This window comes from Ambystoma mexicanum, chromosome 6q, assembly GCF_040938575.1.
Source record: "Ambystoma mexicanum isolate Mex_15411 chromosome 6q, UKY_AmexF1_1, whole genome shotgun sequence".
NCBI classification, from domain to species: domain Eukaryota; kingdom Metazoa; phylum Chordata; class Amphibia; order Caudata; family Ambystomatidae; genus Ambystoma; species Ambystoma mexicanum.
Genome location: NC_090937.1, coordinates 173,016,144 through 173,160,322, shown reverse-complemented (window position 1 = coordinate 173,160,322; position 144,179 = coordinate 173,016,144).

The window sequence follows — 144,179 nt, the reverse complement described above, 5'->3', positions numbered from 1 at the left end:
TTTAGAAATTGAAAATGCCAAAATTGGTCTGATAAGAACAGAGCGTTTATGTCGCTTTTGTGGTGAAGTTGAGATTGAAACACTAGAACATATTATGATACATTGTGTGAGTTTAAATGCGATTAGAAACATCAAATCATATAATAATCTGATAAATTGTGATGATACGTGTTTCTTGTGGATGATGTTGTATAAATACTTATATATTTTATGGTAAAGTTTTATTTGCAATGTAATGAAATTTTAGGTGAATTATCACAGGGGATTTTATAATGATAATTGAATTTGCCCCATTGTGAAATATAATGCAATGTATATGTATGTTCTTATTGTACTTCCTCCTGGTTACTGTGTCCTTCACAGGTATTGCATTTTGCTTCTTGAGGTCTGTTGGGGTGGACCCGTAATGACCTCATTCAAAACTGGATTCAACACCTGATGAACAAGTGCACATTTTGTATGTGAAGCAAGTTTGTTGTGAAATCATCCGGGCAGCAGTTCGATGACCACACAGAGTCAAACTACCCCAAGTCTCAACGAACCACATCAGTTAATACATTTTTTCATGTTTGCAACAGTTAAAAAATGCCCAGATAATTTATTGCAACCCTCCCCTCAAACATGATTAGACAAAACATATATACCCTTTCCTTCCTTCTCATTGGTCATTGACAATCTTTACTGCCATCTTCAGATCATATTTGAAGTCCACCTTTCCAGAGGATTGGTTCGTGGTAGGTCGTGACATCATGACATAATAAAACATTCACAAACAAACATAATTCATTGCTAGCAACAACTGGCCTGAAGCCTTTTAACCTTAAGTGTGATTGCACATGGTCCACACAGATATCTTTGCAATATAAGGAAAAGCTGAGCAAACACTATCTATTTGAACTACCAATTGCTAATCTCATCCATACAAGTTTACTGGCTCCACTTAAGCCATTCTACTTCATGCGACTACCACTCCAGCATGTATAGCCTCTAGTTACACCCTGGGAAAACAACTGAACACTGGACACTATGGCCTTGGGTGCCATCTTATCCCATCTTTATTGCCAGTACGAGCAAATGGCCAAACCCCTCTGCGTGACGTCAATGCAATGGGCAAGATTACATCTGTCCCTTGTGGAACTGTTAAGCCATAAACCATTGTGTCCTGTTTGCCGGCTGACCTTTGTGAGACAGGCATGGTATCAAGAGAGGTACAGACTCAAAGATAAGTTTTCAAAACCTTTATTTCTTAAAGTTCTTGGGTTGGTGTAGTGCGTACCTGCCCCTAACACTAATGGGATGATTCCCTGAACTGAGTTTTCTAAGGGCCGTTGAAGTATAAAAGTCAAAAATCAAAATCTGTCTTTGTCTAAACCTATGCTTTCCCTCACTCTCTGACAAAAATGTGTTAGGAAGTCTTTCACAAGCGCAAAGTGGTGGTTCAACAGAAATAGGAAAACCAGGATTGGTTTCAGGTCATCTTCCCACCAGATGTAGGTTGGTCAGCTTCAAAAGGATGAGTTCAATCAAAGGGGACTGTTCATAGGACCTTTTCCATAGTTCAAATAATGACAATGGGCCTCATTACACGGTAGGCGGTAGGGATTTACCGGTACCGGTAAAATACCGGTACCGGTAAATCCCTGCCGCCTTACTACGAGGTCCCTTAGCGGGTTGGAGCTTTAACGCCTGCTTTTTGCAGGCATTAAAAACCAACCTGCTAAGGGACCTCGGAGCTAATTACGGCACCGCAAAATTGCGGTGCCGTAATTAGCGCCTTCCCCATTCCCATAGAGCCCTATGGGGCAGAAATGGGAATGGGGAAGGGCAATGGCGGAAGGGGGATTTACCGCCCCTCCAACCTTGGGATGGGGCGGTAAATCCCCTTTCCGCCAAGGCGGTGCCGGTATTTTACCGGCATGAGCCATGGCGCTAATAGCGCCATGGCTCACCGCCTACTGTGTAATGAGGCCCAATGTCTTTAATGCCTTGGGGTTCCCTTCAAAAAGCTCCACTTCCTTCAGTAACACAAAATAATCAAGATTCCACTTTGATGGGCTTCTTAGAGTTCCCTTCTTCAAGCTTAGGGCTCTACCAAGTTCAAACACAAATACACTTCTTGGGTCTCTTACGGTCTCCTTCCCTAAGCTTAGCCCTCTTGCAAGTTCAAGCACAAATTCAGCTCTAAGGCTTCTCAGGAATACCTTCCCCAAGGTTAGGCCTCTTTCAAATTCAAAAACAATTTCAGCTCTTAGGTCTGTGAGGGTTCGCTTCCCAGATCTTTGGCCTCTTTCAAATTCAAACACAAGTTCAACTCTTGGAGCTCTTAGGGTTCCCTTCCCTGGGTTCAGGACCCTTTCTAGTTCAAACACAAATTCAGTTTTCAGGCCCATCAGGGTTCCCTTTTGCCAAACTTGGGCCCCTCTTGAGCTAAAAAGAAAACACAGGTTCAGTTTGTCAGGCTGTACCTTTTTCTTCATATACAGTTCTTTCAAAGGGTTAGCATCATAGACTTTCGAAAATGCTAGGTTATTTGCTCATCCTAAGCATGACCACTCTGTGCTTTAACCCCTCTCTTTTTATTTCGTGTTCTTAACTTTCTCCTTCAGGAGCTCTCTGTACCCCTTCTGGTTCCCGTCAGATTTCTTGACTTTCTTTTTTTGTGCCCACTGGCACCTTTCTTTCCTTTTCCTGTTCACTTGCACTTTCATCTTCGTGCCCACTGGCACCTTTCTTTCCGTCTCCTGCACACTTGCACTTTCATTACCTTTCTGTGCCCACTGGCACCTTCCTCCTTGCTTTCCTGTGCACACTTGCACTTTCTTTACCATTCAGGGCCCACTGGCACCTTCCTCCTTCCGCCTTGCTTTCCCATGCACATTTGCACTTCCATTACCTTTCCCTGCCCACTGGTACCTTTTCCACTCTGCCGGGTTGCTTGCACCCTTCTCTCTCGTTTCAGGTCGCTCGTGCCCTCTTTAATATAGTAATTTTCCTTTGCTTTGCTTGCACGCTCTGCTTTCTTATTTTCTCTTTACTTTCTCTCAATCTTGTCACTCTTCTTTCAATCTGCTTAAGTAGTTTCCTTTTCTTTTCTCTTTCCCCTCCATGATGCTTTATGTATTTCCTTTCACCCGCCCGCTTCAGTCAGTCACATGCTCCCAGGTCTCTCTCTCTCTCTTTCCCACAAGACTCACCCACGCAGCAGCACAGTGGCAAGCGATCCCTCCTGGTTGTGCGGGCCTTAGGTCACGCTCTCACCACCTGCCATTCAGACCCCCTTGGGGCCAGCACAGGTCCCAAGGGAAAGAGCAATGTTTCAACCATCAACAGCAGCCTGCAAGGTGCTTCACTGCGGCTATCTGGAGAAACGGATGCCTTGGCTGTGCTGCATCCCCTCAGAAATACAGAGCCAGCGTCTCGGCACGCCATTCTCTTCTGAGCCTTCGATCCTGCTGCTCTCTGCTCCTTGGCTTCTTTGGCCCAAACAATGTCCCCAGCTTGCTCATTCAGCTATGCAGAAACACACTTTTTATAGTTGAAAAAGCAATCAAGTGTAGTCAGGTGTGTGTGATAATTAGTGAATGCCTGACTCTGGCTGACTCTATCAATGGGACAACTTAAGTTCTTTCTACAGCCGGTTTCCCTTGCACTCCCCATGTTATTCCTATGGTAAATGTTCACTACTCCCGGTTGACTCTTCCTCATCCCAGTATTTGTGGGAAATGGGAAGGGGTGATGGTATGGGTTTGGAAATACCCCATGAAAGCTGAGGGAAAGGGTTTAGAGGTGGAATGGGAAAAGGGGGAATGCTATGTCTTGTCCTTGGATGTTCTCCTCCCAATCCCCCATGACCCTCCACTCAGGTGATCCTCGCTCGCTTGTCCAACCCCAGGGTCAGGATCCAAAGGTGATGGTCCTTCCCTGGCCACCTGACTCATTATTCCCCTGTCAACCCACAGTCCCACAAATCCTGAACTTCCCAGTTACTTGACATTATTGTGCAACTGATAGCTGCAAAGTCTGAATACATTCACAAACCCCCCCTACATGCAGATTTGAATAAACTCCTTATAAACTCCTTTTATATGTTTCTCTGTGTGCATGTTTCATAAATATTATTCCTACTTCGCTGCAGGATTTCAGGCCAGGCCCCGCTTTGTATGTGCATTAAAACCCTCTCCTTTCCTGTGTGTGAATTGTGTTTATGTTACATTTGGTGGTTTTAACATTTTATCTTTCTATGCACGTGCACATCTAATATGTATCAGTACTAAATAAAAGTAACACTAAAAGTAATATTTCACAACCTTTGAGCATAGCAACTAGAGGTATGCACCATTGCTCTGAACTGACCGATTTGTAAAATTGTGTACATGATTCAATCAAAAGAAATAGAAAAGTACAGACAGAGCATAATATTCTAACTGAATAAATATGTTTTTATTGTAGACACCCTTGAATACAAGATAGAAGTAGTGGTACATTTTTCAATCGATTCCCGTCCTGATGAAGGCAGGAGTACCATAGAGCCTTCTCAAATAGCTTGCGAATACCAGCTGAAACAGCTGAAACAGTGTCAACTATAGATATGTGAATAAACAGACAAACTTAAAAATAAGCTACAGGTAGAAATATTTAGCAAATATATGTGTTATTCTTTAGCCTCGGTCCTGAGAAGGGCCCTCTATATTAGCTGTGATTAGTTTAGTTTAGTTAAGTTAAGTTTAGTTTAGTTTAGTTTAGTTTAGTTTAGTTTAGTTTAGTTTATTTATTTATAACACGCACCGAGCCCAGAGGCATCTGGGTGCTTTGCTTACAAGTTCCAACAAATTATAACAAACAGATACAGTGAAATATAGAAGGGTACAATAGAATGAAACAAGAGGATTACATATGTACAGAAGAATCGATGTAAGAAACATTGTTCCAATCGTTACAGCTCAGATTGTGTTCTGTTTTGTCTTAATGAGTGAATGCATGTGAATAGTATGGCGTGCATGTATTCATTTCAGTGAAGAGGGGTGTCATTAAATTTTGTTATTAATTTGTGTGTTTTCTATGTTGTGAATCAATTGAAAAAATAAAAAAATACATTTTGATAATTGGAAGTGTATGACTGGACATAGATTATGGTCAGCTCTGTCTGTTACTATAAGTCTTAATTTCTTTTTTCATATGGAAATCTCAGTGTAGCCTGGGCGATCAAGACCATACCAGGTTCCCTAGTGTATTTTGAAGCACTCTAAGCTTATGCAAGGCAGTGATAATCTGTGTCAGGGTGCATTGAGTGGCAATTATGTGCCGCAGGTACTCCTAATTTTCTGACGCATGCCTCCCTCCACTGCTGTTAGGAGGGCAAGTAGGTACCGGTCCTGCAAAGTCATTAGCCTTGGTGCCTGTAAATCTTCCTTGATGGCACTGGACAGTGTCTCAGACATGTTGACAGATAGTAACAGTTTGTATCTGGTCCCTGGAGTTCTTTGGCATTTCCTACTGCTTGGACGCCAAGGACAAGAATGGAAGCAAAGAAACTCTCAGTATGACTAATTAGCTGATATTGATCAGGAATGTCCATTACAGCCTTTGACGATGCTGCTGAAAGATAATTGCACCGTCTGCAACATTGAAGTTGTTCCCAATTCTCGTCAAACAAAGTCATCGGTTTGTCCATATACGTTGATGTAGGGGACGCGAGGGACACAGGTTAGAAAGGGGGCAAATGTGTAATGTTGGGTATTGGATGGGGCAAAACCAGGTGCTCCTCAGGTATGATGAGGACTGGCACATGAAGAATTAGAGAAGCTGCACACACCTCACCAGGCTGAAGGCAAATGCCTGTATGCATTTGCTCCACAGGTCCAAAAATGATCTTGAATGGCAGCCATACCTCCAGCCAGATCTGGGATGTTAAGTGTGCATCTGTAGTTCCTGTTTGTGCCAATGGGCACTGTGCCATTGCCCTTAAAACATAGAGAAAAATGAGTATGTGTCTGTATCTTAACAGGTTTTTTTGGCTCTTTGAGTCACGTCAGATGCTGCAAGTAATTTCTCCATACAGGCCCATATTCTTGATTTATTCGTGCCAGGTATTCATCTGAGAATCCCCTCATTCTTCCAGCTCTGCAACTCTTCACCCCTTGCTCCCATCGATTTGTAGAAAAAATAGCGCCTTCTACACTCAATTGTGCTCTCTGGAAACACTGTATATTTTTCTGCTCCCTACGATCGGTCACTTAACAGTGTTCATTGATAAGAAGGATTGATGCGTGACTGATTCCCCTTTAAACTGCCCTTGGACCCTGCAAAAAGCTAGGTGCACTAGGCATAGTGCATATACTACCTCTACCACATTCAAGATAAACACCCTAGGGATGCCAGAAGAATGGGGGTTGAGAGAGCAGATGTACCAATATAATACTGATCTCGCTCTCCCAACCTTTCTCATGTGGCCATACCTAATATCAGCCACTGTGAAAAAATGTGCATTTGTTGTGGAATCTACTTCATCATCCTCATCAATTAGAAAATCAATATGAACATTTATTTTTTATCTCAACATTATTTCATTGAGTTCTATGATACTAGATACATTTAAACCTTCTTTATTTGTACTAGTTCCCATCTTCAGACAATGATGACAAGAGGACCAGAAAACCATGGAAACTTTCATTTTCTGCCAATTTACAAATTAAGCAATTCTGTTCCTAAACAAAAATATTCAAATTCTGAATCTTTGTTTGCACCCCCCTTCACACTGGACTGAACGGTGGGTGCTTAGGGCATACTTAACTTTGTGCCTGTTCTTGCTCCCCTGCTGGTGGAGGGACCTACTTCATTAGATGCCCAGAATGCTTTTAACCGCATGGAATGGTCAATTATTTTGCCACTGAGACGTATGGGTTTTGGAGGCAAGATTTTGAGAATGCTCCCATCAGCACATTTAGTGGTGAACGACAACTTCTGAGACAAGGCCTGCATACAGAGAGGCACAAAATAAGGTTGCCCTTTGTCCTCTCTTTGTTTTGTATTTTTTCTAGAGCCGCTCCTGGTTCCTCTGAGGGAACTGAATGACATTAAAGGGATTTTATTTGGTGGGGAGGACTGAAAAGTGATGGCCTTCGCTGACAACATGCTACTTCCATTTTCTGACTCCGGCAAACTCTTAAAAATGTACAGAGGGAAATTACCCTGTTTAAAGAGGCAGCAGGTTTGAAGGTTAATGTTTTAAATTGGAAATTCTTAATCTAACTTTACATGGGTCTGAACTCCAGGTAGCCAAGTTCTCCTTTCAGGTGGGCACCCACAGGCATACAATACTTGGGCATAACCCTTACCGAACCCATTGAGAAATTATATGGACCCAACTTTTCCAGTACTACCATATACAATGAATATTGATCTCCTCAGATAGAGACCCCTGTCCATTTCTTGGTTGGGGAGGTTGCTGAAGTCAAAATGGTGATCCTTCCAAGGGTACTCTACTACTTTCAGGCCTTGCCTCTTCAAATACCCAAGTCCTTTTTCAGAGCTCAAATAACCTTTGAGTTTGTAAGGAGGGGTTAAGGCCCTAGATCTCTCGCAGAGTTCTGATGGCGCAAAGACACAGCAGAAGATTGTCCTTCCCAAACTTTATGGCATTCTATTAAGTGGATAAATGCTGAATAATTGTTTTATTTATTTATTTACTGGGTATTTATAATGCGCCTATACAGCAAATGGTGTTTCAAGTTGCAAAAAGACAGGAGAGGGCGTGGGAACAAAAACATTCCTACTAGGCCTTGTGACATTTGAATCATGCAAGTGCAGTAACAAGAAGTGCGTGGCAGTGGGCATGTGGGGGAAGTGCAAGTCAGAGCGGGATGCGCAATGCAAGGAGGCAAAGGAAGTGCAAGTGCTTGAGGGGGAGAGGGTACCAGGGCTAGGAGAGTGCAAAGGGCAGGCCAGGTGGACAGTTCCAGTGGAATGCAGAGAGTAAAGGGGAATGAAGGCTCACATGCTAAGTGCGAGGACAGGGCTGGATGGGCTCAATAGGGGTGGAGGCCCAGCCAGGCCAGTGCAGGGGAGGGAGCCCAGTAGGGCAAGTGCAGGTTAGGAGGGGGGTCAGGGGAGACCGAAGTGCTGGGGTAGACTGTGCAAAGAGGACCTGGTGCCATGTAAGAATCAGAAGAAACCAGGCAGCCAGTCAATGCGGCAGAGGGCAACATTAGCCGGTGGAGGGGGAGAGAGAAGGAATAAGAGAAATGGAGGGTCTTGAGAAGCTTCCAGAACTTAAGATGATCTGGCTCAAGTCTGAGAGGGTCAGGGAGGCCATTCCATAGGGAGGCTCCTGCGTTCTACCCCCCGCTCTCTGCTTGGAAAAACATCTGATCTGCATAGAATTGGAGCTAGACGACTGATGGACGATAGCAGGGAGGTATTTAGAGAGAGAGAGTTGGACGTACCAGGGTCCCAGGCACCAGAAAGGCTTGTGGATGATGCAGAGGGTCTTGAACCTGATCCTCGGAGCAACCGGGAGCCAATGGAAATAATTTAGGGCTGGAGAGATGTGGTCCCTGGGCTTGAGGCCAAGGATTAGTCTTAAAGTCCTATTCTGGATTAGTTGAAGGGGATGAAGGGAGGAATTAGGCAGATTGAGGAAGAGGCTGTTGCAATAGTCCAGCGTAGAGAGGACCAGAGCTCTGGAGACCTTGAATTTTTGAGAGAAGGTAACAAAAGGGAGAATGCCTCTAAGGAGGTGCAGTTGAAAGTGGGCATTCTTGGCAAGGTCTGTGATATGAGGGGAGAAGGAGAGAGAGGAGTTGAAGATGACCCCAAGGTTTTTGCCTCACAAGAGAATGAGGGGAGGGGCCCATGGAGGGCAGCAAGAGAGTAGAAGGAAAGGTGGGAGCTGGGGTCCCAATGAGAAGGATCCCAGTCTTACTGGCATTAAGGCAGAGATTGTTAGCAGTGCACCATGCCTGAATAGCAGTCAGACAGTCAGGAATTAGAGAGGAAGAAGAGGAGGCAGAAGAGAGAAGCTTGAAGGAGAGTTGTGTGTTGTCTGCATAACACTGAAAGTGAGGAGAGAAGGCACAGATTAAATTGGCTAGAGGGGCAAGGTAGAAATTGAAGGGCCACGGCGAGGGGATAGAGCCCTGAGGGACACCGCAGGTGGAATGTGTGGTGAAGGAGAGAAAAGGGCCCAGTTCAACCTCGGATGGTTTGTCCGAGAGGAAGGAGGTACACCAGTCCACTGCAAGGCCGAGGCATAGCTAGGATTGTCCAACAATTGGGGCCTGAAGCTAATCCAGCTGGGCCAACCGCAGTGACATTGACATCTGTAAATGCCCAAACAATGCTGCAGAGTGTGGAATTACAGATTTTGGGTGGGCGTTGTCCACTCAGGTCCTACCCTGTCTACCACTCTCCTGCCAGGTTCATGATGGCAACGGTATGACAGAGGCGATTTATGAGGGTGGCATAATTGAACGTATCAAAGGCAGAGGACGGTCAAGAAGGATGAGAACAGAAGGAAAGTTGGAATCAAGATTTGAAAGCAAGCCTTCACAGGTGCTCAGGAGAGCAGTTTCCATGTATGTGACTGCTCTGAAGCCATACTGGCAGTTGTGGAGACAGCCAACAGATTCTGTGTGTTAAATAAGCTAAGGGATAGCCAGCTACTCCAAAAGCATGCCCAGGAAGCGGGTAATGGAGATAGGGCAGTGGTTAGCCGGGCAGTAGGTTTTGAGAGAAGGCTTTATGAACAGAGGGTACACAAGGAGTGCTTGAGGAGTAGCGGGAAGGAGCCAGTGGCAAAGGATTGATTGTAGAAATCAGCCAAGGTTGGAGCAAGGGTGGCAATGTTTTCCTTGATAGTTGTGGAGGAAAAGGTGAGCACCTGTTTGGAAGAGACTTTCATAGAGAGAACTTGTCTAATGGCCTCATACAATGCTATGGGTGAGAAAGAGGTGAGGAGGAGGGAAGATGAGAGGGGACCAAGGGAGGTCTGAGAGTGGGTGAGGGAGAAGAGAGGGAAGTAGAGGAGAGTAAGGACAGGATGTCCTGAGTCCTGGTTATGAAGTGAGAGGCCAGTGCAGTGCAGAGTGTCAGAGATGGCAGAGAAAAAATGGAGGAATGGCAAGTTCCTTGCCGATTTTTAACAGTTCAGCCGTTTTGATAGTGGCCCCAGAGGTTTGTGCTTGATATATGCCTTCATGTCCGAAGCCTGCCACTTCCGCTCAGCAGCTCTGCGTTTCAGAGAGGCTAGGTCGGAATCATACCAGGTGTTGCGTTTGGAGGCAGGCTTCATGCGGATTCTCATGACAGGGGCAAGGATGTCCAGAGTGTTGGAGATGGAAAGTTGAAGGTAAGCAAGGGCGGTGTCAGTGTATCCTTGTGAGAGTCAGTGGCCGGAGGGGGAATGAAGCTGGTGGCAAAAAGCAGCAATTAACACTCGCTTCATTGGTTGAATGATGGAGAAGGAGACTGGCAGTGCGTTCAGAGGCTTACCCGGGGGACCCAAAATATCCAGATGAGAGGACAGGAGAGCATGATCAGACCAAGAGAGATGTGTAGTGAGAGGGTTGAAGATGGGGATGCCGCTGAGATGAGAGCATCCACGGTGTACCTGGCTCCGTGCTTTGGACCAGTGGGAAGAATGGTGAGGGAAAGAGAGTCACAGAGGCTGTCCAAGAGTGCAGAGGTGCATCAGGGGAGTCAAAGTGAATACTGAAGTCTCTGAGGAGGGAGAGCTTGGAGGTAGAGGGCAGATGAGAAGACTAGTTTGAGAAGAAGAGGGAGATAGGATCAGGGATCCTATAGATGGTGACAAGATTCAACAAGAGAGTTGGAGAGACACCCAGCCTGTAGGCAATGTATTCGAAGTAAGGACTGAGTGGGTATGGCAATAGCGGGAACCAATTAAGAGAAGATCAGGCCCCTCGGCCCCCAGACCGATTAGGCCTGGTCTCAGAGAGCATCTTGTAGCCATCCAGGAGGAGTGTGTAAAAAATAGTGACACAGCTGGCTGTGAACCGTGTCTCAGTGCGAGCGAGGACATCATGATTGAGGTCTTCAAGGAGATGGCAGATGTCAAAGGAGTGGTAAAGGTCAGAGCAACAGTTGAGGGTAGTTAAGTGGAGCTGTTTGCCACCTTTGAACGTGTTCTGAGGGGGGTACAGGAATGTTGTACACCCGTCGGTGGTGGCAGAGGGGCCAGAGGGGTAGCAGAAGGAAGAGTGGCAGGAGAAGGGATGAAGTTAATAAGAGATGGAAGATGCCTATCAAGTAGGAGGAGGTTGGGTTGAGAACCTTAGACGAAGACAGTACCATTCTGGTAGACATTAATGATGCCCCAAGAGGACAAGAGGACAGGAAATATGTCAAGAGTTCTTCCCACCATTAATGGGTGAGGAGGAGAAAGGGGAGAACACTCAAGCCATATGGGGAATCCAGAGGTCTGGAGAGGGAACAGGATATCAGTAACAGTCTGCTTCGAACAAGCATTGACATAGGTGTCAGCAATGGGCATTCTTGGATTAGAGACCAGAAGATCTTTCTTGATCTTTTTCCTTCCAGCCTTTGAAAGAGAGATGGGATAGGTGACAGAATAGCAGTAAGAGGAGATAGGCGAGATGGAAATCACCATGGAGGGAGAGAGCAGAGAGATGGAAGGGGGAGAAAGAGAAGGAGAGAGAACTGCACACTGCACTACATCCAAATTTCAATAGAACATCAATGCAAAACACCTAGATTTGAGTACCCAGGGTAGAGAGGAAAAAGCCTAAATTTCAAACACATCAGAAAAAGCAAAATACCTAGATTCTAGTGTCCTGGATAGAAGGGGAAAAAGCAAAATTGTCAAAACACAGCAGACAAGCAAAACACCTAGATTCAAGTGTCTTGTATAGAGGGAACAAAATAAATATTTCAAAACACAGCAGACAAGCAAAACACCTATATTCAAGTGTTCTGGATAGAGGGAAAAAAGCCTACATTTCAAAACACAGCAGAAACAGCAGAACACCCAGTTTCGATATTCCTGGAAAAATGCATACATGCCCGATATGGAAAACATTCAACTGTGGGTGTCGTACAGCAAGCTTTTTGATAGGAAGGAATAATAAGAGAGGGTTAATAAGAGAGGTGGGACAGTTTAATAGGGAGCAGTAATGGCTGTTCCCCCTACCCACACCTTGCTTACCTTGTCAGTCGTTGCTGGTTGACAGCTGTGCTGCAGGCTCCACCGGCAAACACTGGCAAACACAATCTGGAGATGCTACTCCAGGAGTTGCCCTTTGCCTCAGGGCCCTTCACCGCAGGGACTCCAATGGGCAGTGTGCTGCTCTGGTGGGTTCACTCAAGAAGGGCAGATGGACCAATCAAACACTGGGGGCAGGGAGGCGGGCGGCGGGAAGGAGGCATCCGGAAGAGGGAACAGCAGGCTTCACAGACCACAATGCTGCATTCCCAAGTGCAATCAATGCTATTTTCTATGTGGTCCCCAATACAACGGTATACCGTTCTTTTGCCGTGGGATTTTTCGTCGCGGGACTTTTCATCGCCGCTTTTTTATCGAAAAAAAAGTCATCTTTTTTTTTTTGAGGGGGGGTTTAAAAATTAAATAAATATTTGTGGGTGAAAAGGAATAATTTAAAAAAAAAGAAAAGGGAGTTTGGGGGGGTTAAACCAAAAAAACGGCGATGAAAAGTCCCGCAACGAAAAATCCCGCAGCAAAATAACGTAGAACCAATACAACTACCTAAGGCATGGATGGATTAGCCACAAGTTCACTCACCATGGATGAGGCAAACAAAGACATGGAGTGGTTCTTGAGAGATATAGGGAAAATATAGAGCTATTGTAGGCCGTCTACTAGGGGGTGTCCTGTGGCTCCCCAGGAAGGATGGACCTAGAATTAAGTATTTAAGCCAGGTCGCTTGTCTAGTTGGAGATGTTTGGGACAGATTGGTCCAAAAATATAGGATATCCTCTTTCCTTTCCCTGTTGACGCCACTGGATATTGTGACAAATCTGGACAATTCTTCCCTTCTCCCGAGAGGGGAGCCACCCACTTTGAGGCTAGGGAGGAGAGCCCACTATGCAAGGCCCTCCCTAGGGGTCTGGGCAAGTGGGACTTCACTGGGATTGGCTCCCCTTTTGGGGACAGGGACTCCCATTCCAGAGCAGAACTCCCAGTACAAACCACCTTATCCACATATATGGAGGTGGAAAAGACTAATATCTCCTGAAACTACTATATTCCACAAAGATCCAAAGATCCCGCTTTACATGTATTGGCTGCATGCATTGCTGAACACAGCCTGAACGCCATGGTCAACAAAGAAGGACATTGTTCTGTGTATTCTTGTGACATCTATAAGAGAGGAAATTCCTAAGTAAGAAAGATAACCGCTACACCGAGGCAAGCCTCTGCATCATTGACATCCTGAAGGGCCAGACCTATGCTGGACCACACAGCCAGTGGCAGGGAGGAGGGTGAGCAAGCTGCAAGCCCACAGCCTGAGAGTTGGAGTTCTACCCAACTGAGGAACCAAGGTCGCAGAAGGAACTGAGATGGTAATCCCTGCATCTCATCTGGTGGCTTCACCGAGCACAATCTGTGCTGGGCACACGGGATTCCGAGATCAGATTATTTGAGGGAGCCTGAGTCACAGAGTTCTGCACTCATCGGACTGTGAGTATTGAGACAAGTAGCCACTAGGAAAGCTGAGAAAGTTATAGGATCCTGAGAAACCAAACAGGGAGCCTACCGTTACAAGGTACGAACAATGTGATTAATGGCTGTGAAAGCTATCCAGGTAACAGGAGACGCAGAAACCTGTATGCATAAATGCCTTATGATAGGGGTATCAGTAAAGATAAACTATTTACGTACACATTGTGCACTCTTCCTCAGGTGGTGAACTCGGTTTGGGCTGAGGTAGTTAAGGTTCTGCGCCGACAAATTAAAGGCTGTATGCCAGTTGTTGCTAGTAATTAATTATGTTTGTATGTGAATGTTTTATTATCTCATGATGTCACGACCTATCAAGGACCAATCCGCAGCAAAGGTCGACTTCAAATATGATCTGAAAATGGTACTAAAGATTGTCGATGACCAATGAGAAAGAAATAAATGGAAAAAGATGTAACTTCTTTATATATGTTTTGTCCAATCTTGTGTGAGGGGTCAGTTGTAATAAAGTATCTGGGAGTGTTTTAACTGTTGCAAAAATGTATAAAATGTACCAACTGATATGGTTAGTTGAGACTTGGGTTAGTTTAGCTCTGCTGGGTCATCTAACTGCTCCCTGGATGATTGTACAATGAACTTGCTTTATGTACAAAATGTACACTTGTTGCTCATGTGGTAGACCCGGTTTGGGATGAGGTTATTAAGAGTCCACCACAACAAATTTGGCAACCACAAAGGGACCCTATGGTTTCCAAGACATTGTGGGTCTTCTGTCTGCACCACTCAGCTGCAGCATCTCACTGCTGGGACCAGTCTTCCGTGCACGGTGAAAGAGAGCTTTGCAGATGCCATATTGGTTAACGGTCTGTCTGCTCCCAGGAGGCGTGGTGCCGTGGTCCAGCTGTGCAGAGCGACTTAACGGAACACAGCATCAGAGCGCTTCCTCATATGTGAGTGTACTTTTGGAGGTAAGGCAAGGAAGGAAAGAGTTTTTTTCTTGGTTTAAGGGGTTTGGAAAGGGTAGAATTGAAATACGGTGGGGGTGGATTTAGTCAAGGTTGCAGGGATTGAAGAAGTGATTGTTTTGCCAGAGTGATTGAACTGTTCTGTGTTCTAAGTCCTTTGTATATATTCTTTACCTAGTTTGTTATTTTAGAGGTATGAGGTGGTATCCTACCCAGCACACCCATTGTGAGGTTTGTCTTGATACCCTTTAGTTTGCTTGTCGGGGTTTGCATCTTATGGTGAGTCCAACCATAGATACCTTTCTAAAGTAGACTCTTTGCACTCTTCATCGTGTATTGGCTGTGTGGGCCAAGCCCTCGCTTTGTTTTTTATGGTTAGTTGAATCAGTGAAGGAGAAACTCCCTGTAGTAAGGAAAAGGCAGTTTTGTAGTAGAAAAGGCTGTACTAGTAAAGGAAGGAAACAAGAGCAGCGCTGCTGTAGTGAAAAACATTACGCTACTTTTATGCTCCAGTGGAGGACATAACTCAGAGGACGTTGTCCAGTGGAGTGTTTTTGGATAAGATGCTGTGTTTTGTGTAAGAGTGAGAAGTAGAATTCAAGCAAGTAGCAGAGCAAGGTAATTGCGGTATAAACAAGTGCATTGAATGAGTATGGGGAAAGACTAAGAAACTAGATAGAGGTAAAAATGGGGATTCTTTGAGAGGACAATATTTGTGCTGTGGGTGTGGCTTGGTATTGTTTTCGTGAAATCATTTTGGATAAATTAAGGTGGAGTATGGAGACTCCGTTAAATTACTTGTGCTAGGTGTTGCCCGACTATAAGGTGAAAATTATAAAGTACCATAGGGAATGGTTGAGGGAAAGTAAGGGGAAAATGATTAATTCCTGGCCTATTGAAGGAACCTATGACACAGGGATATTGGAGAAATTGCATGTCTTTTTGACTACCTTGCAGCAGGTCTCGATTTTGGAGAAACAGTTAAACATCTTGGAATTATGGAGGATGTACGATGAAGGCAGGAAGGGGCATAGTGTTAAAATCGTGGAAGAGGGGCCAAAAAAGGAGGGTGCGGGAATTCCTTCTGCACAGCCCCTATATGAGTGCTATCCTTTATCGGCCACAGAGGGGTATACAGATGCTGAGTTTGAACCTCCACTTTCTCCAGTGGCTACTCTAGTAGTTGCAAGCCAGACAAGGATAGCGCCTTCACCAGTTATGACTTCTAATAATTGGGATCTTGAAGAGAGTGAAAGGGTCATTCCTTCAATTATTATGGCTGCAGAGAGGTTGCGAACTGAGAGCGAGAAGGGAGTAACTCCCTGACTGCTAGAATAGCAGACAAATTAAGGGAGAAGGAACAGGAGAGAGAGAGGCCGGCATCTAAAAGCATGCATGAAGGGTCAAGAACAAGGGATATCAGGCCTTTTCCTGTTAGAATAGAGGATAGGTTAAGAAGAGTGGTAGAGACGCAAGAGTAGGAAAAAATTAAAGTAGCACGTAGGCTCGCGGAGGAAGAAGTAGTGCTACTATGGCGGCAGAGAGATGAAGAGTGGGAAGAAGGGAGAAGACAGTAAGGGATGTAGAAGAAGGAAGGTGGAGGCATGTGCAGGTTCTTCTGAGACTGGATATATTAGTTATCAAAATGGTTAATGTGGATATGGGGAAGAGGGATGCTGCCATAGGCACAGGGGTTGAGCAGGGAGGACAAGAGGTGGCACCCTATGGTAATGCTGAGTATGCTTCCGTGCTTGTAGAAGGGTCAGGGGATGTGTCAATCGGAACGGGAAATGAAGAGGGATGCCAGCTGAGAGAGTTGGTCCTAATCACCCTAGCTCTCACTCCAGTAACAGCAATAGAGAGCACACCACAGAGTCATAGGACACGCCGAGGTACTTGCATAGATGTAGCAAGAAGAAGGGGAGAGATGGGGGAAGCCCCAGTAAAAACAGGTGTAAATCTTTTTCTGTTTCTTCAGAACGGCCAAGGAAGGGCGTTTTATGTCCCGTGGTCATACACATACTAGAAAAACTTGATGAAGACACTCCCTTCGCTCACCGCAGGGGCAGTAAAGTGGATTTATGCATTGGAGAAACATACTTTTGGTGTCATGTTGGCCAAAGGGGACATGAAAAGCCTATTTGCAGCTCTGATGCGGGAGCAGTCAGATGAGCTTTGGAAAACAGTGGGGTATCCAGTAGTTCAATTAGATATGAATACCCACGATGGAGCAGCTTTTAATAATTATAGGGCATCGGTTTGGGGGCCCTGCGGTTTATATACGCCGGATATAAATACAATCTTAACAAAATCATTGAAATTTTACGATGATCCTGCTGCACACATCAGGGTAATTCAGGAGATGTGGAGGGCAGAGACGGGAGAAGGGTGGGACCAAAGTGTGGCAATTTCTTACCACATGGTAAAAAAGGGACTCCCTAAGGAAGTCAAGCATGATTTAGATAAGGTGGTTGGAATGGAGGCCAAGAGTTGGCTGGAGATTCAAGCACACATTGTGAATTTTTGTAAAAGAAGACAAGAAAAAGAAAGGGAGAGTGAAGAACAATCACAAAGAGAGGCTAAGTGTTTTCAAAAGAAATTGGTAAAAATGTGTTTAGAATGGGTGGTAATTATGAACTCTATAGAGGGACAGCAGGGGAAATTGGGACAACAGGGACAGGGTGAATCCTGCATGACACAGGGGTTGATGGACAGGTATGCACCCAGTCCTAGCCAAATGAGAGGGTTTTCGAGGGGTAGGGGAGGATTTCTGCGAGGAGGTGGGGCTTTTGGCGGGTTTTAGAGGAACGGGTCCTTGGTTTAATGGGCCAATGGGAAATAATTATGGAGGGTTCTACGGGATCCAGTGTTGGTTGTGTGGAAGGTTGGAACCCACAGTATTTCAACATGGGAGCTCAGCAGATGCAATCCCTGGTCCTGCCATATGCCCCAGGCTCTGTGCAATTGCAGCAGGCATGGGTTGAACAGAACCCAGCACCTGGGACTGTACAGACCTATGCAAAGACCTATGGGATCCCACTGACCATGCCAGCACCAGCATTGGTGCAGACATGGGACAAGAATCCTTTACCCCAAGGAACACTTACTCACTATAATGGAGCAATTGATTTTGGAGGGAGTCTGCTAATATGTACCAGAAGTAGGACAGCCCACATGGGTCTCTGATGTGTCCAGTCCTGTCCGTTACCACTGATCCGGAGGAATAACCCTGGAAAGGAGTGCCGGTAGGTGATCGAACGTTAACATTCAAGGTTGATACAGGGGCGAGGAAATCTTGCATTAAGGAAGATGAGTTCCCCTTGTCAGGCAAAACAATGGACACACAGGTATTCTCTGGGGCTATCCTGTCAGTTACTTATACTAAATATCTTCATATTAAGGAAGGTACTGAAAATGTATCTGCCCCTTGGTTGCATTGTACAGATACGCCAGCAAATCCTTTGGTAGAGGCCTCCTGAGCAAGCTACAGATGTCAATTTCTTTCATGGAGGAAGGTATAGTATGCTCGACCTCAGGTTTGTATCCGGTGAGAGAAGCAGTGTGTTTGCATGCCTATTGTAGTGACAGCATGACTAGTGGGGTCACTGCACATTCAGCATTGTTTCTTTATGGGGTAATGGTTTTGTTGAGTTGGATTCCAGGGATCAAAAATAAGATATGGTGGCTACAGATGGAGTTTTTATTTCAGCCTGATGTGGCACAGGAAGGAACACCAGGCACCATTGTTACGATTCTTTTAGAGGCGGTAGTGATCGGAAGAACAGGGGGGGTTCTCTTAGGCACAGACGAGGAAGGCAGACATTGGCACACAGTTCTGTGCATCGATTTTACCTTATAACACAGGGACATATCCACAAGCAATTGTTTGAAGACACTGAAGAAACAGGAGAGATAGTCTTTGAAATTGGGGTGTCTTGCCAGATAGCGATAGAGCAAACGGGAGTACCACAGACCATGCTCAACATTAGAAATACATTGCAACACATTGGAAGGAGGATTTGGAAAAGGCGCCAGACCACTTGTGGACCAGCAATTCAAATGGTTTGGGGCTGCTTAAGAGTGAGAAGCGGTGAGGATAAAATTAAAACCCGGTGTGATATTACCACAGGTTAAGCAGTACCCCATTTCTAGGGAGGCGGACAAAGAGATTTACGGGACCATCCAGAAAGCGGTGTGGTCCAGTTGGAGGAAGGTTCAGGATTTGCACCCTCTCAATCATATTGTTGAGGTGGAAATTCCAGTGATACTGAATCCTGCCACCATTCTCTGTAACAACCCTAATGGGTTGACACACTTCACGGTGTTGATTTAAAAAATGCATTTGGCTCTGTTCCCTTGAAACCCAATTCTTAGTACCTCACAGCGTTTATGTATCGTGGTCAAAGATTTGAGCACACAAGTTTGCCCCAGGATACAGCAAATCTCTGTGTGTCTTTCACAGGGTAGTTCAAACAGATTTGGGGAATTTATATCTGCCCTTTACTGTAATTCAGTATGTGGACAATCTGTTAGTCTGTAGAATTTCAGAGGAGAGGTGTCGAGGAGAATCCAATACGCTCCTCACCCTGTTTGACGAGAAGGGGTACAAAGTGAACAAAGAAAAAATGCAATAAAGAGAGACAGAGGTAGCATATGTGGGGCAAGTAATATATCCTGCAGCAAGGAAGGTAATGCCATAGAGAGCCACCACAGTTCAGAATACGCCTCAGCCAGTCACAGTAAAACAGATGCAGCAGTTTTTGGGGCTCTGTAACTATTGTAGATCATGGATCTTTGATTACTCTAGTTATTTGAGGCACTTACTGCAGGGGCTTAAAGAAGCACAGAAGGTGAACAGTCTGATACAGTGGTCGGAGGAAATGGAGACTTGCTTTCGGGAACTTTAGGCTGCGATCAGCAATGCTCAACCTTGGTGACCCCAAATTACAAGAAGTCATTATACTTGTTTTTGCATTCGAACGGGCAGGCGATGACAGTGGTGTTGACCCAACAGACTTCGTTAGGCCACAATCCTTTAGCGTACTACAGCGGACTCTTAGACACAGTATTTCAGGGGGAGTTCCCTTGTGCGCAAGCTTTAGCAGCAGCCGCTTTTGTGATTCAAAGGTCTTTCAACCATTACTATGGGTTGCCCGATGACATTGTACATGGAGCATGCAGTCTTTGCGATCTTAGACAACATTAATGACTACAAGAGTTAGAGGGTATGAGGTCATTTTATCTAATGCAGCGATACATCCCATGCAGTATCACCTAGTCAATCCTGCAACATTTGTAGTTGAACCAGTGAAACCTGAGGACATTGTTTATGATTGTGCCACTCATGAGGGAGAAGAGGAATAGAGAGTGAATGTGAAAGAGGGTGCCCTGGAAGGGGGTGAGGTACTTTTTATTGATAGGTCTTCAATCATCAACCAGGACACGGTTGAGAGGTATACAGGTGCAGCTCTCATGGGCTTTGTGGACTGTAAATACCAGGTCAGATTGAAGAGATGGTTGCCTTTGCATTATTCCATGCAAGCAGCGGAACTAGTGGCACTTATGGAGATGCCAGAAAAGAGTAAGGGGAAGGCTGTCACTATTCATTCTGACTCATCGTACGTCACTGCCACTGTACATTCTGGGTTATCAAGATGGCAGAGAAGGGGGTTTAGAAGGTCTGACGGGTCCCCTGTCCAGCATGCTGCACTGCTAACCTGACTAATTGAAGCAATAAATGTATCCGCATAGAAAGGATTTGTTAAATGCACTCCATATATTAACTGCAATAATCAAATAGCTATTGAGAATGATGTTGCAGACAAGGCAGCGAAGGATGCAGCATATTTACCGTTTACAGATTCCCAGAAAATTGAATAGAGATGTAAGAGAGACCCCTTAGAGAAGAAGAACGGGAGCCCTGGAAGAAGAGGGGATGTGTCCTCTAACCCACCTATTTGCTGTGGAGTATGCCTATAGACCTGGTCCTTTTGGCTCTAGAGCAACTACATCACCCGCTGTACACTTCTCGGTGACAAATCTCAGAAAACCTCTAGGAAAAATGGTTAATTCCAAACCTACAGGAACAGGTAAGTAGATTTGTAGGGAATTGTGTAGTGTGCACAAAGTTCAATCTGAAAGCACTATGATGTCAGTAAGGGGAGTCTTGCCTAGGCCTTCTGGCCATTCAGGGAGCTCCATATAGATTCTGCTGGCCTGATCAAGAGGAGAAATAACTGTGGATACTTGATTGTGGTTGCTTTTCTATTCTCCTGGTGGCTTGAGGTTGCTCTCTGCATACATCCTGATGCTAAATCAGCAGCGAGAATTCTGGTGAGAGAGGGATTTCCAAGGTGGGGAATTTGTGAAATGGAACCCACTTTTTTAATTAGTTATTCACAGAAATCACTTCACTTTTGAGAATCTAGCACAGGTTGTGCTCAGTTTACCACCTGCAGTCCAACGGGATTGGGGAGAGGCTCAATAGGGTCCTTAAGACCGGATAGCGAAAAGGTGCACTGAGTTGAAAAAGTCTTGGCATTACTGCCTTCCTCTTGCCCTATTTTATTTGAGAAATCAGCCCGGAAAAGACCACCATATGAGCCCCCACAAAATCATGACGGGTGTAGGTTAGATACATCTCTCTCGCCTGCATGCACAGCATCAGACACACACAAGACCACAGAGTTCCTGGGGGAGGAGTTTAGGGAGTAGCGTAGGACTTTAACAAAAAGTGTTAAATTTACATCTTCACAGGTTGTGTCTTATCACCAACAGACTGCAGGAGAAAACGGCAAAGAGAATTTCAATCAACACAAGACATAGCTGCTCCAGGGAGACCGTCTCTATATTAAGACCTTTGTTTGTCGCTGGAACGAACAGAGTTTCCATGGTCCTTGTCCCATGATCTACGCAACTCTGACTGCTGTGAAGGTGGAGGGCAACACAAATTTGATTTATCTCAGTGATGCCCATTTACCCCTGCTTTTTGTATAAAATGAGACAGCCTTCAGGTATTGTCAAAGGTTTGGTGGCTCCTCATGGACCCCACTTTGTAATCACCAATCAGATGCAGGGGAAAGTAGGATCAAATCATCGGTGTATACAATCCATTGCAGATTATAACCATAAAAACATAGAGGGAAGAAACAAGCCTTAGCTTATTTTAGACTCAGATCTCGGATATATAAATTACATAAAGCAGGTGCCAAAATACTGCGCTGCTTCAAACCTCACCAGGTTAATATCCTGGTAGATAAATCCCCCTGCATATTAAGCCTCACTCTAAGGGCCTAATCACGACTTTGGCGGTAACCCTTAAATCCGGCAGTAGCGCTATTACCGCCGGATTTAAGGTTCCGCCAAATCAGGACTTCGGCGGATTTTGCCCCAGCTCTGAGCTGAGGGGAAATCCGTGGAAAATTCACGCTCATACCACCGCCGGGAAATCCTGAATGGTCTCAATTGGGAATGGGGATTAACATTACCGCAGAACTCGTGATCCACTCGTGATCCAGCGCAATTAGCGCCGGGGAGTTCGGCGGTTGGGCAGATAGCGCCGGCGCTAATAGCGCCGGCGTTACCGCCCAAGTCATGATAAGGCTCTAAGAGATGTATCAGAATACAATTCCTTGATGATTTCAATTAGATGTAGAGGACACTTCCAGCGGCTTAATTTATGCCATAATCGCTGACGGTCAACACTATCAAATGCCTGCTCGAAATCAATGAAGGCCATATATAACATTTTAACACTTTTGAAAACATTAGTCTTACAAAAATGTAGCAACAAATGTGATGAATCAGAGATGATTCACCCAGGAAACATGGCCTAGGACCCTTCTCATGTGGCCAGGGAAAGACAGATGCTTTCTGATCCTGACATTGGGAGTGGTGTTCTACAGGAGTATCTCATGGGGGAGGAGGGCAGGTCAGATGGAGTGGGAAACCCCCTTGTATAATTTTGCACAAGACCCCAATCTCTTGATAACCTATTATAAAGTAGAAACTGTAACCACATTGATTGTTGGGGACTTAAAGTCAGAGTACTGGGAGGAGGAAGAGAACTGCAGATGCACATGACTGCAGGATGCAGTCAATTAGGAGGAATGACCCCCACCTGAGGAGGGCTGAGGGGCATAAAAAGCCTCCTCAGGTGCAGGCCATTATAGAAGGAGAAGGAGACAACAGTAGTAGCAGGTGGAGCAGTTGTGTATGCGCCATGTAGAAGCAGAAGCAGAAGGCATATGCGAGCAGAGACATCGGGACCTCAGCAGTGTGTAATTGTCATGTCGGTCCAGAGCGGGTCTCAGAGGCTCAGGTTTGTAGCTGTAGAGGTCACAGTGGAAGGCGCTCCATTTTTCAGCTTTTCACACTGTCATTGAGCACAGGGGGCAGAGGAGTTCCATGTTGCTGTGGGAGCCAGGAGAGCTCTGAAACTGACAGATGTGGACTGCAGGAAGCCGTGCAGAGGAGATTGCCGGGCCGCACAGAGAAACCAAAGCAGAAGACGTGGAGGTAGCGAGGCGAACGGACATGCACACCAGACCCAGTGAGTTCACTGTTACATTGTGACTCCGGAGCGCTCTGTAACTGCCCGCTTGCCAATTCTAGGCAATTGAATCTCACAATTGAGATGAAAAAATTAGCATTAATGTGGAAGAAGTTACTTTTTGAAAGTCGAATGAACCCAATGCAGATTAATACTTATAATGTGAATAAAGCTGGTTTAAGAGGGTGCACAGGGAAAATTAATAACTGGGTAGGCATATCAGAGAAGTGTGATTGTGACATTGTAGGTCAGAGTGAGAGCCAACAACAAAAGAGGGCAATAGATCTAGAAGGAAAGAGAAACCAGAATTTCAAAGCCAAAAGAGAAGTAAACCTAGGAAATTACAAGAATTGCTCAAGCCAAAGGAAGGTGGTTAAGATATTGAGCACTGCTCAAGACTGTTGCCCCTCTAGAAAAGTGGTCCCAAAGGAAAATGATTGAAACCCACATTGCCAAAGCAAAAAAAGTGTGCAAGTGGATCAGAATCCTCATCAGCAGTTGGTTGACAGAAAAGGGGAGAAACAAGAATTTCAATCCGGCTACCATTCAGAAAGATACTTTTCAGAGGGAGAGGAGGAGGATCTGTAGAGAGTATGGCAAATACACAGGTGTAATAAACAGCACCAGTGTTGTTCTTGTTTCCCATAAAACAATAAATTTACTTGAAATTGTCAAGCACAAGATATTACTAACCTGTTTAACCTTTACCACTGAAGTACCTACAAGTAGTAGTTTGCTCTGGCCTGGAAGGAGAGTACACAAGGTCAGAGAGTGTTACAGTACTTGGATCTGTGCTAGCAGGAGAGTACACCAGTACCTAGAACTTTGTCAAGATAAGCCTGGTAGATTAATTGACCAGGTGAAATCCATTGAAGTACTGTGTTGTGGTTAACAATATTGAAGCAGTTGAAAAATCACTAAACGGTTTTGGTGAATGAAAGCAGAAGCATCCTGACAAGTAACAAGAGTTGTGTAAACTGCTGCTGAAGTGTTTAACATTGTCATCTAAGTGGTGTCGTGTACTGTGGCTGAAATATTATAACAAGGATTCCCTGAACTTTTGTTTGGAATTTTTTAACAGAATTCTGCTTGAAATCTGGGGAAGTGGATTTCATAGACAAATATTGATTGTGATCTGAAGTTAACTATTGCGCTTGATTATTGCTGAACTGCCATATACCATGTTAAGTTGATGTATGTTTAAGCGCGAGGGACAGAAACCTTTTGTTCGAGTGTTTTCTTTAGTTTATTTGAGGCAGGGAAATACTTGTCAGGCTAGGCATAGTGAGCCTTTTATCCAACCGTTTGAGTTAATAAAATGGCATCTTTTCAAAAACCTTTACAAAGTTGTCCGGCTCACATTTCTGACCCCTCCCATAACCCATTAAGTGAAGTTCCAACCCCTTTGATGAATCCGGCTTGATGTGTGCTCAAAATCGAACAGTCTCTAGTAAAATGTTTCTATTGCTTTAAAACAATTGAGGTAAATATTTCAACCGGGGCATCTAAAAGGGCGATAGGTTGATGATTCATAGGCACAGAACTATCACCCTTTAAAAAATAGAATTAAAACTGCTTCTTTCCAAGATGGCGGAACATGCTGTAGCTTTAGAACCTGTGAGAAGACTGTAAAAATGACCTCTGCCCAGGCATCAATGTGCTCTTTTAAAATCATGTTGGAGAGTCCGTCAGGGGCTGCGGCTCTTGGATTACTGCTTTTATTAATCAGGCACCTGATTTTTTCTTTATCGAAGTCCAGAGACCAAGAGCCCACTTCCATATTCATATTAGTGGTAGAACACAGTTGCCTACTGGAGTAAATAGCTGGAAAATGTACAACCCATTTCTCTTTGGCACAGGATTCTCCAATAAGGCATCATCCGCAGAGACACAATTTTTAATTAATTTTCTAACTTCAGCAGGCTTACGGGAGGAGAGGGCACTTAACATTGCTTCTACATGGATCTGAATCAACTGGCTCCCACAGCCAGTTTTTGTACGACATGTTTAGCTTCTTACATTTAACATAGGCATTTTCCAAGCCTTCAATGCCCCAATATCTGAGCCTGTCTTTTCCTTGTACGTATTTCCAAGTCAAAAATATGCTTATGTTTTTACACTAGCTTAAGGGCCCCCTTCCTCAGTACTGAAAAGTTTTTCAGAAGCGGGACATACGAGTTGTGGGCTATTTGCACGGTATCCCCAATGCTTCTATATATCAAAGAGAGGCAGTTATTCAGCCTCACCATTGCCGCTTTTTTCCCAGATTAACCATTTTTTTCCATTACTAACAATCAACCTCAGGGCATATATTGCTCTTTTCATCGAGGAAAGAGCAGCTAGATCAACAGACCACACAGGCATAACATGCGACTTTACTGCATGCATGTAATCACTCCTGCATACTTCTTTCACATAAAAACCCATTGCCCGCAAATAGGACACAGCATTCAAGACAATTGGCCTCATTACAAGTATAGCGGTAAGGCAACAACGGTGCTGGTATCGCTACCAACACTGTTGCTACCGTACCGCCATACTAGGAGTTCTGCTCGCGGGTGCCCTTGCAGCCACCAGGTCTGACATGGTGGCCGTACCGGCACCCATGAGCAGAACGTGATGGTAGCACCGGTACCATTATTAACGGTACCGGTGCTATCACCCTCCCCATTCCCATTGACCAATATGGGGCTCAAATGGGAATGGGGATGTTCCAGGCCCGGCACCCGAGAAAGGGCAATTACTGGGTCCGGCTGGGCCGGAATAGCCCGGTAATTCCCCATTCGCGGGTGCCGGACCCGGATGCGAGTTTAGAGGTAGCCTTGCCAGTAAAACCGGCAAGGCTACCTCCAACCTCGTAATGGGGCCCAACGGGCCTCATTACGAGGCTGGCAGTAGCTGTGCCTGTGATACAGACATGGCTGCCGCCGGTATACATTTTTTTCCGGCACCCAGAAATGAGCATTTACTGGGTGATTATGGCATTGCTGGACCGGTTATTTGCCCATTCCTGGGCGCTGGAAAAAATTCTTCCCCATTCCCATTTGAGCCCCATGGGGAAGCCGGATGCACAGGCACTATTTATAACGGTGCCTGTGCATCGACATGCTGTGCTCGCGGGTGCCTTTCATTCTGCTTGTCAGACCTGGGGGAATGAAAGGCACCCGCAAGCGCAACTCGGAGTTTGCCAGTCCAGATACAAGCTTACCGGTACCGTTGTATCCGGACCAGCAAGCTCGTAATGAGGCCCAAAATATCTCTTCATTAGTTTTGAATGATTATGCAAGAGTACTCTGCTCAAATGTAGGTCATAATAGAATTCCACTTGGTCAATTGCTCTTAATTGAGGTACAGTAGTAAACAAGTTGAGCACATTGCCCCTCTTTAAAATTAACAGGTCATTGGATACAAGGAGTTATTCTAACAGAAGACATGGAAAACCATCCAAACGTGATATAGGACCAACAGTTTCCTGCAAAGGAGGCAAGCTCATTACAGGTAATGAGCCCTGATTAACTTTAGTTCTTCTTTGTTCTAATGTAAGAAACTCTGGACGAGTGTGATTTGAACATTTATCAGTGGGCTCTAAATCAGCCATAGAAACAAGACCTGCATCAAAATAAGTTTATTCTGATAAATCCATCAAACGTACCAATATAATACAAGATAACAGCAACAGAACAATAATAAAATACATTTCTTTCATTAAATAACGTGTGAATTAAAAACAACGAAACATTCCCATGTTAATAGCTAGACAATCAGACAGGCAGATTCAAGAGAGAGTATCCAAACAGCGTTTCCTTGCACTCGAGGCCTTCCTCAAATAAGATGACAGTGCACATGTGACACAATGCAAGAGAAAGACTAATGCAGGGTGACAATGTACACATTTTTCCTGTTTCAGTAAAGGGATAGTCGTTTGCTTTCTCATGGACAAATATTAAGGACACAACAGGACAAAATGAAGAAGATTTTCAAATGCTGATTTGAAGCAATGACATTCAGGGTCCTGCACATAACCTTCCCAGCCCGCTGTATTGGCTCTTAACAATAGGAGATCAAATTGGGCTCTCATTATAATCCAATGATCTACTAGCTTGTTGCTATACGTCAAGGAAGGTTGTAAGGACTACACATTAGTCAGAATAGATTGTTTCCGATTAGAGTCCAGTGAGAGCGCAATCGATTCACACCGCTCCTTAAACAGAAACGGAATATTGTTTTTATGAGCATTCCTTCCACCCTTGCTCAACAAATCCACTGGTGGAAAGAGGCTAGGAATGTTTAGCTGGGTCAAAGAACCATGAATAAAATTTAGCCATAGGATGTTACGCCAAACGTCTCTAGGAACGAGGACCTGGAAAATGTCTTGAGTTACCATTGTATTGGGATTTGACCAAATGCCAAGCTAATGTAATAATGGGGCCCTGATACCATTTGTCTGCCAAATATTTGGCTCCAAGCTCAGCATGCACAGCAAAAGTGGGTGCACAGCACGGCAAGCTAAGCCGTTTCTTATAAAATTTATTTTCCAAAGTCTGGAGTACATGGGTTTCTTCATACCCCCAAATTGAGGCCCCATAGTTAGTTGCAGCCCGTGTTTGAACATTATGAACATTTATTTTCAGACGACATGGTTGCCCCTGACACATATGCATAACACAGGCCATCTACCCCAGTGACTGGCTCAATTTAATTTGTTGTTTATGTATGTCTGCATTAACCTTCCATGTTGCTGAGAAACAGATTCCCAAATAGTCCAACTCATACAACCTCGGGATTAAAGACCCATTACTAAGAAGCATTACTAAACTATAGGTATCAGGTCAGCAGCCGGCCCAATAGCCCCACCCATGCCCTGGCTAGCTGTAATCAGGGTTTAGTATAAAGGTGAAAGTGAAGAATATTCTGAAAGCTCCAATAAACCCTCATCCTCCTTCTTCTACAACAGGAATAGGCTGCACTTTTTATTTTTCGTTTATTTTAGCTGACAACCTAATAAGAGGAGGCTCCTCCGATTTCAAAAAGACAGGATTACATATAGCTCTCAGAAGTTTTATGGAACTCACATTTCTAGACTTCGGTGGAGCTTTTAGATTTTTTGACTTCTTGGATTGTTTAGATGTTTTGCTCCTCAGTCTGTTTCTTTTTGGTGGATTAAAAATTGGATAGGTAGACTCGGACTGAACGCCCAGGATCTCCTGGTCATCACCATTTGCCATGACAACAGGACTCAAAGCCTGGTCCTCAACCATACCATTTGCTGAGTCATTGTAGGCCCTGGATTCTCAGAGTTAACAGGAGAAGTGACTGCAACTGGGCAAGAAAAAATTACCACTAATGGTTGTAAAATTCTTGAGGCAGCAGACGGGCCTCAGCAGCCAGCTCCTCATGTTGCAACTGGACTATATTCTCATTTGCTCGTACTTGATTAGCGACAACTCTCGAGGACATCAAAAAACCCTCAATCCACGAGACCTTAACAGAGAGTGAGGACAATAAAGTCACATGATGCTGTATTTTGCAATTTAAGGATTCATAAAGTTTGACCAAGGAAAACAAAGCAAAATTAACCATTGAAATTGAAGTAGAGGTAGATGCATCATTAACACAAGCCGTGTGGTTATCTACCCCATGAGTAGACTTAGGAACTTCATATGAAGACAAAAAGCTGAATCACTCGAAGACGAACTACGATACAAAACCGGAGAGGCATCCAGCATGAGCGATTGATCCTTCCTCTCAGAGTGCATGAAGCACAGCTTATCCGCTCCCCAACACCCCAACTTTCGAACAACCCATGGCAGGACTGGCTACATTCAAAGTCTCAGCAGATTTAACCTGCCAAACTCAACTACCTCCTATGGAGGTCTATGTTCTGAGGGCAATGAACAATCCTTTGTCATTAAGGAAATGCTGTGCGGTATGGCCAACTCTTTTAATGCAGCCTCCCCGCCCATCACAGTGGATGGAATTTTTAAATTGCCCCCAGCAAAAATATCTAGATATTGAATACCAGCCAGCATCGCCATATCCGGAATGTCTTCACCAGTTACCAAGCAGGGCTCCCGCCCTACTGGGAAGGATGACATGATCTGAAAGTATGCAGTGATTTTTGCAGTAGAGGACTTGCATGCACACAGGGTGGAACATACCGGCGATGAGAATTTAGTTTGTAAGTCAGAAATAAAAAGACAAACTGTTTTTGGGTCACGTCCCCCATTTGCACAATAGGGCTGACAGCCTACCACTGCATCAGCCACTTCACCAGCAAGCACCGAAGGGCCCTTTAGGGGGTTATCCGTAGGTAAAGTAGGCTGCCCTTTACTTCTAAGCGCATGGTCATAGGACATGACGGGGGCCATTAGCAAAGATTTCCGAGTAATTCAAGCAGCAGAAGACAAAGCTAAAAGTAGAAGCCAGAGCAGGGCCAGCAGTAATGGTCAAACACCCCCCTGCTCCGGTTAAACGACAGAACTGACCTCAGTTTCCAAGCCTCTAGATACACTGCAGATCCAGTAGTTTGCTGTTGGCTGTCGGTGACTGCCAACACTTGCCGGCTGACACCTTTGCGCTGGCGCATCGCACTGTGCCTTTCTTTAAATAGATCTGCCTTCTCAGCAAATTAAAGGAGAAGGGTTTCAACTGCAAACGCACTGCCACACAGTCTCCAGCCACGTCAGACAAACGTGTGCCCTTGCACCTCCTCACACTCCCAACATCAACAAGTTAGTGATGGCTGAACTCCCCTAATGCCGCCTTCACTAACAAACCCTGAACCAGAATTTCTCCTTACTCTGACTTTCTGCCTGGCCTAATCTTCCTCATCTGCATTGCATTTTGGTGACCTGTTTGAATTTCGAACCTTGGTGTGTGTGTTTGTTTCATCTTGCACCTCACATTCTGCATTGTATTTGTGTGCCCTGTTTGAATTTCAAAACTAGGTGCGTGTGTTGTTTCATCTTGCACCCCACATTCTGCACTGCATTTTTGTGCCCTGTTTGAATTTCAAAACTAGGTGTGTGTGTGTGTTTGTATTATCTTGCACCACGAATTCTGCATTGCATGTTTGTCCCAGGTTTGAATTTTGAACCTAGGTGTGTGGGTTTGTATCATCTTGGACCCCACATTCTGCATTGCATTTGTGTGCCCCTCCTGTAACTACTACCCCGTATGGTGAGTTGGGGCTATGACAGTGCAGCCACCCTTCTCTCCTACAACTATCCTCTGCCACTCTGATGGCACTCACCATCTCTCCTATCTTCTCTAACTGCTACATTATCACCTACCCTCCCTTTCTCACAAAGTCTGGAAGAAAACATCACAAAAAAGACATCTTGAGTGCCAACCCTGGCCTACCCTTCGCAGACACCTATGTCAGCGGATCATCCAGACAGGTCTTCACTGATATCCTCTTCTCTGTCCCCTGCCCAGATCTATGGACTCCTCATCGCAGCTCTACTCTCTCCCCTTTCACATCCTCTGTCATTAATGGTGGCACCAAGTGCGAAGTCCTCGTGGCGGGCTTCTCATCATCACGCTGTATCATTATTGTTTACCACACTGTAACTATCTTTGTTCTGGATCCTCAACCCAACCTCCTTCTCTTTGAACGGTGCCTGCAATCACTCATTAACTTCCTTCCCTCAACTGCCTCTCCCCCAACTACTCTCTCTGTCCCTCCCCCTCTGACTGGTGTACCATGACCCTGGACACCTCCTCAAAAAACCTTCAACGCCACAGACTTCCTCTACTCGGCCACACTTAACGCCTGTTCAGGCAGCAAACACTCTGCCGACATCTGCCTTCTTCTTGAAGACATTGACCTCAACATTCTCGCTCTTACTGAGACATGGTTCAATGCCAGCTCAGTCACTGCTTTTGAGTCCTTTCTCCCTGATGGCTACAAGATATTTTCCAAGCCATGACCTAACCAGGTGGGGTTGCCTTAATGTTCCCTGAGTGGGTCCCTGCCTCCCTCATATGCACTCCGCCTGGCTCTTCCTACGAGAGCCTGGTCTGCAAGTTGGTCACTTGAGCCTTCTCCTCTCTGGCCATTGCCACTATCTACAGGCCCCCTGACACTACCACCCCATTCTTCTCTGAATGGGCTGAATTCTGCTCCTATCTCCTCACTAGCACCTCCAAACTTCTTCTATTGGGTGACTTCAACATCCACTTGGACTCCTCTATCACAGCATCCTCCCTCTTCCTTGACCTTTGCACCTCGCTCTCCTTTGCCCCATCTGGTCCAACCCACTCGGGAGGAGAAACTCTTGATGCACTCATCCACTCTATCTATCTAAAACCTCAGGTTCAACCTCACTAGCATGCCGCCTGCTCCAAAAGCAATACAGACACTCCATCTGTGCCAATAAAAGGGCCCACATCCAGGCACAGGTATCTGGTGCATCCAACAACACGACTGAACTCTGCAGGGAACTAGCCAACCCTTCCACAGTCTGTTCCTCTCCTCATCCTTTCCAGGCCCACTGCAACGCACTGGCCACACACTTCACCACAACAACTCTGACCATCCTGAACACCATTGCTACCCTCTCCCCCAACCCCTCCTCCTCCCCTTACTCCTTTGGCCTCCCACCCTCCTTTTTCTTCTCTCCCCTCCTTCTTCGAGGTCGCCAGAGTTGTCCGCTCTAGGAAGGTCTCCTTTAAACAGGTTGACTCCTGCTCCTCCAGAACCATCAAGGACAACATTGACTCTCTTGCTTCTGCTCTTGCTGATTTCTGAAACCACTCTTTTGCTACTGGATCTTTCCCCTCCTCCCACAAGCACTCCATTTTGTGGCACCTACTGAAAAAACCTTCAGCAGACCCTACTTGTCCAGCTATCTACTACCTTATTTCTATCACGCTCTTCCTTGGGAAACTCCTGGAGAAGTTGGCCTTGCCCCAATTTACCTAGCACACTGAATTTGTTGGCAGTCTCCATGATCATCAATCTGGATTTGAGCATCCAGAGGCATGGAAACTGCTCTTCTGAACACCCATGAAGAACTGCTCGCATCTCTGGATTCAAACTCTCCAGCTGTCCTTATTCTACTTGATCTATCCTCTGCCTTTTGACATGGTGAACCACTCCATCCTTATAAAATGGCTCCATGATACCCTCGGTATTTCGGAGTGAGCACTGGAATGGCTGACCTCCTTCCTAACTGATCATACATCTCAGGTTATTCTGGCACCTTCTCCTCGTTTAGCTCCTTTTCCACCTGTGGTGTCCCCCAGGGCTCCAACCTCTCCCCTGGCTCTTTAACAATTACCTTGCTCTGCTGGCACACATCATTCCCTCCTTCTCCCCCAACTTCCAGTGTTACGCTGATGACACTCAACTCTTCTTCAAACCTCCTGCTGACCCTCTTTCTTCTTCCACCATCCTGGACTGCCTATCTCCTATCCAGTCCTGGTGCAACTCCATTGATCTCAGCCTCAATGCCAGCAAGACTGAGATCCTTCCTATTGGGACCCCTGCTCCCTCTTTCTTCCCCTCACTCTGTTCATCCTCTATGGGCTCTCCCCCTTCTCCTTCTTCCAAAGTCAAAAACCTTGGAGTCATCTTCGACTCCACTATCTCCTTCCTCCCTCATATCCTGAACATTGCCAAGAAGTCCAGCATTGGACTCTTCCTTCGCAAAGGAATTCTTCATTTTCTCACTTTCTCCCATAAGTTCAATGTTACCAGAGCTCTGGTTCTCTCTAGGCTCAACTACTGCAACAGCCTACTCTTGAATATACCCTCTTCCTCTCTACGACCCCTTCAGCTAATCCAGAATAGGGCAGCAAGCCTTATCCTTGGCCTCAGGCCCAGTGACCACATCTCTCCTGCCCTACAAACTCTTCACTGGCTGCCGGTTCCTGCACAGATTAAATGAAAATCCCCCTGCATCATCCACAAGGCTGTCTGGGGCCGGAGGCCACACTATCTGCAACTTGCTATCACTAAATGCTCTCCCTCTAAACCTCTATGTTCCTCTGGCACCATCTCTCTGTGTGTGAAGCGTTTCACCAAACAGAGAGCCGGAGGCCGATCTCACGCCTCAGCAGGCTCTCTCTTGTTGAACATCCTCCCCCTTCCTCTTCGTCTTGAGCTGGGCCTCCTCAAATACAGGAAGCTCCTCAAGACTTTCCTTTTCACTTCCTCCTTCCCTTCTCCCCTCATCTGCTAACCTCACAGTTGTTCCGATTGGTTACCAGGGCCCTTATATGTCCTCAGGGCCCTGGACTTCCACACCCAATCACTTCATCTTCTGCCCACATGCAGCACTTGCCTCGGCACCTACTGGCCTATCCCACTGTAGGCCTGAACTTACCCACCTTATTGCAGCTCCGTGCTCCCTAGCATTTATTATACACTTGGCACTTACATCTGATGCTCGCCCATGAGCATGGACATTCCAGCACTTACCCCCCACTCCCTCCTCCTCTCTTCTTTCTCTGCACTTGCATGTTCTGAATAATCACAAGGCCTAGTAGGTTCGTCTTTTTACTCCAGTGTATATATTATTTCAATACCATGTTCCCTTCCTGTTGCCATGTGGGTGCTTTGAAACACAATGTACTTGTTGTATAAGCGCCTAACAAATCCTTAATACATAAATAAATAAATAACAGACTGCGACTGGCAACACTTGCCTGCTGTCACTTTGCACTGGCGCTTTGCGCTGTGGCTTTCTTTAAATAGATCCGCCTGCTCAGCAAATCAAAGGAGCAGTGTTCAGCTGCAAACGCAGTGCCACATAGTCTCCAGCCACTGCCAACACTTGCCTTCCATCACTTTCACACCGGCGCTTTACACCGCTCCTTTCTTGAAAAGATTCTATCTTCTCAGCAATTTAAAGGAGCTGGGTCTCAGCTGAAAATGCACTGCCACACAGTCTCCAGCCACGTAACAGGCTGCCAGTTACTGCCAACACTTGCCTGCTGTCACTTTCGTGCTGGCGCTTCACGCAACACATTTCTTTGAAAAGATATGCCTTCTCGGAAACTTAAAGGAGCAGGGTCTCAGCTGCAAACACACTGCCATACAATCTCCAGGCACGTAACAGACTGCAGGTGACTGCCAACACTTGCCTACCGTCACTTTCACGCTTTTAGATAAAATAAAGCATCATTTCTTCAGAGAAATTGTTACTGTTGCTCAAGTGATTTTGACAAATCTTAATGCAGACCTAAGTAGTCATGGACAGTTACAGACTTTTCTGTGTTTGAAAAAGCCAAAGATTGGAGATCATAGCAGTTCTTGGGGCGGTAGTACGTAGGTCTTGTTCAGAGTAGATGGACCTATTTGTCATTACCACTAGTTCATTGGTTCTGTCTCCTTTGACAATTACCAAATGAACAAAATCGATATGTAACACTCTAGAAGTATGGCATTTATTTTAATATGAAGACGCCCCCACTTAACGCAGTGTGCCAATTAATCCTTGAAGACAACAGTGTCCTGGGGTTCAACATCTAATGTATAACTCTCTGGCGAACTGCAAATCAGGTACACAGACAGGCATCTAAGCTCTGATCTCTAGCCAGCCTGAGGACATGTACAGGATTACGAAACCTTGCAATGAAATATATATAGTCCTGGAAATGGATAAAAGTTACTCTGGGAAAACCCCACCCCTTTGTGCTTGCAGGAGAGGGAAGGGAGTGGTCAGTAATGTGGGCGGTGGTAAGGGGGAGATCCCAAAACCAAGTCAAGCTAACCTCTCCAAGGAAGAAATCCAGTGCAGCTGACGGTGCCTACAGGAGGACCGAGTCCTGGCAATTTGTATAGAAGCAACAAGAATTTTGGGAATAAAAGAATGGCTTTGCTATTTTCTCATTTAGATACGCCCATGAAAGCGATTTAATCATGAAAGCCTTCTGAGCAAGCAATGCAGATTGGGCTCTCTGCTCATTTCATTAGTCAAAGTACTCACTGTAACAAAAAATGTCTGTAAACCACAACACATATATACCCATTTGACGATTGTGAGGTTATGAAGGTGAGGAGGGTGGGGTTGTTTTATACAGAGATTGTAAAACTGTGCTACTTGTAGCAAGCCTCCTGAAGTACTGCTTATCTGTAGCTGAGACATAAGATTCACCTGGAAGGAGAACTTGGACACTGCTAGCTAGACTGGGGATTTTGGGCCCTTTGGAGTAGTTCTCTGGCAAGACAAACTTCGATCGAGCAAGGCTCTGTCTTGTTTGGCGAGGTGGAAGGATAGCTCAGGGGCATCGTGTTTGTCTTATATGCAAGACAATGCAGCGCAACAAAGGTTCTAATCACGATCCTGCACTTCAAAACCACTGTTGGTATTAAGCGCATTATAAAAGAACAATTATAATTCCTAAATTCTATTGCTAAGAACCTTTGACTTGGAGGATGGATTTGGCTGATATTTTTCAACTGAACATTTTGTCACACCCCAGCAGTCTGGGATTTTCAGAAACATTTATTTAAAAATGAAAAGGTTATTAAGACAGAAATAAAGGCTGTTTTCAGCCTACTCCCATTCATTTTCCCATAGCCCAATTTTGGGTCAGCCAAAACGCAAAAACCGCTGGGTGGATTTGGACCAAATAAGAAACAACTTGGGGCACAAATCGTTGACTCGATTTCTGGGACAGGCTTGTAGTAAATTTGTCCAGCAGTTTAAAAATATTCAGCAGCGATGAAGGTACCCCCTGCTTGCCAAAAAATAGCTATATCTCCCATGGTGCTTTGCAACAGAAAGACTTTTCAGAAATGAAATCTGCCATTTTGTTTGTGCGCGATGCAAGCGATTTCTGGGGGAAGACGAAAACAAAAAGTGATTAAAAAGCTATTTGGAGGAGAACAAATGATGCAGCCGTGTTAGGCTAGAGGGGCAGAGGGGGAAAGGGGGCACCACGTGAAGTTAGAGTTGAGGATGGAATTTAGAACTCTTAATAATCAAAACACTTTTTCATTATTGTGATAATTCTGTGGCTTATCCGTGGTTTTATTTGCGCTGTAATATAGTTGAACATACGAAATTAAAGTACATCATTGCTAAGATCGAGTGAATGCTAAACGTGGAAGTGTGGTGTGATGAGGGAGGGAACTGAAGTATGTTGGGGTGTGGGGAGGGTACATTTTCATGATAGGGACTATTTTGGGTGTTTGGGTGTAAGAGAGGAGCACATATGCATTTCCTTTCATTACCACTGTAATGAGATGATGCATTTTTGAAATACCAGCGGCAATGAAACTTTGGGAGCATATGTAGGAATTGTATCACAAATACTGCTTAAAAGGATGACATATGGCATATCATTCCATTTAAAAGTGTGCTAATTATTGTGTTCTATTTTTATAAATATTTTGGTGGTTCTTAAAAGAACCTTTTGGTGGGATTCGGTGAGACGGGGCAGTTAGGAACTTGGAGTGTTACAACATCAGGGTGGGTACAATTAACATGGAGGAAAAAAGCACCTATAGAAACATATTTTTGTTTTTTTATGTTTTGCAGTGGCAGTCCAGTTGGTGGTTATAGATCTGAACTGCTATCTCATCTAGTGTGACACCTCCCAGGGTTATCCTGTTCTGGCAAATGAGGCAGAGGACCATGCATACATTAGGTTAACTGGTGGTGATGGGACAGCAGGTTAGATCCCCGAAATTGAAGACGCTGGTCCCACAGGGACTCCTGATGCTGGTGTCCCTGATCTTGATCGCAGAGCTATTTGTATTTATTTTGTTTTTTATAACGCGCCTAGTACCATACCTGAGTCAGTTTCTAAGCACAGATCTGGTATTCAAATCTCTGTTGCTCTGTGTTGTCTTGCTTCCAAGACAAGCGTGTTGCCCTGTGCTATTCTCAGTTGATGGTGGTGATATGGAGGAACCACTGGGTAGATGTCGTGCTGCCTGTGGTTAATGCGCCTTTACCTTTTGGGTGTGGTGTGTCTGCCGGTAGGACTCATCCACTTCATCCCAGTGCACACGTATGAAGTGTTGGATCAAAGTGGATGTTCCCAAGCTCTTGGATGGTACCGTGGATGGCCCCATCATAGCACCTTCTGACTAAAGGTACATCAGACCTTCTCCACCTCCTTCAAACTCTGATGCTGTGGCACCAGAAAATATTGCCAGCTGTCAGATGTCTTCCTACTTGTTTTTGCCTTCTTTCGCGGGAGCAAGGTGGTGAGGACCCAGGTGATGGCTGCCTCATCCTCAACAGTGACCTGTTGGATGTCCTCATCACTGCTGTCATCAGTGGTTTGCTTCTACAAGTTGTTAATAGCAGGACGTGTGAGGAAAATAGATAAACACAAGAAAAATGGCAAACAAAAGAATAAAGCCACTGAAAGTGTTTTCAAAAAAAGAAAAAACAAACTAAAATAAAGATGAGACAACACCAAGAGAAGACAAGATAAGTGATAAAGTTTGAGGAGTCAACAAAGGCAAAAAGAGATAGGAAATATGCTTTTTTGATGATTAGATGGTTTTTAAGACTAACTGTTAACTCAATAACAAAAGCAATGAAGACAAATGTAAATTTCCTGTGGATGTGGTGTCATTACTGTGGGCATATGCGAGAGCCAATAAGATGTCATGTTGTGAAGCCATGGAGAGCGTCATCGTGTTCAGCTGGTGAGCGTGATTATATAGTCATGGTAACGGGTGCAGAAAAGTGAGAACAAAAAAGGTGAAAACATGGGATTTTCTCAGTTTTCTTGATGCCATTGCCAATAGTCTATGAATGTGTGTTTATGGCATAGCCTATAGCAGTTTGATCAACAAATATCATCCTTACATTTGTTTCAGATCAACCTTGTAACCGCGGTAATCCTGCATTATGTAAGGCACTCTTGGTGGCAACAGTAAAGATAGACACAAGTGATCACAGTTCAAGGGTGTTTATTAAAAAGTATAGGTAAATTGTAAAAATGCCTAATCTAAACCTACATCTAAAATGGGGGCAAGCTACGTCCATCAAATAATAAGGCAGTCCTAGTGGCATCTTGTCAAATCAAAGGGCCTATACTAAAAAACAAAACAATTGCCAATCCTTACAACTAAATACCAAAAAGAGTGTGGGATAGTGTTGACAAGAAGGAAAGAAGTGTTCACAAATGATAAGTCAGGATGTGGTAGCTGGGTTTCTCCCTTTCCCACGTTTTGAACACGGGACAAGGGGCGACTCCTGAGCACAGCACATGCTCGAGCTTTCCCAGCACGAGACTACAGTTCCGTTCTCAGGTATCAGGACCTTCAGTGGTTAAGTCTCTTTTCTACAAAAAGTCTCTTGCCTCTGAGAACCTGATGTGTTCAAAATTTTAAAAAAGTTCCTTTCCATATGAATGTTGTGTGATGACTTTTCACCCCTGATCTCTCTGTTCCAGGATCAGACCCTTCTCAAATGTTAGCCTAGCTCCCTCCGTCGGGTTCACTACGACTTTTCCCAAAACAACTTCACATGTTGCATTCACAATTCTTAGGCCCTCATTACAACACCAGTGGTAACCAATGGCGCTATTAGCACCATGGTTGCTGTCGGTATTGTAACGAGTCCGCCATGGTGCAATGGGGAATTACCACCCCATTCCAAGGTTGGCGGGGCCGAAATTTCCCATGCACCATTGGCCCTTCCCCATTCCCATTTTTGCCCCATAGGGCTCAATGGGAATGGGGAAGGCGGTAATTACGGTACCGCAAATTGCGGTACCGTAATTACCTTCAAGGTCCCTTTGCGGGTCCCTACTTTAACGGCTGGTTCAGACCAGCCGTTAAGGTCGGGAACCGCAAAGGGACCTCGTAATTAGGCGCTAAGGGGTTAATGGCGCCACAGCCTTTTACGGCGCCGTTAACCCCTTAGCGCCAGGGTCGTAATGAGGCCCTTAATGTCCTTTTAGACAATCCACTGTGGACATCCCTCTGTCAGGTTCACTCTTGTCCACACAATGTTCATTGGGGCATCATAGTTCACCCCTTTCCGTCGGCATGTCGGCATCCCTCTGTCGGGATCACTCTTGCCAATCACACAGTTCCTTCTCCTTTCTCTCTAGGTGGGATTCGTCTCCCTTAGCTTCCAATTATGTGCCGGTCAAATACCTTTTACTTTACAGGGGGTTTTGCTAGACCACTGCATGGTTACTTTGACCTTTTTCTTGCTGCTCTCCGACGGCATTCTGGTTTAGGTAGTAACAAAAGTAGTAGAATTAATCAGAGTCTCTGGAGTAAGCACCCACATGGAGCCGGACCCCTCTGCCGCTGGTTTTCCCCTGAAGAGTTAACAGTTCTTTGATTTTGCCACTTTCAGCTTTCGTTCAACACAGTGCGGTTTCTTATTGGCTCTCCTCTCGACTCACTGGCTGTGATTAACCGCTTGGCTTTTCGCTTGGCTTTTCTTATCTCTGGAATCAAGGCCGATATCATGATGGCAAACGTCTCTCCCCGGCTTGGTTATCAGCGGAGGAGGGCCCTGTGTACGGTCTGCCTTGTTTGTATTGTGCTCCTATGCACCATCTTTTATCCCTGTGGTAAAGGGAAAGGGCCGTCAGCTGTGTGTGATTCTGGTCAATTGCCTGACTCTGCCTAACCCTTGTATTGGGACATGTCAGGTAAATGGCTCTGGTGTTTGTCTGTTGTCTTTCAAGGCGTGAAAAAGTGTTTGTGTCAGAAAAGGGGGAACGGGTAGAGTGTTTGAGTATCCTATGTGGTAGGATCAGGAAAACACACCCATCGGTGTCCCACTTCCACTCCCTGATGACCCCAGTCCAGGTGAACCTCCTGCACTGGTCCACCCCCAGGAACTGGATCCAATAGCTATGGCTGTGTCCTGGCCACCTGGACGACAGATCCCCGGGGATAAGGCCAAGGAGATACATTTAGGTTCTCAGACTGTCCTGCCAGGCAGCAGAGAAAAGGGAATTATTTTATTTTTGCAGTTGTTCTTACCATGGTGTACTGAAAGTGATCTTCTTGGACGTTTTCCAAATTTCGAGGGGGCATTTTTTGCAAAGAAAATAAATATGACATACACACAGTTTGAACAGTACATACAATGACTGCCAACACCACGAAGAACTATTGGCAGCTGAATTGGCAAAGGATACAATAGAGGGCAGACAAGACTCTCCTGAACCGAGTAAAAATGTGTTTTGAGATCCAATTATTTAAACAGACGTTGTGCTTGGCATGGAGGAAGTTGGTAGATGAAAAACTACAAGACATACATTCTGCAATGGCAATTCACCATGCAGTGGCTATTGAAACAGAACAAGTGGATTTTTCTGAAAATAGTCAACAAGATCCCAAGAATTTCTCATGGGTATGCTGGAGGTGTTACAAAAAGAGAAAGTAAGCGTGTACAATGTCATTGGAATGTCTTATGAGCGGAATCATGGCCGTCCACAATGTCATAAACATATAATTTCTCTCGATCCTTTGGGAATATTTTTATGTATCCCTGTACCAAATCCAAAAAGTGTACACTTTGCTGACCTAATAACGAAAGCTCACCATACTATGAAACATACTCAGTGGAGTTGTTATTTGCAATCATCAATTCAAAATCTGAACAATAATGAATATCTTTTAATTGTGTTCCATAGATAAACAGTGGTTGTCACAAAGATTAATACTTGTGCATGCTGAGGTGTCAATTTGTAAGAAAACATTTAAAACATGTGCTGCCATTTTTCATTAGGGTATATCAATTCATAGTGGACATTACACTCCATGGGTGCGTACAGAAGTAGATTGGCGTGTGTACAATGGCTCTAAACTATCACACAAACCAAGATTGCCTAAGAGTTTATAGAATGCCAAAATAATATCACTAGAACCAAAGTTGTAACATTGTTGTGCATGTTAGCAAAGGCAATGTAAGTACAAAGAAACAGATAATTAATCAGGAAAGGTAGTATTTTTGGGAATTGTACTTCCTAATTCATACACATTTGAGTATTTACTAATATTAAACAGATATAAAACCTTGGAAGAATGTCTAGTTTTACTTTATTTCCATAGCTTTATTCTTCTTATTGTATAAGAATGTTCAGGTAAGTTTATAATTTACGTGTATGTTGCCAAAAGAGAACACACACTATTAAAGATGTCATAATACTTTACAATAGCACCTGCTTAAAGCAGAAAACCTAGAACACATATAACCCATAATTTCGGAGGTGTACAGAATAATGGTAAAAATATGGTAGAACAAGTTATAAAGAACATTCTGCAATTGTTTACTTCTGTTTTATGTTGTAAAACATTATGCATATGTTTACATATAAAAGTGTTTCCCATAAGCACTAGGTTGTGTAAGTGGTTTGCATGTACGTTATTTTGAGTGCTAAGAAGTGTTGTTTGAGATGATTGTTTACATATGAAATTTAAAAACAAATGTTGTAAATAGAGCTGAAATGAAAAATAACAGAAACATAAATTACCAAAAGAAGAGAGTTATGAACATATTTCTATTTGGAAGTGTACATTGTACAATATTGTCATTATCTTCTTATGTGTGTAGGTGGTCAAAATAAAGAAGCACATTGATGCTAGAGAAAGTATTGTAGTGATAATAAAAATAGTTGTACAATGTTCTGAATTAAGTATCTGTACATATAGGGGCCGATTCATGGAACAAACGTGCGCCGAAAATCTTGGCGCAAGCAGGCGCAAGCAGGCGCAAGCGCAAAAAAATGTGCGATTCATGGAAGTCCCTGCGCGTGTTTACCTCGGGATGTGCGCCAAACCCGTGCATGGCGCACAAGTCACTGCAACTCCCGAAAGGCGTGCGCGACGCGCACAGTTAAAGCGCACAACCTCGGCGCATACACCAGAAAGTGGGCGGGACACGGGGCGTAACGCGTGGAATGGGGAACAACGCGCGAAAATAAGGGCGTAACTGGGGATGTACTGCAGGGAAGCAGACAGAACGCCCACACGCACTCGAACGACACGTATTCATGGAATCGAATAGGGCAAAGCCACGCACAGCCAAAGACAGGCACAAGCTGAAACACGTCCGCCACACGAAGGCAGGCGGTAGAGTCCCTGCGCATTACAAAAGTGGCAACATACAGCAATTGGGCCTGTGCGAGTGGGGCACGTGTATTGCGGGGGTGCGCGCGAAGTTACACACGCGATTGAGCGGGGTACGTGTATTTCGGGGGTGCGCGGGAAGTTACACACGTGCTTGAGCGGGGTACGTGTATTTCAGGGGTGCGCGGGAAGTTACACATGCGATTGAGCGGTGTACGTGTATTTCGGGGGTGCGCGGGAAGTTACACACGCGATCTCATCAGGGTATGTGTATTTCGGGGGTGCGCGGGAAGTTACACATGCAATCTCATCAGGGTACGTGTATTTCAGGGTGCGGGGGAAGTATCACACGCAACATCAGCAGGGTACGTGTATTCCAGGGGTGCGCGGGAAGTTCCACACGCAATTCCATCAGGGTAAGTGTATTACAGGGGTGCGCGGGAAGTTCCACACGCAATCTCATCAGGGTACATGTATTACAGGGGTGCGCGGGGAGCACCACACGTGAATTGCACGTGTGGGTCCTCCCAGGTGTTCCCTTTACACCCTTCACGGCCCCTGCAGGTGGCTCACACCACAGGGGCCTACCCTGCACAAGTCCTGCAGGCACCCCATCCACCATGGCCATGCCCCCCAGCCAACCCACATGTCAACTTGCACTACTGCCCACCAACGCATATCCCCCTGCACCCCCAGCCACCAGGGGCACCCTCCACCAGGCCCCCACCCATGTCTCCCACCACCCCCACCTCCCAGCAGTGCAGGGGCACCCACCACCAGGCCCCCACCCATGTCTCCCAGCACCCCCACCCCCCAGCCACCAGGGGCAGCCTCCACCAGGCCCCCACCCATGTCTCCGACCACCCCCACCCCCCAGCACTGTGGGGCACCTGCCAGCAGGCCCCCACCCATGTCCAACTCATGTCTCCCAGCACCCCCACCCCCCAGCCACCAGGGGCAGCCTCCACCAGGCCCCCACCCATGTCTCCCACCACCCCCACCCCCCAGCACTGTGGGGCACTTGCCAGGAAGCCCCAACCCATGTCCAACTCATGTTCCCCACCACTCCCACCCCCCAGCAGTGCAGGGGCACCCTCCACCAGGCCCACACCCATGTCTCCCACCACCCCCACCCTCCAGCAGTGCAGGGGCAGCCTCCACCAGGCCCCCACCCATGTCCAACTCATGTCTCTACCACCCCCACCCCCCAGCACTGTGGGGCACCTGCCAGCAGGCCCCCACCCATGTCTCCCTCCACCCCCACCCCCCAGCTGTGCAGGGGCACCCGCCACCAGGCCCCCAGGCATGTCTACCACCACCCCCACCCCCAGCCACCAGGGGCAGCCTCCACCAGGCCCCCACCCATGTCTCCCACCACCCCCACCCCCCAGCAGTGAAGGGTCACCCTCCACCAGGCCCACACCCATGTCTCCCACCCCCCACCCCCCAGCGCTGTGGGGCACCTGCCAGCAGGCCCCCACCCATGTCTCCCACCACCCCCACCCCCCAGCACTGTGGGGCACCTGCCAGCAGGCCCCCACCCATGCCCAACTCATGTCTCCCAGCACCCCGACCCCCCAGCCACCAGGGGCAGCCTCCACCAGGCCCCCACCCATGTCTCCCACCACCCCCACCCCCCAGCAGTGCAGGGGCACCCACCACCAGGCCCCCACCCATGTCTCCCACCACCCCCACCCCCCAGCAGTGCAGGGGCACCCACCACCAGCCCCCCACCCATGTCTCCCAGCACCCCCACCCCCCAGCCACCAGGGGCAGCATCCACCAGGCCCCCACCCATGTCTCCCACCACCCCCACCCCCCAGCACTGTGGGGCACCTGCCAGCAGGCCCCCACCCATGTCCAACTCATGTCTCCCAGCACCCCCACCCCCCAGCCACCAGGGGCAGCCTCCACCAGGCCCCCACCCATGTCTCCCATCCCCCCACCACAGCACTGTGGGGCACCTGCCAGCAGGCCCCCACCCATGTCTCCCACCACCCCCACCCCCAGCAGTGCAGAGGCACCCACCACCAGGCCCCCACCCATGTCTCCCAGCACCCCCACCCCCCAGGGGCAGCCTCCACCAGGCCCCCACCCATGTCTCCCACCCCCCCATCCCCCAGCACTGTGGGGCACCTGCCAGCAGGCCCCCACCCATGTCTCCCACCACCCCCCAGCAGTGCAGGGGCACCCACCACCAGGCCCCCCACCCATGTCTCCCAGCACTCCCACCCCCCAGCACTGTGGGGCACCTGCCAGCAGGCCCCCACCCATGTCTCCCACCACCCCCACCCCCCAGCAGTGCAGGGGCACCCACCACCAGGCCCCCACCCATGTCTCCCAGCACCACCACCCCCCAGCCACCAGGGGCAGCCTCCACCAGGCCCACACCCATGTCTCCCAGCACCCCCACCCCCCAGCAGTGTGGGGCACCTGCCAGCAGGCCCCCACCCATGTCCAACACATGTCTCCCAGCACCCCCACCCCCCAGCCACCAGGGGCAGCCTCCACCAGGCCCCCACCCATGTCTCCTACCCCCCCCCCCACCTCCCAGCACTGTGGGGCACCTGCCAGCAGGCCCCCACCCATGTCTCCCACCACCCACACCCCCCAGCAGTGCAGGGGCACCCACCACCAGGCCCCCACCCATTTCTCCCAGCACCCCCACCCCCCAGCCACCAGGGGCAGCCTCCACCAGGCCCCCACCCATGTCTCCCACCACCCCCACCGCCCAGCACTGTGGGGCACCTGCCAGCAGGCCCCCACCCATGTCTCCCACCACCCCCACCCCCAGCAGTGCAGGGGCACCCACCACCAGGCCCCCAACCATGTCTCCCAGCACCCCCACCCCCCAGCACTGTGGGGCACCTGCCAGCAGGCCCCCACCCATGTCTCCCACCACCCCCACCCCCCAGCAGTGCAGGGGCAACCACCACCAGGCCCCCACCCATGTCTCCCACCACCCCCACCCCCCAGCAGTGCAGGGGCAGCCACCACCAGGCCCCCACTCATGTCTCCCAGCACCCCCACCCCCCAGCCACCAGGGGCAGCCTCCACCAGTCCCCCACCCATGTCTGCCACCACCCCCACCCCCCAGCACTGTGGGGCATCTGCCAGCAGGCCCCCACCCATGTCCAACTCATGTCTCCCAGCACCCCCACCCCCCAGCCACCAGGGGCAGCCTCCACCAGGCCCCCACCCATGTCTCCCGCCCCCCCACCCCCCAGCACTGTGGGGCACCTGCCAGCAGGCCCCCACTCATGTCTCCCACCACCCCCACCCCCAGCACTGTGGGGCATCTGCCAGCAGGCCCCCACCCATGTCCAACTCATGTCTCCCAGCATCCCCACCCCCCAGCCACCAGGGGCAGCCTCCACCAGGCCCCCACCCATGTCTCCCACCCCCCCACCCCCCAGCACTGTGGGGCACCTGCCAGCAGGCCCCCACCCATGTCTCCCACCACCCCCACCCCCCAGCAGTGCAGGGGCACCCACCACCAGGCCCCCACCCATGTCTCCCAGCACCCCCACCCCCCAGCCACCAGGGGCAGCCTCCACCAGGCCCCCACCCATGTCTCCCACCACCCCCACCAGCCAGCAGTTCAGGGTCACCCTCCACCAGGCCCCCACCCATGTCTCCCAGCACCCCCACCCCCCCAGCCACCAGGGGCAGCCTCCACCAGGCCCCCACCCATGTCTCCCACCCCCCACCCCCAGCACTGTGAGGCACCTGCCAGCAGGCCCCCACCCATGTCTCCCACCCCCCACCCCCCAGCACTGTGGGGCACCTGCCAGCAGGCCCCCACCCATGTCCAACTCATGTCTCCCACCACCCCCACCCCCCAGCAGTGCAGGGGCACCCACCACCAGGCCCCCACCCATGTCTCCCACCCCCCACCTCCCAGCACTGTGGGGCACCTGCCAGCAGGCCCCCACCCATGTCTCCCACCACCCCCACCCCCCTGCAGTGCAGGAGCCAGGGACGTCATTTGGGGGTCGCCAGAGGTCGCAACTGCGACCTCTGTGGTCTTCCTTGCGACCTCTACTAAAAAAAAAAAAATTTTTTGGGCTGTGGCTCTTTACTTCTGGGGTGGCTGCCTTTCTTGTTCAGACCCCTTAAAAAAAGACTTGTGGGACTCCTGTTCTTATTTTTCTTCTAACACTTTCAGCACTGACCCTAAATAAGAAAGAATAGGAATACCAAATAATGGGCCTCATTACGAGTCCGGCGGTAACCGAGGCGGTAAAACCGCCTCGGTTACCGCCGGACTCGAATTACCATTCCGCCTCCGTGATTCCCGGAATTACCGGGGCATTACAACTCCGGTTTCCCAGGAATCACGGACGCGGAATGGTGTTAATCCCCATTCCCATAGGACTCAATGGGAATGCGGATCATGGAAACACCGGCAGCATCTCGTAATGCTGTCGGTGTTTCCTCGTCTGCCTGCAGGCGGGCGGTGTTAAACCCGCCAGGTCAGACCTGGCGGGAACATTACCTCCCGCCTGCAGGAGTTGTGATCGCTCGGCATGGAAACAACGGTGTCGGCGGGTTTACCGCCACCATTGTTTCCATACCGGGCGATTTGTAATGAGGCCCAATGTGTCTTTCTGGAATTCTATACAATAATTGGTGGCCTCATTAAATGTTTATTTTAGGCGCACTTCAGGGGGTGACTCACTGATTTAGTCTGTTCTTAAATGCCTCACTCAGCCGTTCATCCTTCTGAGGTCGATAAATGAGTACCAACACAGGTTGGGTGATATTGGGTGTATATTTTTTTTATATCAAGGAATTACCGGGGCATTACAACTCCGGTTTCCCAGGAATCACGGACGCGGAATGGTGTTAATCCCCATTCCCATAGGACTCAATGGGAATGCGGATCATGGAAACACCGGCAGCATCTCGTAATGCTGTCGGTGTTTCCTCGTCTGCCTGCAGGCGGGCGGTGTTAAACCCGCCAGGTCAGACCTGGCGGGAACATTACCTCCCGCCTGCAGGAGTTGTGATCGCTCGGCATGGAAACAACGGTGTCGGCGGGTTTACCGCCACCATTGTTTCCATACCGGGCGATTTGTAATGAGGCCCAATGTGTCTTTCTGGAATTCTATACAATAATTGGTGGCCTCATTAAATGTTTATTTTAGGCGCACTTCAGGGGGTGACTCACTGATTTAGTCTGTTCTTAAATGCCTCACTCAGCCGTTCATCCTTCTGAGGTCGATAAATGAGTACCAACACAGGTTGGGTGATATTGGGTGTATATTTTTTTTATATCAAGTGCTTAATAATGTGTTATTATATAGCACTTACGCTTATCATTTGGTCATGGACGTCTGCTTGCATACACAGTAATTTGGTAATATGGGCCTATACACACTGAACTTAATGATACATATGGCGATCCATTCTTGTATGAATATACATCACATAGTGATATCATAACAATATTTTTCGTAGTGTACAATGCATTGTGATGCCACTTCCTGTTTTGTCAACGGATGAAATGTCGTGTTCCATCGCTACCCGCGATATCTCTTTGGGGTGGGGTCAAATGACACCACTTCCTGTGATGTCATCAGGGGGTCAAGGGTCGTGTGATGTCACTTCCGCTACCCCTGGCATTTTGGTGAAATGACGTCCCTGGCAGGGGCACCCACCACCAGGCCCCCACCCATGTCTCCCAGCACCCCCACCCCCCAGCCACCAGACCTGGTGGAGGCAGCCTCCACCAGGCCCCTACCCTTGTCTCCCACCCCCCCACCCCCCAGCACTGTGGGGCACCTGCCAGCAGGCCCCCACCCATGTCTCCCACCACCCCCACCCCCCAGCACTGTGGGGCACCTGCCAGCAGGCCCCCACCCATGTCCAACTCATGTCTCCCAGCACCCCCACCCCCCAGCCACCAGGGCAGCCTCCACCAGGCCCCCACCCATGTCTCCCACCCCCCCACCCCCCACCCCCCAGCACTGTGGGGCACCTGCCAGCCCCAGCACTGTGGGGCACCTGCCAGCAGGCCCCCACCCATGTCTCCCACCACCCCCACCCCCCAGCAGTGCAGGGGCACCCACCACCAGGCCCCCACCCATGTCTCCCAGCACCCCCACCCCCCAGCCACCAGGGGCAGCCTCCACCAGGCCCCCACCCATGTCTCCCACCACCCCACAGCACTGTGGGGCTCCTGCCAGCAGGCCCCCACCCATGTCCAACTCATGTCTCCCAGCACCCCCACCCCCCAGCCCCCAGGGGCAGCCTCCACCAGGCCCCACCCATGTCTCCCACCCCACCCACCCCCCAGCACTGTGGGGCACCTGCCAGCAGGCCCCCACCCATGTCTCCCACCACCCCCACCCCCAGCAGTGCAGGGGCACCCACCACTGGGCCCCCACCCATGTCTCCCAGCACCCCCACCCCCCAGCCACCAGGGGCAGCCTCCACCAGGCCCCCACCCATGTCTCCCACCGCCCCCACCCCCCAGCAGTGCAGGGTCACCCTCCACCAGGCCCCCACCCATGTCTCCCACCACCCCCACCCCCCAGCACTGTGGGGCACCTGCCAGCAGGCCCCCACCCATGTCCAACTCATGTCTCCCACCACCCCCACCCCCCAGCAGTGCAGGGGCACCCACCACCAGGCTCCCACCCATGTCTCCCAGCACCCCCACCCCCAGCCACCAGGGGCAGCCTCCACCAGGCCCCCACCCATGTCTCCCACCCCCCCCCACCCCCCAGCACTGTGGGGCACCTGCCAACAGGCCCCCACCCATGTCTCCCACCACCCCCACCCCCAGCAGTGCAGGGGCACCCACCACCAGGCCCCCACCCATGTCTCCCAGCACCCCCACCCCCCAGCCACCAGGGGCAGCCTCCACCAGGCCCCCACCCATGTCTCCCACCCCCCACCCCCCAGCACTGTGGGGCACCTGCCAGCAGGCCCCCACCCATGTCGCCCACCACCCCCACCCCCCAGCAGTGCAGGGGCACCCACCACCAGGCCCCCACCCATGTCTCCCAGCACCCCCACCCCCCAGCCACCAGGGGCAGCCTCCACCAGGCCCCCACCCATGTCTCCCACCACCCCCAGCCCCCAGCACCGTGGGGCACCTGCCAGCAGGCCCCCACCCATGTCCAACTAATGTCTCCCAGCACCCCCACCCCCCAGCCACCAGGGGCAGCCTCCACCAGGCTCCCACCCATGTGTCCCACCCCCCCACCCTCCAGCACTGTGGGGCATCTGCCAGCAGGCCCCCACCCATGTCTCCCACCACCCCCACCCCCCAGCAGTGCAGGGGCACCCACCACCAGGCCCCCACCCATGTCTCCCAGCACCCCCACCCCCCAGCCACCAGGGGCAGCCTCCACCAGGCCCCCACCCATGTCTCCCACCACCCCCACCCCCCAGCAGTGCAGGGTCACCCTCCACCAGGCCCCCACCCATGTCTCCCACCACCCCCACCCCCCAGCACTGTGGGGCACCCACCACCAGGCTCCCACCCATGTCTCCCAGCACCCCCACCCCCAGCCACCAGGGGCAGCCTCCACCAGGCCCCGACCCATGTCTTCCACCCCCCCACTCCCCAGCACTGTGGGGCACCTGCCAACAGGCCCCCACCCATGTCTCCCACCACCCCCACCCCCAGCAGTGCAGGGGCACCCACCACCAGGCCCCCACCCATGTCTCCCAGCACCCCCACCCCCCAGCCACCAGGGGCAGCCTCCACCAGGCCCCCACCCATGTCTCCCACCCCCCCACCCCCCAGCACTGTGGGGCACCTGCCAGCAGGCCCCCACCCATGTCTCCCACCACCCCCACCCCCCAGCAGTGCAGGGGCACCCACCACCAGGCCCCCACCCATGTCTCCCAGCACCCCCACCCCCCAGCCACCAGGGGCAGCCTCCACCAGGCCCCCACCCATGTCTCCCACCACCCCCAGCCCCCAGCACTGTGGGGCACCTGCCAGCAGGCCCCCACCCATGTCCAACTCATGTCTCCCAGCACCCCCACCCCCCAGCCACCAGGGGCAGCCTCCACCAGGCCCCCACCCATGTCTCCCATCCCCCCACCACAGCACTGTGGGGCACCTGCCAGCAGGCCCCCACCCATGTCTCCCACCACCCCCACCCCCAGCAGTGCAGGGGCACCCACCACCAGGCCCCCACCCATGTCTCCCAGCACCCCCACCCCCCAGGGGCAGCCTCCACCAGGCCCCCACCCATGTCCCCCACCCCCCCATCCCCCAGCACTGTGGGGCACCTGCCAGCAGGCCCCCACCCATGTCTCCCACCACCCCCCAGCAGTGCAGGGGCACCCACCACCAGGCCCCCCACCCATGTCTCCCAGCACTCCCACCCCCCAGCACTGTGGGGCACCTGCCAGCAGGCCCCCACCCATGTCTCCCACCACCCCCACCCCCCAGCAGTGCAGGGGCACCCACCACCAGGCCCCCACCCATGTCTCCCAGCACCACCACCCCCCAGCCACCAGGGGCAGCCTCCACCAGGCCCACACCCATGTCTCCCAGCACCCCCACCCCCCAGCAGTGTGGGGCACCTGCCAGCAGGCCCCCACCCATGTCCAACACATGTCTCCCAGCACCCCCACCCCCCAGCCACCAGGGGCAGCCTCCACCAGGCCCCCACCCATGTCTCCCACCCCCCCCCACCTCCCAGCACTGTGGGGCACCTGCCAGCAGGCCCCCACCCATGTCTCCCACCACCCCCACCCCCCAGCAGTGCAGGGGCACCCACCACCAGGCCCCCACCCATTTCTCCCAGCACCCCCACCCCCCAGCCACCAGGGGCAGCCTCTACCAGGCCCCCACCCATGTCTCCCACCACCCCCACCCCCCAGCACTGTGGGGCACCTGCCAGCAGGCCCCCACCCATGTCCAACTCATGTCTCCCAGCACCCCCACCCCCCAGCCACCAGGGGCAGCCTCCACCAGGCCCCCACCCATGTCTCCCAGCACCCCCACCCCCCAGCAGTGCAGGGGCACCCACCCCCACCCCCCAGCCACCAGGGGCAGCCTCCACCAGGCCCCCACCCATGTCTCCCACCACCCCCACCCCCCAGCACTGTGGGGCACCTGCCAGCAGGCCCCCACCCATGTCTCCCACCACCCCCACCCCCAGCAGTGCAGGGGCACCCACCACCAGGCCCCCACCCATGTCTCCCACCACCCCCACCCCCCAGCAGTGCAGGGTCACCCTCCACCAGGCCCCCACCCATGTCTCCCACCACCCCCACCCCCCAGCACTGTGGGGCACATGCCAGCAGGCCCCCACCCATGTCCAACTCATGTCTCCCAGCACCCCCACCCCCCAGCAGTGCAGGGTCACCCTCCACCAGGCCCCCACCCATGTCTCCCACCACCCCCACCCCCCAGCACTGTGGGGCACCCACCTCCAGGCTCCCACCCATGTCTCCCAGCACCCCCACCCCCAGCCACCAGGGGCAGCCTCCACCAGGCCCCGACCCATGTCTTCCACCCCCCCACTCCCCAGCACTGTGGGGCACCTGCCAACAAGCCCCCACCCATGTCTCCCACCACCCCCACCCCCAGCAGTGCAGGGGCACCCACCACCAGGCCCCCACCCATGTCTCCCAGCACCCCCACCCCCCAGCCACCAGGGGCAGCCTCCACCAGGCCCCCACCCATGTCTCCCACCCAACCACCCCCCAGCACTGTGGGGCACCTGCCAGCAGGCCCCCACCCATGTCTCCCACCACCCCCACCCCCCAGCAGTGCAGGGGCACCCACCACCAGGCCCCCACCCATGTCTCCCAGCACCCCCACCCCCCAGCCACCAGGGGAAGCCTCCACCAGGCCCCCACCCATGTCTCCCACCACCCCCAGCCCCCAGCACTGTGGGGCACCTGCCAGCAGGCCCCCACCCATGTCCAACTCATGTCTCCCAGCACCCCCACCCCCCAGCCACCAGGGGCAGCCTCCACCAGGCCCCCACCCATGTCTCCCATCCCCCCACCACAGCACTGTGGGGCACCTGCCAGCAGGCCCCCACCCATGTCTCCCACCACCCCCACCCCCAGCAGTGCAGGGGCACCCACCACCAGGCCCCCACCCATGTCTCCCAGCACCCCCACCCCCCAGGGGCAGCCTCCACCAGGCCCCCACCCATGTCCCCCACCCCCCCATCCCCCAGCACTGTGGGGCACCTGCCAGCAGGCCCCCACCCATGTCTCCCACCACCCCCCAGCAGTGCAGGGGCACCCACCACCAGGCCCCCCACCCATGTCTCCCAGCACTCCCACCCCCCAGCACTGTGGGGCACCTGCCAGCAGGCCCCCACCCATGTCTCCCACCACCCCCACCCCCCAGCAGTGCAGGGGCACCCACCACCAGGCCCCCACCCATGTCTCCCAGCACCACCACCCCCCAGCCACCAGGGGCAGCCTCCACCAGGCCCACACCCATGTCTCCCAGCACCCCCACCCCCCAGCAGTGTGGGGCACCTGCCAGCAGGCCCCCACCCATGTCCAACACATGTCTCCCAGCACCCCCACCCCCCAGCCACCAGGGGCAGCCTCCACCAGGCCCCCACCCATGTCTCCCACCCCCCCCACCTCCCAGCACTGTGGGGCACCTGCCAGCAGGCCCCCACCCATGTCTCCCACCACCCCCACCCCCCAGCAGTGCAGGGGCACCCACCACCAGGCCCCCACCCATTTCTCCCAGCACCCCCACCCCCCAGCCACCAGGGGCAGCCTCCACCAGGCCCCCACCCATGTCTCCCACCACCCCCACCCCCCAGCACTGTGGGGCACCTGCCAGCAGGCCCCCACCCATGTCTCCCACCACCCCCACCCCCAGCAGTGCAGGGGCACCCACCACCAGGCCCCCAAACATGTCTCCCAGCACCCCCACCCCCCAGCACTGTGGGGCACCTGCCAGCAGGCCCCCACCCATGTCTCCCACCACCCCCACCCCCCAGCAGTGCAGGGGCAACCACCACCAGGCCCCCACCCATGTCTCCCACCACCCCCACCCCCCAGCAGTGCAGGGGCAGCCACCACCAGGCCCCCACTCATGTCTCCCAGCACCCCCACCCCCCAGCCACCAGGGGCAGCCTCCACCAGTCCCCCACCCATGTCTGCCACCACCCCCACCCCCCAGCACTGTGGGGCATCTGCCAGCAGGCCCCCACCCATGTCCAACTCATGTCTCCCAGCACCCCCACCCCCCAGCCACCAGGGGCAGCCTCCACCAGGCCCCCACCCATGTCTCCCGCCCCCCCCACCCCCCAGCACTGTGGGGCACCTGCCAGCAGGCCCCCACTCATGTCTACCACCACCCACACCCCCAGCACTGTGGGGCATCTGCCAGCAGGCCCCCACCCATGTCCAACTCATGTCTCCCAGCATCCCCACCCCCCAGCCACCAGGGGCAGCCTCCACCAGGCCCCCACCCATGTCTCCCACCCCCCCACCCCCCAGCACTGTGGGGCACCTGCCAGCAGGCCCCCACCCATGTCTCCCACCACCCCCACCCCCCAGCAGTGCAGGGGCACCCACCACCTGGCCCCCACCCATGTCTCCCAGCACCCCCACCCCCCAGCCACCAGGGGCAGCCTCCACCAGGCCCCCACCCATGTCTCCCACCACCCCCACCAGCCAGCAGTTCAGGGTCACCCTCCACCAGGCCCCCACCCATGTCTCCCAGCACCCCCACCCCCCCAGCCACCAGGGGCAGCCTCCACCAGGCCCCCACCCATGTCTCCCACCCCCCACCCCCAGCACTGTGAGGCACCTGCCAGCAGGCCCCCACCCATGTCTCCCACCCCCCACCCCCCAGCACTGTGGGGCACCTGCCAGCAGGCCCCCACCCATGTCCAACTCATGTCTCCCACCACCCCCACCCCCCAGCAGTGCGGGGGCACCCACCACCAGGCCCCCACCCATGTCTCCCACCCCCCACCTCCCAGCACTGTGGGGCACCTGCCAGCAGGCCCCCACCCATGTCTCCCACCACCCCCACCCCCCTGCAGTGCAGGAGCCAGGGACGTCATTTGGGGGTCGCCAGAGGTCGCAACTGCGACCTCTGTGGTCTTCCTTGCGACCTCTACTAAAAAAAAAAAAAATTTTTTGGGCTGTGGCTCTTTACTTCTGGGGTGGCTGGCTTTCTTGTTCAGACCCCTTAAAAAAAGACTTGTGGGACTCCTGTTCTTATTTTTCTTCTAACACTTTCAGCACTGACCCTAAATAAGAAAGAATAGGAATACCAAATAATGGGCCTCATTACGAGTCCGGCGGTAACCGAGGCGGTAAAACCGCCTCGGTTACCGCCGGACTCGAATTACCATTCCGCCTCCGTGATTCCCGGAATTACCGGGGCATTACAACTCCGGTTTCCCAGGAATCACGGACGCGGAATGGTGTTAATCCCCATTCCCATAGGACTCAATGGGAATGCGGATCATGGAAACACCGGCAGCATCTCGTAATGCTGTCGGTGTTTCCTCGTCTGCCTGCAGGCGGGCGGTGTTAAACCCGCCAGGTCAGACCTGGCGGGAACATTACCTCCCGCCTGCAGGAGTTGTGATCGCTCGGCATGGAAACAACGGTGTCGGCGGGTTTACCGCCACCATTGTTTCCATACCGGGCGATTTGTAATGAGGCCCAATGTGTCTTTCTGGAATTCTATACAATAATTGGTGGCCTCATTAAATGTTTATTTTAGGCGCACTTCAGGGGGTGACTCACTGATTTAGTCTGTTCTTAAATGCCTCACTCGGCCGTTCATCCTTCTGAGGTCGATAAATGAGTACCAACACAGGTTGGGTGATATTGGGTGTATATTTTTTTTATATCAAGTGCTTAATAATGTGTTATTATATAGCACTTACGCTTATCATTTGGTCATGGACGTCTGCTTGCATACACAGTAATTTGGTAATATGGGCCTATACACACTGAACTTAATGATACATATGGCGATCCATTCTTGTATGAATATACATCACATAGTGATATCATAACAATATTTTTCGTAGTGTACAATGCATTGTGATGCCACTTCCTGTTTTGTCAACGGATGAAATGTCGTGTTCCATCGCTACCCGCGATATCTCTTTGGGGTGGGGTCAAATGACACCACTTCCTGTGATGTCATCAGGGGGTCAAGGGTCGTGTGATGTCACTTCCGCTACCCCTGGCATTTTGGTGAAATGACGTCCCTGGCAGGGGCACCCACCACCAGGCCCCCACCCATGTCTCCCAGCATCCCCACCCCCCAGCCACCAGACCTGGTGGAGGCAGCCTCCTCCAGGCCCCTACCCTTGTCTCCCACTCCCCCACCCCCCAGCACTGTGGGGCACCTGCCAGCAGGCCCCCACCCATGTCTCCCACCACCCCCACCCCCCAGCACTGTGGGGCACCTGCCAGCAGGCCCCCACCCATGTCCAACTCATGTCTCCCAGCACCCCCACCCCCCAGCCACCAGGGGCAGCCTCCACCAGGCCCCCACCCATGTCTCCCACCCCCCCACCCCCCAGCACTGTGGGGCACCTGCCAGCCCCAGCACTGTGGGGCACCTGCCAGCAGGCCCCCACCCATGTCTCCCACCACCCCCACCCCCCAGCAGTGCAGGGGCACCCACCAGCAGGCCCCCACCCATGTCTCCCAGCACCCCCACCCCCCAGCCACCAGGGGCAGCCTCCACCAGGCCCCCACCCATGTCTCCCACCACCCCACAGCACTGTGGGGCTCCTGCCAGCAGGCCCCCACCCATGTCCAACTCATGTCTCCCAGCACCCCCACCCCCCAACCCCCAGGGGCAGCCTCCACCAGGCCCCACCCATGTCTCCCACCCCACCCACCCCCCAGCACTGTGGGGCACCTGCCAGCAGGCCCCCACCCATGTCTCCCACCACCCCCACCCCCAGCAGTGCAGGGGCACCCACCACTGGGCCCCCACCCATGTCTCCCAGCACCCCCACCCCCCAGCCACCATGGGCAGCCTCCACCAGGCCCCCACCCATGTCTCCCACCACCCCCACCCCCCAGCAGTGCAGGGTCACCCTCCACCATGCCCCCACCCATGTCTCCCACCACCCCCACCCCCCAGCACTGTGGGGCACCTGCCAGCAGGCCCCCACCCATGTCCAACTCATGTCTCCCACCACCCCCACCCCCCAGCAGTGCAGGGGCACCCACCACCAGGCTCCCACCCATGTCTCCCAGCACCCCCACCCCCAGCCACCAGGGGCAGCCTCCACCAGGCCCCCACCCATGTCTCCCACCCCCCCCACCCCCCAGCACTGTGGGGCACCTGCCAACAGGCCCCCACCCATGTCTCCCACCACCCCCACCCCCAGCAGTGCAGGGGCACCCACCACCAGGCCCCCACCCATGTCTCCCAGCACCCCCACCCCCCAGCCACATGGGGCAGCCTCCACCAGGCCCCCACCCATGTCTCCCACCCCCCACCCCCCAGCACTGTGGGGCACCTGCCAGCAGGCCCCCACCCATGTCGCCCACCACCCCCACCCCCCAGCAGTGCAGGGGCACCCACCACCAGGCCCCCACCCATGTCTCCCAGCACCCCCACCCCCCAGCCACCAGGGGCAGCCTCCACCAGGCCCCCACCCATGTCTCCCACCACCCCCAGCCCCCAGCACTGTGGGCCACCTGCAAGCAGGCCCCCACCCATGTCCAACTAATGTCTCCCAGCACCCCCACCCCCCAGCCACCAGGGGCAGCCTCCACCAGGCTCCCACCCATGTGTCCCACCCCCCCACCCTCCAGCACTGTGGGGCATCTGCCAGCAGGCCCCCACCCATGTCTCCCACCACCCCCACCCCCCAGCAGTGCAGGGGCACCCACCACCAGGCCCCCACCCATGTCTCCCAGCACCCCCACCCCCCAGCCACCAGGGGCAGCCTCCACCAGGCCCCCACCCATGTCGACCACCACCCCCACCCCCCAGCAGTGCAGGGTCACCCTCCACCAGGCCCCCACCCATGTCTCCCACCACCCCCACCCCCAAGCACTGTGGGGCACCTGCCAGCAGGCCCCCACCCATGTCCAATTCATGTCTCCCACCACCCCCTCCCCCCAGCAGTGCAGGGGCACCCACCACCAGGCCCCCACCCATGTCTCCCAGCACCCCCACCCCCCAGCCACCAGGGGCAGCCTCCACCAGGCCCCCACCCATGTCTCCCACCACCCCCACCCCCCAGCACTGTGGGGCACCTGCCAGCAGGCCCCCACCCATGTCCAACTCATGTCTCCCAGCACCCCCACCCCCCAGCCACCAGGGGCAGCCTCCACCAGGCCCCCACCCATGTCTCCCAGCACCCCCACCCCCCAGCAGTGCAGGGGCACCCACCCCCACCCCCCAGCCACCAGGGGCAGCCTCCACCAGGCCCCCACCCATGTCTCCCACCACCCCCACCCCCCAGCACTGTGGGGCACCTGCCAGCAGGCCCCCACCCATGTCTCCCACCACCCCCACCCCCAGCAGTGCAGGGGCACCCACCACCAGGCCCCCACCCATGTCTCCCAGCACCCCCACCCCCCAGCCACCAGGGGCAGCCTCCACCAGGCCCCCACCCATGTCTCCCACCACCCCCACCCCCCAGCAGTGCAGGGTCACCCTCCACCAGGCCCCCACCCATGTCTCCCACCACCCCCACCCCCCAGCACTGTGGGGCACCTGCCAGCAGGCCCCCACCCATGTCCAACTCATGTCTCCCACCACCCCCACCCCCCAGCAGTGCAGGGTCACCCTCCACCAGGCCCCCACCCATGTCTCCCACCACCCCCACCCCCCAGCACTGTGGGGCACCCACCACCAGGCTCCCACCCATGTCTCCCAGCACCCCCACCCCCAGCCACCAGGGGCAGCCTCCACCAGGCCCCGACCCATGTCTTCCACCCCCCCACTCCCCAGCACTGTGGGGCACCTGCCAACAGGCCCCCACCCATGTCTCCCACCACCCCCATCCCCAGCAGTGCAGGGGCACCCACCACCAGGCCCCCACCCATGTCTCCCAGCACCCCCACCCCCCAGCCACCAGGGGCAGCCTCCACCAGGCCCCCACCCATGTCTCCCACCCCCCACCCCCCAGCACTGTGGGGCACCTGCCAGCAGGCCCCCACCCATGTCTCCCACCACCCCCACCCCCCAGCAGTGCAGGGGCACCCACCACCAGGCCCCCACCCATGTCTCCCAGCACCCCCACCCCCCAGCCACCAGGGGCAGCCTCCACCAGGCCCCCACCCATGTCTCCCACCACCCCCAGCCCCCAGCACTGTGGGGCACCTGCCAGCAGGCCCCCACCCATGTCCAACTCATGTCTCCCAGCACCCCCACCCCCCAGCCACCAGGGGCAGCCTCCACCAGGCCCCAACCCATGTGTCCCACCCCCCCACCCCCCAGCACTGTGGGGCACCTGCCAGCAGGCCCCCACCCATGTCTCCCACCACCCCCACCCCCCAGCAGTGCAGGGGCACCCACCACCAGGCCCCCACCCATGTCTCCCAGCACCCCCACCCCTCAGCCACCAGGGGCAGCCTCCACCAGGCCCCCACCCATGTCTCCCACCACCCCACCCCCCAGCAGTGCAGGGTCACCCTCAACCAGGCCCCCACACATGTCTCCCACCACCCCCACCCCCCAGCACTGTGGGGCACCTGCCAGCAGGCCCCCACCCATGTCTCCCACCACCCCCACCCCCCAGCAGTGCAGGGGCACCCACCACCAGGCCCCCACCCATGTCTCCCAGCACCCCCACCCCCAGCCACCAGGGGCAGCCTCCACCAGACCCCACCCATGTCTCCCACCACCCCCACCACCCAGCACTGTGGGGCACCTGCCAGCAGGCCCCCACCCATGTCCAACTCATGTCTCCCAGCACCCCCACCCCCCAGCCACCAGGGGCAGCCTCCACCAGGCCCCCACCCATGTCTCCCACCACCCCCCAGCATTGTGGGGCACCTGCCAGCAGGCCCCCACCCATTTCTCCCACCACCCCCACCCCCAGCAGTGCAGGGGCACCCATCACCAGGCCTCCACCCATGTCTCCCAGCACCCACACCCCCCAGCCACCAGGGCAGCCTCCACCAGGCCCCCACCCATGTCTCCCACCCCCCACCCCACAGCAATGTGGGGCACCTGCCAGCAGGCCCCCACCCATGTCTCCCACCACCCCCACCCCCCAGCAGTGCAGGGGCACCCACCACCAGGCCCCCACCCATGTCTCCCAGCACCCCCACCCCCCAGCCACCAGGGGCAGCCTCCACCAGGCCCCCACCCATGTCTCCCACCACCCCCACCCCCAGCAGTGCAGGGTCACCCTCCACCAGGCCCCCACCCATGGCTCCCACCACCCCCACCCCCAGCACTGTGGGGCACCTGCCAGCAGGCCCCCACCCATGTCCAACTCATGTCTCCCACCACCCCCACCCCCCAGCAGTGCAGGGGCACCCACCACCAGGCCCCCACCCATGTCTCCCAGCACCCCCACCCCCCAGCCACCAGGGGCAGCCTCCACCAGGCCCCCACCCATGTCTCCCACTCCCCCCACCCCCCCAGCACTGTGGGGCACCTGCCAGCAGGCCCCCACCCATGTCTCCCACCACCCCCACCCCCCAGCAGTGCAGGGGCACCCACCACCAGGCCCCCACCCATGTCTCCCAGCACCCCCACCCCCCAGCCACCGGGGCAGACTCCACCAGGCCCCTACCCATGTCTCCCACCCCTCCACCCCCCAGCACTGTGGGGCACCTGCCAGCAGGCCCCCACCCATGTCTCCCACCACCCCCACCCCTCAGCACTGTGGGGCACCTGCCAGCAGGCCCCCACCCTTGTCTCCCAGCACCCCCACCCCCCAGCCACCAGGGGCAGCCTCCACCAGGCCCCCACCCATGTCTCCCACCCCCACCCCCCAGCACTGTGGGGCACCTGCCAGCAGGCCCCCACCCATGTCTCCCACCATCCCCACCCCCCAGCAGTGCAGGGGCACCCACCACCAGGCCCCCACCCATGTCTCCCAGCACCCCCACACCCCAGCCACCAGGGGCAGCCTCCACCAGGCCCCCACCCATGTCTCCCACCACCCCCCAGCATTGTGGGGCACCTGCCAGCAGGCCCCCACCCATTTCTCCCACCACCCCCACCCCCAGCAGTGCAGGGGCACCCATCACCAGGCCTCCACCCATGTCTCCCAGCACCCACACCCCCCAGCCACCAGGGCAGCCTCCACCAGGCCCCCACCCATGTCTCCCACCCCCCCACCCCACAGCAATGTGGGGCACCTGCCAGCAGGCCCCCACCCATGTCTCCCACCACCCCCACCCCCCAGCAGTGCAGGGGCACCCACCACCAGGCCCCCACCCATGTCTCCCAGCACCCCTACCCCCCAGCCACCAGGGGCAGCCTCCACCAGGCCCCCACCCATGTCTCCCACCACCCCCACCCCCAGCAGTGCAGGGTCACCCTCCACCAGGCCCCCACCCATGTCTCCCACCACCCCCACCCCCAGCACTGTGGGGCACCTGCCAGCAGGCCCCCACCCATGTCCAACTCATGTCTCCCACCACCCCCACCCCCCAGCAGTGCAGGGGCACCCACCACCAGGCCCCCACCCATGTCTCCCAGCACCCCCACGCCCCAGCCACCAGGGGCAGCCTCCACCAGGCCCCCACCCATGTCTCCCACTCCCCCCACCCCCCCAGCACTGTGGGGCACCTGCCAGCAGGCCCCCACCCATGTCTCCCACCACCCCCACCCCCCAGCAGTGCAGGGGCACCCACCACCAGGCCCCCACCCATGTCTCCCAGCACCCCCACCCCCCAGCCACCGGGGCAGACTCCACCAGGCCCCTACCCATGTCTCCCACCCCTCCACCCCCCAGCACTGTGGGGCACCTGCCAGCAGGCCCCCACCCATGTCTCCCACCACCCCCACCCCTCAGCACTGTGGGGCACCTGTCAGCAGGCCCCCACCCTTGTCTCCCAGCACCCCCACCCCCCAGCCACCAGGGGCAGCCACCACCAGGCCCCCACCCATGTCTCCCACCCCCCCACCCCCCAGCACTGTGGGGCACCTGCCAGCAGGCCCCCACCCATGTCTCCCACCACCCCTACCCCCCAGCAGTGCAGGGGCACCCACCACCAGGCCCCCACCCATGTCTCCCAGCACCCCCACCCCCCAGCCACCAGGGGCAGCCTCCACCAGGCCCCTACCCATGTCTCCCACCCCCCCACCCCCAGCACTGTGGGGCACCTGCCAGCAGGCCCCCACCCATGTCTCCCACCACCCCCACCCCCCAGCACTGTGGGGCACCTGCCAGCAGGCCCCCACCCATGTCCAACTCATGTCTCCCAGCACCCCCACCCCCCAGCCACCAGGGGCAGCCTCCACCAGGCCCCCACCCATGTCTCCCACCACCCCCACCCCCAGCACTGTGGGGCACCTGCCAGCAGGCCCCCACCCATGTCCAACTCATGTTCCCCACCACCCCCACCCCCCAGCACTGAGGGGCACCTGCCAGCAGGCCCCCACCCATGTCCAACTCATGTTCCCCAGCCAACATGTCATCACAATCTAGATCCCTGGTCCCTATGGTCAGCCTCCAAATGCAAAACACCCACCCGAGTATTGCATCCACCCACTCATAATTGGCAATTACATGACAGAACACCAATTGCAAGTTCCGAAACAAACACACTTCCCTCACATACACCCAATGGGTGTCAGTGAATCTCAAAACCCATATCATGAAATGCATGAAACCAATGAGATACCACACATTGAAGTTCACTACAAAAATTATGTATTAAAGGAAACATAAATAGAATCAAAAATAAAGGAACAGAAATGTGAATGTACAAAAATGAAAAGAAGCATGTCTGTGGAAAAAAAGCAAAACCAAAAATCAAATTCCAAAGTAATGGTGTCCAAAGTCACTGTCCACAAAACAAAATCCAATGGGAAATAAAAAAGAAAGCCATTGCTCCATGGTTAAAATGTGAAAGAAAAACACAATCCAACAGTGAACTATGTACATGGGAACAAGCCAGGTTCCATTATCCCAACAAAAGAAAGCTATCTAACTACACTAACTAATAAAATAAACCATATACAAAAATGTGGACAATGTCCGAAAGGTCCAAAATAAATCCAAAAAAAAATGAAACCTAACACTACCTACATAACTATGTACAAGGGCAGCGGGCTAGTTTGACGGCTCACATGTGGATGTCCCGGGCCAGGGCATCATCGAACTCCTGCTCAATGTCCCGGAGGCGGTCCTCCTCCATGGCCTCGAGGGTCCGCAGGGCCGTCGCCGTGTCCACCTCCAAACCCCTGCGGATTGCCTCGAGGCACTCGGCCCGCCTCAGGGCCCTCCGCATGGAGTTCTCCGCCCTGACCATTGTGAGCCATGCCTCTTCCGCCCGCTGCCGCTCCACATCTATGGCGTGGCCCAACCGCTGCCACACGGAAGACACTCTCTGCCCTGGGTCCTCCTGACCTCCGGCCGATGCCTGCCCCTCCGATGTTGGAGGCCCCGAGCCTTCATGGCTCCCACCACGTTGCTGCTGCTGCTGTGCCTCTGCCCGTGCACTGCCTCCTGCTGCCTGCACATCCTCCGCCGGTTGGGGTGCAGTCGTTGATGTGGCCACCCCTGCTGGATGTCCGACTCCCGACTGTGGCAGGGATGCCTCCTCCACCAGCCTGGCCGCACCGTCAGAGGCAGCTCCACAGGGCATCCAGGTGACTGATGGGTGGGAAGATGGCACGGAGGACGACTGGCGCGTAGGGGGTTCAGTTGAGGAGGGGGTCGTAGCAAGCCCCAGCAAACGGAGGAATCCGGCCTGGGTGACCTGTCCCAGCAGGCTGACGTGGTCAACGAGCCATTCAAGATGACATGCGGTCTCCTCATGAAAAGACTGCAGGTCACCTCGCATGGCCCGTTGACGCAACGCCACACCAGTCAGGACAGGCTCAACCCGGACCCGGATAGCCACGTCCGCAGGCAGAGGAAGGCCAGTTGACGTGAGCTCATCCCCTGCCTGAAAACAGGTCTGAACGTAGGCATCCCTGCTGGTGCAAGATGATGCAGGGACAGGATCAGGGACAGGATTGCACACAGGCACCTCCGCGGCGGCCTGTGCTGCCTCCTGTCCCTGGTCCTGCACTGCACCACTAGCACCAGTGGGATCCCCACCTCCAGACCCCGTCTCTGGTGCTTGCACGGCCTCCTCCTCCACCAAACCCCCCACCAACCTGGATGACTCCGTGGCATCTTCCCCTGTTGGGCCGTGTGGGGTCACAGCTGCCCCTTCTGCTGCCGAGGAGTCCAACTCCAACCTCTGCCTCTTGGACCTCCCCCCGGCAGCTGCGGCCTGGGACGCGGCACCGGACTCCTCACTCCCCGACGAGATCACAACATGGGAGGGGAGCCGGGCCTTGCGTCTCCGGCTGGCGGTGGGATCCCCACCGCTGTGCTCCACAGCACCATCTCCGCCCTCTTCATCAGTTGACGCTGCAGACAGGGAGAAATAAAACACAGGCACCAGGGCACTGTACAATGGACACATACACACATGACAGTTGTACATGAGTGGCATTGGCAAACCTCAAACATGTCATCACAATCCCCAACACACATGTCATTTCAACTCGCACACATGAGCCATACCACAGCCATATCGCAACTGCCAGCACCATATATATACACACAACAGCATGAGCAGGCAAAGGTGAGCCAGACATCACATGCAACACAGGAAGTGCACCGCACATGTACACACACCACCACACTTGCATGCATGTGTACACCTCTGCCAAGTGTCGCAGTGTTCAGATGGGCATCCATGTCACATCTGCCGATCAGGCTTCCACATACCGCTGTCACATGCATCCATGTTGCATCACTGTTGCACCCTTGTCAAATACACACACATGCACATGTACACAGTGCTGATACATGCAGCCGAAAACAACATACATGCGTGACATCATGGACATGTCTACTTACATACACATTCATCCAAACATGTGTGCCCACACAACTGCATTTGGCATGCAAGCCTACACACACAAGCACCATCCATGTCTCACACATACCAGCCCTCGCATGTGTTAGCCCACGGCCCTGTACACCCCCACCCATACTCGACCCCATACAAACAGATGTGCAACCTGCACACTACTGAAAAATCACCACACGCAATGCTCACAATCAGGATGCATGTACACTTACCGCTCGACTCCAGACGGGTCTGCCTCTCAAGGACCTGGACGTGGAGCGCTGGGGATATGCGTTCCAGGACCCTCATCTGTTCTTCCGACAAGTGGCCCCGGCGCCCCTTGGCATCCGATGCCTTCAAGAGGCGCCGGGCCTTGTTCAGGGTCCTGGACCTGAAGTCCTCCCAGCGCTTCTTGACATGTTGTAAGTCGCCGACTGCCACCCCCTCCGCGTTGATGGCAGTCACGATGTCAGTCCAGATCCGAGTCCGTCCTTCCTTGTCGGTGCGGGAACTTCCGAAGAGGGCATCATACTGCCCCAGGACTTGCTCCACCAGGACATCAACTTCGGTGGCACTGAAGCTGGTGCCCCTCTGCCTCTCTGGCCGGGGGTTGTCAGTGGTCTCAGATGGTGTTTGCCCCGACATGACAACCCCAGAGGCAGGAGTGGGTGGGCAACTGGGTCCTGGGGCTGGGCTGTGGAACGATGGAATCCCAGTCGGGAGTCTTCGGTTCCAGCAGGGGGGGTCACAGCAACAGCACCCCTGGTTGATGTGCAGGCAGCAAATGGCAGGGCACGTGGGCAGCAGGCAGTCAGGCAGCAGCAGATGGCAGGTGGGAGCGTGCTCAGGGCTCTGGGGGGCAGTAGTTCGGCCTTCTGGGCAGGAGCGTGGTCTTCCGTGTGCTTACGCGTGGCCAGCTTGATTCGGAGTGATTTGGCACGTGAAAAATCTGCAGGTCAGCGTATAATTCGAGGAAAGGCCCTTAGCGCGTATGCACGGCAGCACGCATATGCGATTTCATTGGACCAAAGGCCCTTAGCGCGTGAGCGCGTCTGTGACGTGACGCGCGCGGGTGTTTCCCTCATTGCACGTGATGACAGAACACACGTGGATTTCCACCAATCGCGTGTGAAAGTTCCCGCGCACCCCGGAACACACGTACCCAGGCTAATCGCGTGTGGAACTTCCCGCGCACCCCGAAACACACGTACCCAGGCCAATCGCGTGTACGCTCACTCCCCTCCGATCACACGTGATGACACTTGGACGTACAGTCTTACCACGTATCCGAATACGGGAAACCCGCGCACGGCAAAAGACGTGCACAGGGGTCAATGCGTCCGCCCACACGAAGGCAGGCGGAAGCGTCCCCGCGCACAGCATAAAAGTGCGCTCAAACAACAAACGCGTATATACAGCTACGATGAATGCCCCATTTGTCGCTGCACTGATCGTGGGACACCGCAGGAGGAGGAGAATAGCCAGGGCACGCATTTTCGCACCACGGACAAGCCTTTTTGGGATGCCTGACGACCAGGTCTACGGCAGGTATAGGTTTCCACCCCATATCATCATAGACCTGGTCAGGGAGTGGGAAGATGACCTTACATCCCCCACCCTTTGCTCCCAAGCATTGAGCCCCTTGGAGAAGCTGCTCAATGTCCTGCATTTTTTGGCCACTGAGTCATTTCAGCGGACCACTGCCATAGTGGGGGAGGTCTCACAGCCCACGCAGTCACGCTGCCTACACCAGGTACTGGCAATCATGACAGCGCGCCCCTCAGTCCGCAGGCACATATACATGCCCAGAACACCCGCAGAAAGGCAGGCCGTTGTCCTGGATTTTTTCAGGGTGGCACACTTCCCCAAAGTGCTCGGTGCCATAGATTGCACCCAGGTGGCCCTACGTCCACCTAGGGCCACTGAGCACATCTACCGAAACCGCAAGCACTGGCATTCCATCAATGTACAGGTGGTATGCGATGCAAAGGGAATCATCACCTCTGTCTATGCAAACTACCCTGGCTCCACCCATGACAGTTTCATATACAGAATGTCCGCCCTGAGCCGGGCCCTGGAAGCTGGGCAGCATGGAGACACATGGCTCCTAGGTCAGTACAAATGCCCTTGCACATGCATGCAAGTCACACACAGACAAATATCCAAAACCTAATAATCTCAACTATTATCACCTCCCCAGGGGACAGTGCCTACCCTCTGAGCAACCACATGATGACGCCAATCCGGAACCCCACCACACCACCCCAGGTAAGATACAACGCCGCCCATATTACAACCAGGGGCATAGTGGAGCGCACATTCTGAGTGCTCAAGTCACGTTTCCGCTCCCTTGACCGCTCTGGTGGGCAACTACTCTATGCACCACCAGTAGTGTGCAGGATCATTGTGGCAGCATGTGTCCTGCACAATGTTGCAACACGGCAGGGCGTCCCGGTGGACATGGTGGTGCCCCCACATCCCCAACCACAGGCACAGGCGCTGCCCATGGGAGGGGACAGGGCACGTGGCGAGGAAGCCCGGACCCAGCTTGTGGCCACATTTTTCACCTAAACTCCCACCCCTGCGGAGTGCACACATACCTGGCACATACCAGGTGACAATCGATGATGACAAAGAGACAGTGAACTGTCACAACCCTACCACCCTGAGGAAGTGCCACATCGTCTGCATCCCTAGCTACTTAAACACAAGCTATCCTGTGTGACCAAAAGGCACACATATGACATATGACATGATATGGCCCATACACAAGTATTTCAAGGCGCGATGAGGCAGGGAGGGGGGGAACAAGGGGAGACAGACAACGGTACTACTAGGCCAGGTGTCATTGAGATCGTGCAAGTGCAGGGGTAGGGGGAAGGGAAAAGTGCAAGGGGAAGGGTGGGGGGGAGTCCAGTACAGGGGAAGTAGCCCAAAAAAATAATACATAGGTTGGCTGGTGGCAACTGCAAAGGTAAGTGCAGACAAGTGCTGGGAAGGGAGGGCTGTAGGGATAGAGAGACAGTACTGCAGTGCAGGGGTTGCCAGGGAGGCAGTGCAAGTGGAGAGTGGCTGGGCCAGGGACCGAGGTCGGTGAGAGTGGCCCAGTTGCAGCTCCTGTGCAGTTCCAGTGAAGAATTCTGCAAGGAAGAGGCAGAGAGTAAGCAGAAGCAAAGAGGAAGGTCTTGAGGTGCTTCCAGAACTGGAGATGGTTCCCCTCAGGTTCAAGTCAGGCAGGAAGTCTGTTCCAGGGGGAGGGCCCTGCCGTGGAGAGAAATCTACCCCCAGCTAGTTGCTTTGAGAAGCGGATGACCCTGACATGCAAGGTGTGCATCACACACACCTGCAAAACAGGCCATGGCCATCACTGTCATGTCACTCAAACCCTCCCAAACCACAACATGACATGGCAAGCAATACCCATACACCAACACAGTAACGATAAGGTACACATTGCCATGTCCTAAATGTACAGTGGCATCAGACAATGATGCCTGACCCGGAATCAGATGAAATGACAGACCAACAAAATCTCCCACCCAAAATAAGTCATTTCCAAATGCATTACAACAGTCGTAGACGTAACATAACAATGAATGCCTGTCTACATGCACATTATGCATTGCAAAATCAACACTGCAGCTCATGTGTGCAGTGTCCTACTCCTGCAACACACTGCTCAGCGCACAGCACAGTGAACAGCCATTGTGTGTGATGCACACCCTGAGCATCACATCTAAGTGACAGACCACATCAAACATCAAATTAGGCATGTACTGGATCCATAAACGGTCACAGAACATGTGCTGCAGGGACACAGTGGGCACCAGAAGGCAAACAGTGTACACGTGGATATGCAAGGGTGGGAGTACATGTAGTGCATCAGAGTGCAAGTGTGTGGTTCTGCAAGGACATGCACTCCACATATGCATGTGCACTCAAGTGACCATCAGTGTTCCCTACACATCACATGTGAACATTCATCATGTGTACACCCCAGCATGTCAAACCACAACTATCCCCTCGCACCTGAAAGGAAAACACAACACATGAACAGGCATTGATCAGCAGAACACAACATGTACATAGGATACCACCATTACAATGTCAGAGTTCCCATCACACTGCAGGGCAAGGCAACTATCAACAACAACCCCCCCTCCCTCACAAATGACCATGACCCACTGAACAACTGCACCTGGGTCATGGAGCCTTCAACCCTCAATTCCACCTGGCCACAGGATCACCTTTACCCTTCGTCACCATCTCCCACCTTGTGTGTAAAAAGATGCCTGCACCCTCAGAATCCACACTCAATTCCAAAATGACAAAATCCAAGGCATAAAAACGAACCCGAACACCCTCCAGTAGATGACTTGACGTAGCAGTACCTCACAAAGGCCAAGTACTACCACAATGATGCAACAACCAAGATAGCACGGTAAAACAATGTCACAACAGGATGTGAACCATGTGTGGTACATAACATAGGATGATGCATCATGAACGGATGTGTATTGTCACAGGTCCCGTGTACAGGCGCGGGAGTGTCACGAAACAACCACCCCCACCGTGTCCCGGGTGCCTGCAAGGTCAAACTCACACAGGCCCCTGAGACCCTGATGGGGAAGGAGGTTCAGGGATATGCAGTCGGGACAGGTGTTGGCACACTGGATAACTGGAATGAGTGGCAGGAGAGGGGAGGAGGAATGGCACATGAAAGTAGGGAATGAACGAAAATGTACTACCGGCATGAACACATACACAATCCAAACAAACTTGGACATCATTGTCATGGCCTTCTGTAGTCCAGGCTTTGGAGTGGTACGAACCAACCACCCCCTCTAGGGTTTTGGCGCCTGCAAGTTCGGGGCTTACACAGGCATCCGCAACCCCAGCGGGGAAAGAGGGTTAGGGAACGTTGCTTGGATAGGTACGGGAAGCAGGAACACCGGGTAGAGGGTACAGGGTTCAAAATTGCATAGGATTCCGGGTGATTAGGGGGAAAAAACATACCAAATTGAATCACACATACATCCATGCATTAGTGCACCCCCCCAGCAAGCCTATGCAGAGCAGTTTGAAAGAAAAACAACAAGACACTTAGCTCTGGTTTTGAGTGCTGGCCTCCTGCATGCACACTCTCAGGTCCGGTTACAGGAGTACTGCAATGCTGCAAAGAGAGCCACAGTCAACAACCTGTAAGTGCCAATTACACAAAAACATACCACCAAACATGCCCCATAGCAACAAACTACTCTACAAACAGACAATCTGGTGTAGATGCTTCATACCCATATATAACAGTACCCCTGTGACGGGTCATATACAGTCAATGCAGTAAGTCAGCCGCCGGTGGGTGCGTGGCAAATGGAACACCAATGTGTCACAATTCACACAACATGCAATGTTCCCTGGGTAAGCAGACAGTCTCATGTAGCAAGCCATAACTTCAGAGCAAGTTGCGTACCACCATGACCGAAACAAAGTTGGCAGTGCATTTATCATAAAGTACATGGAAATGAAATGCACTGCACCCGAGTATGTCCCTTGCTGTATGTCCCTGTGAGCTGCCCCTTTCCATGTCTCGGAAGGCTACATGGTTGATACAAGTGCCTCAATGGACCTTGGTGTACCGGAGGGTATGTGCCGCTGCCCCTGCATGTGTGCCAGACAACCCTACTATCAACAGCCATCAGTCCACCAACACATCTGAGCTGCATTGTGTGCTTCAACACCAATATTCGTCTAAGCTCACCCTCAGTGCTGTGACTAAGCCTGCATGTGCAACTCGCGTGGTGCAAGCGTTGCTGTGTCGTGGCCCCCCTGTGATGCTCACCTTGCCTGGAGTTCCTTGGAACATGTCAGCAGTTCTAGGATGTGGGTCTGCAATCACTGTGCCTCTGCTTGTGCACACATGTGCATGTGGGCACCAACAAACGGGTCCAGAATTCCGTCGTCCAATGGGCCATGTCTGCTGGCAAAGGTGCTCTGGAGGCTCATCCCCCTGCAGAAAGGGCATGAAACACATGATTAATGCTTCAAAGTCATCTGTGTGTGTCTCATCAGGCATCTCATTACTTGACCATGTCAGAGAGTCACATCACAAATCACGCCATCAGTCCGTCTTTCACATCCAAAGTGTGGTACAATATCTACAGCATGAATTGCAACAAGCACGTGTACAGGAAAGATATGAAACATACTACACAATGCATAGCAATCAATGTACACATTAATCATGACACACCCCATCTAGCAAAAGCCGAACAGTGGACAATGACACCAAAATCATCCCCACTAGGGGTGTCAACACAAGTCACACAGCACCAGACATGACACAGATATGACAGTCCAAAGCCATTGTGTAATATTCTGTAACACCGAACCATCCTTGCGAGCCCATGGATAAGGGAGGCAGGAGTGGCATATGTGAGTCAAGGACCCCAAGCAGCAAACATATACACAAGACAACCATGAAGGGCCCAGCTGGAACAGACAGTGGATGCCTTCAAAAGCCACAAAGCACCGCACCGTCACATGAAAGCACAATAGACTAGCAATTTTAAACTAAATCAACTATTAACTAATTACACTAACAATGGAAAACCTACATTACCTATTTAAACTACTTATCAAACAGAAACTTAACTAACTAAACTAAAAGAAAAATCAAAAATGGCCACATACGACCCGGGGGGAGGGGAGGCACCCAGGAGGGGAGAGGTACAGGGTGCTGCTCAACATCCACATGCAATGATGCTGAGCCAAAAAAAAAAACTCCATGGGCTCAACGCCTGCACAGCCCGACCTATGTGGGAGATAGATGGTCGTCCGAGTCTGGCTCATCCTGTAAAGGAGGATGTGGCAAAGTAGCCTGGCCACACCTAGCCGCAGCTTGCCCCTCGTTGGCAGCAAGTCTGCCGGACGGGTGAGCCTGGTTCTGTGTGGCGATGTGACATAGGTCTGCATGCAGAACCTCACGTGATACACGTGCTTCCTCTTGCAAGGTGTTAGGCGGAAACCTGTGCAGTTCCCTCTGGGACCACTGCAAAAGATTTAGGACTACAGGTGTTTGGCGGTGAACCCACTTGGTAGCAGTCTGTACCACACATATTCACTTGGTAGCTGTGGCTGATTAGTCAGACTTCCCTCAAGAAGAGTTAAGCAGTATGTGTAGTATACAAGATAGGGCAATTCTTCACAGCAAGACAAGCAAACACGCAACGAGACTTAGTGTAAAGATATTAAGGTATTTATTTATAGCAGAACATCTATGAAAAACACTATGGCGAATCACGGCAAACAAATCAAACACAATTACTCTACGGAGTAGAAAACGATCAATCCCCCTAGCAAAATATCGACAACTCTAGGTTCTACCGGTACCACTTATTTTCAGACAGAGGTGTCTACCTCAACCTAGATGACACTCGAATATTAGTTAGGACGGGAGAGAAAAAGATAGGCAGGTTATGCAGTCAACACAATTCAATCCTACGCGGATAAATTGCAAGGCAGGAAGGCAAGAATCGCAATAGATCATAAAGTTCAGAGGCCAGGCCCACTCGGAGAGAGGCGAGGCGCGATGTCCCAAAAAGTCTCTAGTGGAGATGCATTCAAGTCTTTATAGCAAATTGTTATCGGCAGATTGAACCAGTTCAGAACAACGGGTGAGAAAAGCTTGGAGGCGACCCAACGGAATGGAGAGGATTAAGACACCTCCCTCGAACCGATCGAAAGGGAAGCCAGGCGGGCACGGTACCTTGTTGTGGAGGGCAGCTCCGACGGGGGCAGTTGTTCCTGGTGGTGGATGCACGTTGGGTCTTTGCCAAGAGTAGAGATGATCTCGTCATCGAAGAAAGTGAAGTCCGGTGCACCACCAGGGAAGAGACCAGCCGCGGAGTGCTTCGTCACAAGGCACCACCTTTTGGTCGCGGTACAGGGGTAGTGGCTATCCGGTTGCCGAGGTGCTCTGCACGGGCAATTCGACCACTGCGTCCTGAGGCGAATAAAAAGCAAAGGGGACTGGTTGTTCCCACCAGTCAGGGGAAGAGACTCTCCGGCAGGGAGATCTCCTCTGTCGATGGGAAGTGGTGAGTCGGTCCGCAGGGCTCCACCGGAGGTGTCGTCGTGCAGGTCGGCTCAGCGTTACCCTCGTCGGATTCTTAGGTCCTGTGGCGACTTCTGAAGATCCTCTCCCAAAAGCCCTGCTTTTATGCAGAAAACCCCCATTCATTCAGCCTAGCTGTCAATCAACACATGCTAAGTGGTGAGCGGGAACGCTCACCACTTGGGCCAATCACTCCAGAGTGCGACCGGAGTTGGCAAGGCAACTCGGTCCAGGGTGCCTAAACCCCCTCCCACACCCCTGAGGTAACCCAGACAGAATGGCACCACTTGGGAGGGTCTCTGTACAGAGGCCCGCCAAAAGTGGAACAAAGGGCTCCACCTTTGGTTTAGGAGTCACAAAGACGAACACAGACGCCATTTTACAAACCGAGTTCTGGCAGAAAATACCATCCGATAAACTTATTTAAGATAAGTAGATCGGTGGTACGTTAGAGATGAACGAGAAAAAGTATCAATCTCCAACAATGGGACGAATCCCATAGGGTTATGTCCGGGGTCGAACATAACAAGTAGTTTCCACTGCCACCAGCCAAAACTCGACGAGGGGGGACGGGACAGTGCCCCCTCGAGTAACAGGTCCAGGAGTAATCGAATTACCCCTATTAGTACGTCCACAATAAGATGGTTAGTACTAGTCCTGTTAGTAAATTTAGGTCTAGTAAAGCCAATGGTGACTTTACATGCCCTGGGAGACAGTAGTCAGTCTCCGGGTATGGAGTCTATGGTGGGGGATCCGCAAGGACGCCCCCGTGTTACGGCACGTAGGGTGCGGTGTAACACACATAGAAAAACATATGAGACCCTATGGAGTAAAAGACCCCATAGTCCATCGAACACATTGACATCCAAAGGAATTACACACATTCATGTCCAAGAGTGGGAGAAAAAAAGAGTCTCACTCTTGGCAGGATGGAAAAACAAACTCCCGAAATCCAGCAAAGCTGCTGGGGGACTCACTAGGTTAGGAAATTCAGCCTAAACAGAGAATTCTCCCTAACACTCGCCCCCCCCAGACTAAGGGACAGGAGGATTTAATCCACTCCTGGATGAATCTCATACCTCTAGTCGATGACATACATCCTAGAGAGACCATCAGCATTTTGGTGGTGACATCCTGACCTGTGCTCAATGGTGAAATCAAACCCTTGCAGGCAGATCGACCATCTCAATAGTTTTGGGTTTTCCCCTTTCATTTGCATTAACCATCTCAAGGGTTGGTGGTCAGTCTGAATGACAAAAGTAGAACCATACAAGTACAGCCTAAACTTCTTCAGCGCCCACACGATAGCAAAGCACTCTCTTTTGATTGTTGCCCACCTTGTTTCAGGATCCTTCAGCTTGCGGCTGATGAAGCAAACGGGGTGCTCCCTACTTTTCCCATCCAGTTGACTGAGTACTGCACTTATTCCTACATTTGAAGCATCTGTCTGCACAATGAAGTGTTGGCGGTAATCAGGAGCTCTGAGTACTGGGGCTTGGCAAAGAGCCTATTTCAGGTTTCCAAAAGCCTGATTGCACTCCTCGTTCCATTTAACCTTTTTAGGAAATTTGGGTGAGGAGATGACATTCAGTGGAGAAGCTATGGTCCCATAGTTCTCTATGAAATTCCTGTAATACCCAGTGAGGCCTAGGGAGGCTCTCACCTGGGTTTGAGTAGTCGGTGTTGTCCAATTTTGCACAGCTTCAACCTTACTGAGCAAAGGCCTTATTTCTCCACCGCCTACCTCATGCCCAAGATAGACTACCTTACTCTGTTCAATTTGGCATTTGCTTGCCTTTATGGTCAGATTGGCTCGTCCAAGAGCCTGCAAAACATCTCTCAGGTGGGTTACATGTTCTTCCCAGGAATTGCTGAACACTGCGATGTCATCCAAGTATGCCATGCAGAAGTCCTCCATCCCATTCAGAACCTGGTTTACCATCCGTTGAAACGTAGCAGGTGCATTCTTCAATCCGAAAGGCATGACCTTAAACTGGTATAAGCCAACGGGGGTAGAAAATGCAGTTTTCTCCTTGGCATGGTCTGTCAGGGTTATTTGCCAATAGCCTGACGTCAAGTCAAATATGCTGAGGAACTTGGCGGCGCCAAGTTTATCCACCAACTCATCTGTTCTTGGCAAAGGGTGGGCATCAGTCTTGGTTACTGCATTAAGAGCTCTATAATCCACGCAGAATCTAAGTTCTTTAGATCCAGCCTTTGGTACTAACACAACTGGGCTAGACCATGGACTAGTAGAGGGCTCTATTACCCCGAGATCAAGCATCTTGCTGACCTCACCTTTGATGTGGGTTTGTATGTTTTCTGACATGTGGTATCCTCTGCTTTTGACTGGCAGACAGTCACCAGTGAGTATGTTGTGCTGGCACCAACGTGTCAAGCCTGGTGAAAGCGAGAACAGAGAGGCAAACTGATTCAACATAGATTTGCACTCTTCTTGTTGCTCGGGTGTCAGATTGGAGGAGAGATTTACTCCTTCAATTTTTTCATCTAAAGGTAAACCTCGGAGGAGATCCGGAAGAGCTTCACTCTCTTTTTCTTCCTCGGACGACGCTAGAAGCAACGCTCCTACGTCAGGTCGCGAGACATATTGTCAAAACTAACAACTTCCCCTTTCTTTATGCCCAACTCCTCCTCACCTGAACCTCCAGGGGAGCCTGTAGAAGACGACCAACCCTGTCTTCTTCGATGTTTCCTTGATGCAGTCTTCTTCTTGGTCTTCTTTTGACGTAAATAAGGACGTGGCTCCTCGGAGGCCACCTTGACCGGATGGGAACCAAATCCGGTGATCTCCCAGGAGCCAGTCCCAAAACTCCAGGGAAAAAGCCGTTTAGGCAAAAAACCCTGTGTAGCAGATCTTTTCTTCTGTCGGAAAGGGTATTAGATCCACCAATTGTGATCTCCACTATGCTGAACAAAGGATCCTTAGTTGTAAGTAGAATGAAGCCTTTTACATAAGTCAAGGGCAAAAACCGAACTGCAGTTTGTAGAAACTACAAGTTCCAGAAGGCACCACAGGAGATCAGGTAATGTTCGGAGAGTTTTGCGATCCAGAAGGCGCCGCAGGAAATCAGGTAAGGTTCGGAGAGTATTGCGATCCAGAAGGCACCGCAGGAGATCAGGTAATGTTCGGAGAGTACTACGAAGGCACCGTAGAAGGCAGAAGATACGTGGGACTAGCAGCTCTGTGGGAAATTACGGTAACGAGAGCTCCGGCACAGAAGTATGATTGCCGTGGAGAGAGAGAGAACAGTGGAAAGGGAGTGCTGAAAATACTCGGAAAGGTAGAAGAAGTAAATTAAGAAGATATAGGGAAGATAGGTAAGCAGAACAATAAGATAGATGACTACCAGCGTAGGGACAGAAAACCGAAGAGAAAAAGAAAAGAAACTCCCGTGAACTTACCAGTAGAACCCGCTGCTGGATATACACTAGAGGAATACACCGCGAGTGAAAACAAAAGAGTAGAAAACGTCCAAGGTAAGACGGAAGGGGTAAGGTCTTTCTGCGAAACAGAATATCAACGAGCAAGGGCAATGAACAAAGTTGAGAATAACGATGATACAACGCACCGTTGTTACTGTGCGTGATGCGTATATACGGGTCAAGCCTGGTGAAAGCGAGAACAGAGAGGCAAACTGATTCAACATAGATTTGCACTCTTCTTGTTGCTCGGGTGTCAGATTGGAGGAGAGATTTACTCCTTCAATTTTTTCATCTAAAGGTAAACCTCGGAGGAGATCCGGAAGAGCTTCACTCTCTTTTTCTTCCTCGGACGACGCTAGAAGCAACGCTCCTACGTCAGGTCGCGAGACATATTGTCAAAACTAACAACTTCCCCTTTCTTTATGCCCAACTCCTCCTCACCTGAACCTCCAGGGGAGCCTGTAGAAGACGACCAACCCTGTCTTCTTCGATGTTTCCTTGATGCAGTCTTCTTCTTGGTCTTCTTTTGACGTAAATAAGGACGTGGCTCCTCGGAGGCCACCTTGACCGGATGGGAACCAAATCCGGTGATCTCCCAGGAGCCAGTCCCAAAACTCCAGGGAAAAAGCCGTTTAGGCAAAAAACCCTGTGTAGCAGATCTTTTCTTCTGTCGGAAAGGGTATTAGATCCACCAATTGTGATCTCCACTATGCTGAACAAAGGATCCTTAGTTGTAAGTAGAATGAAGCCTTTTACATAAGTCAAGGGCAAAAACCGAACTGCAGTTTGTAGAAACTACAAGTTCCAGAAGGCACCACAGGAGATCAGGTAATGTTCGGAGAGTTTTGCGATCCAGAAGGCGCCACAGGAAATCAGGTAAGGTTCGGAGAGTATTGCGATCCAGAAGGCACCGCAGGAGATCAGGTAATGTTCGGAGAGTACTACGAAGGCACCGTAGAAGGCAGAAGATACGTGGGACTAGCAGCTCTGTGGGAAATTACGGTAACGAGAGCTCCGGCACAGAAGTATGATTGCCGTGGAGAGAGAGAGAACAGTGGAAAGGGAGTGCTGAAAATACTCGGAAAGGTAGAAGAAGTAAATTAAGAAGATATAGGGAAGATAGGTAAGCAGAACAATAAGATAGATGACTACCAGCGTAGGGACAGAAAACCGAAGAGAAAAAGAAAAGAAACTCCCGTGAACTTACCAGTAGAACCCGCTGCTGGATATACACTAGAGGAATACACCGCGAGTGAAAACAAAAGAGTAGAAAACGTCCAAGGTAAGAGGGAAGGGGTAAGGTCTTTCTGCGAAACAGAATATCAACGAGCAAGGGCAATGAACAAAGTTGAGAATAACGATGATACAACGCACCGTTGTTACTGTGCGTGATGCGTATATACGTTCCGGACGCCATCTTGGTAGAAGGCTAGACCGTTAACTGGGAATTGAAGGCATTCACTTTAGGTGTGTCTCCACCGATACCATAACTTCCATGGCCGGTGCATAACAGTATGCCCCCTTCGATGCCGGGTCCCTCCCGGTTTACCGGGATACAATCTGTGGAACTTCTTGATTAGTTCTGAGGCATGTAGATGCGATCTAGGCTCCCAAGTTCTTTCAGTATCTGGGTAACCCTTCCAATGAACTAGGTATTGTAATGTTCCTTGTTTGTAACGTGAATCCATTAATCTGGCTACCTCATATTCTTCAGGTATCGGGGACATCTTGATCTCTTTCTTCCTGGTTTTTCTGTGAAAAGGATCCTCGATATGTTCCTTTAACAAGGAAGTGTGGAATACCGGGTGTATTCTACTGAAACGAGCAGGTAGCTTGAGTTTGTATGCCACAGGATTGATCTTAGTCTCTATCCTAAAAGGACCGATGTATCTTGGGGTAAATTTGCCTAGCCTTGCCCATCTGGGTAAGTACCTGGTGGATAGCCAGACTAGTGAACCTGGACCCCACTGAGGAACTGGTCTTCTTTTCATGTCCGCGTACTTCTTGGAGTTCCTTCTGCTCTCTTCCAAGGTATGTAGGGCAGAGGCATGTAATTGTTTAATCTCAGCCAGTGTCTTGTCTACAGATGGCGCCTTGGTTTCGTTAAGGCCGATCTTGGGGAAGGAGTGAGGGTGATAGCCGTAAGTACATAAAAATGGACTCATACCGATAGATGTGTGGAAAGTATTATTGTAGACAAATTCTGCCATGGGGATCAAGGAATCCCAATCGTCCTGTTCTTTATTGCAGAAACAACGGAGATACTCTTCGAGAGTGGCATTGAGCCTCTCCGTCTGTCCATTTGACTGCGGGTGATAACCCGACGACATGGCTCTATGAATTCCTAACTCCTTACAAAGTAAGGACCAGAACCTTGAAGTGAACTGTACGCCCCTATCAGAGATGATCACTCGAGGTAGTCCATGTAGTCTTACTATGTCTCTAAGAAACACCGAAGCAGTATCTGCTGCTGAAGGTACTCCTTTCAGAGAAGTAAAATGTGCTTGTTTAGAAAACGAATCGATCGTTACCATTATTGCTGTCTTTCCCTGAGAGGAAGGCAGATCCACAATGAAATCCATAGAGATGTTTTCCCAGGGGCGAGTGGGAAGCTCAGGTTGTTGTAGTAACCCGATGGGTTTCTGCCTAGATACCTTAGCGCTGGCACAAATTGAACAAGACCGGACATATGACTTGACGTCAGAATTAACTGAAGGCCACCAAAAACTTCGTGTGATTAGCTCATGTGTGGCCTTTTGGCCTCTATGTCCAGCCAGAGGGAGGTCATGACATAAACTGAGTGCTTGTTGTTGAAGCTCCGGAGTGGGTAGAAAAAGAGCTGATTTGTAGAGCCATAGTCCTTTTCTCTCTTGTAGATCCTTGGAGATAGGTGTCTGTTTTGTGCAATGTTTATATCCTTCCTGTATCTTTTGGAGATAAAGATTGATCATGGCTATGAATCGTTGTTTGGGTAACAACTTCTCTACATTGACCAACCCAGTCTTCTCCTGTCCGGGTTCGGGCCAGCTTCTGGAAAGAGCATCCGCTACTCCCTTTTAACGTACCTGGTATGTAGGTAATCTGAAAATCAAAAGTCGAGAAGTAATAGGCCCAGCGAGCATGACGTGAGTTATGGCATTCCATCTGCTGAAGGACTTTTAGGTTTCTATGGTCAGTACGTATGAGGAATGGATTGGTTGCTCCTTGTAAGAGATGTCTCCACTCTTTGCAAGCCATTCTCATGGCCAACAACTCTCGTTCGAGCACAGAATAATTTCGCTCACTGATGGTAAGTGTTCGTGAATAATATGCGATAGGGTGTTCCTGTCCTTCCTTGTCTTGCTGTAAAAGTACAGCTCCCAGAGCACCGCCGGAGGCATCAGTCTCAACAATAAAAGGCTTCGACTGGTCAGGTTGTATTAGAACAGGTGCTGTAGTAAACAATTCCTTTAGTGTGGAAAATGCCTTCTGGGCTGCTGGATTCCAGGAAAAAGGTACTCCCTTCTTAAGGAGTGAGGTAAGAGGTAACACCATCTCAGAGAAATGGGGTATAAAGCGGCGATAGAAATTCGCCAGCCCGAGAAAGCGCTGTACCTCCTTGACGGATGATAGATCAGGCCATCTGAGAATGGCCTTGACTTTATCTGGATCCATCCGTATGCCTGTAGACGAGAGTATGAAACCAAGATAAGCTATTTCTGAAACCTCAAATGAACACTTCTCAGGTTTGGCGAACAGAGCGTTCTTTCTTAGCCTGCGAAGAACCTCTTTAACCTGGGTACGGTGTTCATGTAGTGAGCTGGAGAATACCAGGATATCATCTAGATACACTACAACAGATATGTTGAGTAAGTCTGATAATATCCGGTCCATGAATCTCTGGAACACCGCTGGGGCATTAACAAGACCAAAGGGCATTACGCAATACTCGAACAACCCCAACGGTGTCCGAAAGGCGGTCTTCCATTCATCGCCATGACGTATCCTTAGCAAATGATAGGCTCCTCGTAAGTCTATCTTAGTGAAGATTTGTGAGTCCTTAACAGCCTCTAGGATATCCCTGATAAGAGGCATAGGATATCTGTCCCGAACAGTAATACTGTTCAATCCATGGTAATCTATACAGGGACGGAGTTCCTTGGTACCCTTCTTGGCTACAAAAAACAAAGATGCTCCACCTGATGATTTCGAACTTCTTATCAGTCCATTGCTGAGGTTGGAATCAAGATATTCCTTAAGCACCGTCCGTTCCAGTTGGGACAACGGATACATTCTTCCAAAGGGCAGGGGCACGTCTTCCTTATGTTCGATGCTGCAGTCCTCAGGGCGATGAGGTGGGAGGAGTTTGGGCAGGACGTCTTCAAATACATCCTCGTATTCCTTGTATTGCAACGGAATAGCTGATATTGTCATTTTAGATTGAACTGCCAGGTCGGCGGGTTGTACCTCTATGTGTGGATCCTTGATACAGTGTTTGCTGCAGAACTCGGAATCAAAACTCAATCGGTTGGTACTCCAGTTAATGTACGGATTGTGAAGTCTTAACCAAGGTATTCCCATTATGAGAGGGAAGTGTGCTGCTCTAATTACATCAAAGATAGCTTCTTCATGGTGGTTACCCATAGACACTCGCATAGGTAGGGTTTCCATGATGATAGGTCCAGAGGACAAGGGACAGCCGTCTACTCCTTCTACTGGTATTGCCGTCTTCTTATGTTGTAGAATGATCCTATTGTTCTTAGCCCAGTTAATGTCAATAAAGTTGCCTGCTGCTCCGCAGTCCAACATGGCTAGAACCGGAATACTATTTCCAGTGGTAGTGGTTAGTGATACTTGCAAAATCATTAGATTGTTGTCCTCTACTCGTCTTCCGGCTCCTGTGGGGTTGCAAGGACTTGTGCTACTCTCCCCGTTACCTCCCTTGCAGAGGGACGAGGTTGAGCGTTTCCCGAACGTCGGGAAGGAATCTCGGTACAATCCTTCAAATGATGTTTGGAGGAACCACAGTACATACATAAGTTCTGTTCTCGCCGACGTCTTCTTTCGTCTGACGTCAAGGGTGCACGCGTAGCACCTATCTGCATTGGTTCCTCGGGTGAGGATCTTTCCTTTAGGATTGAAGGAGGGTTATAGTTCGGCTGGCTTCCTCGGACTCTCTTCCTCTCATGGCGTCTCTCATGTATTCTGTATTCGATCCGTAGAACCAAGGTTACTAATTCCGCAAAAGTGTCTGGTCTGGCTACTCGAGCTAATTCATCTTTTATCTCCTCATGGAGACCTCTACGGAATATCGTCTGCTGAGCCGTATCCGGCCATCCGGCCAAGGTAGCCAACCCTTGGAATTGAGACACATAGGATTGTACATCTTGATTCCCTTGTCTGATATCCAATAGTGCCTCATACGTCGAGTACTGAATTTCTGGTCTCTCAAAACGTATCTGTAAATTGCGAACAAATAGGGCATAGTCGTTCACTGACGGATCGTCAGCCGTTACCAGAGGTGTTGCCCATCTTAAAGCGTTGCCAGTCAGGTTGGAAATCAAGAACCCTACCCGGGCTCTTCCGGACTCGAAGGTTCTTTTTCTAAAAGAAAAATACACTGAGCAGGAATCCAGGAAATCCTTTATACACTTTGGGTTTCCGTCGTACTTGGGCATGGAAAACGGCATTGGTGGTAGTTCACCTCTTCCTTCATCCCTGATTGCGGCTTGGTTACGCAAAGTCTGGTTCTCGGCCTGAAGTGCTTGCATATCAACTCGTAGACCTTGGATGGCGTTACACATCTCCTGTATTTGTTCAGGAGTAGCCATCGAAATCTTCTCTGGGCGTTGTATACTGTCAAAACTAACAACTTCCCCTTTCTTTATGCCCAACTCCTCCTCACCTGAACCTCCAGGGGAGCCTGTAGAAGACGACCAACCCTGTCTTCTTCGATGTTTCCTTGATGCAGTCTTCTTCTTGGTCTTCTTTTGACGTAAATAAGGACGTGGCTCCTCGGAGGCCACCTTGACCGGATGGGAACCAAATCCGGTGATCTCCCAGGAGCCAGTCCCAAAACTCCAGGGAAAAAGCCGTTTAGGCAAAAAACCCTGTGTAGCAGATCTTTTCTTCTGTCGGAAAGGGTATTAGATCCACCAATTGTGATCTCCACTATGCTGAACAAAGGATCCTTAGTTGTAAGTAGAATGAAGCCTTTTACATAAGTCAAGGGCAAAAACCGAACTGCAGTTTGTAGAAACTACAAGTTCCAGAAGGCACCACAGGAGATCAGGTAATGTTCGGAGAGTTTTGCGATCCAGAAGGCGCCGCAGGAAATCAGGTAAGGTTCGGAGAGTATTGCGATCCAGAAGGCACCGCAGGAGATCAGGTAATGTTCGGAGAGTACTACGAAGGCACCGTAGAAGGCAGAAGATACGTGGGACTAGCAGCTCTGTGGGAAATTACGGTAACGAGAGCTCCGGCACAGAAGTATGATTGCCGTGGAGAGAGAGAGAACAGTGGAAAGGGAGTGCTGAAAATACTCGGAAAGGTAGAAGAAGTAAATTAAGAAGATATAGGGAAGATAGGTAAGCAGAACAATAAGATAGATGACTACCAGCGTAGGGACAGAAAACCGAAGAGAAAAAGAAAAGAAACTCCCGTGAACTTACCAGTAGAACCCGCTGCTGGATATACACTAGAGGAATACACCGCGAGTGAAAACAAAAGAGTAGAAAACGTCCAAGGTAAGAGGGAAGGGGTAAGGTCTTTCTGCGAAACAGAATATCAACGAGCAAGGGCAATGAACAAAGTTGAGAATAACGATGATACAACGCACCGTTGTTACTGTGCGTGATGCGTATATACGTTCCGGACGCCATCTTGGTAGAAGGCTAGACCGTTAACTGGGAATTGAAGGCATTCACTTTAGGTGTGTCTCCACCGATACCATAACTTCCATGGCCGGTGCATAACACATATGCTTTAAGTCGGTTGGTGTGAAAGACTGTCGGAGCCTCCTTGGGATTGCCCAAGTCCACCAGATAGTTAACCTCTCCGAGTTTACCCACTACTCGGAAGGGTCCCATCCACTTATCTTGCAAGGCCCTCTGCCTTGTGAGGATCATAACGAGAACAAGCTGGTCTTGAGCGAACTCAACCATGTTAGCCTTCTGATCGTGCCAGTGCTTGACCAGTGCTTGTCCAGCTTTCAAGTTATCACTTGCTTCCGTCATCATGTGCGACATTCTCCTCCGGAGACCTATCACGTAGTCAGTCACTCTGACTGGCTTGGGGGAAGGAGCACTCTCCAACCCCTCCTTAATCAGGGCCAATGGACCTCTGACGGGATGACCATAGAGTAGTTTGAAGGGAGAGTAACCTACTCCCTCCTGAGGGACTTCTCTATAAGCAAAGAGAAGGCATGGCAGTAGAAGGTCCCACCTGCGCTTAAGGGGTTCTTCTAAAGCACCTATCATGCTCTTCATGGTTCGGTTGAACCGTTCTACCAACCCATTGGTTTGTGGGTGGTAAGCTGTTGAGAACTTGTAAGTAACTCCACAGGTTTTCCACATGGCTTTCATGTAGTGGGACATAAAGTTTGACCCCGTGTCAGAGATTACTTCCTTAGGAAACCCGACCCTAGTAAAAATACCAAGGAGGGCCTTAGCCACAGCCGGAGCTGTAACAGTTCTCATAGGAATTGCCTCAGGATACCTAGTAGCATGGTCTACTACAACAAGGAGAAACCTGTTGCCTGAGGAGGTTGGAGGATCAAGGGGACCAACGATGTCAATCCCTACTCTCTCAAATGGGACTCCCACAACTTGGAGAGGCACTAAAGGTGCCACATTCTTGGAGCCAACCTTACCAGAGATCTGACAGGTGTGGCAGCTCCTGCAGTGTTTTTCTACCTCGGCCCCCATCTTCGGCCAATAGAAGTAGAGAGATAGCCTTTCCTTAGTCTTCTTGAAACTCAAGTGACCACCCAAAGGAATCTTGTGGGCTAACTGCAAGAACTGTGGTCTGTTCTCTTGGGGTACTACAAGTCGTTTGTAGTCTCCAGGTGCAGACTCGGTCGGTTCACTGTAGAAGAGGCCATCTTCCCAGTGCAACCTGTATTTCCCAGGCTCTTGCCCTTCAGCCTGAGCTTCTGCCTGGTGGCGAAAACCTTCCAGAGTTGGACATTCTCTCTGTCCCTTACTGAAGTCTGCCCTGCTGGGTCCACCTTCTGCCAGTAAAGACTGCAGCTCAGGATGGTCAACAGGATCCAGATCTCCAATGAGTTCCTGGCCTTCCATTAGCTCTTCCTCAGAGTCTAATTCTACCACACAGGGTCGTACCTCCCTCTCAGCCTCGGCTGGAGGTGGAGTTACGGGTGTAACTTTGGACAAACGCGGGGAAGTCCGTGTTGGCTGCACTGGAATGCGGGCTGCTGGTTTCGGGATAGAAGCCGTAGGTTTCCCTTTTGCTTCTGATGTCTTGGAGACAGCGGCCGACAATTCCAGTGGAGCAGGAGTGATTTCTTTCTTCATCATCGCCCCGAGAGTACCGCGCAGGGTCCTCTCTCTTGCAGGTCTGGTTAGCTCCTGTAATCGTTTACTAGGAGGTCTGGGAGTATGCGATACAACTCCGAGAGTTTTTAAATTGTTACCCAACAGTACGCGTCCTGGAACCTCACTCTGTATGCTGACAGGTATCTTCACAGTCATGTCGTTACACTGGATGAGAACTGGTAATTGGGTAAGCATATGCACAGGCCCTCCAGCTAACTTGGTGAGGCGTTTGGGTGCCTTAGCAACATCCTCGGCCTGAAAAAACGATTTATCCACCACAGTTATGCTGGCCCCAGTGTCCCTAATGGCAGGAGTCTCCTGACCATTCACCTGGACACTGTCCTTATAATACTCTTTAGTATTTTCGGGGATAGAATTATAGACATCTAAATTCTGTTGTTCCCACAACCCCAGAGATACTAAAGAAACGCTGGCTGAGACTCCAATGGGTTCGTCAGCTAGCAGTAGAAAGTTTCCACTTGCCATTTGGACTTCCTCCTCTGGAGCGAAGGCTAAGGAGACAAGCTGGACCCCTGAAGGTTTACCCTTACATCTGGGATCTCCTTTCACGTGGTCAGTCGAGCCACAAACAAAGCATTTACCGAATGCTTTCTGGAATGGCGGCTTGTTCTGACCTCCTTCCGGTTTGGCACCAGAAGACACACTATTCTGCTGTGGTTTTCCCGGTGGCTTACCCTTCTGGTTTTGTTTGGGGCCCTTTTTGGAATGTGAGTTATTCAAATTCTCTTTTGAGTCTTTTTTAGGCTGTTTTCCCTCATCCTTTTTCTGAGTTGCCCCAGAATCCTTATGAGTAGCCCTGTTGGCAACCCACAAGTCAGCAGCCTTAGCTAGTGCGTGGGAATCCAATTCCTTCGAATCAGCCAAGTGCTGTCTGAGCTCAGGAGAACAGGCATCATAAATAGACTCCAACATAAAAAGATTCTTCATACCCTCATAAGTGTTCACTTTGTAACCCTTAATCCATCCCTCTAAGTTTTTCAACCCTTCACTCACCCAGGTAGCCCAAGGGGTACCATCATGCTTTTTGAGGGTTCTAAACCTCTTAAGATACTGGGAAGGGGTCTTCCCGAATCTAGCTATTAAAGCTAGTTTCACACTTTCGTAATCCGTCTTATCCGCCTCCCCCAACTCCATTACCACATCAGTCGCAACAGGAGGGAGCCTAGAGAACAACCAGGGAAGTAAAGCATTCCCGGCGATGTCCTGGAGCCCATGATTGTATTCAAACAGCTTCAACCAATCCAACACATCCAATCTCATTTCATACATACCCACTAATTCCTTCGGCATCCGGGGTCTTTTGGGACTGGAGCTCCTAGAGGAACCAGAGGAGAGAGAAGCATTTTCCATAGACACCTTTTTCATCTCTAACTCGTGATTAAGTTCTATTTCCCTGAGTCTCAACTCAGCTTGCTTCTGCTCAGCCTGGGCATTCATCCGTCTGAACTCGAGCTCTTGGTTTCGTTCAGATTGAGCCAAGAACCGTTTATATTCAAATTCGAGCTTCATTTTTTCTAGTTCAAAATAAGCAGGGTTACTTGTGGGACCTGGTATGGGCCCCGTAGGCACAGCTGGTAAGGCAGGTAGAGGAGCAGGGGAGACAGTTTCGTTAGCTTCTCTGTCCTCGTCAGCCTCTTCATCGCTATCATCAGAATTACGATTCAGATCAACACCATTACTGTTATCTACAGTTGCTGGAGAGACTGGTTCCTCTGAACCAGTACCCAGACTTTGGTTCGCCAGCAATCTCTCGATTAGTTCTAACTTCTTGCCTCTTACAGGAAGATTCTCTTGCCTACAGAGAGCTCGCAGACTCTCAGTATTTTCACCTGACAAAGACTCTTGACTGTAAGTTTCCATCGTAGACATGTTTTTTGAAAGTTGCTTTTTGTGCAAAGTTTTGTGGTTAGTTATCGTACAGTGTCGAAAAGCACTCTAAACTGTATACTCGATACAAATCCCACTGCTGTACACCAGTGTTAGGCGGAAACCTGTGCAGTTCCCTCTGGGACCACTGCAAAAGATTTAGGACTACAGGTGTGTGGCGGTGAACCCACTTGGTAGCAGTCTGTACCACACAGATTCACTTGGTAGCTGTGGCTGAGCAGTCAGACTTCCCTCAAGAAGAGTTAAGCAGTATGTGGAGTATACAAGATAGGGCAATTCTTCACAGCAAGACAAGCAAACACGCAACGAGACTTAGTGTAAAGATATTAAGGTATTTATTTATAGCAGAACATCTATGAAAAACACTATGGCGAATCACGGCAAACAAATCATACACAATTACTCTACGGAGTAGAAAACAATCAATCCCCCTAGCAAAATATCGACAACTCTAGGTTCTACCGGTACCACTTATTTTCAGACAGAGGTGTCTACCTCAACCTAGATGACACTCGAATATTAGTTAGGACGGGAGAGAAAAAGATAGGCAGGTTATGCAGTCAACACAGTTCAATCCTACGCGGATAAAATGCAAGGCAGGAAGGCAAGAATCGCAATCGATCATAAAGTTCAGAGGCCAGGCCCACTCGGAGAGAGGCGAGGCGCGATGTCCCAAAAAGTCTCTAGTGGAGATGCATTCAAGTCTTTATAGCAAATTGTTATCGGCAGATTGAACCAGTTCAGAACAACGGGTGAGAAAAGCTTGGAGGCGACCCAACGGAACGGAGAGGATTAAGACACCTCCCTCGAACCGATCGAAAGGGAAGCCAGGCGGGCACGGTACCTTGTTGTGGAGGGCAGCTCCGACGGGGGCAGTTGTTCCTGGTGGTGGATGCACGTTGGGTCTTTGCCAAGAGTAGAGATGATCTCGTCGTCGAAGAAAGTGAAGTCCGGTCCACCACCAGGGAAGAGACCAGCCGCGGAGTGCTCCGCCACAAGGCACCACCTTTTGGTCGCGGTACAGGGGTAGTGGCTATCCGGTTGCCGAGGTGCTCTGCACGGGCAATTTGACCACTGCGTCCTGAGGCGAATAAAAAGCAAAGGGGACTGGTTGTTCCCACCATTCAGGGGAAGAGACTCTCCGGCAGGGAGATCTCCTCTGTCGTCAGGAAGTGGTGAGTCGGTTCCGCAGGGCTCCACCGGAGGTGTCGTCGTGCAGGTCGGCTCAGCGTTACCCTCGTCGGATTCTTAGGTCCTGTGGCGACTTCTGAAGATCCAGTCCCAAAAGCCCTGCTTTTATGCAGAAAACCCCCATTCATTCAGCCTAGCTGTCAATCAACACATGCTAAGTGGTGAGCGGGAACGCTCACCACTTGGGCCAATCACTCCAGAGTGCGACCGGAGTTGGCAAGGTAACTCGGTCCAGGGTGCCTAAACCCCCTCCCACACCCCTGTGGTAACCCAGACAGAATGGCACCACTTGGGAAGGTCTCTGTACAGAGGCCCGCCAAAAGTGGAACAAAGGGCTCAACCTTTGGTTTAGGAGTCACAGAGACGAACACAGACGCCATTTTACAAACCGAGTTCTGGCAGAAAATACCATCCGATAAACTTATTTAAGATAAGTAGATCGGTGGTACGTTAGAGATTAACGAGAAAAAGTATCAATCTACAACAATGGGACGAATCCCATAGGGTTATGTCCGGGGTCGAACATAACAAGTAGTTTCCACTGCCACCAGCCAAAACTCCACGAGGGGGGACGGGACAGTGCCCCCTCGAGTAACAGGTCCAGGAGTAATCGAATTACCCCTACTAGTACGTCCACAATAAGATGGTTGGTACTAGTCCTGTTAGTAAATTTAGGTCTAGTAAAGCCAATGGTGACTTTACATGCCCCGGGAGACAGTAGTCAGTCCCTGCGTATGGAGTCTATGGTGGGGGATCCGCTAGGACGCCCCCGTGTTACGGCACGTAGGGTGCGTTGTAACACACATAGAAAAACATATGAGACCCTATGGAGTAAAAGACCCCATAGTCCATCGAACACATTGACATCCAAAGGAATTACTCACATTCATGTCCAAGCGTGGGAGAAAAAAAGAGTCTCACTCTTGGCAGGATGGAAAAACAAACTCCCGAAATCCAGCAAAGCTGCTGGGGGACTCACTAGGTTAGGAAATTCAGCCTAAACAGAGAATTCTCCCTAACACAAGGTAGCACGTGTAACACGGAGTTCCTCCTGCAAGGCCTGGTTGGACAACCGCTGCACCTCCCGGCAAGCCTGTAGCTCAGCCGAGATGGTACGCTCAAGCTGTGCAAACCTCTCCTCTGCCCGCTGCCTCTGGGACATCATAAGGACACCCAGAGTGGATCTGAGGGAAGCATACTCCTCCCTCAGGGCATCCATGTGCGCCTCTGCGTGAGCAGCAATTGCTTGACGCAGAGACGACATTTCAGCCTGGCGTGCCCTGTCTGAGGCCGCCATGCCCAGCCTGAGTGAGCGGGCCGTGGAACGTGCCGCCTGCTGCTGGAGAAGCACCTGCCTAGCAGGGGGAGCACAGATCGGGCCACACGCTCCATGCTCTCAGCGATGTTCTCCATTGCTGCCCCCTGCCGTTCGGAATTGGCAGTCATGTGTTGCTCCCACTCAATATACAACGGTTGCGCGCGGCGACCGCATTGCCGGGCTTGACCCCTGCGGGACCCAAGGACCGGGGGTCCTCGCTGTGTTGGAACCGCCTGCGGCTGCACGACTACATGCCCCCGTCGACGTGATGTCCCAGGCACATCAGTGACTGGTGTGGAGGGTGACCCTGCGTCCCGATCCACCACGGGCGGAGGAACCAAGACTGTCTGATCCCTCAGTGCAGGGGTCGCAGACAGAGGAGTGTCCACATCAGAATCACTCACCCCTGACACATGGACTTGATGCTCATCCAACTTAACATGGACGTCAGAGTCGTCATCAAGGCTGGACTCATAGGCAGCCAGAGACAAGATGGACTGCAGCACTTGGGGGTTTTCGTGGCCTACCACCCCACCACCCCCACTAGTGCCGGGTTGATGTGGTGTTACCAACACTGTGTCTGGCATAACAACACCATCCTCTGCCTCCATTGCGTCATCACCTGAAAAATAGAGAGAAAAAAGGTCACTACACATGTCAGAAGCACACGACACACACACACACACCGACAGCAAAGGCATCCAGCAGACATGTGACACACAACATATGACCTGGCATGCATGCTGGGTCTACTTTGAATAGCTTCTGTGATCAGACCTGTTGAAAGGTGGCAGTTTCCATGGAAGTGGGTCTATGCAGTGCAGAAAATGTGTACGCCACTCACTACCTACTTGTACAAGCACTCCATGGTGTGTGCCAGGAAATGTGAAGGCAGTGCAATGTCAAATTCACACATCACGTGCATTGTGCATTCAATGTGTACCATGTCTAGAAGCCAAGCACCCCTCCACCCCAGTACCAAAGCAGGGATGCCTAGCATGGTATCAAAAGGCTGACCATACACCTGTGTATTGACAGGCAGTGTTGACTGGCATCAACAGCTTAATGTGATTCAAATTACAACACTGCAAATGATGCTGTGACAGTAGGCAGGACACGTGATGAAAACTCCGGAGGCCGCCCACGTGTGAAGAAGACACAACAAGAGTTGGACAGAGTCATTGGCCATTGAACAGGCTGAGGCCTGTGAGCCACACAGATTGTCAGAGCCTAAACATGTGTGCAACGCAGGACTGAGCCACAGTTGACATGGGGAGGCTGATGAGATGGCAGGCAATGTATGTAACCAAGGACTCATATTACAGTGATCATCCAGTCAAGGACACATAGCGGCATGCGTGCAATGCACATGGAGCATGAATGGGCACTCATGTCCCTGCAGGACATCTGACCCATGCACAGTACAAGTGAGATATCCTGCATCGAGTACTAAGGCTGTACCACACGGCATATGTCTGGCAGTTTCTACGCTGGAAGTTAGCATCTACACAGGGCACATGAACAAGAAACTACACATTGGCAAGATTGAAGCAGACCAGTGCAAAGGTGGAACTGGGGTGCAGAGTGGCGGAGGAGGGGCAAGGGAGCATGCCCACATGGAGTCCCGCATGCAGGCAGAGGAGACATGCATGACGGAAGCATTGCATTACTTACACATCAGAACCATGTACACGTCACATGTAGCAGCAATCATGCACAACTGTTAGGTGGAAAACTGTGCAGTTCCCACTGGGACCACTGCAAAAGATTTAGGACTACAGGCATTTGGCGGTGAACCCACTTGGTAGCAGTCTGTACCACACAGATTCACTTGGTAGCTGTGGCTGAGCAGTCAGACTTCCCTCAAGACGAGTTGAGCAGTATGTGGAGTATACAAAATAGGGCAATTCTTCACAGCAAGACAAGTAAACACGCAACTAGGCTTAGGGTAAAGATATTAAGGCATTTATTTATAACGAAACATCTATGGAAAACACTATGGCAAATCACGGCAAACAAATCAAACACAATTACTCTACGAAGTAGAAAACGATCAATCCCCCTAGCAATATATCGTCAACTCTAGGTTCTACTGGTACCACTTATTTTCAGACAGAGGTGTATACCTCAACCTAGATGACACTCGAATATTAGTTAGGACGGTAGAGAAAAAGATAGGCAGGTTATGAAATCAACACAGTTCAATCCTTCGCGGATAAAATGCAAGGCAGGAAGGCAAGAAACACAATAGATCATAAAGTTCAGAGGCCAGGCCCACTCGGAGAAAGGCAAGGCGCGATGTCCCAAAAAGTCTCTAGAGGAGATGCATTCAAGTCTTTGTAGCAAATTGTTATCGGCAGATTGAACCAGTTCAGAACAAAGAATGAGAAAAGCTTGGAGGCGACCCAACGGAACGGAGAGGATTAAGACACCTCACTCGAACCGATCGAAAGGGAAGCCAGGCGGACACGGTACCTTGTTGTGGAGGGCAGCTCCGGCGGGGGCATTTGTTCCTGGTGGTGGATGCACGTCGGGTCTTTGCCAAGAGTAGAGATGATCTCGTCGTCGAAGAAAAGTGAAGTCCGGTGCACCACCAGGGAAGAGACCAGCCACGGAGTGCTCCGTCACAAGGCACCACCTTTTGGTCGCGGTACAGGGGTAGTGGCTATCCGGTTACCGAAGTGCTCTGCAGGGGCAATTCGACCACTGCGTCCTGAGGCAAATAAAAAGCAAAGGGGACTGGTTGTTCCCACCAGTTAGGGGAAGAGACTCTCCGGCAGGGAGATCTCCTCTGTCGTCGGGAAGTGGTGAGTCGGTCCCGCAGGGCTCCACCGGAGGTGTCGTCGTGCAGGTCGGCTCAGCGTTACCCTCGTCGGATTCTTAGGTCCTGTGGCGACTTCTGAAGATCCAGTCCCAAAAGCCCTGCTTTTATGCAGAAAACCCCCATTCATTCAGACTAGCTGTCAATCAACACATGCTAAGTGGTGAGCGGGAAGGCTCACCACTTGGGCCAATCACTCCAGAGTGCGACCGGAGTTGGCAGGGCAACTCGGTTCAGGGTGCCTAAACCCCCTCCCACACCCCTGTGGTAACCCAGACAGAATGGCACCACTTTGGAGGGTCTCTGTACAGAGCCCGCCAAAAGTGGAACAAAGGGCTCGACCTTTGGTTTAGGAGTCACAGAGACGAACACAGACGCCATTTTAAAAACCGAGTTCTGGCAGAAAATACCATCCGATAAACTTATTTAAGATAAGTAGACAGGTGGTACGTTAGAGATTAACGAGGAAAAGTATCAATCTCCAACAATGGGATGAATCCCATAGGGTTATATTCGGGGTCGAACATAACAAGTAGTTTCCACTGCCACCAGCCAAAACTCGACGAGGGGGGACGGGACAGTGCCCCCTCGAGTAACAGATCCAGGAGTAATCGAATTACCCCTACTAGTACATCCACAATAAGATGGTTTGTACTAGTTCTGTTAGTAAATTTAGGTCTAGTAAAGCCAATGGTGACTTTACATGCCCGGGGAGACAGTAGTCAGTCCCCGGGTATGGAGTCTATGGTGGAGGTCCGCTAGCGCGCCCCAGTGTTACGGCACAGAGGGTGCGGTGTAACACACATAGAAAAACATATGAGACCCTATGGAGTAAAAGACCCCATAGCCCATAGAACACATTGACATTTAAAGGAATTACACACATACATGTCCAAGAGTGGGAGAAAAAGAGTCTCACTCTTGGCAAGATGGAAAAAAACAAACTCCAGAAATCCAGCAAAGCTGTTGGGGGACTCACTAGGTTAGGAAATTCAGCCTAAACAGAGAATTCTCCCTAACACTTGCCCCCCCCCCCCAGACTAAGGGACAGGAGGATTTAATCCACTCCTGGATGAATCTCATACCTCTAGTCGATGACATACATCCTAGAGAGACCATCAGCATTTTGGTGGTGACATCCTGACCTGTGCTCAATGGTGAAATCAAACCCTTGCAGGCAGATCGACCATCTCAATAGTTTTGGGTTTTCTCCTTTCATTTGCATTAACCATCTCAAGGGTTGGTGGTCAGTCAGAATTACAAAAGTAGAACCATACAAGTACGGCCTAAACTTCTTCAGAGCCCACACGATAGCAAAGCACTCTCTTTCGATTGTTGCCCACCTTGTTTCAGTATCCTTCAGCTTGCGGCTGATGAAGCAAACGGGGTGCTCCCTACCTTTCCCATCCAGTTGACTGAGTACGGCACCTATCCCTACATTGGAAGCATCTGTCTGCACAATGAAGTGTTGGCGGTAATCAGGAGCTCTGAGTACTGGGGCTTGGCAAAGAGCCTTTTTCAGGTTTTCAAAAGCCTGATTGCACTCCTCGTTCCATTTAACCTTTTTAGGAAATTTGGGCGAGGAGATGACATCCAGTGGAGAAGCTATGGTCCCATAGTTCTCTATGAAATTCCTGTAATACCCAGTGAGGCCTAGGAAGGCTCTCACCTGGGTCTGAGTAGTCGGTGTTGTCCAATTTTGCACAGCTTCAATTTTACTGAGCAAAGGCTTTATTTCTCCACCGCCTACCTCATGCCCAAGATAGACTACCTTACTCTGTCCACTTTGGCATTTGCTCGCCTTTATGGTCAGATTGGCTCGTCCAAGAGCCTGCAAAACATCTCTCAGGTGGGTTACATGTTCTTCCCAGGAATTGCTGAACACTGCAATGTCATCCAAGTATGCCATGCAGAAGTCCTCCATCCCATTCAGAACCTGGTTTACCATCCGTTGAAACGTAGCAGGTGCATTCTTTAATCCAAAAGGCATTACCTTAAACTGGTATAAGCCAACAGGGGTAGAAAATGCAGTTTTCTCCTTGGCATGGTCTGTCAGGGCTATTTGCCAATAGCCTGACGTCAAGTCAAATGTGCTGAGGAACTTGGCGGCGCCAGGTTTGTCCACCAACTCATCTGTTTTTGGCAAAGGGTGGGCATTAATCTTGGTGACTGCATTAAGAGCTCTATAATCCATGCAGAATCTACTTTAGATCCGGCCTTTGGTACTAACACAACTGGGCTAGACCATGGACTAGTAGAGGGCTCTATTACCCCGAGATCAAGCATCTTGCTGACCTCACCTTTGATGTGGGTTTGTACGTTTTCTGACATGCAGTATCCTCTGCTTTTGACTGGCAGACAGTCACCAGTGAGTATGTCGTGCTGGCCCCAAGGGGTCAAGCCTGGTGAGAGCGAGAACAGAGAGGCAAACTGATTCAACATAGATTTGCACTCTTCTTGTTGCTCGGGTGTCAGATTGCAGGAGAGATTTACTCCTTCAATTTTTTCATCTAAAGGTAAGCCTCTGAGGAGATCCGGAAGAGCTTCACTGTCTTCTTCTTCCTCGGATGATGCTAGAAGCAACGCTCCTACATCATGTCGTAAGACATACGCTTTAAGTCGGTTGGTGTGAAAGACCGTCGGAGCCTCCTTGGGATTGCCCAACTCCACCAGATAGTTAACCTCTCCGAGTTTACCCACAACTCGGAAGGGTCCCATCCACTTATCATGCAAGGCCCTCTGCCTTGTTGGGATCATAACGAGAACGAGCTGGTCTTGAGCGAACTCAACCATGTTAGCGTTTTGATCGTGCCAGTGCTTGACCAATGCTTGTCCAGCTTTCAAGTTATCGCTTGCTTCCGTCATCATGTGTGACATTCCCCTCCGGAGACCTATCACATAGTCAGTCACTCTGACTGGCTTGGGGGAAGGAGCACTCTCCAACCCCTCCTTAATCAGGGCCAATGGACCTCTGACGGGATGACCATAGAGTAGTTCGAAGGGAGAGTAACCTACTCCCTCCTGAGGGACTTCTCTATAAGCAAAGAGAAGGCATGGCAGTAGAAGGTCCCACTTACGCTTAAGGGGTTCCTCTAAAGCACCTATCATGCTCTTCATGGTTCGGTTGAACCGTTCTACCAACCCATTGGTTTGTGGGTGGTAAGCTGTTGAGAACTTGTAAGTAACTCCACAGGTTTTCCACATGGCTTTCATGTAGTGGGACATAAAGTTTGACCCCCTGTCAGAGATTACTTCCTTAGGAAATCCGACCCTAGTAAAAATACCAAGGAGGGCCTTAGCCACAGCCAGAGCTGTAACAGTCCTCATAGGAATTGCCTCATGATACCTAGTAGCATGGTCTACTACAACAAGTATAAACCTGTTTCCTGAGAAGGTTGGAGGATCAAGGGGACCAACAATGTCAATCCCTACTCTCTCAAATGGGACTCCCACAACTGGGAGAGGCACTAGAGGTGCCACATTCTTGGAGCCAACCTTACCAGAGATCTGGAAGGTGTGGCAGCTCCTGCAGTGTTTTTCTACTTCGGCCCCCATCTTTGGCCAATAGAAATAGAGAGAGAGCCTTTCCTTAGTCTTCTTGAAACTCAAGTGACCAGCCAAAGGAATCTCGTGGGCTAACTGCAAGAACTGTGGTCTGTTCTCTTGGGGTACTACAAGTCGTTTGTAGTCTCCAGGTGCAGACTGGGTCGGTTCACTATAGAAGAGGCCATCTTCCCAGGGCAACCTGTATTTCCCAGGCTCTTGCCCTTCAGCCTGAGCTTCTGCCTGGTGGCGAAGACCTTCCAGAGTTGGACATTCTCTCTGCACTTTACTGAAGTCTGCCCTGTTGGGTCCACCTTCTGCCAGTAAAGACTGCAGCTCAGGATGGTCAACAGGATCCAGATCTCCAATGAGTTCCTGGCCTTCCATTAGCTCTTCCTCAGAGTCTAATTCTACCACGCAGGGTTGTACCTCCCTCTCAGCCTCGGCTGGAGGTGGAGTTACGGGTGTGACTTTGGACAACCGCGGGGAAGTCCGTGTCGGCTGCACTGGAATGCGGGCTGCTGGTTTCGGGATAGAAGTCTTAGGTTTCCCTTTTGCTTCTGATGTCTTGGAGACAGCGGCCGACAATTCCAGTGGAGCAGGAGTGATTTCTTTCTTCATCATCTCCTGGAGAGTACCGCGCATGGTCCTCTCTCTTGCGGGTCTGGTTAGCTCCTGTAACCGTTTACTAGGAGGTCTGGGAGTATGCGATACAACTCCGAGAGTTTTTAAATCGTTACCCAACAGTACGCGTCCTGTTACCTCACTCTGTATGCTGACAGGTATCTTCACAGTCATGTTGTTACACTGGATGAGAACTGGTAATTGGGGAAGCATCTGCACAGGCCCTCCAGCTAACTTGGTGAGGCGTTTGGGTGCCTTAGCAACATCCTCAGCCTGACAAAACGATTTATCCACCACAGTTATGCTGGCCCCAGTGTCCCTAATGGCAGGAATCTCCTGACCATTCACCTGGACACTGTCCTTATAATACTCTTTAGTATTATCGGGGATAGAATTATAGACATCTAAATTCTGTTGTTCCCACAACCACAGAGATACTAAAGAAACGCTGGCTGAGACTCCAATGGGTTCGTCAGCTAGCAGTAGAAAGTTTCCACTTGCCATTTGGACTTCCTCCTCTGGAGCGAAGGCTAAGGAGACAAGCTGGACCCCTGAAGGTTTACCCTTACATCTGGGATCTCCTTTCACGTGATCAGTCGAGCCACAAACAAAGCATTTACCGAATGCTTTCTGGAATGGTGGCTTGTTCTGACCTCCTTTCGGTTTGGCACCAGAAGACACACTATTCTGCTGTGGTTTTCCCGGTGGCTTACCCTTCTGGTTTTGTTTGGGGCCCTCTTCGGAATGTGAGTTATTAGAATTCTCTTTTGAGTCTTTTTTAGGCTGTTTTCCCTCGTCCTTTTTCTGAGTTGCCCCAGAATCCTTATGAGTAGCCCTGTTGGCAACCCACAAGTCAGCAGCCTTAGCTAGCTCCCTGGAATCCAATTCCTTCGAATCAGCCAAGTGCTGTCTGAGCTCAGGAGAACAGGCATCATAAATAGACTCCAACATAAAAAGATTCTTCATACCCTCATAAGTGTTCACTTTGTAACCCTTAATCCATCCCTCTAAGTTTTTCAACCCTTCACTCACCCAGGTAGCCCAAGGGGTACCATCATGCTTTTTGAGGGTTCGAAACCTCTTAAGATACTGGGGAGGGGTCTTCCCGAATCTAGCTATCAAAGCTAGTTTCACACTTTCGTAATCCGTCTTATCCGCCTCCCCCAACTCCATTACTACATCAGTCGCAACAGGAGGGAGCCTAGAGAACAACCAGGGAAGTAAAGCATTCCCGGTGATATCCTGGAGCCCATGATTGTACTCAAACTGTTTTAACCAATCCAACACATCCAATCTCGGTTCATACATACCCACTAATTCCTTCGGCATCCGGGGTCTTTTGGGACTGGAGCTCCTAGAGGAACCATAGGAGAGAGAAGCATTTTCCATAGACAACTTTTTCATCTCTAACTCGTGATTAAGTTCTATTTCCCTGAGTCTTAACTCAGCTTGCTTCTGCTCAGCCTGGGCATTCATCCGACTGACTCGAGCTCTTGGCTTCGTTCGGATTGAGCCAAGAACCGTTTGTATTCTAGTTCGAGCTTCATTTTTTCAAGTTCAAAATAAGCAGGGTTACTTGTGGGACCTGGTATGGGCCCCGTAGGCACAACTGGTAAGGCAGGTAGAGGAACAGGGGAGACAGTTTCGTTTGCCTTGCCGTCCTCGTCAGCCTCTTCATCGCTATCATCAGAATTACGATTCAGATCAACACCATTACTGTCGTCTACATTTGCTGGAGAGATTGGTTCCTCTGAACCAGTACCCAGACTTTGGTTCGCCAGCAATCTCTCTATTAGTTCTAACTTCTTGCCTCTTACAGAAAGAGTCTCTTGCCTACAGAGAGCTCGCAGACTCTCAGTATTTTCACCTGACAAGGACTCTTGACTGTAAGTTTCCATCGTAGACATGTTTTTTTGAAAGTTGCTTTTTATGCAAAGTTTTGTGGTTAGTTATACTACAGTGTCGAAAAGCACTCTAAACTGTATACTCGATACAAATCCCACCGCTGTACACCAGTGTTAGGCGGAAACCTGTGCAGTTCCCTCTGGGACCACTGCAAAAGGTTTAGGACTACAGGCGTTTGGCGGTGAACCCACTTGGTAGCAGTCTGTAACACACAGATTCACTTGGTAGCTGTGGCTGAGCAGTCAGACTTCCCTCAAGAAGAGTTGAGCAGTATGTGGAGTATACAAGATAGGACAATTCTTCACAGCAAGACAAGTAAACACGCAACTAGGCTTAGTGTAAAGATATTAAGGCATTTATTTATAACGAAACATCTATGGAAAACACTATGGCAATATCACGGCAAACAAATCAAATACAATTATTCTACGAAGTAGAAAACGATCAATCCCCCTAGCAATACTTCGACAACTCTAGGTTCTACCGGTACCACTTATTTTCAGACAGAGGTGTATACCTCAACCTAGATGACACTCGAATATTAGTTAGGACGGGAGAGAAAAGATAGGCAGGTTATGAAATCAACTCAGTTCAATCCTACGCGGATAAAATGCAAGGCAGGAAGGCAAGAATCACGATAGATCATAAAGTTCAGAGGCCAGGCCCACTCGGAGAGAGGCAAGGCGCGATGTCCCAAAAACTCTCTAGTGGAGATGCATCAAGTCTTTGTAGCAAATTGTTATCGGCAGATTGAACCAGTTCAGAACAATAAATGAGAAAAGCTTGGAGGCGCCCCAACGGAACAGAGAGGATTAAGACACCTCACTCGAACCGATCGAAAGGGAAGCCAGGCGGACACGGTACCTTGTTGTGGAGGGCAGCTCCGGCGGGGGCAGTTGTTCCTGGTGGTGGATGCACGTCGGGTCTTTGCCAAGAGTAGAGATGATCTCGTCGTCGAAGAAAAGTGAAGTCCGGTGCACCACCAGGGAAGAGACCAGCCGCGGAGTGCTCCGTCACAAGGCACCACCTTTTGGTCGCGGTACAGGTGTAGTGGCTATCCGGTTACCAAAGTGCTCTGCACGGGCAATTCGACCACTGCGTCCTGAGGCGAATAAAAAGCAAAGGGGACTGGTTGTTCCCACCAGTCAGGGGAAGAGACTCTCCGGCAGGGAGATCTCCTCTGTCGTCGGGAAGTGGTGAGTCGGTTCCGCAGGGCTCCACCGGAGGTGTCATCGTGCAGGTCGGCTCAGCGTTACCCTCGTCGGATTCTTAGGTCCTGTGGCGACTTCTGAAGATCCAGTCCCAAAAGCCCTGCTTTTATGCAGAAAACCCCCATTCATTCAGCCTAGCTGTCAATCAACACATGCTAAGTGGTGAGCGGGAAGGCTCACCACTTGGGCCAATCACTCCAGAGTGCGACCGGAGTTGGCAAGGCAACTCGGTCCAGGGTGCCTAAACCCCCTCCCACACCCCTGTGGTAACCCAGACAGAATGGCACCACTTTGGAGGGTCTCTGTACAGAGCCCGCTAAAAGTGGAACAAAGGGCTCGACCTTTGGTTTAGGAGTCACAGAGACGAACACAGACGCCATTTTAAAAACCGAGTTCTGGCAGAAAATACCATCCGATAAACTTAATTAAGATAAGTAGACCGGTGGTACGTTAGAGATTAACGAGGAAAAGTATCAATCTCCAACAATGGGATGAATCCCATAGGGTTATATTCGGGGTCAAACATAACAAGTAGTTTCCACTGCCACCAGCCAAAACTCGACGGGGGGGAACGGGACAGTGCCCCCTCGAGTAACAGATCCGGGAGTAATCGAATTACCCCTACTAGTACATCCACAATAAGATGGTTTGTACTAGTTCTGTTAGTAAATTTAGGTCTAGTAAAGCCAATGGTGACTTTACATGCCCGGGGAGACAGTAGTCAGTCCCCGGGTATGGAGTCTATGCTATGGTGGAGGTCCGCTAGGACGCCCCAGTGTTACGGCACGGAGGGTGCGGTGTAACACACATAGAAAAACATATGAGACCCTATGGAGTAAAAGACCCCATAGCCCATAGAACACATTGACATTTAAAGGAATTACACACATACATGTCCAAGAGTGGGAGAAAAAGAGATTCACTCTTGGCAGGATGGAAAAAAACAAACTCCAGAAATCCAGCAAAGCTGCTGGGGGACTCACTAGGTTAGGAAATTCAGCCTAAACAGAGAATTCTCCCTAACACCACGTCCCCGACCACACCCACCACGAGGAGGACGCCCAGCTGAGGCGCCCCTCACCTTTGGTGGCCTCCCAACCATGGCACAGAAATAGTAGTGCTGGCACAGATGGAGTGGTGACAATGGGAGGTGTACACCACAACTGACCTGGGCAATTGGGGTGAAGGGGGTGGGAAGCAAGATGTTAACAGCCCCCCTGCACCTGCAAGGCTGTATGTGACCCCGGTGATGTGGTGACGGGTCACGCAACGCTCAGGCACCCCAAAACTGCAGTAAAACCGTGCACGCAACCCTGCAGCCTACGTGCATGGATTCAACCTCCCGCAGTACGCGGTGGCACCCAGTAACACGAATAACGCGTAGGACACGCAGGCTACTATGACATCGAAAATGGGTGCAATACACAGGGGTACCCGCAGTGGGAAAAAGAGTGTGTGCGACTCACCGTCTGACTAGCGCGATGCAGAAAAACACGCGTAGCCAATACCCCCGCCAAAAGAAGAGATACGTCCTTGATAGCTGTGAAGTTGTGATGGCGCGCGAAACAACAGGAAGCAGCAACACACGTCGGTCTCCACGAAAGGCACGTACAGCGAACTGCTGGGCCTGCTCACCTTTAACCCGTGCTGAGGAAAACGCACGCGCGCGTCACGTCACTTACGCGCATGGGCCCTTTCCTCGTATTACACGCGGACGTGCAGTTTTTCACGCGCGCTTACGCGCATGGGCCCTTTCCTCGTATTACACGCGGACGTGCAGTTTTTCACGCGCACTGAAATGCCCATGCACATCTGTACGCATCACGTCACAGGGGTGCTTGCGCTTGAGGGGCCTTCTGTCCAATGAAAATGCATATGCGTGCAGACGCGCTTACGCGCTAAGGGCCTTTCCTCGAATTACATGCTGACGTGCAGATTTTTCACGTGCCAAATCACTCCGTATCAAGCTGGCCACGCGTAAGCACACGGAAGACCACGCTCCTGCCCAGAAGGCCGAACTACTGCCCCCCAGAGCCCCGAGCACGCTCCCACCTGCCATCTGCTGATGCCTGACTGCCTGCTGCCCACGTGCCCTGCCATTTGCTGCCTGCACATCAGCCAGGGGTGCTGTTGCTGTGACCACCCCTGCTGCAACCGAAGACTCCCGACTGGGATTCCATCGCTCCACAGCCCAGCCCCAGGACCCAGTTGCCCACCCACTCCTGCCTCTGGGGTTGTCATGTCGGGGCAAACACCATCTGCTGAAACCACTGGCAACCCCCGGCCAGAGAGGCAGAGGGACACCAGCTTCAGTGCCACCGAAGTTGGTGTCCTGGTGGAGCAAGTCCTGGGGCAGTATGATGCCCTCTTCGGACGTTCCCGCGCCGACAAGGAAGGACGGTCTCGGATCTGGACTGACATCGTGACTGCCATCAACGCGGAGGGGGTGGCAGTCCGTGACTTACAACATGTCAAGAAGCACTGGGAGGACTTCAGGTCCAGGACCCTGAACAAGGCCCGGCGCCTCTTGAAGGCAGCGGATGCCAAGGGGCGCCGGGGCCACTTGTTGGAAGAACATATGAGGGTCCTGGAACGCATATCCCCAGCACTCCACGTCCAGGTCCTTGAGAGGCAGACCCGTCTGGAGTCGAGCGGTAAGTGTACATGCATCCTGATTGTGAGCAGTGCGTGTGGTGATTTTTCAGTAGTGTGCAGGTTGCACATCTGTTTGTATGGGGTCGAGTATGGGTGTGGGTGTACAGGGCCGTGGGCTAACACATGCGAGGGCTGTAATGTGTGAGACATGGATGGTGCTTGTATGTGTGGGCTTGCATGCCAAATGCAGTTGTGTGGGCACACATGTTTGGATGAATGTGTATGTAAGTAGACATGTCCGTGATGTCACGCATGTATGTTGTTTTCGGCTGCATGTATTAGCACTGTGTACATGTGCATGTGTGTGTATTTGACAAGGGTGCAACAGTGATGCAACATGGATGCATGTGACAGCGGTATGTGGAAGCCTGATCGGCAGATGTGACATGGATGCCCATCTGAACACTGCGACACTTGGCAGAGGTGTACACATGCATGCAAGTGTGGTGGTCTGTGTACATGCGTGGTGCACTTCCTGTGTTGCATGTGATGTCTGGCTCACCTTTGCCTGCTCGTGCTGTTGTATGTGTATGGATGTTGCTGGCAGTTGCGATATGGCTGTGGTATGGCTCATGTGTGCGAGTTGAAATGACATGTGTGTTGGGGATTGTGATGACATGTCTGAGGTTTGCCAATGCCACTCATGTACAACTGTCATGTGTGTATGTGTCCATTGTACAGTGCCCTGATGCCTGTGTTTTATTTCTCCCTGTCTGCAGCGTCAACTGATGAAGAGGGCGGAGAAGGTGCTGTGGAGCACAGCGGTGGGGATCCCACCGCCAGCCGGAGACGCAAGGCCCGGCTCCCCTCCCATGTTGTGATCTTGTCGGGGAGTGAGGAGTCTGGTGCCGCATCCCAGGCCACAGCTGCCGGGGGGAGGTCCAAGAGGCGGAGGTTGGAGTTGGACTCCTCGGCAGCAGAAGGGGCAGCTGGGACCCCACAGGGTACAACAGGGGAAGATGCCACGGAGTCATCCAGGTTGGTGGGGGGTTTGGTGGAGGAGGAGGCCGTGCAAGCACCAGAGACGGGGTCTGGAGGTGGGGATCCCACTGGTGCTAGTGGTGCAGTGCAGGACCAGGGACAGGAGGCAGCACAGGCCGCCGCGGAGGTGCCTGTGTGCAATCCTGTCCCTGCATCATCTTGCAACAGCAGGGATGCCTACGTCCAGACCCGTTTTCAGGCAGGGGATGAGCTCACGTCAACTGGCCTTCCTCTGCCTGGGGAGTGGCTATCCGGGTCCGGGTTGAGCCTGTTCTGAGTGGTGTGGCGTTGCGTCAACGGGCCATGCGAGGTGACCTGCAGTCTTTTTATGAGGAGACTGCACGTCATCTCGAATGGCTCGTTGACCATGTCAGCCTGCTGGGTCAGGTCACCCAGGCCGGATTCCTCCGTATGATGGGGCTTGCTACGACCCCCTCCTCAACTGGACCACCTACGTGCCAGTCGTCCTCCGTGCCATCTTCCCACCCATCAGTCACCTGGGTGCCCTGTGGAGCTGCCTCTGACGGTGCGGCCAGGCTGGTGGAGGAGGCATCCCTGCCACAGTCGGGAGTCGGACGTCCAGCAGGGGTGGCCACATCAACGACTGCACCCCAGCCGGCGGATGATGTGCAGGCAGCAGGAGGAAATGCACGGGCAGAGGCACAGCAGCAGCAGCAACGTGGTGGGAGCCATGAAGGCTCGGGGCCTTCAACATTGGAGGGGCAGGCATCGGCCGGAGGTCAGGAGGACCCAGGACAGAGAGTGTCTTCCGTGTGGCAGCGGTTGGGCCACGCCATAGATGCGGAGCGGCAGCGGGCGGAAGAGGCACAGCTCACAAAGGTCAGGGCGGAGAACTCTATGCGGAGGGCCCTGAGGCGGGCCGAGTGCCTCGAGGCAATCCGCAGGGGTTTGGAGGTGGACACGTCGACGGCCCTGCGGACCCTCGGGGCCATGGAGGAGGACCGCCTCTGGGACATTGAGCAGGAGTTCGATGATCCCCTGGCCCGGGACATCCACAAGTGAGCCGTCAAACTAGCCCGCTGCCCTTGTACATAGTTATGTAGGTAGTGTCAGGTTTCATTTTTGTTTGGATTTTATTTGGACCTTTCGGACATTGGCCACATTTTTGTATATAGTTTATTTTATTAGTTAGTGTAGTTAGATAGGATTCCTTTCTTTTGTTGGGATAATGGACCCTGGCTTGTTCCCATGTACATAGTTCACTGTTGGATTGTATTTTTCTTTCACATTTTAACCATGGAGCAATGGCTTTCTTTTTAATTTCCCATTGGATTTTGTTTTGTGGACAGTGTCTTTGGACACCATTACTTTGGGATATGATTTTTGGTTTTGCTTTTTGTCACGGACATGCTTCTTTTGATTTTTGTACATTCACATTTTTGTTTCTTTATTTTTGATTCTATTTATGTTTACTTTAATACATATTTTTTTATCATACTTCGATGTGTAGTATCATCTCCTTGGTTTCATGCATTTCATGATATGGGTTTTGAGATTCACTGACACCCATTGGGTGTATGTGAGGGAAATGTGTTTGTTTCGGAACTTGCAATTGGTGTTCTGTGATGTAATTGCCAATTATGAGTGGGTGGATGCAATACTCGGGTGGGTGTTTTGCATTTGGAGGCTGACCATGGGGACCAGGGATCTAGATTGTGATGACATGTTGGCTGGGGAACATGAGTTGAACATGGGTGGGGGCCTGCTGGCAGGTGTCCCACAGTGCTGGGGGGTGGGGGTGATGGGGAACATGAGTTGGACATGGGTGGGGGCCTGCAGGCAGGTGCCTCACAGTGCTGGGGGGTGGGGGTGGTGGGAGACATGAGTTGGACATGGGTGGGGGCCTGCTGGCAGGTGCCCCACAGTGCTGGGGGGTGGGGGTGTGTGAGACATGGGTGGGGGCTTGGTGGAGGGTGCCCCTGCACTGCTGGGGGGTGGGGTGGTGGGAGACATGAGTTGGACATGGGTGGGGGCCTGCTGGCAGGTGCCCCACAGTGCTGGGGGGTGGGGGTCGTGGGAGACATGAGTTGGACATGGGTGGGGGCCTGCTGGCAGGTGCCCCACAGTGCTGGGGGGTGGGGGTGGTGGGAGACATGGGTGGGGGCCTGGTGGAGGCTGCCCTTGGTGGCTGGGGGGTGGGGGTGCTGGGAGACATGGGTGTGGGCCTGGTGGTGGGTGCCCCTGCACTGCTGGGGGCTGGGGGTGGTGGGAGACATGGGTGGGGGCCTGGTGGAGGGTGACCCTGCACTGCTGGGGGGTGGGGGTGGTGGGAGACATGGGTGGGGGCCTGGTGGAGGGTGCCCCTGCACTGCTGGGGGTGGGGGTGCTGGGAGACATGGGTGGGGGCCTGGTGGAGGGTGCCCCTGCACTGCTGGGGGGTGGGGGTGGTGGGAGACATGGGTGGGGGCCTGGTGGAGGGTGCCCCTGCACAGCTGGGGGGTTGGGGTGGTGGGAGACATGGGTGGGGGCCTGGTGGAGGCTGCCCCTGGTGGCTGGGTGGTGGGAGACATGAGTTGGACATGGGTGGGGGCCTGCTGGCAGGTGCCCCACAGTGCTGGGGGGTGGGGGTGGTGGGAGACATGGGTGGGGGCCTGGTGGAGGCTGCCCCTGGTGGCTGGGGGGTGGGGGAGGTGGGAGACATGGGTGGGGGCCTGGTGGAGGGTGCCCCTGCACTGCTGGGGGGTGGGTATGGTGGGAGACATGGGTGGAGGCCTGGTGGAGGGTGCCCCTGCACGGCTGGGGGGTGGGGGTGGTGGGAGACATGGGTGGGGGCCTGGTGGAGGCTGCCCCTGGTGGCTGGGGGGTGGGGGTGCTGGGAGACATGGGTGGGGGCCTGGTGGTGGGTGCCCCTGCATTGCTGGGGGGTGGGGGTGGTGGGAGACATGGGTGGGGGCCTGGTGGAGGGTGACCCTGCACTGCTGGGGGGTGGGGGTGGTGGGAGACACGGGTGGGGGCCTGGTGGAGGGTGCCCCTGCACTGCTGGGGGGTGGGGGTGCTGGGAGACATGGGTGGGGGCCTGGTGGAGGGTGCCCCTGCACTGCTGGGGGTGGGGGTGGTGGGAGACATGGGTGGGGGCCTGGTGGAGGGTGCCCCTGCACTGCTGGGGGGTGGGGGTGGTGGGAGACATGGGTGGGGGCCTGGTGGAGGCTGCCCCTGGTGGCTGGGTGGTGGGGGTGGTGGGAGACATGAGTTGGTCATGGTTGGGGGCCTGCTGGCAGGTGCCCCACAGTGCTGGGGGGTGGGGGTGGTGGGGAACATGAGTTGCACATGGGTGGGGGCCTGCTGGCAGGTGCCCCACAGTGTTGGGGGGTGGGGGTGGTGGGAGACATGGGTGGGGGCCTGGTGGAGGGTGCCCCTGCACTGCTGGGGGTGCAGGGGGACATGCGTTGGTGGGCAGTAGTGCAAGTTGACATGTGGGTTGGCTGGGGGGCATGGCCATGGTGGATGGGGTGCCTGCAGGACATGTGCAGGGTAGGCCCCTGTGGTGTGAGCCACCTGCAGGGCCGTGGAGGGTGTAGAGGGAACACCTGGGAGGACCCACTTGTGCAATTCACGTGTGGTGCTCCCCGCGCACCCCTGGAATACATGTACCCTGCTGGTGTCGCGTGTGAAACTTCCCCCGCACCACGAAATACACGTAACCTGATGAAATCGCGTGTGGAACTTCCTGCGCACTTCTGAAATACACGTGCCCTGCTGATGTCACGTGTGAGACTTCCCCCACACCCTGAAATACACGTACCATGATGAAATCGCGTGTGGAAATTCCCGCGCACCCCTGAAATACACGTACCCTGCTGCAATCATGTGTGGCACTTCCCGCGCACCCCTGAGATACGCGTACCGTGCTCGCACGGGCCCAATCGCGTGTGGAATTTCCCGCGCACCCCTGAAATACACGTACCCTGCTGAAATCGCATGTGGCACTTCCCGCCACCCCTGAGATACGCGTACCCTGCTCGCACAGGCCCAATCGTGTGTGGAACTTCCCGCGCACCCCTGAAATACACGTGCCCTGCTGATGTTGCGTGTGAGACTTCCCCCGCATCCCGAAATACACGTACCATGATGAAATCGCGTGTGGAAATTCCCGCGCACCCCTGAAATACACGTACCCTGCTGCAATCGCGTGTGGCACTTCCCGCGCACCCCTGAGATACGTGTACCGTGCTCGCACGGGCCCAATCGCGTGTGGAATTTCTCGCGCACCCCTGAAATACACGTACCCTGCTGAAATCGCGTGTGGCACTTCCCGCGCACCCCTGAGATACGCGTACCCTGCTTGCACGGGCCCAATCGCGTGTGGAAATTCCCGCGCACCCCTGAAATACACGTACCCTGCTGAAATCGCGTGTGAAACTTGCCCCGCACCCCGAAATACACGTACCCTGCTGAAATCGCGTGTGGCACTTCCCGCGCACCCCTGAAATACACGTACCCTGCGGAAATCGCGTGTGGAACTTCCCGCGCACCCCTGAAATACGCGTACCCTGCTTGCACGGGGCCAATCACGTGAGGTACTTCCCGCGCACCCCAGTGATACACATAGCCCGCTTGCCGTGCTGGTACAGGGTTAGCGCAGCCCTTTGCGCTGGATTGGGTATATTGATGGCTTTTCCCTGTGCGAGAGGCGTTCTTGGGGGCGTGACTGGCGCTGCTGCAGGGTCGCTGCGCCACTGTGCGCCACGGCTGGTTTTGGTGGCTGGAATCCTTGAATACGCTGTGCGCGGAAATGGATTTTAGCGCACACGGCTGGCGCAGGGATTCGCACGCGCACACTGTGCGCCAGCCGCGTGCGCCACTTGTGCGCTGAATTCTATGAATTACCCCCTTAGTGATAGTCAGTGTAATAATTATCTTACTATTATGTCAAATACTAGTGTGACCTTAAATTATAAGATTTTAACTCAAAATAATGATACAGGCTGTGCATGGCTCTATACATTCAGTAAAACCTATGGCATGTTTCGATTATGTGTGTAGTTTTTGTTGTTAAGGTTATCTAAACCATTCTGCATTTGGCATACACTGCACTTTGAAATAGAGTTTGTACAAACATAAAAAGCAATCAATTTGTATATAGTTAGTTATTGTTATGACATTGTTAGAGTATATTTTATTGTTAATAAAATGTTATGTTTTTCAACACTGAAACTATTAAATCAATGACTTTGTATAATGTAATTATCATCTTATGTGCATACCAAATGTTTACATTGTCTCTTGGGAAGTAATGAGACATATAGTAAATTAATATATTAAGTACATGCACTGTAAATAGTAATATGTTTTATGTAAACTGTTGAATTATGTATTCATTAATATTATTGTAAATTTAATTTAACATTATTACATTAATAATAAACACTTGTTTATTACAAATAAGAGGTTTTGCTATATTTTTGTTTAGTGCAAGTAGAAGTAGAGGTGTTTTATTTCTCCAATTAGTTGTTTTTTCATTTACATACACTTGATTAATAGTCAGAACCTTAACTGGTTGAGTACTAACAATATGTTTATTCTTATTTTTTTTTGTTATTTATTTTAACTTTGTATTTAATTGCATTAGCAATTTTTACAAAACTCTTGATGCTCGTCTCTAAAGAGCCACATAATAGAAAATACCGAAACAACAGGCGCTGTTGTCACACAGTAATCGGCGAGAGTTCGCAAGGAGAGGTGTGCCACTGCCAGTCTCTTGTTAAGGTGACTCACTCACGCCTTGGTCTTAAGAATTAATCGCCAAAGAGGATTGTAAGGTGATCATTTCAAAAGCGCTTTCCAAGATTTTTACAGACTCTATAGTCCACTTTGTTTTCTCCACTGACATCAACCTATTCCACCAAGTTGAGTCTTCATCTTCAAGCAGTTCTAAAAGGTTTGTGCGAAGGTTGTGCAGGTATGTGGCTCTTACGTTTGTCAACTCTGAACAATGCAGCAAGAGATGCTTTATTGTTTCTGATTTGGATAATTCCTTACAGAGACGACAAGCTTTGTCATTGGATTGCATCCGGATCGCCATGATTTCACGTGTCGGAAGAAGATTGAATCTCGCTCTCATGCACATTTTCCTTAGATGTTTGTTTAGAAATTTTGTACAGTATGCCAACGGCTCCTTCAGTCTGTTAAAGTTAGGTGGAAGATCTCTCGTCAGTTTGTTTGCATTCGCTTTCTCCAGGGTCATTATCCAGTCTTGGGCCTGGAGTTTGGATTTCACTCTTACTGGATTTGTTTACAAGTCTTCTTCTGTGCATGCGATCTCGGAAAGCTTTTCTTTGAGCCTGTCCGTCCATTTATTGAGAATGATTAAGTGGTGATTTGTTATTTCTGCTGCTATGATCTTGTATATAGGTGGACTATCTGCCATTAGAGTATTCCTGAAGACTTGCATTGCGCTTTGGGCCACTGTCGCTTCCAGAGAGAGTAGACCCAGCTCTCTTCTGATGAGATCCATTGAAACTGCGTTTGGGAGTCCTAGGACCCTCTTCCAGATATAACTCTCTAGCTTCCGCCAGATGTCATTCGGCATGCTCAGTGTTGCCCCCATGCCATAAATCAGGGTTGGGAAAATTTTCCCTTTGTAGAATGCTATCACCGGACTTAGTGAAAATTTGCCATATTTTCTGTCGATGACTTTCATTTGAACAGCAAGATTTTTTGCTTTTCCCCAAAGGATGGTTTGCATGGATGCTTCTTTAGCTGAGTGGACTATCTGAACTCCTAGATATTTGAAACTATGGACCACTTCGATTTCAGCTTTGTCCAACGCCCATTTGTACCTTGGTCGGGTCATCTTGGCACTTTTCCCCAAGATCACTATTTTCGTTTTTGTTTTATTTATTTTCAGATTGTTCCGCTCAATGTATCGCGCCAGACTTGTAAGTTGGCGTTGTAAGCCAATTTGGGTTTGATCTTATAATATCAGATCGTCTGCGTAGAGAAGACGCGATATATTTACCTTACCCAATTTGGGAGGGAACGCTTTAGTTGGTATTTCTGAGTCTTTTATATCTCCCAAAAAGGCAATAAATAGTGCCGGGGCCAGAGGGCAGCCCTGTTTGACTCCTCTCTCCGCTGTTATCTCTCTAGACAGAAGGCCTTGGTTGTTTAGACGTACTCTTAGTGTCGTGTTGGTGTGCAGAGCCATCACAGGGTCCAATATTTCCCTTGGGCAGTTCCATTTTTTAAGTTTGCTCCACAGCATCCGCCTGTCAACTTTATCAAAGGCCTGTGATAAATCCACAAATGCAAGGAACACCGTAGGTGACCCTTGCTTTACCTTGGCTTTTATGAGATTGAGAATTAGAATGTTGACTAACGTACTCCCTTTCTTTAGGAATCCCATTTGGAAAGAGTCATAGGCCAGAGTGGTTCTAGCCCAAGTTTGGAAATGGTTCAGAAGAAGAGTCGCAAAGATTTTACCTATTATGTCCAATAGGGCAATGGGTCTATAATTACCCGGCTCTTCTCTGTTCCCTCGTTTGAAAATCGGAACCACCACCGCAGTAACCCAAGACGCCGGAAGAGATCTTGTCTGTCTGCATTGAGTGAAAATAGAGCTGATGAGAGTAGCCCTTTTTTCCGGATTTTGTTTTAGCTCGATGTTACATAGCCCGTCTGGACCAGGGGCTCTGGAATTCTTTAAGTTGAGAATTGCACTTTTTATGTCATCTATCGATGAAATATCGATCCATGGTGTTATAGCTGGTCTTTAGACCACCAGTGGGTGATGTTCCGGTGCCATAAACAGGTTGCCAAAAAAATGTACCCACGTGCTTTCACTCACTGCGTTTACAATCTGATTGTCCACCTTCTTATCTGGTTTCTTGATAAGTGTCCAGAAGTCACCAGTTTTTTTGGTGCTTAGCGTGCAAAGCATTTCCTCTGCATCTTTTTGATACATTACGTATCTGTGACCTCGGATCCAGGCTTTGCATTTTAAGTTTTCTTCTTTCCATTTGTTCCATGCTGTGGGTGAGTTATCCTTTTTTATTTGTCTTTTCAATTTTCTCAGGGATCTTTTTCTTTCCGCGATCAGGTTGTTGAATATATGTTTGTTTTGTTTTGCCTTTCGAATTTTCCCTGACATCTTCGATCTGTATTGGAGTAGAAGTGGCACATAGTCCGGTCTTTGGGTCTTTTCCCCTTGTCGTGGATGCCGGTTTTGTATTTTTTAGTAATGGACTCGATGTTAGCCGCAGTCAGACATACTCGGTTTTGTTGATTATTCAACTCAATCTGGTTGTTATAGTAGCTGTTTACAGGTCGTAGTGCTTTCCACTTTATAGCCAACAGATTGTGATCATTCTCTTGGGTTTTTATCACTGAGTAGTCTTCTATACATGCCACTAGACTGTGGGAGATGAAGAAATAGTCAATGTTTGCGCTAGAATTCCCCCTTTCCCATGTGGGAGTGTTTATATTCCAGGATTTCAGAGAGGCCACATTGTGGAGATTTCTCGATTTCATTAGCCTCTTCCATATTTGTCCTCTGTGTTCCCCTGAGGATTTTATCTTTTTCACCCTATTTTCATTTTCATTACTGCAGTTAGCGTTAGGATCTCCACAAATTATTATGTGCGTTTGTGGATCTTTAATGTCGTCAATTATTCCTGCTATTTGATTACAAAAATCTGATGTTGTTGATTTTTCCGGGTTCCAGTATGTTGCTATCAAAGCTAATTTCTCTTTTTCACATTCCTTTTCCCTTTCGTCTACTTGGACCCATGTTGTGGAAACTGCCAGAACACCATACGACTCGAATATCGTTTTAATGATGGAAATTCCTGACCCCGCCTTTATTGCTAACAGGAGTCCAGCAGACGGGTGGCCCAGCGGGCCTTTTATGGCCGGAGAGAAGGCTATCTCAAAGCCGTCTAAAGATGGTTTTTCTGTTAGCCAGTGCTCTTGGAGACATAGGATGTCGAAAGCCCCCAGATCTTGATTTTCAGGGTTTGTCAAATGTCTATGGCCTCTCGTATTCCATCGAGGCCATCGAGATCAATTTCTGAGGTATCGTTACTTGGTAGTAGGTTGGAGGCGGTATGTTTCTGAGCCCACCTCCTGGTGGTTGCTATTTATCATGTTGAGGGTTTAACGTTTTTTTCAACCAATTCCATGGTCCCTTTGGTTGTCTGAGTTCTTGGCTCTCTACAATTTTCATTTCTCGATCTTTTCCCATTCTACACTCCTCTTCCGACATTTCGCTCCTCGTCCTGGTCATTTTCAACTGAGCCACAGTTTCAGCTCTGTGTCGTTCCCTTCTTTCCTGGGGTTGACCCCCATGCCTGGATCGTTCTTCTTTTCGTTCTTCCCTATGGTCGGGATTTGTTCGTCTATATCTTTCGTTTCTCATCCCCCTTTTTTCCCACTCGTAATGCCGATGGCTTTCTTGTTCCATACGGTCCAAGGGGGCTTGTCTTTTTCTGTTGTAGAGTTCTTTTGTTCTGATGTGTAGTGCCATTTATGACTCTCTCTCTCCTTTGAGGACTGCACCTTTAGATCTGTTTTTGGCGTACATATTTCCTTCAGAATAAATCCGTCTTGTTCTACGTCCTTATAGGCTTCATCCGGAACCCCTTTTAGTGCCTTGGTTAGAATGTGTAGACAGGACTTCGCCTTTTGATCACGGTGGTAGGGTTCTATTAATAGAAAGTCTTCGGACTTCAGATGTTGTAGGCAGTGTATTTTGCTTAATAAGTACAATACCGTTTTCCTGTTAAGCACGATGTATCTGCTTTTGCAAGACATTTGCTCTAGCTTGAAGACTCTAGACTCTTTTTCAGCGCTGTCTGAATTCTTATTTTTTTTTCTGAGTGGTATTTGTGTGCAATTTCTCTGCTCTCCCCCTCGCCCCTTTTACTTATTTTTTCTTCATAGCATCGCTGTGATCTTTGATTCAAGGGGGATAATCCCTGACTAGAGCTAGATTCGTTATATGTTTGTTTTTTTCCCTTTACAGGTTTTGACATTGAGCTGACTGGGACTTTGTCGCTATTTGTTTCCCTCCTACTGTCAGGGACAGATTTGCTTTCTTTTGCTGGTCCCTCTGGACTTGTGCACTCTTCACCCTGCACATCTGTTTCGAGATGTACTGATAAGTCCATCAGTGCACTTACACTCATGAATTCATTCACCGTTCTTGGTGATTTTTCAGTCGGTTTCAGGCTTTTTGTCACCGCCGCAATTTTGTGGCATGGAGTTTTGGGGTTTTGGGTTAAGTTGATTATTTCATCTTCCTTATATCCCTTATGACAGAAAGAAATACTTTACTGGACTTTATTTTTTTGCATTTTACATTATGTAACATTTTTAGTAACAGATTTAATGCAGGAAAAGATACAAATACTAAGTCAAATTTAAGAATTACAGCAATAAATCATGTAGTATATTTCAATTTTTGTCTGTATTTTTTAAATATCATTCAAGAAATTAACTGTTTCAATAATGTTAGTATATAGTATTCTTTATCATAGTGTAGATGATTTATACAGTATAGGATAACAAAAACCCTAAAAATTCATAGAACAATCTTTTAGTATGAAACAATTAAGGTGAAAATGCAAAAAACCTTTCAAATCCAGTGAAAAAACCTTGGTTGACGAGACATTGAGGTGAAAATGTAATGCAACAAAACCCTTACAATTCTGCAGACATTTCAAGCTAATTTGCCTTGGCCATTAGTGATGTAATATTATGTAAATAGTGATGTCACAGTGGTGTATCTGTGATGTCAACAGTGATGTCATCTTTGTTGTCATGATTGCGCTGATATGATGTGCAACAAGGGGCGTCTAGTTGAGGTGAGTTAGCTTGAAATGGCTGCCGAGTTTCATTTTTTTTTCTTTAAATGTTCACCTTAATTTTTCTTCAACTAAGGGTTTTTCATTGAATATATATATGAACTAAAGTACTCCACTACTTGCTCCTTTCCAGGACGATATTTAGAACACCAAGAAAAAAACCTGGTCACTAGTTCTGTTTAAAGTGCAGAAGTGCATTCATATATTTACATTTTTCCAATCAATAAAACATGGCCTTACAAGAGAGTTAATGTTCCTCTGGCAGAGCATAAAATGCCATGCATTTATCAGACAGTTTACTTTTGAATTAACGACTCTCCTTATTTCATGGCAAAACTTTGTACATAAATAAATATCAAGTAATTAGGAACATACCGTCTAATGGTATGTTGCATTCATGGTCGACAGCTTAACACCGACTGTGTTCCTTATTTCAGTGTAAATAGCTTGTAAAGCTCAGAACTGTGTATCAACTATATTATAAATAATAATAATCAAAAGTGAATAAAGTTCAACTCCTCTATTTTACTTTTCTGCAATGACGAGTCTCTATTCTAGTGCAATGGATTCTTTACAGTTACTTATGTTCTTGACTAATAAAGTCGTACGTGACATGCCAGATAAGATTTTCTGACAGAATGGAGACTTGCAAATGGAATATCAACATCCTTCAACTAGTATAACACAAATCTCAGTGGGCAACAGTTCAAAAGTGCAATACCCCCTACAAAACACACATTATTCAATATATATTCAACCATATTAAAGGTAAAACAGCACACAACTGCAATCACTATAATAAACATGTGTACATTTCCATTTCATTAGAATAATGCTCATACTTGAATTCCTAGGTTAAAGTGCAAGTGCATTTGGAATTTGATGTTTCATTTGAAAAAGTCCATAATCACTTCGTATTGCACATTATCCATTATTAAGTAGCAGTGCAATATTATGTATAAATCATATCTAATCTGAATTGTGTCCAAATGGTTTCATGGTATTTATCTAGCCAGAAATGTTATCAGCGCAGGATTACTGGTAATTCGCGAAAAATGACATTTCCTAATCCAAATCCTTTAAGAATGTTATCTCGCCCAGGTTACTGAGAACAACATCTTTTTATACATTTTTCGACAAGGTTTGTTTTGTTTGTTATAAGTTGTCCCTGTAACTTGAAGTGTATAGGTCAACAATGTGTCGTTTGAAAGTGAGGCTACAGAGCAATACAAAACTAGGACTTATCTGTTGGCAACCCACTTTGAGCAACATCATGGAGAGTACATCCATGGAATCCACCTGTTTTAGTAGGTGCGAGAATCTGCTAGATTCCATAGTACTACAATAGGTTTCTGCCAGTATAAAAAATCATGCTGCCTGAAACCCATTCATTTTTGGAGGTTAAGTGGGGAAAAAGAAGATTAACTCTATGCTCCTGTGCCATGACAGTGCACTACACTAAAAAAAGGATAAATACTAAAGTGGTAAAATAGGTGCAAAACCAGTTATACACCTGATATGATAGATTTTTACAACTGTTTTATCAATGCTGAGGGGCTTGAAAATTAGCCTCAAAATGTCATAAACAGGCCAGAAAATGTCTAAAAAACACACAAATAGTTTGAAATAGCTAAAGCACAAGCTCACCTTTTCCCTCTTAGTATAGCTCAGGTTTGGTCCTCCCTCTAACAGCCAAGCACAACCAACAGAGTAACAACAAGTGATGTTACCCTCTCACATGGTCACTGAACTTCTTTAGATATTCTATTGCTTTGATTGGCTCGTCAAAATTGGGCCCATCTGCCAAACCTGTACTAGTGTTTGTGCGAGATTAAGAATTGTGTCAATCAACTTTGAATATGAAGTTTACGATGATCAAGTTTATCCAGCACTTGCCATGTCATTTTGTAGTGAGTTCAGTTGGATGCATTTTTTTTAATGGTTATGGTTGTGTCATTAAGGGCCAAGTACGATGCACACATGACTGGAGTTTGTAAATATATGGTCAGTCGAACTGCCAAAATGCAGGATTTCCTGGATCTGTACTCATGGCTAGCTAGCAAATCAGTGTCCATTAGGTGCACGTTAGTGTTACCTCCTTGGGACACCTGGTCAATACAACTCTATATCACCTCTACCAATCTAAGCTCTCAATGTAAATTGTCCAGGACTGGCAGTTAGATCCAGGAAACTGTTCATACCCCCAAACCTCCTGTTCACCTTTGAGGTTTTCTTGCTTCTATGTTCCTCACTACTCTACTCTCCCTCACAGAGATGTGAGCCTCCTCCTGCCTCTTCAACCTAGATTGGGCCAACATGGTCCCATTGTTCCTTCCGCCTCTTGCTATCGAAAATTCATCCAGCTGTTACTATTTCCGCCTTATTCTCTTTGCCACCTTGCATTGTTTCTTCCTCCGCCAGAAACATCATTTTGGAACTCTTGTGCAGAGAGGGAGTGCTGGCTTCTTCTCAGACAATCCAACATTTGACATGTTTATTTTCATCTTGTCACATTCTCTATAGTCATCAGAGCCAACCTGTATGTTTGCGTTTTTTTAAACTTCTTCCCCCCTTTCGCAATCCTAGCAGGGCCCATTAAAAGTGTAGTTTTGGTCCATGACGGAAACTCTCTGAGGAAACTATCAGGCCTCAAAGGTCCTATGTTCAGGGAAGGCTGCGTTGTTGTCCCTGGTGGGAGCAGTGTGTAAACGAGGCCTTTAATATGATTAGCCCCTGCCACATGAAGTGGACAAAGGGAAAGTGGCCTGCGGATCCTCTGAATACTGACCCAGGGATCATCCTTCACTGGCTCAGGGTGGAACCTGGTCCCTGGGACCACTTGTCACAGACTGATATGTAATTATGCATTAACTACCATGCATTCAGATGCACAAAACATCTGTCTCTCGACCCACCAGACCCCACCTTACCTAACAGAGCCACGAGAGCGTCTGGAGAGCATGGAAATGGCAGCGGTGCACAGTATAAATAAACTTAACATAACATTAGGAAACATTCTTTTCAAAGCTTGTAATTTGCATACATACACAATTAACATATAAATGTGTGCCCCACCTAATGAGAACAATTTACTGGCAATACAGTTTCCGTTAAGCCAAGTAAGTTTACTCAGAAGCACTTGAAGTACAGTGATTGATTTTTAACTGTACACTATAGGGTTTTTGCTTCTTTCTAGAACAACTTGAGGACTGCCATGGGTAGGTTTTATGAAACTGCTGTTCTCTATTGAAAAATATCTTGAATTTCTTTATTTTATCTTTTCTCTGAACAGGAATAATAAACACTAGAGTTGCTCCTACGACTGCCATAGTGTTCTCTTGAATAATTCATAAACCCATTACATTCTGTGGTGCCCATGAGGCTGGATACATAGCACAAAACAAATATTTAAGACTGCGAAATAAATAAGATGAACAATGTAAGTCACACATAAACAATATACGAATTCATTTGAAACAGCACAAAAAGATAGCCCTGCACACGTACCAATTTCTTAAATAAATGTACTTAACAAGTATTTTTATTAAATGTTCAAAAAAGACAGCACATTTTAAATTCTGTGCATGGAGCACCTGTCAGTGTTTGCACTGCGATAACTTATCAGCAATTCAGGCATGTCAGTTTCAGATATTATTTGCTGACATGTAACCTTGGAGAGATTACCCTTTGCACAGGACAGGAAGGTGTAGGAAATATATTAAGAGATATCTTTGCTTCTGAAGGATAAAGAGACAACAGGAAAAACAGAAGGTCTGCGTACGTGGCGTAAGTGTCCAGTAAGTGCAGATTTTTCTATGGATTTATTTTTACAGCGCAAAGTCTACCACATCCAGTCGCTGTGCAGTGTACATGCAGTCACAGACATGCATTTACATAAATATATATATATAAAAAGGAATCAACTATTCTGAACAAATAATTCAAAACTCCCCAGAAAATCAAAATCATAAAAGTCATAAACGTCTCAAGAATTCCTCTACCCTAACGTCATCGAGTATTTAATTGCGGACTCAATAATTTACCAAATGTCAGGACAACTTCATCTATACAATTTGAAGTTATCATGATCACATTCTTGATCAAGTTATTAAACTGCTTTTTGTTGAAGGATATATCTCAAAGGCATTCAAAAGCTTACAAGTATTATTTTGCTCATGGCGAGATGTTCAGTTATTATAAAAATACGTTTGTATGGGATATGTGAGTTAGTGTTTTGTCATTGGGCTGTGCAAAGTTGTGGAACTTCAGTTTTGCATACTTAGCAAAGTTTACTTAAATCTTCTCAAACTTCATGACGCTTCAGAGTTGTTTGCCTACACCATGACATGCCTGCAAATCAATGTTTGTTGGTACATGCAATTACTAGTGTGGTGAAGTTTGCTTTGTTGTTTTTCAACAGCACAAACATCAGTGGCCGAATGCAAAATTCTGATAATGATAACCACTGAATGAAGGGTGGGGGGGGGTGAACAATATATTTCTGTAAAACACTTGTTCCTGAAATTATTTCAGCAAAACCAACTACTTTCATGTTAAGAGAATGATAGTGATAATAAGCATTTAAAATGCTGAAGAAAGCAACAGGCTAAGCAGTACACATTTCCACTTCCTGTTTTTCTATCATCACAGACCTGAAGGAGAGATTAACTACATACTTGTGACTTGAAGAATCTGAATGCATTCTGTGGTCTGATGAGTCATCCTTGCATTTTTTTCCATACGTAAACACAGATTTAAAAAAAGTCTAGCATGACATAGAACACATGCTCATTAATAACATTTTTACATCAAGGTGCCAGTCTTTTTCAATTTTACCATCCTAGTTTGCCAACTCTGCCCCCTTACATTATTTTACCAAAAACATTCATCTTTATTCACAGTTTATTCCTGACGACACCAGTTTTGACTCAAGCTTGGCAATCACAAAATGAACATTCTGGAGTTCAGCCCTGGAAACAATACGCACCAAACTTCCAAAGCCCACCATACATCAAAGTTTACATTGTGTAATAACTTATAATTCTCCAAATATTCCTTGGATACACAATCCAGTTATTACGATCACTTTAGAACATGTCCATCTCCACCCCTTTATCAGAACTAAGCTCCAGGGTGATATGAACCCATGCTATCCGAAAACATTCTTTGTTTGCTGTTTAGTGCAAGTAGAAGTAGAGGTGTTTTTTTTCTACAATTAGTTGTTTTTTCCTCTACATCCACTTAATTAATAGTCAGAACCTTAACTGGTTGAGTACTAAGAATACGTTTAGAACTCCTACAGTATACTTATGACGGAAAAAAAACTTTACTGGACTTTCTTTTTTTCCATCTTACATTACGTAACATTTTTATTAACAGATTTAATGCAGGAAAAGATACAAATACTAAGTCAAATTGAAGAATGACAGCAATAAATCATGTAGTATATTTCTATTTTTGTCTGCATTTTTTAACTATCATTCGAGAAATTAACTGTTTCAATAGTATTCTTTATTATAGTGTAGATATTTATACACTATAGGATAACAAAAACCCCGAAAATTCACAGAAAAATCTTTTAGCATGAATCAATTAAGGTGAAAATGCATTGCAAAAAAACCTTTCAAATTCAGTGAAAAAACCTCGGTTAAAGAGACATTGAGGTGAAAATGTAATGCAACAAAACCCTTGAAATTCGGCAGAGATTTCAAGCTAACTTGCCTTGACCATCATTGATGTCATATTATGTAAATAGTGATGTCACAGTGATATGTTTGTGATGTCATCGCTGTTGTATTGATTGCACCCATATACTGTGCAACAAGGGGTGCGTAGTTGAGGTGACTTAGCTTGAAATGGGGGCTGCCGAGTTTCAGTTTTTTTTCTTTAAATGTTCATCTTAATGTGTCATCAACTAAGGCTTTTTCACTGAATATATATATGAACTAAAGTACTCCACTACTTGCTCCTTTCCAGGACGATATTTAGAACACCAATAAAAAACCTAGTCACTAGTTCTGTTAAGAGTGCAGGAGTGCATTCATGTATTTACATTTTCCAATTAATAAAACATGGCCTTACAAGAGAGTTAATGTTCCTCTGGCAGAGCATAAAATGCCATGCATTCATCAGACAGTTTACTTTTGCATTAGCGACTCTCCTGATTCCATGACAAACCTTTGTTCTTCAATAAATATCAAATAATTAGGAACATACCGTCTTTAATGTTATGTTGCATTCATGGTCGACAGCTTAACACCGGCTGTGTTTCTTATTTCAGTGTAAATAACTTGTAAAGCTCAGACCTGTGTCTCAACTTCATTATAAATAATAATAATCAAAAGTGAACAAAGTTCAACTCCTCTATTTTACTTTTCTGCGATGATTAGTCTCTATGCTAGTGCAATGGATTCTTTACCGTTACCGACTTGCACATGGGATATAAACATCCTTTACCTAGTATAACATAAATCTCAGTGGGCAACAGTTCAAAAGTGTAATCACCCCTTCAAAACACCACATTATTCAATATTTTCAACCATGTAAAAGGTAAAAGAGCAAACACTTGCAATCACTATAACACACATGTGTACATTTCATTTCATTAGAATAATGCTCATTCTTGAATTCCTAGGTTAAAGTGCAAGTGCAGTTGGAATTTGATGTTTCATTTACAAAAGTCCATAATCACTTCGTATTGCACGTTATACATTATTAAGTAGGAGTGCAATATTATGTAGAAATCATTTCTAATCTGAATTGTATCCAATTGTATCCAGGTAGGAGGTGATAACATATGGCAACTCATTTTTTCAAGTACGAGATTCGGCAGTCATAAAAACGATAGTGCATTTTCTTGAAATAGCACTACCAGATGAAATTATAAAATAGATGTTCTTTTTTTATTAAGGAAGTTTTAAAATGATGGATGCTATGAATGAACTGGTAACAAGCATACTTTGTTTTCCTTGACATCTAACAAGAAGTGTTTTAATCTGAATTTTAATATTTGATGTAAAGCAAAATAATGTATAATTAATTAAGTGTTTAATCCTGTATTTCTTTTAATATTGTAAAAATTGTATACTAATTGTGAAGAATTGAATTTGAAAGGTTGATTTTATCAGCTAATCCAATAATAAAAAAAATAAATTGCATCCAAATGGTTTCATGGTATTTATCTAAAAAATGAGTTTAGATTCCAATTGTCTCCATTTTCTTTCACTGTTGCCCTTTCTTTTATGTTCTGGCACACGTGCAATAGCCAGAAGTGTTATCAGGGCAGGATTACTGGCAATTCGGCTAAAATGACATTTTCTAAAGCCAAATCCTTTAAAAATCATATCTCGCCCAGGTTACAGAGAACATCTTTTTATAAATTTTTCGACACGGTTCGTTTTGTTTGTTATAAATTGTCCATGTAACTTGAAGTGTATAGGTCAACAATGTGTCATTTGAAAGTGAGGCTACAGAGCAATACAAAACGAGGACTTATCTCTTGGCAACCCACTTTGAGCAACATCATGGAGAGTACATCTATGGAATCTTCCTGTTTTAGCAGGTGTGAGAATTTGCTATGTTCCATAGGACTACAATAGGAATCTGCCAGTAAAAAAATCATGCTGGCCGAAAACCATTCATTTTTGGAGGTGGAGCGGGAAAAAAAGGTTGATACTATGCTCCTGTTCCATGACGGAGCACAAAGCTACAAAAAGGGATAAAAATAACACAGTGGTACAATAGGTGCAAACCAGTTATACACCTGATATGATAGATTTTACAACTGTTTTACCAATGCTGGGGGGCTTTAAAATTAGCCTCAATATGTCATAAACAGCCAAAAAATGTCTAAAAAAAACACAAATAGTTTGAAATAGCTAAAGCACAAGCTCACCTTTTCCCTCTTAGTGTAGCTCAGTCTTGGTCCTCCCTCTAACAGCCAAGCACAACCAACAGAGAAACAAGTGATGTTACCCTCTCACATGGTCACTGAACTTCCTTAGCCATTCTACTGATTTGATTGGCTCGTCAAACTTTGGCCCATCTGCCAAACGTGTACTAGCGTTTGTGCGAGATTAGGAATGGTGTCAATCAACTTTTAAAATGAAGATGCGATGCTCATGTTTATCCAGCACTTGCCATGTCATTTTGTAGTGAGTTCAGGTGGAGGCATTTTTTTAATGGTTTTCACTGTGCCATTAAGGGCCGAATAGGATGCACACATGACTGGAGTTTGGATATATATGGTCAGACGAACTGCCAAAATGCAAGATTTCCCGGATCTGTACTCATGACTAGCTAGCAAAACAGTGTCCTTTAGGTCCACGTTAGTGTGACCTCCTTGCGACCCCTAGTCAATACAACTCTATGTCACCACGGCCAACCTAAACTCTCACTGTAAATAGTCCAGGACTGGCAGTTAGAACCAGGAGTCTGTTTATAGCCCCAAACCTCATGTTCACCTTTGGGGTATTCATGCTTCTATGTTCCTCACTACTCTACTCTCCCTTCCAGAGACTTGAACCTCCTCCTCCCTCTTCAACCTAGATTGGGCCAGCAGGGTCTCCTTCCGCCTCTTGCTATTGAAAATTCATCCAGCTGTTACTATTTCCGCCTTATTCTCTTTGCCATCTTGCATTGTTTCTTCCTCCACCTGAAACGTCATTTTGGAACTCTTGTGCAAAGAGGCAGTGCTGGCTGCTTCTCAGACAATCCTGCAGTTGGCATGTTTATTTTCATCTTGTCACATTCTCTTTAGTCATCAGAGCCAACCTGCGTGCTTGCGGTTTTGCAAACTTCTTCCCCACTTTCGCGATCCTCGCAGGGCCCATTAAAAGTGTACTTGTGGTTCATGCAGGAAGCTCTCTGTGGGATCTATCAGGCCTCATAGGTCCTATGTGCAGGGAATGCCGCGTTGGTGTCCCTGGTGGGAGCAGTGTGTCCACGAGGCCTTTCATATGACTAGCCCCTGCCAGATGAAGTGGACAAAGGGAAAGTGGCATGGGGATCCTCTAGATACTGACCCAAGGATCATCCTGCGCTGGCTCAGGGAGGAACCCGGTCCCTGGGACCACTTGTCACAGACTGATATGTAATTATGCATTAACTACCATGCATTCAGATGCACAAAACATCTGTCTCTCGACCCACCAGACCCCACCTTACCTAACAGAGCCACGAGAGCGCCTGGAGAGCATGGAAATGGCAGCGGTGCACAGTATAAATAAACTTAACATAACATTAGGAAACATTCTTTTCAAAGCTTGCAATTTGCATACATACACAATTAACATATAAATGTGTGCCCCACCTAATGAGAACAATTTACTGGCAATACAGTTTCCGTTAAGCCAAGTAAGTTTACTCAGAAGCACTTGAAGTACAGTGATTGATTTTTAACTGTACAATAGAGGGGTTCCGCTTCTTTCTAGAACAACTTGAGGACTGCCATGGGTAGGTTTTATGAAACTGCTGTTCTCTATTGAAAAACATCTTGAATTTCTTTATTTTATCTTTTCTCTGAACAGGAATAATAAACACTAGAGTTGCTCCTACGACTGCCATAGTGTTCTCTTGAATAATTCATAAACCCATTACATTCTGTGGTGCCCATGAGGCTGGATACATAGCACAAAACAAATATTTAAGACTGCGAAATAAATAAGATGAACAATGTAAGTCACACAAAAACAATATACAAATTCATTTGAAACAGCACAAAAGATAGCCCTGCACACTCCTCAATTTTTTAAATAAATGTACTTAACAAATATCTTTTACTAAATGTTCAAAAAAGAGAGCACATTTTAAATTCTGTGCATGGAACACCTGTCAGTGTCATCAGCAATTCAGGCATGTCAGTTTCAGATATTATTTGCTGACATGTAACCTTGGAGAGATTACCCTTTGCACAGGACAGGAAGGGTAGGAAATGTATTAAGAGATATATTTGCTTCTGAAGGATAAAGAGACAACAGGAAAAACAGAAGGTCTGCGTACGTGGCGTAAGTGTCCAGTAAGTGCAGATTTTTCTATGGATTTATTTTTACAGCGCAAAGTCTACCACATCCAGTCGCTGTGCACTGTACATGCAGTCACAGACATGCATTTACATAAATATATATATAAAAACGAATCAACTATTCTGAACAAATAATTCAAAACTCCCCAGAAAATCAAAATCATAAAAGTCATAAACGGCTCAAGAATTCCTCTACCCTAACGTCATCGAGTATTTAATTGCGGATTCAATAATTTACAAAATGTCAGGACAACTTCATCTATACAATTTGAAGTTATCATGATCACATTCTTGATCAAGTTATTAAACTGCTTTTTGTTGAAGGAAATATCTCAAAGGCAGTCAAAAGCTTACAAGTATTATTTTGTTGCTCATGGCAAATGTGACTTAGTGTGTCATCATTGGGGCTGGGCAAAGTTGTGGAACTTTGATTTTGCATACTTTGGCAAGTTTACTGCAAATCTTTGCAAACTTCATGTCGCTGCAGAGTTTTTTGCCTACACCATGACATGCCCGCACATCAGTGTTTGTTGGTAAATGCAATTACTAGTGTGGTGAATGTTGCTGTGTTATTTTTCCACTCCACAAACATCAGTGGCCAAAAACTAAAATCTGCTAACGATAACCGCTGAATGAAGGGCAGGGGTGGGGGTGGGGGTGAACAATATATTTCTGTAAAACACTTGTTGCTGAAATTAATTCTGCGAAACTAACTACTTTAATGTTAAGAGAATGATAGTGATAATAAGCTTTCATATACTGAAGAAATCAAGCAGGCTAAGCAGTACACATTTCCACTTCCTGTTTTTCTTCCATCACTGACCTGAAGGTGAGATTAACTACACCCTTGTGACTTGAAGAATCTGAATGCATTCTTTGGTCACACTTGCATTTTTTCCATAAGTAAACACAGATTTAACAAAAGTCTAGCATAATTGATTGATTGATTGATATTTTATTTCGATCGCCCTAGTACACAAGTGTTTCAGAGCACGATAAGGCAAGGGAGGGGCACAGGGGAGAACAAAACAGCGATCTTACTAGGCCCAGTGACATTGAGAACGCGCACGTGCATGGGAGAGGGGGAGGGGAAAAGTGCATGGAAGGGGGGAGAGGTGGAAAGTGCGAAGCAGAGGAGAAACAGATAAATAACAATAAATAAATAATAAAGGCAACAAACAGTGGTAATGCAGCCAGCAATTTGCAAGTTCTAGGTTTAAGGCAGCAGACAGGGTAGGTCTGATAAGTGCAGGAAGAAAAAGGGGGTGCAGTATGGGTACAGATACAGACCCCAGTGCAAGGGGTGGCCCGGAGGCAGTGCGGGAGGGTGACAGGATGAGCAGGTACCTGGGCCCAAAAGACAGAGGGTGGCCAGGTGCACGGTGCCAAGAGAGAACAGATCAGCAGGAGAGAGGGGGAGCAAAGGCAGAAGAAAAGAGGAAGGTCTTGAGGTGCTTCCGGAACAGGAGATGGTTCTCCTCAAGTTTTAGAGTGACAGGGAGGCTGTTCCTTAGGGAGGCCTAAGCCGAAGACAGAGATCTAGCCCCAGCTCGTTTCTTAGAGAAACGACTGACCCTGAGTGAATTGGAGGTAGAGGAGCAAAGAGCTTGAGAGGGGAGGTATTTGCGGAGGGGTAGCTGAAGGTATTTTGGACCCAGGCCCCAGAAAGCCTTGTGGACAATGCAGAGGGTTTTGAATTTAATCCTTGCATCCACTGGGAGCCAGTGAAGAGATTTCAGAGCTGGAGAGATACGATCCCAGGGCTTGAGGCCAAGGACAAGTCTCGCAGTCCTGTTCTGGATTAGTTGCAGAGGGCGGAGAGTAGAAGCAGGTAGATTTAGGAAGAGGCTGTTACAATAGTCCAAGCTAGAGAGAACCAGAGCTTGAGATACCATGAGCTTCTGGGGGAAGGAGAGGAAAGGCAGAGTACCTCTGAGGAGGTGCAGTCGGAAATTTGACTTTTTAGAGACCTCATAGATGTGGGCGGAGAAGGAAAGGGTGGAGTCAAAGATGACCCCGAGGTTCTTAGCCTCGCAGGTGGGGGTAGGAGGAGGGCCAAGGGAGGCTGGCCAGAGAGTGAGGGGAAAGGATGGTGAAGGTGTGCCGATGAGGAGGATCTCCGTCTTGCTGGCATTCAGACAACGATCATTGGCGGCACACCAATCTTGCATGGCAGTTAGGCAATCAGAGATGAGAGAGGGAGAGGAGGTGGCAGAGGGCAGCCTGAAATTGAGTTGAGTGTCATCAGCGTAGCACTGGAAATTTGAGCAGAAAATGGCAATGCAGTGGGCGAGAGTTGCCAGGTATTGGTTGAAAAGCCAGGGCGAAAGGTTAGACCCCTGGGGAACACCACAGGTAGAGAGGAAGATCGATGAAAGGAAGGACCCAAGTTGGACCTGGGAGGGGCGATCTGAGAGGAAAGAGGTCAGCCAGGCCAGAGCCTGATCAGTGATACCCAAGTTTTCATGGAGACGGTTGAGCAGGATGGTATGGTTGACTGTGTCGAAGGCAGAAGAGAGATCGAGGAGGATGAGGACAGAGGGAATGTTAGAGTCAAGGTTGGTGAGCAGATCTTCACAGATGTTTAGGAGAGCAGTTTCCGTGCTTCTGGCAGCTCTGAAGCCAGACTGGTGGTCATGGAGACAGCCAACAGAATTGGAATGAAGGTTAAGCTGAGAGATGGCCAACTTTTCCAGGAGTTTGCCAAGAAAGGGAGTAATGGAAATTGGGCGATAGTTAGCTGGACAAGAAGGATCAGCTGTGGGTTTCTTGAGAAGAGGATGCACAAAGGAGTGCTTCAGAGGGGAGGGCAAAGGAGTGGTTGCAAAAATCAGCAAGGGCCAGAGGAAGGGTTTCAATGTGGTCCTTGATGGTTTTAGAGGAACATGGATGAACCAGTTTTGAAGAGGCTTTCATAGAGCGGACTTGTCTAGCAACCTCGTCAGGGGTGAAAAGAGGAAAGGACGAGAAGGATGGTGGGAGGGTGGCTAAAGGAGGGTCAGCAAGCACAGATGGAGAGGGAAGAGGAGGAGTGTGGGTGGAGAGGGTGGACAGGATGTCCTGGGTTTTTTAAATGAAGTGAGAGGCAAGGGCATTGCAAAGAGCCTGGGAGGCAACAGGAGGGGTAGAGACTGCAGCAGAGTTGGCCAGCTCATTGCAGATTTTAAAGAGTTCGGCCAAGTTGTTAGATGCTGCAGAGACATGAGCTTGAATGTGGACTCTCTTCTTGGTGAGGACAGGGAGTCGGTATTGCCTTTGTAGCAGGCGACAGGCCAGTTTGTCAGAGGATGAACAGGAAGTCCTCCATTTCCTCTCAGCTGCCCTACACTTACGTTTAAGTCTAGCTCGGTCAGAGTCATACCAGAAATTGCACTTGGCTTTGGACTTCAAATGGATCCTCATGACAGGGGCAAGAACATCAAGCGTATCAGAAATTGAAGAGTAGAGCAGAGACAGGGCTGTATCAGGATGAGGGACAGCCAACGGTGAAGGGGGGGGGGAGAAAGTGACGGCAAAAGCCTCAACTGACACACGCTTCATGGGCCAGATGTCCGAGAAGGTAGGTGGCAGTGTTGGGGTAGGCTTGGCTTGGGGGCAGAGAGGGTGAGATGAGATGAGAGGAGGGAGTGATCGCTCCAGGAGAGAGGAGTGGTCAGAGGGAAGGAGAGGGGGAGGTCAGAGGAGATGAAGACATCGAGTGTGTGCCCTGCAGAGTGAGTCGGGCCATAGGGGAGGATGGACAGGGAGAGGGAGTCACAGAGGTCACGGAAGAGTACAGAGGAGGAGCAAGGAGAGTCTAAATGTATATTTAGGTCACTGAGGAGGAGGAGTTGAGTGGTAGAGGCCAGGAGGGAGGAGGAGAGGTCTGCCCACTCAGAGAGAAATTAGGTGATTTGACCAGGAGGCCAGTAGATGGTAACCGCAGTAAGAGAAAGGGTAGGCGAGAGAGAAAGCCTACAGACAAGGCATTCAAAAGAGAAGTAGGTCTGAGTGGGAATGATAGAGGAAGGAATACACTCAGGAAAGATCAGGGCTACCCCCCCACCGGACCTGGAGGATCTGGGTGCTGAGAGAATCTTGTAGCCATCAGGGAGGAGAGTGTCAAAGCTCGTAACAGAGCTGGCCGTGAACCATGTCTCAGTAAGACCAAGGACATCAAGTTCTAGTTCTTCAATTAGGTGGCAGATGTCAGAGGAGTGTTTGACGGCAGAGCGAGAGTTGAGAGTGGCAATATGAAGAAGGTTGACAGCCTTAAAGACCTTCCGGGGAGGGGTACAGATCAGAGGTACGCCCTGTGGAGGAGAAAGAGCTCTAGGAGGGGCAGAGGAGGAGGAGGATAGAGAGGGCAAGGTAGCAAAGGGGGGAGAGGAGGGGACAGCAGGAGATGAGAGGAAATTGATGAGGCGAGGGATGCGCCTATCAAAGAGGAGGAGATTGGCCTGAGGGCCTTGGACCATGACAGTGCCATTTAGGTAGACATTAATGATGACTTGAGAGGAGTCAAAGGAAGCCATGAGAACTTCCCAGCAAGTGCCACCATTAATGGGAGAGGAGGAGATAGGGCAGAGCACAGAGACCATATGAGGAGTCCATAGATCTGGCAAAGGAACGACAAAGAGGATGTCGGTAAGGGTCTGTCTGGCGGAAGCATTGGAGTAGGTGTCGGCGATAGGAAGACCAGGATTAGAGGCCACGATATCCTTTTTGAACTTCTTCCTACCAGACTTAGTGAGAAGGGAAGGATAGTCAATGGAGAAGCAGTTGGAAAGATAGGAGAAACAGAAAGCGCCATTGGGATGGAATTAAGGAGAGGATGGAGATACTGGGGGGGCTAAGGCCGGTATGTGTGAGACAAAAGAGAGTGGTGAGGTCACTGGGCTGGCAAGTTACAGTGAAGAAACAGTATACAAGCAAAATACAGAGAATTCCGCACTGGGCAGCAAGATATGACTTTTAAGAGCAAAGCAAAAACAGCAAGTTTTGACTTTTTAGCACAAAGCAAAAACAGCAAGATTTGACTTTTAAGAGCAAAGCAAAAACAGCAAGTTTTGACTTTTTAGCACAAAGCAAAAACAGCAAGATTTGACTTTTAAGAGCAAAGCAAAAACAGCAAGATTTGACTTTTTCAATCTTGGAATCAGATGTTGGCAAAGGGTTTAGGAAGCACTGCACAGCAAAATGACAACATGGATCAACAAGCAGAAAGAACAGTGATAGTGAAAGGCAGTAGAAGTGAGTCCATAAGGAGGGAACTAACCCATAGTTCTGGAGGTGGCAAAGTCAAGCTAGTCCAGATTTCTTAGAGGAGAGAGGTGGCTGCATCATTGTGGTTAAGGTGCAGGGAGGACCCCAATTAGCGTTCTGGAAGCGGACAGGGAGCAGACAGGGGTCTTGGAAATGGGCCTTTGCTGAGAGGGCCAGCTGAAGCCTGCCGGTCCCTGATTGGATGGAAGAAAACACTCAGCAACCAATGGGAGTGCAGCACAGGGAGAGGTGATTGAGCACAGCCTGTCTTCACAACAAAGAAAACCACGGCGGCCATCTTGGAAGGGCCAAAAACAGTCAAATAAGCAGCAATAGGAGGAAAAAACAAGTGCTTTCAAAATAGCAACGCAGCTCCAGGTATTAAAAAGCTCCGAAAATGGCTGCATGATGAAAATGCCAAATTAAACAGTCCTTTCCAACAATATTATGCACATTTCCTCTATTTTTCTTTTTCTTCTTTTTTTCAAATTTCGATTTTTCTGGTTCAATAATTCCCCAGGAGGTGCAGTAATGCACAGAAAGTGCACCTACCTAATGGAATGGTCAGCAGTCAGGCACAAACTCCACATGTGCAGGAGAACAACAGATGGCCAGGAGGGTGGAAACAGGACCTCACTCCCAGTGAGAAGCAGATGAAAGAAACCAGTTCCAGCCAGTGTGCCTTGCTGAGAGGGCCGGCTGAAGCCTGCCGGTCCCTGATTGGATGGAAGAAAACACTCAGCAACCAATGGGAGTGCAGCACAGGGAGAGGTGATTCAGTAACAGCCTGTCTACACAACAAAGAAAACCACAGCGGCCATCTTGGAAGGGCCAAAAACAGTCAAATAAGCAGCAATAGGAGGAAAAAACTAGTGCTTTCAAAATAGCAACGCAGCTCCAGGTATTAAAAAGCTCAGAAAATGGCTGCACGATGAAAATGCCAAATAAAACAGTCCTTTCCAACAATATTGTGCACATTTCCTCTATTTTTCTTTTTGTTCTTTTTTTTCAAATTTCGATTTTTCAGGTTCAATAATTCCCCAGGAGGTGCAGTAATGCACAGAAAGTGCACCTACCTAATGGAATGGTCAGCAGCCAGGCACAAACTCCACATGTGCAGGAGAACAACAGATGGCCAGGAGGGTGGAAACAAGACCTCACTCCCAGTGAGAAGCAGATGATACAGAGCAAATGCTCATTAATAACATTTTTACATCAAAGTGCCAGTTTTTTTCAATTTCACCATACTAGTTTGCCAACTCTGCCCCCTTACATTTGTTTACCAACAACATTCACCTTTATTCACAGTTTATTCCTGACGACACCAGTTTTGACTCAAGCTTGGCAATCACAAAATTAACATTCTGGAGTTCGGCCCCGGAAACAATATGCACCAAACTTCTAAAGCCCATCATACATCCAAGATTACATTGAGTAATAACTTATAATTCTCCAAATATTCCCTGGATACACAATCCAGTTATTACAATCACTTTAGAACATGTCCACCTTCACTCTATTATCATAACTATGCCCCCGGGTGATATGAACCCATGATATCAGAAAACATTCTTTGTTTGCTGTAGTCCCCATTGGTGTGTTTGTAGCGTCTATGTGCCACTTCCCCACCATCCTCTTATCTGGCCCTCGCTCACTGTCATTCCTCAAGCACACTCAAGTTTGGATACTGTGGTTGAGGGCACAGTGCACCTCTCGAAGGAGAATCCTGTGCAATGTGAAACTATTATTGTGGTGATTTTGCACAGAGTAAAAACAAATTAACATAACGTAACATAACTGCTAATTACATGTGTTACAACTAACTGGTAATTACTGGTGAACTTCAAAAACAATTTTCATTTGTTTTAAGGTTTTTTTATTATTTCTGCGTTAAACAAAAGTTATTACAAATGACTTTTTAACACATGAGAACAAAAGGATAACGAAAGAAGAAGGCTGCATAAAAAGAATAGGGGGAAACAATCATATATACAGCTAGTAGGCTGTAAATATATATGTATTTTCGCATAATGCACTTGATATTGACTGTTGTACTCCAAAAAGACCGTTGCAATTCTTAGTGATCGCTGCACTTTAAAGAGTTTATTGTATTCCAACATGTTGCTGGCACTATGTACTTTATAACGATCTGGGCATCTCACTGAGATATGTTAGTGATGAGATCCAATATATAACCATTTGAGTTAGAAATGACAAGATTGCCAATTGATGTTGTTTTATCATTGAACATATTTGCACTTTGCACTTTACAGCGACCATTTGCACCGTAAAAGACCGGTGCACTTTACTAAGTTGTTTGCACTATGCACTTTACAGTGATTCTGTATTTTATAGAGGTACTTCAATTATAAGATCTTATATAACTAAGGCCAGTCAATACATGTACTGTATTTCTAACAGGCATTCGGCATATAATGGGGCTCCACAGGGATACTTTCACTCTTCGAGGCAGACCATGGCGGATCAATATTGAGTTTAAATCACAATTAGTTTCAAACCCAGACCACACACTCTTAAGGAGGGTGCCACTCCAATTAGGTGGAAGTGGTACGCATAAGTATGTTATTAGTGCGGTACTAACAACACCAAGATGGCCGCCATGAGTTAGTTTCGAATGGGCTGAGTTTTGAAGTGGAGTCCCCTCTTCTGTGTCGGCACAAAAGGTTGCCGTCTGCTCTGCCTAATGGTTTAAAACTCTATGGTTTACTTGGAACGAATTGTTGTGACCAAGCGGCGAGGCAAGCCGCAAAACGCGTTAACGTTCCAAACGCGCACGGATATTTGCACTTTGGGAGAGCCTTACCTTTATGGATTTTTAATTGAATTTTGCCACTTGCAAGGCATCAATAAAGAATACATTTGTTTTCAACTTGGATGTCCGGACTTTGATTATTCCTGAAACTATGAAGAGTGCTACTCACCCAGCCTGACGTTTTTCAGTGCTTCGAAGATATATATATATATATATATATATTTACAGCCTACTAGCCATGGGTAGCCAAAAGGAGAGCTACCTTTCTCCATAAAATGGTAAAAAACACAACACTTCGTTCGAGTTTCCTCCGCATTAAGAGATCCCAGAATGCATCTTTGGAACAGGACTGATCCATACCAGCGGCTAGCCTAGTCACTGCTTGTTGGGCTTCAGTCAACTCACACTGAAGCATCAAGAATACAAAAAAGGTAGCAGGCACCCATCTCTAGAAAGAACATGACATGATAACCTGGTCAGTGGATAAACACAAATAACAAGTAACGTGGATCTTGCGCTCCAATATTTGTTTTTGCTAATTTGACACATTTTTTGTGATTTTTTTCCATTGTCCCTGATTTTTTGATTATTCTATATACATGAAATTATATGTCTAGTGTACCATTCTTTAGTAATTGTTTGAGCTTTTTGTATTCCATTTCTTAGATAAAGATTTCTTTATAAATTGGTTAGCATTCAAATTTCATCTTGATTGTCATACATTAATTTGTCATAGTAAGTTGGTAAACATTAATTTTCCTCATGAACATTCATAATTCTTCTCATAATGCCCCGACACGTGTTTGCCCATTTGTAATAATGGCTCTTCAGGAGGGTTTATAATGATTGATGCTCTAAAATATGTCGGGACAAGAGACAATATTTTGAATTAAACTATATGTAATTTGCAGTTTATCTATGTACATGTAATACATTTCCAAAACAAAATGCTAATTTCTTATAAATAGTGCTTAATCATTTAAGGTACACTTACTGTAAAAGATTCCTGTGTTTTGAAAACAACTGCACTTTGATTTTTACAGAGAACTATTGACTATTGGGCTCTCGTTTTTCTCTTGATTCTGTTTCTAGTGAATACCTGGTTAAAAGAAAATAAGTATGTTATCTAAAGATTCTATTGTGTCCATTATCACTTAAAAAAGGCAAAATCGCGATTCTTCTCACTTTGTTATTTAATTTGATTTCTCATTCGATTCCTTTCAGTGACACTGTGTATTTGCATCGGCACGGTGACTGATTGTAAATTCAATATGGCCGCTATTCATACAAAACGTAACAAAGTCAGCACGTGACTAGAGTGAGTGCGGTGTCATTACACTCCGGTGTCCATTTTGGATCAGCATATGTTTGTGAAGTCAAAGTTATCATCCTATTCATCTCAAATATGTACATTTCGTTTCTATTCAAGTGTTACAGATTGGATTCATGATTTCTTAAGATTGCGCATTTGGTGGAAAATGTTTCCATGATTTACAATTTCATGATTGATAATAATAGATTGATGCTGGGAAAAAGATTATAAAATGTCATTAAAAAAAATGGTAATGATGTAATGATGATAATAAAACAAAAGGTTGTGTGACATATACAAAACTAGCATTATTCATATTTCTTCATGCTATATATATATATAATTGAAAATAAACATAGACTGAGCCTTAATTAAACTTCCAACTAAACTTATTTTCATTGTTGGAGTTTGGAATGGATTAAAAATCATTCTTAATACGTATGTGAAATTACAAAAAAAGACCAATTTCTGTGTCCGGATAAGGCATATCCAATTAGCCTCTCTCTGTCTTAAAAGTTTTTCTTTGTTTCCACCTCTTGTTGAAGTGTCTATATGTTCTAGTCCAAATAACTTTTTGTCATTGATTTGATTTTGTGTGTGTTCAGATTGAAAATGTTGGCCCAAAATCGATGTTTCTCATCGTCCGCATATGTTCAGCAATTCTTGCTTTGAGTGGACGTATTGTACTTCCAATGTATATTCTTGAACATGTACATTTTATGGCATTGACAGCAAATTTTGTATTGCAGTTGATGACATCTTTGAGCATATGTTCTTGGCCATTAGGCATCATAATCTTGGCTTTCTTACTATCCAAGTATTGGCATACGGTGCAATTGCCACATCTATAATTGCCCATTAGTTTGGTCGATTGCCACAACCTGGTTATGCCTTTAGTTTTCTTAGTTTTTCTCAAAATGTGATGGACACAAGATTTGTTTCATATTTTTTGCTCTGTGGTGATACATGGAGAGTCTTCCAATTACAGTGCTAGGTCTGAGTCTAATAATATAAGATGCCAATGTCTTTTTAATATTTGTCTGAGCTGATGAGCTTCCGAACTATATGTTGTAATGAACCTACATTTTTGATATCCTGCATTTGTTTATTGCTTTAATATGTTTTGTAGCAGTTGCATCCTTGTTCTGTGCTTGGTTTTATTGTACGATATTGTTAGATGCTTATTGGTGTAACCCCTTTGTTTGAATTTTGTTATTGCTGATGATAAATGTTTATCCAATTATTCTTGTTGGGTGCAATTGCGCTTTATTCTCAGAAACTCCCCATATGGTGTATTGTTCATTATATGTTGAGGATGATTACTTTTGGCAATTTGCCACTCTAAACTCTCGCTCAGCTGCCAAACACTCCTCTGACATCTGCCGCCTTCTGGAGGAACATGACCTTGATGTCCTCGGTCTCACTGAGACATGGTTCACGACCAGCTCTGTCACAAGCTTTGACACCCTCCTCCCTAATGGTTACAAGATCCTCTCTGCGCCTAGGTCCAACTGTTCTGGAGGGGGTGTAGCCCTGATCTTCCCCAAGTGGATACCTGTCTCTGTGATTCCAACGCAGGCCTACTCCTCTTTCGAATGCCTCGTCTGCAGGCTCTATCCCTCTCCTAGCCATTCCCTTACTGTGGCTACTTGTCCTGCGCTCCCCAGTCCTGTCTCCTTGGCATCTGTGGAGAAATGAGTGACTACGTCGCCATTAGAATGTTCCGTTCCCTTTCCTCTACTTCCTGTTTATCGTGCTAGTGTTTCTGTTTTCTGTTGTGGTTTCGTATTTAACCACGGCCATTGTTTCGCTCCAGCGCGTTGCAACCGTTCGCTCTTGGCTCCGGGTGTTCGCGATGTGCTTCTTCGTGCCTTTTTCTAACTATATTCCTTCCCAAATGTATTCCCTGCTTTTTTTGCCTCTGTTCCCTCCTGCTTCCTTGCTTCGTCGCTACAAGTGTTTCCCGCTGTCCGTTCCATTTTACCTCCTTTCAGCTCCCGTTGGCTCATTGTTTTCTGCTCCTCCCACTATGTTTTTCGTTGTTCCTTTGCTTTCTATCCCCTAATGTCCTTCCTCGTGGTTTCCTTACCGCAAGGGATACTTTCTTCCGCTTTCTTTTCCATTCCTCTTTGCTTAATCTTTTTTCTCTCGCCCTGCTTACCTTTCCTTCCTGTTACCGTCTAGGTCTTTTCTCTTACACTATCTGCTGCTATAGCCCACCATTGGACGGATTTCCACTCGGCGGGCAGTGTCCACTGCCTGCTCATTGGTGCTGCTTACCTCGTCAAAAGGGGAAGCAGTGAACCATGGATTACTTTCCTAGATAACAAGCCTATCTTTCATCTCTGTTGGATAAGGAATCTTGACCACCTTCCACAACATCAGACATTGGATACTGCATCTACCACCAAACACTGCACACCAGGACTGCTTCCATACCAACTAAAGAGAGGTTTTTTTTAGCTTTGCTTTTTTCCTCTCACTGGCTTCTTTTGGAGGGGGTCCTTTGTTTCCCTGTCTCTCAAGGGTGACAGAGTGGCTTCCGCCCAAGGAAGGCCATATCTCTACTAAAAAAAAAAACTCAGAGAAGGAAGGGGCGAAGACACAAATCCTCGTCTGAAGACTCATGTGAGGAGGAGGGGGATCTGGATGTGAATGTGTCTACTCCTGAGAAAGCTAGTTTTGACACTACTATCTATCGGCCACCTGGTCAGATTTCCTCCTTCCTCTACGAGTCGGTGGACCTCTCCCCTTCCCTCCTGGTCTCTACCACTCAACTCCTCCTTGGAGACTTCAACATCCACCTGGATTTCCTCTGTCCTTCCTCTGGACTCTTCCGCGACCTTTGCATCTCTCTCTCACTCACAATTCTCCCCTCTGGTCCAACTCACTCTGCAGGGCACACTCTGGATGCTCTGATCTCCTCAACCTTTCCCTTTATATCCCTCTCACCACTACTGTCTTCTGGAGTGATCACTTTCTCCTTTTCTCCCATCTCACCCTTTCTACCCCTCAAGCCAAGCCAATTCCAGCACTGCCACCCACGTTCTCGGTCATCCGACCCATGAAGCGCGTGTCAGTTGAGGCTTTCGCCACCACTTTCTCACCCCCACACCCCTTTGGCTGACTCACACCCTGACACAGCCCTTTCCATGCTCCACTCTGCTATATCTGATACTCTTGATGTTCTTGCCCCTTTTATGAGGATCCGCCTGAAGCCCAAAGCCAAGTGCAACTCTTGGTATGACGCAGACCTCTTCACCCTTAAACGCAAGTGCAGAGTGACTGAGAGGAAATGGCGTGCTTCTGGTGCATCCTTTGACAAATTGGCCTGCCGCCTGCTCCAAAGGCAATACAGGCTCTCTGTCCACGCCAAGAAGATAGCCCACATCCAAGCCTGCGTCTCTCCGGCTTCCAACAACTCAGCTGAACTCTTTCAAATCTGCAAGGAACTGGCCAATCCTGCCACAGTCTCTACCTCCTCTGTCCCTTCCCAGGACCTCTGCATGGCTCTGGCTTCTCATTTCATCTATAAAACTCAGGACATCCTGTCCTCTCTCTCATCCACTCCCCTTCCTCCCTCTACTCCCTGCTTTTCCTCTGGCCCTTCTTCGGCCACCTCCCCCCACTCCTTCTCTGCCTTTCCCCTGTTCTCCCCTGACAAGGTTTCCAGACAAGTCCGATCTATGAAAGGTTTGTCAAAACAGGTTCACCCCTGCTCCTCCAAAACCATCAAGGACCACATTGACTCCCTGGCTCCTGCCCGGGCCGACTTCTGCAACCACTCCTTCACCACAGGAGTGTTCCCCTCACCCCTGAAGCACTCCCTTGTGCACCCTCTTCTGAAGAAACCCTCTGCCGACCCGTCTTGCCCGGCCAACTACCGTCCAATCTCCATCACTCCTTTCCTGGGCAAACTCCTGGAAAAGCTGGCCATCTCCCAGCTTAATCTGCACACTGAATCTGTTGGTTGTCTCCATGACTATCAGTCTGGCTTCCAAGCTGCCATAAGCACGGAAACTGCTCTCCTGAACATCCGTAAAGACCTGCTCTCCAACCTTGACTCCAACACCCCCTGTGTCCTCATCTTACTTGATCTCTCTTCTGCCTTTGATACGGTCAACAATGCCATCCTGCTGAATCATCTCTGTGATAACCTGGACATCACCAGTCATGCCCTGGCGTGGCTGACTTCTTTCCTCTCTGACCGAACCTCCCAGGTTCAACTTGGGTCTTTCCTCTCCTCTAGCTCTATCTCTACCTGTGGTGTTCCCCAGGGGTCTAATCTCTCTCCCTGGCTGTTTAACCAATACCTGGCACTTCTTGCCCACCGCATTGCAGCACTCTTCCCCAACTTCCAGTGCTATGCGAATGACACTCAGCTCATTTTCAGGCTACCCTCAGCCACCTCTTCTCCCTCTCTCATCTCTGACTGTCTGTCCGCCATCCAGGAGTGGTGTGCTGCAAATGATCTCTGCCTTAATGCCAGTAAGACTGAGATTCTCCTCATCAGCACACCCGCCCCCTTCTTTCCTTTCTCTCTCTGGCCAGGGCTCTCTTGGCCCTCTTCCTGTGCCAACCTGTGATGCCAAAAACCTTGGGGTTATTTTCGACTCCAAACTCTCCTTCTCTCCTCACATCTCTGACGTCTCTAAGAAGTCACACTACCAGCTACACCTCCTCAGAGGTATTCTTCCTTTCCTCTCCTTCCCCCAGAAGCTCACTTTCTCCAGAGCTCTGGTTCTCTCTAGGCTGGACTACTGCACCAGCCTCTTTCTAAATCTGCCTGCCTCTACTCTCCGCCCTCTGCAACTTATTCAGAAAAGGACTGCAAGACTTGTTCTTGGCCTCAAGCCCAGGGATCGTATCTCTCCAGGACTGAAATCCATGCAGTGGCTCCCAGTGGCTGCGAGGATTAAGTTCAAAACCCTCTGCATTGTTCACAAGGCCTTCTGGGTCCTTGGGCCTCAATACCTTCAACTCTCTCTTCCCAAATATCTTCCTTCTCGAGCTCTTCGCTCATCCGCCTCCAACTTCCTTAGGGTCGGTGGCTTCTCCAAGCAACGCGTTGGCAGTAGATCTCTCTCTTCGGGTGGGGCCGCCCTCTGGAACAGCCTCCCTGCCTCACTGAAACTTAAGGAGAACCATCTCCGGTTCCGGCAACACCTCAAAACCTTTCTCTTTGCTTCTGCCTTTTCTCCTCCTCTCCCCTGATGAACCCCTGGCTGAAACTGCACTGGTTACCTGGCCACCCACTGATCTCGGGCCCAGGTCCCCTCCGCTACAAATCGCACACCTGCATTGCCTTCCTGGCAACCCCCACACTCTGACCTGTCACTGTATCCCTTCAGTCCTTCCACAAGCACTTGAAACTGGATGACTGTGCTTACCCTTGCACTTGCTGGCCATACTTACTATGTTATTAGTCTATTATCCCATGTACTGCACTCTCACCTCCCCCTCTCCCATGCACTTTCACCCTTCCCCTTCGCATGCACTTGCGCAATCTAAATGACACCTGGCCTAGTAGGATTGCTGTTTGTCTTCCCTCTGTTCTCCCTCCCATGCCTCGTCACACCTTGAAACACTTGTGTATAGGTGTGTTATAAATGCCATATCATATCATCATATCATATCATCTAAAATGCTATTTCCAGATGTGGGTTTGATGTAGAGAGTAGATTGGATCTAATTATTTTCAATGTATAACTCTAACTCCAAGAGGGGATCCTGTCTTAACTTTCTCCCATGGTTAATTTTAGATTGTGTTGGTTGTTGTTTAAGTATTCATGATTTTCTGTTAATGATTTGTTGCTGCCTTTCCATATTACCAAAACGTCATCTATGAATCTTCCCCAGTAAATCACTTGCTTTTCTTGTGTGAAGGAAGAGTGTTGCCATGCATGTTGAAGTTCATATGCTCCCACATTAAGATTTGCATAGACTGGGGTGAATTTGGCACCAATTGAAGTTCCCTGCTTTTGTCTGTACATTTCTTTATTGAACGAAATATATTTGTATTTGTATTTGTATTTGTATTTGTATTTATTTTATTTGTATAGCGCTCCAAACCCAGGGGTAGACGGGTGCTTAAGAAAATGGTTACAGCATTGCGAAGTATTTTTGTGTTGCATACATGTTATAGAGTATACATATATATACAGTTGTCAATATACAAAACACATACAGTACGCATAATATACAATTTTCAGTATAAGTATAGTACCTAATCCAGTTACCGCGCGGGGGTCCGGTGTTAGGGGTGCTATTCTTTGTTTAGGAGCCATCTGATGACCTGTTTTCTGAAGATTTGGAAGGATTTGATAGTTATGATGTTGAGCGGTAAGGTGTTCCAGAGTTGGGGGGCGAGTACTGTGAAGCTTGCCCCTACAGCTCTTTTGAGGTGGAACCTGGGCACTGTCAGTGAAAGAGTGTTGGAGGATCTGGTGGATCTGGTAGCAGGTTTCAGGGTGAATTTGTTGGCTAGATAAGGTGGTGCTAGATTATTGAGGGATTTGTATGTGAGGCAGATGGTTTTTAGATCAATTTTTTGGCGTATGGATAGCCATTTGCAGGCTTTCCTGGTAGCAGAGATATGCTCTTGTCTGGGAATGTTGAGGGCTGCGTGCAGGGCATTATTTTGTATTACCTGCAACTTGTTGAGTACGGATTGATTAGCACCTAGGTATAGGCTATTACAGTAATCCAGTTTGGATTGTATGAGGGCCCTGGCAAGGGCGAGGCAGTTGTTGGGTGAGAGGAATGGTCTGCTGGCCCTGATGAGCTTGCCGGTGTAGGCAGCGGCTGAGGTGGTCATATTGGTGTGTTTGCTAAGGTTGGTGTTGGCATCTAGATAGAAGCCAAGGGTTTTTACACTTTTGGCTATGGGGATGATGTGGCCGTCAATGGTGATGTTGTTGTAGCTAGGGTCGAGTTTAGTTAGAGTGTTGGGGGAGCCAACGATTAGGAGCTCTGTCTTCTCATCGTTCAGGCAGAGGCCATGGAAGGCCATCCATGCCTGAATGATTGAGAATATTTTGTTGATCCGGGCAGAGTCTGCTTGATAATTGCCTGAGATGGTGAGGAGTATCTTGGTGTCATCTGCGTAGTTTGTGTAGGTGACACCCAGACGGTCCAGTTGGTCGAATAGAGGCTTTGTAAATATGTTGTACAAAGTGGGGGATACACAGGAACCTTGTGTGACCCCGCATGTGATGGGGATGGGGTCTGCTGCATCTGTAGTGGAGAAGACCCGCATGGTTCTGTTTGCCAGGAAGGACTGTATCCATGTGATGGCTGAGGGTGAGAAGTGGGCTGCGGTGGCAAGGTGATTACAGAGGATTTCATGGCTGACCAGATCAAAGGCCGCTGAGAGGTCTAATAGGAGTAGGATTGCGGCATTGCCTTTGTCTTTGATTTCGTCAATCTGGCTTTTGAGATCAACAAGGGCGGTTTCTGTTCCGTGTTGAGGTCTGAAGCCAGATTGACGTATTCCTAGCAGTTGGTTTGATTCCAGGTATTTCTGAATTTGGATGTAGGCTACTCTGTCCAAGATTTTCAGTAGGAAAGGGACTGTGGTGATGGGCCTGTAATTAGTGGGTCTGGCCGGATCAAGGGATTGTTTTTTTAGGAGAGGGAGGACCCATGATTTTTTTAAGTTGTTAGGGATAGAGTTGTTGGTGAAGGATAGGTTGATAAGTTTGGTGATGAAAGGTGAGAGCTCTCTGGCTGCATCTTTTATGATTTGTGCCGGGCAGCTGTCTCCTTTGCAATTAGAGGGTTTCAGGGAGGTGATGATTTTTTGGACTTCCGGGATGGTGACTTTCGTAAACGAGAAGCCTGAGCTAGTATTGTTAGGTGTGGGAGGGCTGGGGTTGGTGACTTTCTTGTTGGAGAGTTGTTGCCGTTTGTCCTCGATTTTAGTTTGGAGTCCTAAGATTTTATTGTTGAGGGCGTTTTGGATGTTGGTGCACCAGGATTTGTCTTTCAGGCAGGTGTCTGGAGGTGCAATAGGGCTTTCTAGTTCCTTCAGAACTTTAAATAATTCTTTGGTGGAGGATCCTGCCTGAGCAATCTGGTGTTGTATGCATCTTTTTTGGTACAGATTATCTCATTTTTGTAAAGTGAGGATAGGTTGGTGAGGTTGGATTTGTTTTCCGTAGTGGGGTTAGTCTTCCAGGTGTGATGTGCCTTTGCTTTCTCTTTTCTGAGTAGTTTAAGCTCAGGGGTGTACCACGAGTTTAGGTGCGCCTTGGGTTTGATTTTGCGTATTTTCAGGGGGGCAACGGTGTCCATTGCTCTAGCCATGGAGTCGTTGAAGGTGTCGATCAGCAGGTTTAAGTCAGTGTTGGCAGGGAGAGCGTTGAGAGTAGGTAGGACCAGTGGTAGTAGGGCTTCAGCCGTAATGTTGCGTTTGTTCCTGGTGGGACATGCTGTTGCCAGGGGGTGTTTGTTGGGCAGTGCCTGATTGGTGTTGACCTCAAGAGGGATCATGTGGTGATCGGTCCATGTCAGTGGTTGGGGGTCTTTGCAGGTTGTATTGCAATTGTAGGTTGCTACCCAATCGAGGGTTCTGCCTTTTTGGTTGGTGGGGAGTACGATGAGTTGGGTGAGATCGTGCTCGGTTAGGACATTGGCTAGGGATGCAGCATGTGCATCGTTCGGGTCTTGGTAGCCGAGATTGAAGTCTCCGAGAATCATAATTTGTGCTGATAGTTTGGAGTTTTCTGTGATGAGGGATGTGATGTCTTCTTCAAAGCTCCCAGGGGGGGCTGGGGGTCTATGTATGAGGTGGATGGTGATCGTGGTTGTAGGGGAAGTTTGTAATTTGGCTGTGAGTAGCTCGCAGGATGTAAGTGCGGCTGTAACGGTAGGTCTGAGGTCTAGGGCAGATTTGGAAATGATCGCTACACCTCCACCTTTGGCCTTTGGTCTATCCGCTCTGAGGATAGAGTAATTGTCTGGGATGGCTAGCGATAAATGTGGTCCAGGCGCCTCATGAAGCCAGGTTTCTGTTAGGGCTAGAAAGTCAAGGTCGTTGGTAAGGATGATGTCTGCAGTTTCTGTGGGGTGGGCGGCCAGGGATCTGACGTTGAGTAAGGCGCCTTTTAGTGGGGGAGGTGTGGTCTTAATTGGTGCATCATGTTTAGTATTGGTTCTGGTGTTGGGTTTGAAGTTAGAACTAGAAGTAGTGGGGAGCCTGGAGCCTAATCTGTCATTGCAGGCTATGAGGTTGGGAGTAAGAGCAGGCCTAGAGCGGGCAGGAGGTTTAGTGGTCGGTTTATCTTGGGTAGACTTAGCGATGGGCCTGGGGTGGCTGTTGGTAGGTAGGCCTTGGTTGATAGTGGAGGTGAGAGGAGGTTGGTGGTGAGTGGAAGGGAAAGGGGATGTCGAGGGAAGGAATGGAGTGGGGCAAGGGATGGGGTGGTGTCTGGGACACCCTAGTTTCGCCAGGCCATCCTGGTGGGCTATGTAGCTATTGTTGCTACAGGGTACATTGTCCAGTATTATGCAGAAGGGGAGCATGATTGGGGCCAAACAGAGGATCATGGTCTGGAGATAGAAGAGGAGGCTGGTGGCGCTGGGCGCTGGTGGGGAGCGGGCCAGCCTATGATATGATATGATATGGCATTTGTAACGCGCCTATACACAAGTGTTTCAAGGCGCGAATGAGGTTGATGGCTAGTAGGTCGGGTAGAATTGGTTAAGTGCAGCCTGGGCACTATAGTGGCTAGATTAAAACACAGCTAAATTTGAGGTTAAAGCATACATTTGTGTGCAACTGGATTTGACAATTCCTATCAGCGACTAGAATGCAAACATGAGTGGGCAACTAGATTTGACAGTTCCTATTAGCGACTAAAGTGCATACATGAGTGGGCAGCTAGATTTGAGACAATTCCTAATAGCGACTAAAATGCATACCTGAGTGGGCAGCTAGATTTGACAATTCCTATTAGCGACTAAAATGCATACATGTGTGGGCAGCTAGATTTGACAATTCCTAATAGCGACTAAAATGCATACATGAGTGGGCAACTAGATTTGACAATTCCTAATAGCGACTAAAATGCATACCTGAGTGGGCAGCTAGATTTGACAATTCCTATTAGCGACTAAAATGCATACATGAGTGGGCAGCTAGATTTGGCAGTTCCTAATAGCGACTAAAATGCATACATGATTGGGCAGCTAGATTTGACAGTTCCTAATAGCGACTAAAAATGCATACCTGAGTGGGCAACTAGATTTGACAATTCCTAATAGCGACTAAAATGCATACATGAGTGGGCAACTACATTTGACAATTCCTATTAGCGACTAAAATGCATACATGAGTGGGCAGCTAGATTTGACAGTTCCTAATAGCGACTAAAATGCATACATGAGTGGGCAGCTAGATTTGACAGTTCCTAATAGCGACTAAAATGCATACCTGAGTAGGTTTGCAATTCCTGCCAGTGACTGACATAGATGCATATTTCAAAGGGCATCTGGGTGTGACAGAATCTATCAGCGACTAAAGTGTATATATTGGAGGGCATCAATATTTGAGGACTTCAAGGGGCGTTAAGCACAGTGGTCCGGGATGTACCGGGCCAAGGTGATACAGTTAGGCTGAGGTGCACCTGGTAGTATCAGGATGTGACCGCAGTGCGCTGAGATTCACAAGACAGGGCAGCATCCAAATTTATCACTTTGGTTGAGGTACACATGCAGAGTAACACACATCTTGACTTTGTTAGAAGTGGCAGGAATGGGGGTGTGATGTAAAATAATCAGATAGTGTTGCGATCAATAGACGTGGGCTGTTGGCTGATCGGCGTTACCGGTGGGGTTATGTGAAGTGCAGGTGGATAGGACATCAATCAGCAGAGGGGTGATTACGAGTTAGTGCTGCTGCAATTGTTGCCTGAGCAGCATTCAGGGTTGGGGGGGGGGTAATATGGTGGCTAGCATCTGTAGCGGTTGGTGACCACGTGGGATTCGGATAGTCTTAGGGAAGTTGCGCGCATTAGTCAATGGTGAAGCGTGAGTGGCAGGGTGCAGTAGGCACTTACCCAGGGGATCTCACCAATGTGACTAGAGTTGGGCAGCGTTTCTGGCCCCGGCTCCTTAGGCTCACGACAGGCTCTGGACAGGAAGAGAGCCTTGATCTCGGGAGCCTTGCTGGAGGGGGGCCGGCTTCGCCTGCCGGTGTTGGATTGGTCTGTAAATGCAGATGACCATCCAATCAGGCGTGGTGCAGGCTGGGCTACTGCTGGGCGAGCAGTGCAGGATGCGGGCGGCCATCTTACGATGGTGTCGATCTCGTGGCCTTCAATGGCCGGATTGCAGAAAAATGTGGATTCCTCAGCTGAGGAGTGTATGTTTCCGAATGCGCAGCAGTATTGCCTGATGGGCAAATATATCGAGCAAAGCGCAGAAATAATGCTCGATTTCGGCGGGGGACAGGAGGCAGTGAAGCCTCACCTCAGCGAATGCCGTGTGCTGGGAGGCACTGCTCCTGCAGTGGTTGGGGGGAGCTCCTGCTAACGTGAAGTTAAGCATCTC